This window comes from Calypte anna, chromosome 3 (genome assembly GCF_003957555.1).
Source record: "Calypte anna isolate BGI_N300 chromosome 3, bCalAnn1_v1.p, whole genome shotgun sequence".
In the NCBI taxonomy this organism is placed as follows: domain Eukaryota; kingdom Metazoa; phylum Chordata; class Aves; order Apodiformes; family Trochilidae; genus Calypte; species Calypte anna.
Genome location: NC_044246.1, coordinates 58,744,940 through 58,889,118, shown reverse-complemented (window position 1 = coordinate 58,889,118; position 144,179 = coordinate 58,744,940). Strand labels below are relative to the sequence as shown.

The following is a 144,179-nucleotide window of genomic DNA, read 5'->3' as shown; positions in this document are numbered from 1 at the left end:
AATGTACACCAAAAAAAACATTTCTCCAGACCAGCACTGGATATACATGACTTTCTGAGGAACCTAATGACCATCAGGAATCTCATATTTTTATTTTGGGTTGTGATTACAGGGTTCAGCTTCACTTTTCTCTGATGTGAATGGGAGAACTCAGCAAGTTCTGTTGCCTTAAACTCTTCCCATGCTGGCTGGCACGTGGACATGGGAACCCTCGTGATGCATCTGAAAGCAAAAAGTGACATAAGCCTACATCATTATGAGAAATTAGATTGGCAGATGTACATCAGGTTCTGGCTCAAGTGGGTAAGTAAGCTCTTAGGGAACAAATCGTACATTTACTTTAACTGCTGTACTTCCTGAGAAGATCAGCAAAGCAAAGTGGTTCAACTTACTGCCTACTTCCTTACAGCTCTTGTTTTCTAATGACCTGCATTTTTTGGCACAACTATCTTGGCAAAATTCAGTGTTTTCAAGTACTCACAACAGATGCACAGTCACAGCATTTTCCATCATGGTTACATTTGGATATAGATCCCTTTATTTTTCTCTTAAGGATGAATTGTAGGCATTCCCTTTGTTTATGGCTTAAAACTTGAAAGTCAGGTGCAACATTTGCCTTGAGGAACCCTCATCTCAATAAATACACATCTTTGAAAGAAGTACTGGGCATTGTCATGGGTTTTACTTGTGTATGCCTGCTCAGTTCTTCCACATCCAGCAAAGAATATCCATTGTCTCAGTTAACTTCAGCTCAGGTGAGGAAATAATTCAGCAGGTAAAAACTTGCCCCCTTTACAGAGAAGTCTGAAAGATCCACGTTGGTTGGATGATACCTGGAGTATCCATCCTGAGAATGTTCTCATCTGTGCAGGTCTTGAGCTGAGATAATCAGATTAATCACAGTACATGCAGCATTGGCTCTATACCAGAGCAGTTCTTCCAGTTGAAATACAATAGCTTGAACACTCATCTACCAAAAAACGGCCCACCTGGAATTATGCATCACCAGTTATAGTCTGCCAGTACCCACCCTTATGAAATGTATATGTCATCCATTCTTCACATTTACTGAGAGAGGATTTACTGGAGTTGTTTATAAAGAATCCGCTAGATGAAAAGCCCATTCATTAAAGCACAGCTTTAATTCATTTCAGACTCTTTCATGCCCTGTCATGTTATGGATATTCTTATTACACAATCCCAGCAAGCAAAACAAAACAATCCATCCTTTGGTTCACCAAAACATTCACATGAACTGATGACAAATATCCAGCATGAAAGAAATAAGAGCTTTCACATGGTGCTGAAAAAAGAAATGTTGAAATGGAGTCACATTAATAAACAATTTAAGTTATTTTGGACAAATATTTGCACTCACCAGGAAATAAAACACCCATTTTGTTTCTCAGCTACTCATTAGATACAACAACAACAAAAAAAAGAACTTATGGGAGTTCAAAACCACCGCCAACTCTTTTCTTTCCCCTGATGTTTGTAAATTGTCTGCAGCAAGAATCTCACATACACTGGGCAAAACTGCTGATCACTGCCAAAAGTGAGACAAATGGCACTACAGACAAAGGCTTAGAGTGAAGAGGAGGAGACTGACCCCTTTAATCTTGCATTGTCTGAAAGAGGGCTGGTGATGATTCCTGAAGAGGCAGAATGGGATAAAAGAGTAGCTTTTCCTGTTTCTGGGGGCAAAAAGTTTGCAGCACTGTTTGTATCTCTGCCTGTCACTCAGAATGAATGACCATCCTGTGCTGAGCTTGTCACTCTGCTGCTCCCACAGCCATGGAGCAGATTCGCATCCCCCTCTGCCAAGAAACTCGAAAATGCAAGATAACAGCTAATTGAGTACTGATGAAAACCAAAGCTGATTGTAGCATTTTAAAAAAGTGTAACCCCACTTTGTGTGATTTTTTTCCCTTTCTTAGTTTTCAGATTGAATGCTCCCTGCCACTAACAGCTCTTGGTCTTGATTTTTTAAATCCTGCACAGGAATTTTTAAGCTCTCATGTCTAAGAGCACTGGATCTCTTTAAGAGGTTCAGCTCTGAGGGCATTGCCTCTCTATATACATCAGAGCAGCAGCACATCTGTTGGGAAGAAATCTCTGTATTACGAAACCATAAACAATAAAACTTTGATTTCATATACACTCCACTGCTGAGCTCTCACCATTTTCTTTAAATATCTTTTTTCTTTCCTTTGATTTGGCCTACAGTTTGCTCCTTTCTATTTAAAAACCACTGGCAGTAAAGGAAGCTGGAGCAAAAGTACAATAAACAAATACAAGAACAGCAGAAGTGTCTTAGTACATTTTTTGGTCCTTATCTTGAAGTTTTAAAACATATTTTGAGGTCAACAGAAGGGTTCTTATTAATCAGATTGGACAGTGCTACTTAGGCAAAACAACTGATCTTATATTCATTTTTACTTTGACTCATAATAATTAATATGGAAATTTTGAAATAGACTCCTCTTGCCCTGACTCACTCTTTAAACTGGCTGAAAAAACAGGGCCAGGGCCTGCTCTACCACAATGGGATACAAAAGTGAGATAGTCTGTCAGTCCAGAGGCAGCAAAATTATCCCCTATGATTTTTTCCTAAGAGGCCATGCCCAAGACACTCCCACCACAATAATTGCCTGCAGAAGATGATGCAGAAGATGCCTGTCTGACATCCACTGGCCAAATTATCTGGCAACTTGACTCTCTTCAGTCACCAATACACTAAAAGTTACATTATGGGAAAGGGGCCCCACAGAATGGGAAAGCAGCATAAGTTGGAGTAAAAGAGCTGTTCAGCAAGCTCAAGACTAGCAGGAGAATGGTCTTGTTTCCTCAGCTCAGTTTACCAGGGACAAAAAGGGAAATTACTTGAGCCAGTTTGTTACATCAGGATTGTGTTACTGACCTGAGATGGGAAACATCAGGCCAAGGGAAGCCTAGGTGTGTTAAGGAGTGCAAGAGGGAGGCAGGAATCACATTATGAGCTACACAGGCTGAATGAAGGATTTATTGCAAGAGCATCACTCTTGTTTTTTCAATTCCCCCACTCTCCTTTCAGTCTTTTCTCCTCACTATTAGGCCATCCAGATATGGAGGCAAAGCAAGGCTTGCAGTGCTCCAGAAACCTGTACTGCTGTTGCCAGCAGTGAGGTAGGAAGAAAAATGCAGTTATGTAACTTTATGAACACTTTGCTTACACAGGAAATTTAATCAGCAAAGACATCATGTACTTTAGGACTTCCTAAATGGCAGTACTATCTATAAAAGGAATGAATGCTATTGCATTAATTCGCCTTCGGAAGGTAGAAGTACATTTCATCTCTTTTGCCTCTTTGGCATGCCTAGAAACCCCATTGTATTTATGTTTAATGAGCTCCAGGGCTACTGGACAGTGAGGTTTTGTTTGGGTAGCTCTTAACCTCTTAAGCTCTTCCAGGCACCACATGGTGCATGAGTCAAGAGGTGAGTTTTAAAACCTCCAGGTTCCCCCATGAGCCAAATCTTCAGTTGTGCTGTAGTTGTGGTAACACAAATAATGCCTTGTTACCTGTCTCTTCAAAAGTTCACTTGGCACATGTGAGATGCTGAAATGTCTCCTCCTCCAGAGTTACACAACTGAAAATCATATAACAGTTCTGAAATAATGGAGCTCTGACCTGCAGCATCCCCAGACATTTCCCAGGTCCCAAACTCCATTTGAAGCAAAGAGAAGGAACAGCTGTGCCCATATACTCCTTGGAAAGATATAGATCTAGTCAGAGTTTAAGTTCATGCATATTTCTCAACCTCATGCACTCATGGGAGTCAGCAGAGGTGGGGGGAGAAATAAAGAAAAGCTGCAATAAGCTGATTTATCCTGTGTTAGATTCCTCTCTGTTTGTTTTTTTGTTTTTTTTTTTAACACAGCCCATTTAATGGGGAGTTCCTTAGGCATGTCTGCCGTGCAGGGACTAAGGAACTTCTGAGCATGTGTTTTACAGTACTTTGCAAGTCTCAGGTTATTAATTAGAAAAAAATTATAATACTATGGGAAACATAGTTTATATCATCTGATCTCTGCATATCATTTTAATATTTCTTAAACCAGCACTTCTGACTTACTGCCTGGTCAGGAAAGAAGAAACTAAAAGGAAAAAATTATTAAGTCCTTTAAATCTCATTCTTTTTAACAGTTAATCTCTACTAACATTACCTGTAATATCTGAATATGAACCTCTGCTACATACAGAGCAATATTATAAATAATACACATATAAATATGTATAGGAATTTGTAAGTCAAGGTCACTTCAAGTACATGAAATAAATTTCTGCTTTGCAAGAAAAAACCTCATCCTGTCCTTCCATTCCTGTACCTGAGGATCCCTCATTGTCTTTACACACCCATCAACTTAAGTTTCAGGACATTTGTTTCACAATTAATTCTACTTGCTTGGTATGTGGTTTCTCCTCACCTGGCCCACTAGGTTGTGAATGATATTTATGCAAAGACATTGAAACTTGTTGTCTTGTACTTGCTTAAAACAAAATTACAAGATAGAAAATTAACTTTATCCTGTCCCAAGCCGGGGCATTTTTTTAGCCCCTCGTGTTTTTAATTTGTATGTTCCCAAACATCAGCCATTACAGCTGACATTTATTTCCAGGGGCTCCAGAGCTAGGTACTAGAGAGGATGTCACTTAAGTTAGAAAGCAGGCTCTGAGGAGGGACTGTAGGGCTCTTCCAGCTATCCAGTCCAGAGAGGGCAAATAAGACACTCTGATCCCTGTGGGTGACAGCTGAAATGGTGAATACAATGATGTCACGGGGCACTAGAAGTTCAGCCAGCAACCAAACTGAGAAGCAGATGAACTCACAGGCAAAACCCATTCTGTCTTCATGTAATTAAAAACAAACAGAAAGTAACAAGGAGGACTGTGAAGATATTTGGGCAGAATCATTTAACAGGACAGCATTAGTTGGAGTCAGCAAGTCTTTAGTATAAACACTGGATTTCTTCAGGCCACGCATCAAATGAATGGCAGAGTTCAAGGTAACCTTCTCTAGATGTTCTCAGTTCTTTTATTCACTTGAGCAAATGAGCTATTGCTCATTCATATGATACCGTGTCAGCAACTCAAGATTGATCTTATTACAATTGATGGAGACTTTCCCACGGAACAGATTTACTTTGGAAATTACTGACTGGGTCAAAACCAAGAGGTTTTGGGCAAAATGTAGTGAAAACTGGGAGACTGCAGAATTCACTATAATTTTTTTTCTCCTCTATCCATTTTCCTCATATAGTCCTAAACAGTGGTAGCCCAGATGATCAGCTCAACTGATTTTACATTTCATTTCACTTTTTCAGGTCTTCCTTTTAGTTTTAAGTACAACCTATGTTTATAAAATTAACACACTACAATATGTATAAAGCAAGAAGCTCTCTACTTTCAAGCAAGTTACCTCCCAAGATAGCATAGGGCAAAAATTGAGCATGCTTACCATTTTACTTTAAGCCAGTGTAAGCTCTGCTTCAAATATCTAAGGAGATAATTTCTCCTCCTCTAGCTGAACATTGAAATGTGATGGGCAAAACGTTGGACAAAATAAAACCACCCAGTCATGTTAGGCAGTCTTAAGGTTCTGTTGAGTTCTGTTAGACATGCTGTTGAAAGAATTGGATTGAGAATTATGAGTGTAAGCCATGTTACGCTTAGGCACCACGGATGAAACAGGGCAAACACAGCACATAAACATCCATGTAATTGAACTTTAATCTGAAAAGAGAGGAATGATGTTCATCATTCACCTACTTTAACAGATGCCTTTAAAATAAATCGACACTTTGATGAGGTTGACATCTTTGGAGAAGAAAACATTGTGTTTTTGAACTGAGAAATCCCACAGATTCCAATCCCACACATGCTAATGAGTGACAGAGAGAACAAACACAAGTCTTTGAGGCCCTGAGAATTAGAATAAATAAATGTCACAAGGGAGAGTACCAGGAAAAACAGGGAGGGCTTCAGCATCCTTAATTGCTTTTTGATTACAACAGGTAAAAAGAGAAGTCCAAATTTTCATCTCAATCAAAAATCGACAACTCTACCCAACTAGGCACTTTGCATTATTATTATTATTGTTTTTGTTGTTAATATTGTTGATATTATTAATACTGGTTTTGTTGCTGTTGTTGTCATTGTTGCTACTACTACTTTAATTCTTGTTTTGAGCTGTTGATATAAAACTGAAAAGGAAGAATAGGAAATAAATGTAACCATGTGGGAACAAAAAAAAAGATTTTAAATGATACTGCAGTTTACTACACAGTCAGCTAGGACACATTAAAAACTATTTGATTAATGATAGCACTAGTATATAAAACAAGGTAACCATGAGCCTATTGGTAAGAACTTCTGAAGACTGTAATTTTCTTCATATCTGTTCAAAGGTGAAGCTGAAAAACACAAACCAAAACTCTGAAGCTGTGTCCTACTGATTTGTCATGTGGCATCAAACAATGAACACTTTAAGTGAATTTCCAGTACTGGAAAGGAGTATTGTAGTAAAATGAGAAAAAAAACCACACACCACATATTGGAGTTTTTGAAAAAAAAAATGGCTAATTCTGACTTCTCTTTGTCTCTCTAAAAAGAGGGTAATTCAAGTTTTTAAATCCCAATATTTGAATGTTTGCCACTATAAAAAAAAAAAAAAAAAAAAAAAAGATAAATATTGAAGTTTTAGCTAGACAGAAATATTTCCTTTCAAAAACCTGCAAAATTAAAATCACTTTTGTCATGTCAATTAGGAAGAGGTAGATGGTATTTTCAAGACAGCATTAACATTGCAGTGCTTAAACTGGAGGAGACCTTTCATTGTATTGCTGACAGTTTATTGATCTTAACTTCTTCTAAGTCCCCATTACACACCTCCAAGCACCACAAAATCTTTTAATCTATTTACCCTTACAGGACCCCCAGACGACCACAAAGCCCTCTCATCCCCATCTGCCAGGTGAGATGATGCAGAGAAGACAGAGCCTTGACCACCCGTGCCCTTTGCTGAGCTCTGCACTGAGCCCTCAGCACAGGCAGCAGAGTAAGGCTGGAGATTTCTGCTCAGCTCCCACCTGACCTTGTATGTGCCCTGCTTATGGCTTTCACCAAACCACCTGGGCCATGAGTCTTGGGAGATGCTCCTAAGGCACAATTCTCATTCTGGGAGCTCCCAGCAACTACACCAGAGCTAAGTTCTGAGTGGACAAAATTCCAAGGGCAGACAGACATCCCCAGCAAAAGGGAAGGGAGACATTAGCCATGGCTACAGCATCCCCCCAGAAAGAGGAAGAGCTTGAGTCTTTGCTCCCACTTAAGCAAAGAACTGAATACCTTTCTCAGATGTATTCTGAGAAATTGAATATTGAAGAGATGCCCTCTTCAAACAAGAGTTGTGCCAGGGAAAGTTTAGGTTGGACATTAGAAAGAATTTCTTTACGGAGAGGGAGATCAGACATTGGAATGGGCTGCCCAGGGAAGTAGTGGATTCTCCATCCCTCGAGATTTTTAAGAAGAGACTGGATGTGGCACTCAGTGCCATGGTCTGGTAACCACAGCAGTAGTGGAGCAAGCGATGGACCTGATGATCTCAGAGGTCCCTTCCAACCCAGCCAATTCTATGATTCTATGTTTCCGGTGCAGCTCAGCAGCACCTCATGAATATGGCTCAAAGCCACACCTCTGTATTTGAGCTATTAAACTTCAGGGAAAAGTGTGGACAGATAAGATTATTGTAAAATAAATATTCATCTCTGATGATGCCTGTGAAGATGGTGCCTGAAACTTTCCCCTGCATTTCAATCTGGCTGCCTCTCTGCAGGTGGCTGCTTCTCCTTGCACATGGCAGGGGAAATCTGCCCTTCAAACTCAGTGCTTAGAGTGACCATGAAAGAGCCTTGCATGGTCCTGGAGTGCTGAGGAGAAAATCTGAGTACAAGCACCTCTGAGGATCCAGCTCTAAGGCATTTGCTAATAATAATAGGAAAAAGGTGGCTGAAGGCAAAGAAGGGACATAAGGTCTGGCATTCCTGAAGTTTCTCATTAATTCTGGTGCTCCAGGCCCTGGACTAGCTCATCTCTGGGCTGTATAGATTTTTAAAGGAGATATGAAGCATTCCTATCCTGACCCACGAGGGTTTCTATGCAAGAATATGGTCAGAATCTCTCCTCTTAACCACCTGGCAAAAAGATGAGCACACATGGGGTGGGAATTTCAACCCAGGTTCCTTCACCAGCTCCAGCTGATATAATCTCAAAGTTTGCAGTATGAGAGACTGATTTATGCAGAAAGATTAAACGAATTAAATATTTAGCTTGGCCAAACAATTTCTAAAATGGGAGGTGGCTGTAAGCATTAAATTCTGGAAGGCATAAAAACTGAGTGAGAAAATTAGCTGGTTAACTATTGTACAAGAAGAGGTGAGCCTCAAGGAACTTAATCCTATCCAAGAGCTTTGTACATGACCCCAGGTACCTGGATCATCTAGCTTGAACTCTTAGAGAGGGTCTTCCAAACCTTCTTTCTTTCAAAGCTGTTAAAAAGAATGCTACTTACTTCTAAAACATGGCTATAAATAAGTATTCCAGGCACAAACACATCATCCTTATGAATATTTCTGTGAATACATATGATGAAGCATTTACATAGATTGATCTGAAAAAAATTGCATTTCCCTGCCATTTGGGCATGCTTTACTAGCATTATCTGAAAGGTTTTGTATTGCATCTTATGCCACAACAGGCCACAGGTTTCAATTGGTTTTCTGTGTAACACACACTGCTTTGTTTATAAAAAGATTGATCAGAGAATTGTGCCTCCTGAGAGTCAGGAGCACATTAACAGCAAGCTCTATATGTGGGCACAGGCAATGGCTATAAAGAGCATACTACTACAATAGAACCAGCAGGGATATCTCATTTGATTAACTGCTTATTTAAATGTCCACTGACTGTTTAATTGACCCATTCTAAGCATGGCCCAGACACTTAACTCTTTGGTGGTGTTTATTTCTTCAAAGGTGCTGACTGTCTTGAAGTATTGTAGATACACAAATGCCACTGGAATTAGGAGCCACTTACCTGGCATCTTTAAGAAACATCCTTATTCAAATATTTCAGAAAGAAAAAATCATCTGTATTGTGATAATCAAAGAGTAGCTCTCATAAAAGTTAATATGGACAGAAAATTGTATCTTCAAGCCTCTGAAAATATCTGTAAATGATTAAATTTGCTTTGGTGACAGGTTCTTTATGCTCCTAGGCCCTTAATTTTAAATTCATTCTTCATGCATAAAATGGTTCAGATGTTGGAAATTATCATAGAATCATAGAATTGGCTGGGTTGGAAGGGACCTCAGAGATCATCAAGTCCAACCCTTGAGCCACCGTTGCGGTTGCTAGACCATGGCACTGAGTGCCACATCCAGTCTCTTTTTAAATATCTCCAGGGACGGAGAATCCACTACCTCCCTGGGCAGCCCATTCCAATGTCTGATCACCCTCCCTGTAAAGAAATTCTTTCTAATATCTAACCTAAATTTCCCCTGGCACAACTTAAGACCATGCCCTCTTGTCTTGTTGAAAGTCGTCTGGCAAAAGAGACCAACGTCCACCCGGTTACAACCTCCTTTCAGGGAGTTATAGAGAGCGATGAGGTCTCCCCTGAGCCTCCTCTTCTCCAGGCTGAACAGCCCCAGCTCCCTCAGCCTCTCCTCATAGGGTCTGTGCTCGAGTCCCTTCACCAGCCTGGTTGCCCTCCTTTGGACCTGCTCCAGGACCTCGATATCCTTCCTGAACTGGGGGGCCCAGAACTGGACACAGTACTCGAGGTGTGGCCTCACCAGGGCTGAGTTATGAGACAAATCTAGAATACTATGGATGTCTACTTCACATTTTTGCAATTTAGGTACAAACCCTCTTCTTTCCCTTCTCTCCAATCAAGTATATCCTTACTTAGCATCTGCAGGCCTTCCACAACATAGATCTGCCAAAACGAAAACCCTAGTCCTTCAGTTTTCTCTCTTCTTAATATGGGATATTAATAACAGGTATCAAGATCTGAGGTTTCCCATCCATGGTCCATACAGCATGATGGTATGGAAAACTCTTCCTGGTGAATGTGTGGGGCAGGGGGCAGCAGCCATTCCTGAAAATGGGTGAGTGGAGGTTTCCCCAGGAGCAATCAGAGGTCAATAAAATTAGCATCCAACACAACCATGCCTGCAACTCCACTGCAAACTGCAGGGACTTGGCAGAACGAGGTAGGAAGCACTGGATTAGGATGGAAGAAAGTCTTGATCATGTTTATCCCTGAGGTGAAAGGAGAAGATCAATTAAGAAGGAGGAGGGATAGGACTGAAGTCTTCATTTTGGCGGATAGGGAAGGAAGGGGAGGAAATAGGAGCCAGGGAGTAAACTGTTGCTTAAGAAGGGTGTGTAGAAGGAAGTAAAGAGCTTAATTCTGGGAAAGGAAGATGGGTGGGTCTGGAGTCCTGGTTTGGGGATCAACAGGGCAACATGCCCTGAAAGCTAACAACTTGAGCAGTGGCACCAAAACAGCTATGCCTGGAAATCCCATTTCCATCGAGTTCAGCCTGGGTCAAATAGAATATAAAGTGAATTTCAGAACAAAGGGATTATGGCAGACAATTCATACCCACTCTTCCCTCCATTTTATTTTATAGGAAGAGGAATCAAGAGAAGGTATCAGTTTTGAAAACGTGGCTCCACTCATATCCTGTTTACTATAGAAACCAGCACCCCAAAGTGCCCCAAGACACATGCAGGAGCCAGGGCAGCTCAGAGAGCAAAGTATCTACCCCATGCTCTCTCTCAGGTATGTTGCTTGCTGAGAAGAGGCTTTTACAGAGACTGGACTGCCAGGCAAGTACTGCAGAGCAGCTTCCATAGAACCGTGGAAAGTCCAGGTCCAGATCTATAAATGCAGAGCTATCATTTCTGGTAAAATAGAAATTAAAAAAAAAAAAAAAAAAAAATTAAACACATCAGATGTGCATCCTGGAAATTATGCAAAGGAAGAGAAGCCACAGAAAATATATGTATTTTTTTTCTCTTGACCACTAATGGATAATATGAGGATTTGGTATCATTGAAGAAAAACTGGCCCTCCATACCCCAGATACTGAGATGTATTTTGGCCTAGTTAAGCAGACAGCTCTTAGCTCTGACTTCAGCAAAAATCAATGCTTAAAATTGAACTCATCCATAAGCACCTGCAGGACCAGAGTCTGTGTCCCCAGTAGTTAGCTTTTTCTAATACAGTTCACAACACGGACAGAAAATAGCATTTAGGTCTATAGTGCAGTGTGTCAAATCTGTTTAGCTGGTAGTTCCTGCATCTCAGGCTGTGAAACTGTAAAAAAGTATTGATAAAAATTTGTTTTTCTGATGCCCAGTTGTCCTTATCAGCTGATTTCTTTGTTGGTCAAGACAAAATTCGTTAAATTGAAGGGACTTTAATTTTCTTTATGTTTAAATCCATCATGCTTGCTTTGCTGGATTCTGTAGGTATATTATTTGTGATAGACATAATATTTGGAAAAACGTGAGCAGTACATTCACCAAGGACTGCAATTTACCAGCTGCAAAGGCAAGAAAGTTATGTTCCTTCCATTATCTAGCTTCACCAGCTGAAATCTCATTGATGAACTCTGCTCTAATACACAGTCAGAAAAGCAATCTTATTACCTCAGAATGAGAGCTGACATCTCCTCATCTAAATCTCCATTACTTCTGTCAACTCATTTTCATGTAATTTCCTTCTTACAAATGCTTTTATGTTAAATTTCCCAAGCAGACAAGAGGCATTATGTTTGTTTGATATCTATTGCAAAGCCTTTAATGTGAAATGGAAGTAAGCAGAGAAAAGCTAGAAGAAGGTTTTGTACCCTCATGAGCTCCAGTTTTATAAATACAGATATATATTGTACACTGCAGACTCCTTCTGTAATGAAAACTATATTTTTCCTCCTCAGAAACAATGCTACTTCAAAAGGTAAGGATTAGCAAGCTAAATTGCAGGCTCAAAAAAGCTTTTTATTTGAAATTTTATTATTGCTAGTAATACTGACCAAAAAAATTTTACTAAAGGCCCTATGCATTGTCATTTGAATTATATTCCACAAGTTTGATGCAACAGTGCCCTCCTAGAGTTCCCTCCTACTCACAAACACAGATTTCTCTCTCTCACACACATATGAACATCACTGCATATGTCTTATCAAAGCACAGGTCCCAGAATCCATTTCCAGTCAGAAATCTCTTAAAGATGAGAGGCAAAACCAAATCTGGATGAAGTGCAACTTGCATTTGGCAAGCTTACATCAAACTAGAGTAACCTGATAATTATTCTTTGAGTATCTGAAAAAAGTTATTAGGGTTGGCAAAAAACAAATTCAAGATCAATTAGTAGTGGTGCACCCCAGAGTTTGATACTGGGGCCAACACTGGTGAACATTTTCATTAATTATGAGACTTAGTGCAGTCCTAGAAAGTTGACAGGTCATCCAGCAGGATGATCTTAAAATCTATGCCACGAAAAAGCAGAAGTCCTAAGCAGCATGAATCAAGATATTTGGGGGGAAGAAAAAAAAAAAAAGTAGAAATTTATTAATTCATAATATTGTCACTGCACATGATGCTATAGAGCTGCATGCAATGCCAGTAAGTTACATCCAACAAAATTTACTCTGCATCAAAAGGGAATTTAGGGTTGAGGGCAGGAGGCAGCACTAAGTTAATTAAGTGAATGGACAATCTTCTATATGAATGGAGGCAAGAAGAACTCACTAAATTCCAGTCTAGCAAAATAAAGGTTAGGATTTTTATTTTTTTTTTAACTAATGCACCTTCTTGCCTAAGGACAAGTGGCTTTGAATAAATTGAACCTTAAAAACAGAAGGTGTCTAAACAGCAGAGCACTGAGATCCTGGAAAACTCAAATAACCCAGCAGAAATTTGCTCTTGGGATAAGGTGACCATCCTGAAGTGAAAATAACATTCATCTCTTTACCAGCTGTTAATTTTCTCCTTTTCCACCACTAACAATGACACAAGTTCATTTAATTAGACTCCCACAGTCACAGATTGTGTGACAATGAGATTTTCTGAATAAAATCAAGAGGCTTTTTTTTTTTTTTTTTTTTTGCAGATCTACATTTTTTGAAAACAAAGATGCTCAGTTTAGAGCAGTCAACAACATTCAAAAGGGCTAAAACAGTACAGGTTCAGTGAGCTGAATGGCTTTGATACTCCTCCACACCTCTCCAAAATCAGTTTCTGTTTATCTAAGGTCTGGCAGCCAAAGAGAATGTTTGCATTTGAAATAATGGTCATTAGCTGACCTTAAATGAACGAATAACTCCAATCACCACATGATGCTGAAGAACAAGAGAGTATGTATGACTCAGATAAGTTCACTTATGTGTTTAGAGACTCAGAAGAGAAAGGGTTCTGTGCTAACAGGTTAGAAAAACAGTATGAAGAACATCCCGAGGGCAAATGATCTAACAATTCTGTCATGACATGTATTTGAGACAGAAAAGGAAGAAAAAAAAAGATTAACTGCCATGATGAGCTAAGTGATCATTTAGACAATATTGCATACAAAGGGACTAGTGCCCTGCTGAGTTTTTAGTGGCTTGAGAACAAAACAGCCTCCCCTTAGACACCAGAAGTGTTTGACCCCAACAACCTTCTCTTGCTGTGTTTGACAGGTTGTGCCCCTACAGCCTTTGTTGGTTTGGTGTTGAAGTGAAACTCTGAGCATCCCAATTTATCACCTGTCAGCTGGGTTTGCAGGGTGGTTTTTGCACATTCGAACTAGATTCTCAGAGGAGGAAACATCCAAAAGCTCTTGTCTATTCACCTGGTCACCAAACTCACACCACTTCATAATAGAGAAAATAAGTGGTTAAATCAATGACATGTTCTTCAGATAGCCTGAAACCATCTGTGAGACGGGAATACCAGGGGAACAGTTTAAATCCAGCCCAGAGTAAAATATCCGAACCATAACAAGTTTGATATACAAGATGGTGATCCATCTGTCCCAATCTACTAAACTGCTCCTCTCACAGGGAATTACTTGGTTAAGGTAAACATGGCCACAGAGACAAAAATATTATTTCTGCAGGTAAAGGCTGTATACTAATACCTCCACCAGACTTGTTGTTGTGTGGGGTTTTTTTCCAGTGGGTAATAGAGACTCATTTGTATCTCAATGTGGTTATGATCAGTGTTTCTTCTTCCTAGCAGACATATACCTGACCAAGATTCAATTGATGAGTACTACTGACAGGACAGACTGCTGACTAGCAGACACCTCTATTAAGAGAGAACATAATAATGAGGCTGCTTCTTACCCCAGCAATTCAGATGCTTGTCCAGAAGAATTTCTTTGTATTTTATGAACCTATTGCAGGACAGATACTATTCAGAAGATGTAGTATCTCATGTCATAGATCAGCAGAGAAGAAAGATCACTCCATTCCCACCACTGAATGATCAAGACTGCTATGGGAATGAAAAGATCTTGTAACAAGACTTCCAGGCAGCAGAGATTAGAATTAGATTTCCCCACCCTGGACATGGCTTGAAACCAGCATGGTAAAGCAGCAGAACATACCTGGAACAATCCCATGACCCGAAGCATGGTTCTGGGCAACACCAGGCACCTGAATGGGGAGCGTCTGACAAAACCTATAGCAGATCCAGCTCAAGGTTTAGTGACTGCCACAAAACCTTTTCCATGGTACCTCTTAACTGCTGTACTCAGTCCTGCCCTAGAAAGCAACATGCATGGGAGCTGTGCTGTGAGGGCAGACTCCTGCAGCTGTCTTCTTATAGCTGCTGGGTGCCAAGCTGCACCGGTGCTTGACCCATTTACAGTTGCCATGGAGAGCCTGAAGGATGCAGAAGTATCACATCCTCCAACAAGATCTCATAGCAATAAGTATCTATTTGTGAATTTAAAGGGGAAATACAATAAGATAATTATAAGGATCTATGTCCAGTGATTGCTGGAAAGCATGAGTTACCTGACAAAGCTAATCTAGCATCCTTCATTATCAGTGGGCTGCAGCTCTAGCCTAACCAACCCCTTTATTAAGAAAAGGGAGGAAACTGGACACAGCTGTGGCACCTTTTCTTTTAAGACTTCCACTTTTAAAACTCAAATATAAGACTTTCACTTTTAAAACTCAAATACTTTTCACCTTAGTGGTCTTGCAACGCAAAAATGGATTAAGGCAGCATTAAGCCAAGAAACACATTTTCATGTGCAGTGCATTTTCTCACAGATTTTGTAAATGAGTTGGTCTCCCTCCCAACAATGAAATTTCTGCCATCTGTGCTGCAGCTACAGCAGCTACTAATGAGAACAGCACAATGATAAAACTAATTCTCTGAGATTGCAAAGAAGAGATCAAACACCCACTCCTTCCAAGTGCTACTACTTGGCAACATTTCTTCAAGAAAGAAACACTAGTATATTAAAGCCCATTCAGCATATAGGAAATGACTAAAACCTTTTCATTCAGGCTTCAGACCAAAGTAAACATTTTATGAACTTTTAATGTGCTTTCCTCCCCCTCCCATCATTTTATTCTCCCTTTCTGCCAAACTGCGAATTTATGGATCCTAACCAGGTATAGAAATGTTAAACTGCTGCAATCAACTCTGTGGTCACGAAGCCTCCCAGTTTTGCAAGATTGGTGGCTGATGGTAATTTTTGTCAAGCCTCTGATTAAGGATATTTGCAGCATATAATAGCAGTAATTGATTGAAACTATGGCTCAGTGAACAATGCTACCTATACTCTTGTCACTGGGTGGCTCTCAAGTAGCCATTTATGTGCCTGTAGCTAAGTACATCCATTTATCATTCTCTTCATCTGGTTTAAGTGCTTAGGAGCCTAGGTGGTGACTAACATTCCCAAACACCACCCAAATTTGAGGAGGTTTAGTCTTAAACTAAACATTCAATCTCACTTTTCTCCACTGAGCCTTCTGAGTCTGTTGCATTGGTAATCAGACACGGAAAGTGCATTGTCCTCACCAGAAAGAGCCACAGGCAAATTATTTGGGGCTAGCACTCCTATCCTGAAACTAGAGAGGGAAACTCTGTGCTAAAGAACGTTTTTTTAACTCCGACCCGGCATCTTTTTCCTTTTTCCTTTCTCCTTTCCTTCCCTTCCCTTCCTTCCTATTAGACTGATAGCAGACAGCTGAAAATAAAGAGGTAAGCAATGTCTTTCATCTGTCCTAGAGGGAGATAGCTTGTCCCGTGGTGATGCAGTGCCATCTAGTGATGCCTTTCTCCAAGCAAAAACCGTAAAACGCACAAAATTACATCTCCAGGCTAAAAAAAAAAAACAAACAACAAAAAAACGAAACAAACCAAAACCAACAAACAGGCAAAAACCAAAAAAAAAACAAACAAAAAACCAAACAAATAAACCAACTAAACACAACCGCTAAATTACATCTGTCTGTAGGGAAGTGAATCTGGCAGGCAGCCTGTTTCTATTCCCTCAACAGGGTGTGAGTGTGAACAGGCTTCCCTCCCACAGGCAACAGCTGGGGAGAAGTTTTGGGTTGAAAGCCACCACCACCCTCTGCGGAGACAGAGACACCGGGTGCCAGGTCAGCTGTCCCCACGGGCTGGCCAACTTCAGGCAAGCCAGAAAGAATTAAAGCTCCTTTGTGAAGGGTCCCCAAGGCTCCTGCAAAAGGCAGCAGGGTCTCAGCACATGCAGCTGAGGTTCACTTAACCAGCACTTGGCTTCCCAGAGTTTCATTTGCTGCTGCCCTAAGTCCCTACTGCTGAGAGGCAGGGAGATGCCAGTGGTGCTACAAGCCAGTGACTGAGTCAGCCTGAGGAGAACCTGAACCCTAGTGTCAGAAGCTGCATGGCCACCCCAAAGTAGTTAAAAGGACCCTCCTCCTGCCTCCCACCCTCTGTCCATCATGCTGTCAGCTGGGTTTGTCAAAACGCAAAACTTTTCAGTGAGTGGGGTCCAAGCTCTTATTCTCATTTCTTAAATCCCGGTCCTTCAGTGTTCTATTAGTTCATATTCTCAGTTTTTTCCTGGCTGATCATGAGAACAGGTTTTCTTGTGTTTTCTTTGGTTGTTCTTGGGTTGGTTTTTTTAATTTATTACAAGCAGTCACTGAGACAGTACTGTATGATTCCAAAATCCTGGAGAAAAATGTCAAATGATGCCAGCCATCCTGACTTCCATCATGAGCCTTGCAATGCTGGAGCTTACCTATTTCAACTACATATAGCTAAATAAAAAATACTTAATTTGCTGGTGTGAAAAATTTTAAAAATGAGACAGAATCTCTTTCCTTTTTTTTTTTTTCAGAAAAGTGAGAACAAGCTTTCTCAACACAGAACCTCACAGTGATCTCCACGTACTGGTAATTACTCAAAAGCTGATTTATCCCAGTCCTTGTGAATTGAGGTTCAGGTGTTGGGGTGGTTGCCTTCCAGGAGTCACACATTCCCACGAGCTTAGCGCCTGTCTGGGTGCCAGGAAATCCCACATATTTCTGTTTCTGCTTCCATCTGGCCTGAAGAAAACCACACATTTACATTGCTGTGTAGCTGTCCCAGGCCAGGAGACTGCATCACATAGAGATGGGGACTGGGATGCAGTTGCATGGTCTCAACACCAACACATGCCCACCATGTGCTTCCACTGCATCAGCAGGTGCTCCTCTGGGACTACTACTTTTCCCTCACAAGCAAATCTGTTTCATCTTCTCTATTACTAACTGAGAGGAAGATTAGTGCAAAACTAGCCAACCAGCCTGGGATTTAGGAGTGCCAAATACCCACCACAGACCATGGTGACTCTGTGTTTCCCTATGCACATGGGGTGCTGCTTGGCTCCCACATCCAAATGCAGTCTCTGGCCATGTCCAGTCCCTGTTGTGATGTATGACCTAGAAATACATCTTTCTCTTCATCTCCCCTGTCTTCTGCCCTTGTTGCCCATTCTCTCACAAAGAAAGCCCAAGGTTCCTAAGAGGTACAAGAGGGAATGGAGGGCAGGAGGCTCTTTCAGATAAGGGAAGTTAAGAACATTGTATCATATTGCAGGTGAGGAAAACAAGGACCAGAATTAAAAGCCAGTCAACCAAGGGAATAAGATAAACAAATCAGGACCTTAAGGTCCTAAGCCAGTTCAAAGGCTGGCAGGCAGCTGTGCCTCCTATGGCAAATGAGTGGTTCCACTGGCAAATCCAGAGTAGTTATCTGATATGTAAAATATACAGATAACCAGATATTCCAGAAATGCATATATAATATGCATAAAATAGTGCCTTAAGGTAAAGTATATACCTTTAACCAGGTTTCTCCTACGTACTTGGAATTCAAGAAACAAACTAGATCTTCCTTAGGGTTTTCCAGCTGTAACTAACAGAAGATATTGTGGACGAAAGTGGACCCAGGAAACTCCAGGCCTGTCAGCCTGGCCTCAGTGCCTGGCAGGGTCATGGAACAGATCATCCTCAGTGCAATCACACAGCACCTGCAGGATGGGCAAGGGATTAGACCCAGCCAGCATGGGTTTAGAAAGGGCAGGTCCTGTCTGACCAACCTGATCTCCTTTTATGATCAGGTGACCCACCTGGTGGATGAGGGGAAGGCTGTGGATGTGGTCTACCTGGACTTCAGCAAAGCGTTTGACACTTCAGCAGTTGGACTTGATGATCTCTGAGGTCCCTTCCAACCCAGCCAATTCTATGATTCTATGACTGCTTCTGCCGGTCACAGCATCCCACAACAAAGATGTGATCAGCATACAGTCAGCATGTGAAGGAAGGCACTGCCATTCCTGAGGCTCCAACAGGGCTGGAAATGATCAGGGTCAGTACAGGACTGCTTGTTTTTCACTCGCTTCTGGTGAATGAACTGTTCCAAATAGCACTGTCTCTATCAGGACTTGTTTAATAGCACTGTAAAACCAACAATGGGTAACAGAAACTACCTGACAACTGAACACAAACTGAAATTCATGTTTAGAAAAGCAAACAATATCCATGTCAACCATTTCATAATTCAGACAACTGAAAGAAAAATTAATTGGAGACCACTAAAATAAAGGTTGATGCCTTGTGTCTGGCTGTGTGAGAACTTCAGGATTAAGCCGGTACTGGGGAAGGGTGGGAAGGGGAGTCCCACAGTCACATCTCTTTCCTCATTGTAAAGAGAATGCTGGTGAAAAAGGTACATGTTTTTGAAATTATTACCACTAACTGTTTTCCTGTATTCTTTATTGGTAAATAGCAACAAATCCAAGCAGAAGTCAAACAGAAGCAGAAGTACATTCTTTATATAACCCTGCTTACTAAACCAATTTCTCTGACTTCTGTAGATAACACTTCTACTCAGCTTTCTTTTCTCTAACTGGCTAATTTTCTACATGGTAAGCATATTAATTAAAAGAGGAACCAAAGGTCCTTGCTGAATCTTTGATCTTCTCTGTGGCCCAGTTTCCCCTGTCTATAATAGAGAGATTGTATTTTTTTCACACCAGACATCTGCTGGAAGATTAGCTCATTATGATTTGTAGGGTGGATTGCATGTCCCCAAATTATTAAATTAAACTATAGCAGATATTTACAACATTACTTTAGAAATTAATTCCCATTTATTGGATTTTTGATAGAATTCATAAAATGGCAAGGAGATCTGGTTTGCCTTCCTAGATGCACTCTGTCACCCAGCATGACAGCCTGTGCTGATATCAAATAACAAATCTCCCAATATCTTCAATGGGATCAGCTCACACAGTCTTGTTTTGTGTCCAGGATATGTCCTTCCAACACAAACAGCACCCTCTAACACCTTCACTTCTTCATTTGCATCCCATCTCAGGGGAAATTCCACCTCCCCAAAAATGAGAGCTAGATCTGTAGGCAGCTAGCAGTGTACACAGGAGCATTCCAGCATCCCTTCTATTTAGTGTGAAGGGCAAGGTAATCAATACAACATTGGGTTTAATGTCTTTTACTTACTGGCAAGGACCAGCCTACCCTTGCTTGACTTATCACAGATGAAGCTATATCTATGTCCACAGCTGAGAGGGTATCAAGCAAGGACAACTTCCACTGAATACTACAGTAATGTTTTTGCTGGAGTAGTGCAATAATTTTGCTGTTTCTCACAATATTTGGCCATTGTTTCTTATATTTCTTCTCTAGCAAAGCTCCTTATTTTCCACTGTTTCTAAATATAATATGATCCTGAAATAACCAAGTATTAACTTCAATTTATTAACTTTGAGTGCCAGATCATGGTTTCCATTTTTTATTGCCACAACAGACTATTATTAAACAGGCACTTCCAGTCAGCTAAATTTAGGATTTTGTCTTCAGGTATAATAATATCTCTGAGACCTGTTCAACTCTAAGAAGATATTTAAGCATATACTTAAACATAAGCATGCAAGTTGTCCTCTGAGGTCAGAAAAAACTTTGCTTAAAAAAATAAATCTGTGGCTAGCTCACTACACAGACTTTTTTCCCCAACACAATATAGCTGCTATGGAAACAATCAGTGGCATAGCATTTGTGGTGACAGGCAGTGTGTTGTGATAATTAAATTAAGATCCAAACATTCAGAATTAAATAATTTTACTAGCAGCTAATGTCCCTCCTGTTGGCTCAGCAGACAGCACTGAGTCTTTATTAGCTCTGATGAGCAGCACCAAGACAACAATTGTACAGCATACCCTAGAAGATCACTTAGTGCTGCAAAATTAATAGGCCATTGACTCCCTGTCTAGCAGCCAAAAAAAGACAGAGCAAAACAGATATTTAAGCAGCAAGGAAACTATCTCTGCTTTGGTAAGGAAATCTTTTCATTCATCTTGTCAAAAATCAACACCTAATAAATTCTATTATGAAAATGCTAATCATAATCAAAGCAGGTATAAGAAAGGATCTCAAATCCATGATCATAAGTCTATAGTTTTATCATGTGTGCACAATATACACTCAATTTCTATCAGAAGCTTATAGATCAAAGAATGAATGTACTATTTGCTTGTTCATTGAAAGCAAAGAAATATCCCCAACTAGCTGTAAGGAAAAAATAGCTGTGTGGGAAAGAATAAACAAAAACCATAAATGAATAAAGTATAGGGCAGAATCCTAGAAGAATCTTTATTTATGCTGTCAGTTTTAATAAAGAAAATAAATAATTAAAAAGACTGGGCAGCGTTTGTAAGAGCTACCTTACAAAGCCACTTTAACTAAGCTGGCTCTGAAATGAGAATTCATGGGTGGAAAATTCTTTTGGCTCTGCTACCTATTTTTGGACTTGTCAAAAACAGTTTCTCATAAAATCCATCATATCTATCAGATTTTTCCAGTTTTCAGCGATAAAACGTTTATTGCTTTTCCCCACATACTTCTTTCATACTGCTATGACTCTTTATCCACAGTAACTGAGCTTGCCTAACTCCAACTAAATTGTACTTTGTAACACCTGTTGGCTATGGTCAAATTCATAACATCACATCTTATACAACAGTAAATATAATAACCATTCCACTTAAAATTTAGACATTAGTTTAAGTCTCAGCATAACCTTTGGATGCTAAAAAAAAATACTATAGAAGAAAAAAAGAAAAAAAAATAAAAAAAGAATACTATACACCTGTACTATACTGTACAGGTTAACATCAGGTTAACACTTTCAGGACAATTTCCAAAAAAGCACATCTTAAAGCACATCTGAGTCTGGTCTAAATCCAATCTAACTTCCTAAGAACAAGTAATTTTCATGCTATTTTTCATGCTTCATCATTTTGCTGTTCAACATTTCAAACTTGCAGAGGCAAAGGTAAAGCAGACAGGAATAATATCACAACAAAAACTGAGAACAAAACTTTTAAATATAAAAATCAAAATCTGTGTTGAGAAGTTGGCAATCTTCAGGATACTACTTTAAAATTCTTAACTATGTTCTTAAACATTTCAAAAATCTTGCACTGTCTTTAATGATGGGCACAGACCCTTGTAATAATGATCAATAGGCTCTGAGGTAGAGCCAAGTATTTTCTCCTTGTTCAGAGGAACACAAGAGAAATACTTGGTAGGGAAACATCTTTGATAGGCACATAGGAAAGCCTTAGGAAAATATTCTTCACAAAACTTGTATCTCCTGCTCAAAACTAGGCAGGTCCCCCAGCTATACACCTTCCATGGTTTTAAATGGTTATGGGACCCAGTATGAGAACTTAATTTTCCTTTTTGTTTTGACATTAATCTGTTTTTGCAGATGTAGCAGAACTTTCATCCATTCTCTTTCAGATTTATATAAATGTTATTTTTATACGTATAATATTGTACTTCTAAAAGGTAAATTACTGCAAAACTGCAATATGACTTCATACAAGACTGAGAAAACACTATCAAAAGAAGGGAGAGAACTGAGACAACTTTCTTCTCTGACTATAAAAGATCAGGCAGATAAATTTTCTATAGCTATCAACAACTTTGGTTCAAGAAGATTTCACTTTGAGTTCAACACTACTAAAGCACCCCATAAACTTAGTCCTCCTTGCCATGTATCACCAAGGAAGCTTATAGCTATCAGAATATATGCTTGCTCTAGAAAAAATCAGTAACACATAGAGCATTGCAAATGGCTCTATTGTTAATTTCTTTTTTTTTTTTTTTTTTTTTTTTTTTTGGTTCTAGAGAGAAGAAATATCAAATGTTTTTAATTCTGCAGACTAAGGCAAACTATTCCTCAAATAAATGGCCACCAGGCAGAAAGGAAAATTCATTGCTGGCTCAGAAGTTTGTGAGCGCTGAGAAGAGGAGGAGACCTCTCTGGACAGGGTGAGTTCCTCAGCCTCCTCCCATCCCATCCAAATCAATCAGCACTACAGCTCTACACACCCTTCAGGGCTGGTTTATATTTAGAACTTAACAAAGACTAAAAAATATCCAACCATACACCCACTCTGCTTTGGAGAAACAAATGTGCTACTCAAGGGAAGATATAAATAATAACGCGATGACACAACTGAGCGCCTCATCCGGTGGCTGCAATGCGAGCTCCTGTCCGCCAGCCAGCAGAGCTGCTGGACATACTCTTTTCCAAAGTGACGGATTCTTTTTTTGGGAACTAGCCCAGTTCACTGAGGAGTCATTTTTTTCCCCCCATCAGCTGAAATCAGTCACCAGTAACTCATCACTTCTCATCCAGCCCATGTTCTTCACTTGTAACTGAGGCTTTCCAGCAGTGCTACTGCAGCTGGCCTGCAGGAAACACCTCCGGACTCACTATTCATAGTCTGGGCAGGGCAGAGGAAGAAGAGAGCAGGCAATCAGATACGGAGTGATAGGAAAAGTGTGATCTTCCTTTCCCTCGATAATGACACCATTTTCTTCCCTCTGCTTTAACCTTTCAAAAACATTCAAGAAGCCATGGGAAAACCCACAGCCCCATGCAGCCTAAGCCAAGGAACTCCCAGTTTTCAGATGCAAAGCAAAGTCCATAGTGCTGAGCATGGATAAACTGGCCACAGAAAGTGAATGTGACCACTCAGCTCCAAGAAGAGCCAGTCTATGTTCCTACTCCAATGAATGAAAGCTATTAAAAACAGATATTGAATTCCATTGGTTAATCGGACAGGCAGCCCTGAAAGCAAATAAAATGAGTTTTGTCTATAAATCTCTCCCATTCTGTCACAATTTACCATTAGGCAATCTATGAAAAATTAATGTCTATTGGGGATACGATGGCCCCCTCACACTCAGTTGCTGGTGAGATTGGCATAAGGCAGGGGTAGTGATGCTTCTAGACACACACTTGGAAAGATTGAGGGACCTGGAACACTTTGATACTAAACGCAGACAATGCTAGGTTTACAAAGTTCATAAGCAGGAACTTGGAAAAATGAAACATAAGTCACTGTCTAAACTGTATTAAAGCCTTGCCTTGTCTGTCTGAAGCCTTTGGTAAATCTGGCCTGATAAGTCTACTCAGTTTCGCACAGGGCTGCAGACACAAGTTGAATATGCAAACATTAAAACAGACAGCATGGTACCCTTTATCCTGGTAGAACTTCTTCTGAACTACCTTTAGGAACAGGGTCAGACTGGTAAACCAGCATAAATCACTGAAGTTGTGCCCAGATGTACCAGCTGCTGATCCAACTCCTATCACCCCAAGTATGTGGAAGTGTTCAGAGAAAGAATAAGAAAAAAAAAAAGATGAGTTTTCAGGAAGGCAACAAGGATATTTACTTCTTTTCAGATGGTTTACAAGACAAGAGTGCTTTTGTGGCAGGTTTGTGCTCTCAGGAAGCTCCTCAGTGGGATGGAAAAGAATTGGAGAGTTTACATGTTCAGCTGCTCTCCCTGACCTCCGACAAGAGACAAAGCAGCATTAAATGAGGTCCAGGTTACTGTGAAAAATTTCCAGATAATGGGGTTTAAGGCAGAGTACACATGTTTATTTACACCCCTCAGTATTTAAACAATATTTTGATTAAAAGTTATGCTGACACTTCAGAGGTTAAAAAAGGTTCATTGTCAGAAGGGAGACCACAAAGATCTTAGTGCAATCCTACTGGGCAGGACAGGGGTGTATACACAAGTCTGCTTGCCCTGGCAGCAACAACATTTATATTGCACCTTCCCTGATACCTCACACCCAGCCATAAGCTGCAGGACCTACTTGGTTCAAACTTGGATCAAGTCAGTACCATAGCTTAAAGCTGATGCTGCCCAGCATGTGAGAAGCACAAAGTGAATGAGTTGGATTCAACTCTTTGCAAAAAGAAGGCAGGCAGCACCTTTGCTAGCAATTTCTGTGCATGCTGAGAATGAATTGATTCTTTTCAGCCCCAGCAGGGTACAGCCAAGGTCCTGCTGCTGATGTTATTGCCTGGGCTGCCTCCATTCATGGACAAACAAATTTATGTCTCTTGGGCTATTGATTCTACCAGCATTTCTTCATCACTTCCCTACAGTTTCCTCATAATTAGGGGTGGTGGAGGAAACAAGTTTCAATAACCACAATGCAAACATTCTACAGTAGAAAGAAAGCACCACCCTAAAAATAGCACGGAGCATCCTTTTAAATTACACAGAGGGAGAAAAATGGCTCTTTGGAAACTGTAATTTCAAGGTGGTAAGGGTGTTTGTTGAGGAAAAAGCATGTGACCCTGCTCATATTTCTCCTTGTGAATGGGTGGGGATGTGTCATGAATAGGTTGTTTCCACCCAGAGCCACTCCTCATTCCCGCACCACACGCGATGCTTTGCCACCAAGGGCCAAAGTGCAGCTGCTGCCGTGGCTGTTCCTCCATACGAGCAGCTCACAGCCACTTTATCACCATGAACCTGCAGCAGGGAGCCGGAGGTGCCAAAAGGCAGAAATAGCAACACTTCTTTTATCACCCCAGGCTGACTGTGTTGCACGCCACACAATGCGGTGCCAAAAGGTCCTTTGGCAGGGAGGGGAGATTTTCCCCGCACCCATGCACAGGGCTCATCATTTAGTCCTGATGTTTACAAGAAGCCTAGGGAAAGGTTTCTCGTGTGTGCCAACATGACCCTAACCTCAGTTCAAGATGTGGTCTTTATAAAGATTAGGCTGCCCAGGACACATCCTGAGGAAAGGGCGCAGTGCCACTCTGCATGACCAATAGACATGAACCACATTAACCTCCTGGAGGGGCTTGTGGAAGGAAAAGGGGAAAATGAGGCAGCTGCTGATCAGGGATGTATTATCACCTATAAACAATGCTTTGGTCACACGATCTAATGACTATTTCTATGACTCTTCCCCTGTCCTCTAAGTTCAGAGCTGCAGCTCCGGATTTAAGTTGTGCTTCACCAATTTTCCTTGTGATGACCCCAAAGCAAAGTAACAAGAATGGGTTGAGTCCTCCAAGCTCTGCAGGGCTGGTTTGAGCTCCACAACTGTGCTACTCCATCCAGAGCAGAGCTGCCCCTGGCAATAGATACACATCCATTTATGTTGGAAGAACAAAATTCTTCATTTAATATCTACCCTATGACCAGAAAAGTCCTCACACTTTTCCATTAACAAAGTATGGACCACTCTCTCTTACAGAGAAGTAAGATTTATTCCCATTCCTGGTGTTTCAGGTGTCAAGTTTTTGTATGGAGATACAAAGATTCCATACAAAGTTAGACCTGTAGCTATTCAAAACACAGCAAATAGTTCAGGGTATTTTTTTTTATAATAATAATAATAAAAATTTACAAAACAAGCCCACATGAGCTTTGCAAAATCCTGGCCAACTTCCAGTTTAGGTAAGACAACACAACCTGATCTGGCACACCTAATCCCTCTGATCTACCCATGAAGGGCTTAGTGATCAGGCACCATTACTGCTTTGAGTGATCATATTTCTTAAGTTTAACCCAGAGAATAGCTAAGTATACTGCATATGGAAAGAGAAATAATGTTGTTAATTAATCACAAAAATTATCTGACACAATTCTTTCAAGAGCTGCCAAGATCTGACAGCATCCCAATGGTTGTTCCATGGAGTGCAAGTCCAGCCCTTAATGGCTGCTTCCTTAAACTAAAATAATATACGGTGCTAATGTCAGTGAAATTCAAATACAGTATTACTCAGAATATAGCAGTAGATTTGTGATTTTGCTGTCCAGTATGTGAAAGAGAGTTAGCAGTTGCTTTTTTTTTTTTTTCCTGTGTTTAGGTACACAATTTGAGAACTCTCAATGCAAAATTCAATACCTGTAAAAGCTTTTCTTTTTCTTTTTTTTCTTTTTTTTTTCCTAGGCTTTATTTGAGTCTAGTTCTCAATTCTATTCTTATTTAAATCTATTACATCTATTTACATCTATGAATTCTTTGCTAGTATAAATACCTTCTGTTATTACTCGAAGATTTGTTTATCATTTTGAGGTATACCAGTGGGTTTGTAAGTCATGTACATTTAAGAAACAGACTGCCTGAACTAAAGCATTCTGACCTCCCAGTAGTGCAAATGGAAAGTTTTCATTCTCACTTTTCCCACCTCAGCTCTGACTTATACCTACCAGATACCCAGCAGCCAGACTACACACTAGCCAGGACCTTTTTCCTTGATTTTTAACAGTGAGCACTTTCCAGGACACTTGGAGACCACATAAAACACACTGCAACCAAAGAAAGAAAGAAGCAAGAAAATTTCAGCCAGGAACCTTCTATCTCCCCCCTCCAAAATGATTTCTTCTCTGGCAAGGTTATTCAAGCCCTTCAGGATACGACTTCACAAGATAAAAACCACCCTCAACTCCCTTTGAAGAAAATATCTTGCTTAGAGTATATTCTGTCCATTAATTGCATCAGTGGTAAAATGAAAAATCTTTCACACTTCCAGATGGAGGTATGTGAAGAAGCTTCATTATCTGAACTTTATATACTGCTTTGAAGATGTGAAAACCTTTCAATGAAGTGCTAAGAACGGATAACCAGGATTTTTCTTTTCTGGTATTAAACAAAAAAACAACAACCACAACAAAAAAAAACCCAAAAAAAAAACCAAACAAAAAAACCCATAAAGAGCAGATCTATGTTGCACAGAAAATGTATGCCAGAAAAGTTATCCAATCATAGTTCTCATCAAAGTTTTACTCAGAGCCTCAGGGATTGTTTAGATACTGGTATTTCCAAGTTGTATCTCAGTCAGAATGTGATCTCACTACCTATTTATGACAGGCATCTCAAATGGGAATGTATATTGTTAGAATACTGCAACATTTTCTTCAACATTTAGGTCTAAATTTTAAAATGTTTAAAATACAAGAGATTTCTGACAGCTTCCTCAAGAAAGGATGTTTTGTTTTCATCCAAGTGCATAGCAGCCCAGCTAAAACTGCTGTTTCTGAAACACAGTAGAACCAATAAATAATTCATATCAATGACTAACATCAGTGACAAATGGCACTCGAGCAAAACAACAAGTGAATCTGAGAGCATGAAGGCTCATTTACAATACGAAAGAAAGATTAAGCATGTTTCAAAATCAGACAGAAATGTACCTCTCACTGAACTTTGTCCTTGGAGAGAACATTATTGTCTTCAAGTCCAAACACTATAAACTGCAATAACACAGCCAAATCTCATGAAGAATAACTGGAGGAATGACTTTTTTTCCTCCACCCCCAGTAGTGAAAAGCCACATCTCTCAGGCAAGGAAGCATAAGGTACTGTGGTAAACAAGATTCTTCTAACCTGAAAGAAGCCAAGATCTTAGACCAGAGTGAGATTATCTTTGGGAGCACATGGATCAATAGCTCAGCTTGCCCTTCTTACCAGAGCACAGCACTGTAGAAACTACATATCTGAATAGTTATGCACATACACATATTTATTTTCTAAACACAAATGTGAGGTTTCAAAACATATTACCAACAGAGGAAGCAGCCTGAACCTCCTTGAAGGGGTCAACTGATTGAGGAGAATCTCACAGTGCTGTAAGAGCAAATTTCTCTTTGAATCACCAACAAACTCTTTTGCACATGTCTGCTGCAGGGTGCCAGTTTTTGCTCCTGTCCCATATAACTCAAAGCCCCTAAGTCCAAGGGCACCTTTGATGATCAAAAAAACCCTTCACACCATGCATTTGAAGAGGCAAAATGAGAGCTCAAAAAAAAATTATTAACTGTAGGAATATAATTATGTGCTACAAAAGTATGGCTTCCATTCTTAAAAAGCTTAGTGCAGTTCTCGGAGGAAAACAGCACAGGCAGAAGGTTATCTCCTAATCAAACTTTTTAAACTACCATACCATAGCTATTCAGTGTCCTCTACAGGAAAACTGGCTCCAGTGTCTCCTTGGAAATGGGGGACTGAAATATGGCTATTAAGCAGGACTGGAATTAGCAATTTTCAGCTAAGAACTCCCATGAAAACCTCAATATTTTAGGAGAAGAATCCCAAACAGAATTCCAGTCTAACAGTCTGCCATTTCTGCCAACAAAACATTTTTGACATTCATTCCGAGGACAAAAGCTTTCATTTTCAGCAGGTAAACACAGGTAATTCACTCAAGTCAAGTAAGTGTAAACAAATCCATTTTAAAAAATTAAGGTGAGATTAGGAAATGTTCCGTTTGTTTCTTTTTTCTTTTTTTTTTTTTAATCAGCTCTTGAAAATGGTGTTTTACAGATGCAGAAAATTTGACTTTTTTCTGACTTTAGTATTGGGTAAGCCAAACTTGAAGAAAAACAAGAAATCTCTCTTTAACAAGGGTAAACCCTTGCTTTAATATGCAATGTTCCTGAAGGAGTAGAAAATTCAATTACTAGGCAGTCAGCAGAATGTTTTCATTATTATTTCAGGAGCTCAGAGTTAATTGGACAAGTTTAGCACCCTGTGAATTAACATGTGTCCTTACTGCTCTACAATAAATGGTCTATAATTGCTTCAATTTCTCTGAAACCAGGAGATAGTTCTCATTAGCATTACCCTGAAAGAAGCATTTTGCTCTTTTGGGGACTTATATAGGTCCCATTGTTACTGTAACTGAGCATTACACGACATCTTTCATACACAGGGAAATGCACTTATTTTGCACACAGCTGTGCAAAGGCTCCAAACCCCTACAATGATTTTGCTCTAGCACTTATGTCTCACCCTTGACCAGGGTTTAGCATCTGTCTCTCACCTGCTCATGTCCTAGAGGGCTCCTTGGACCACGCAGCCCTGCCCTCTCCTCAACTGAGCTGTGAGGTCCAGCACATCTTCCCAAAGCCCAGGGCAAAGACTGAGTAGTTGCAACCAGATGAGAAACCTTGGCCTGATCCACCTGATAGGTCACAGCTCCACAGATTCCCCTTTCTGTAAACAGCATGCTTCAAACCACAGGCTCTGGCTGTCTTCTCTAGGAACATTTACATTTTCTAGGAAATTAGTAAGCCAGAGGGGAATACCATTAGTGAGGTTGTGTCCTGGTTAACTCATCACACAACAGAGAGGATGCTTGTCAGGTGTGCTCCACCACCTCGTGTGGGTTTTTTTTTTTTTCTCCTTGAAATACCAGCCCAGTGATATGCATCTGCCCCTTTGGGCTCATCACCAGACCCTGTAATTACTTCTCTGCATCTGAACACACAGAGATACAAACACACACACCTGTTGTCCTAGTAAAGAAGGTGTTTCTGAAGCCAAAGGATGTCACAACACATGGGTCAAGGTCTCAGTCCCACTCTAGAAGGACTTTTTACAAAACTGGGAATCCTTTTCCCCCCTCCTCCCCTTCAAAAAAGACCTGAAATAGATGCAGGACATGACAGGAATATTACAAAGTTAAAAAATATTTGCAGTTTCAGCACAATTCTGCTTATCCTCTCCAGGATGATGCCTGCTGCCCTGATAATGCAATGATGTAACAGAGCTCACAGTGACTTCTACTCCACTGACTTAATTCAGCTGAGCTGGTATTCCCATAATGATTGTGCTTTAACTCGTGATCTCCAAATCCTTTTCAACTGCTCCTTTTCAGGAGGCATCACCATACACATACAATTTCTGGTTGCATAATTAGCTTGCAGTTACATTAATTTACCCAGTAACAACATAGGACTTCCCTCTTTTTTTTTTGTTGGTTTTTTTTTGTTATTTACTACTCTTTACCTAGAGTACAAGTGTTACCCATAGGAGTCTTATATATCCTAAAACAATAATGCTAGTATGTTGAGGTCTCCTAAAGTCAAGCATCACCCTCCAGGTACAAAAACAAATGTTCAGAAAGGAAGGAAAGATAATTCAATGAAGAAATGGCCTATCACTAGGATCTCCTGTGACTTTCCTAGGTCTCCTCTATTAATTACACTTAGCTTTCAACAGCATAATTAACTACTAAGGTGAAGAGTGGGACCTAGGTCTTCCTCCATTCTAGGAACTTTTCATCTCCTTTTCATTTTGCACTCTCTCACTACACAGAAGACAATGGCAAGGGCTGAAAGGCAGAACTGCCCATGGTATGTGAAGATCAGGCTCATGACCATCTGAAGAACCTGGAAGTGTACAAGTCCATGGGACCCAATGGGATACACCACGGGTACTGAGGGAACAGGGGGATGTGGTTGCTAAACCACTATCATATTCCAAAAGTCCTGGCAAAACCAAAGAGTGGCTGTCAAGGGGTCCATGTCCGAGTGGAAGCCAGTGACAAGTGGAGACCCTCAAGGATCAGTGTTGCGACTGGCCTTGTTTGACATCTTTATTGGCGACATGGATGGTGGTATTGAGTGCATGTTGGAGGGAAGGAATGCCATCCAGAAGGACCTTGACAGGCTGGAGAGGTGGGCCCATGACAACCTCATGAAGTTCAACAAGACCAAGTGCAAGGTCCTGCATCTGGGTGGGGTCAATCTCAAGCACTGATACAGGCTGGGCAGTGACTGGCTTGAGAGCAGCCCTGAGGAAAAGGACTTGGGAGTGCTGGTGGATGAGAAATTCAACATGAGCCATCAGTGTACACTTCTAGCCCAGAAAGCCAACCAGATCCTGGGCTGCATCAAGAGAAGCGTGGCCAGCAGGTTAAGGGGAATGATTCTCCCCCTCTCATCTCATGAGTCTGTACCTGGAGTACTACATCCAGTTCTGGAGCCTCTGTTACTGGAGGGACATGAACGTGCTGGAGCATGTCCAGAGAAGGGCCATGAGGATGATCAGAGGGCTGGAGCAGCTCTCCTGTGAAGACAGACTTAGAGAGTTGGGGCTGTTCAGTCTGGAGCGGAGAAGGCTCTGAGGAGACCTTATTGTAGCCTTCCAGTATCTGAAGGTGGCTACAAGAAAGAGGGACTTTTTAGGACGTCAGGAAGTGATAGGACTGGGGGAATGGATTCCAACTAGCGAAGGGTAGATTTAGATTATATATGAGGAAGAAGTTCTTCAGCATGAGGGTGGTGAGACACTGGAACAGGCTGCCCAGAGAGGTGGTGGAAGCCCCATCCCTGGAATTTTTTAAGGCCAGGCTGGACAGGGCTCTGAGCAATCTGATCCAGAGGGAGGTGTCCGTGAACATAGCGGGGGGGTTGTAACTATGTGATCTTAAAGGTTCCTTCCTACCCTGAAAATTCGATGATTCACACAGAAAATCCATTGGTTTAATATTTTTATTTAATTTCTGATTGTTTTAATAAGGAAAGTCCTCGCAGTGCTCTCAGGATCCCACCACCTTTTTTTTTTTTTTTTTTTTTAGTGGTAGTGGTGATGTTATAAGAGGAAAGTGTTAAAATGAGATCTGACTCTACCTGTGGAACTGAGGGTAGAGCTTTCTGAAGTCTGGAAATTCAAATCTAAGGTTTTAAACCTAGCTGAGTTCACAGTCTAGTTCTGCACGTTTAAGTTAGATGTCAAACTTTCTTTGATACATAAAGTCAACTCTGTTTTCATCCCTGGGAGTTCTAAAAATACTTTTTGTTTTGCCTAACTTACAAACTGTGGGAACAGAGATGAAGCTTGATTTTGATACAAATGTTGGAACTGATGTGTCTCCTCTCCAAAGGACACCCAGAGTCTCCCTAAGCAGAGCTTTTATGCTTTCTAGCATTAAAGAATAGCTGGATACAGATATAAATATGCTAAGAAAAGATCTGAAAGAGAACATAAATAACCCTGCACTAACTGAAAGCTGTCAAGTATGGCAAATATGTTACTATCTACCCATGTAATCATCTCACACCAGCGAGATAATCCTCTGGTGTTAAACAGAACTGTTCTTGCTCCATCTGCTAATTCTTACAGATGGAGCTACTCCTCAGGCTTTACATAACAGTAATTAAACAAATCCTCACAATGGCCACATGATTTCATGCACAAGCCAGGCTAGACTAAAAAAAAAAAAAACAAAACAAAAAAACTTTGCTGCTGGGTTGGAAAATTCCAGGTCATATAGCTCAGAGAGCTCTGTGAGAGCTGTCAGCCTTGGCTCAGCCTGCCTTGTCCTCCGGGACAACCTCTTCACTGTGCACTGGGACCAAGAGCAGAACATCCAGAATAAAAGCAGCTGCAACAGGCACCTTCATCATCTGCAGGAAAACGTTCTTGGACTACCCCATCCATAAAATGACAGTTTTCCACACACATGGAAGTCACTCTGAATAAGGAAAGTATGGGAGAGCTCATAGCATGTGGTATGTAGGAGAGTTCAGTGTCCCCACAGAGAGCCCCTGGTACAAGCCAGGTACCTCTCTCCTGTCACTTCCTCAGGTACAAGTGCCAGCAGCTCTCTTATGGGACCTGAGCCTGGAGGGGGGTGTATGAAATGCGAGAATAACCCATTAATACAGGCAGGAAAAGAAACCTTCCCACAAGGTAACCCTCACCCAGACACTCATATGTGAATCTCTACTCATCTGAAAGGGCAAGAAATAGCAGAATAAGCAAGGTACTTGAACTGCACCTTACCCGAAGAAGGAAGGAGAACACTGCAGATAGAAAATGGAGAGAGGGACACTATTTTGTATCTTGGGTTCTCCCTGCTGCCCCAATGTAAAATATTTTGGATATCTTGGTCCAGAAAGGTGTAGATGAGACATAGGTCTTTATCTCATATACATTAAATATATGCAGAAGTGTCTCATTACACTGAACACCAAGCAAAAATTAACATCTGAAAGAAAATTCAGCTCATTAAAACTGAACATAGACCACATCCAGGTGGGGGAAGGAATCCATGCAAATCTGCTAATTGCATAATATCCCAACTGCTGTTACTGAAAACGCCTGCCCCACAAACTAATGAAGTTTTTCACAGTTTTGTTGTTGTTGTTGTTCTTTTCCTCTTACAAGCAGGATCTGTGAAGAGAAAAAATATTTTAAAAAGTGTAAGAATAAAATATGCACTAACATAGCTGCTCATTCTCCTCCCAACAAAATGATAGCCTGGAAGATAAAAAGAACTTCAGATGTTCTGCTGCCACCACATGGTCATGAATAGACCTAGGCAGAGTTTTAAAGTAAAATTACATGTTTGCTCTTCTTCATAATTCACTAATTCACTAAGCTTATAATTTTCATTTACTTTCTGAATGCATCACCATTTGGGGGCATTTGTTTCAAGTCCATCAGGTGACCAGGTAGGCAGCCTGACTGCTTTGCAACTGGATTGGAACCAGAGATTCCAAGGTTCATCACACATTAAGGCCTCAGCTCTGGGATACAAATTATTTTCAAAAAGTCTTCTGAAAGAGAAAATCAATGAGAACTCAAATGATCCTGGTGGGCAACTTTCTCTGGAATGACATCTGGCAGGGGGGACATGAGATACCTCCCAGAGTCCAGCACCTCAATTCCCTGGCATGACTTTCACAAGGTGAGGACAACACCACCACTGTTCCAGTAACTCTAACAAAAAGCACTTAAAGAGAGAAAAAACTGCCTTTCTGCAATCTTAAATTAAAACACCCAGTTGGCATCTTTACTTTTACTTAGAAAGTGCAAATCCCAGCGCTAACTTGGCTAAACCATTGAAAGAAAAAAAAACAAACAATCCTCTCTGGCAAGTCTACTGTTGAAAGGCACACTATGAGAAAAACCTATCTTAAATAGAAATATCAAAATAAAGGTATGGATTAGCATTCAAGGACTAGAGACTGGTCTATATCAATTTTAGAACATATCATTGCTCCATAGCCCTAAAAACATTATAAATGGTACAAAAAATAAAATTTCATTTTCTATAAACCTCATATACCTCTGTATTTTTGCTGTATAGAGGAAAAGGAAAGAAATTTGCTACTCCATTCTCTCACATTTCACCAGTGATAATTTCTCATCAGTTTGTTTTTGTTTTGTTTCGTTTTATTTTAGAGGTGCCTTTTTTTCCTCCAACAGCCCTGAAAAAATATCCCAACGACTCATTAGCTCTTCTCAGAATACAGGCATCTATGAGACTCTGTGTAGCTTTGCTAAGTGAAAAATTCAGCTCAGAACTTGTTAAACAAATAATGAAGGGCTCCTGTCAAAATTCAACAGCAATGTAACCTTCTTGAAGAGATGAAGGGGAACATGTATCCTACTTTATTTCCCTTTTTGTGGAATGTGAACAAATTTGTGAGAATCCTGATGGAAAAGAGGAGAGGAGAGGAGAGGAGAGGAGAGGAGAGGAGAGAAGAGGAGAGGAGAGGAGAGGAGAGGAGAGGAGAGGAGACAGGAGAGGAGAGAGGACAGGAGAAAGCTCTGTAAATGAATGAGGGAAAGAAGTTGCCAGCAATTTTATGTTTTTACGTTTACATCATTTGCAACAGTTACTTCTCTCAGGAGTCTTTTCCAGTTTTTATCAATGAAGAATGACACTGATTGTGATGCAGACAAATCTTTGTGTAGGGATTTGATAAACACCATCACTGAGGCCTAGAAGGGATGAAAGGCTGTAATTTCAAAACAGAGAACATGTCTTAGATGATTCACGTACACATCACAAAACAGGTTATAATTAAAACACTTATTGCCTCTGTGTACCATGAGAATTTCATGACCCCATAGATTAAAAGTACTGCCATAGGCATTTAGTGTGCTGTAGCATTAGTCCTTGCCTGATATCAGTGAAGTGCAGTATGGATCAGTATGTGGAACATTCTGCTTGTAGTGGAAATGGGCTGATTCCCATTGCAGTATCAGCCTCACGATGTGCTGGCCATTTTGTCCCTCAAGGTAATTCACCAAGCACAGGCACAGTGACATATCCTGTCCCTTCTCCACTCTGCCTTAGAGGTAGAGATTTTTGAGGCAGGAATACTCAAAACACTTTAGGATCCATAAGATAAGCAAATCATCTGGCTTGGGCTGGGCCACTTGTGGAGTCCACCCTGATCTTATCACTTAACATGAAAGGCTGAATTCAACATTAGCATCTAGGATGACTGTTTTCAACTGTTATAGATATTACTTGATGAAAATTCAAGAAAAAGACAACCACAACAGCATCCTATGTTCCAGAAAGCCAACGGGAACACAGATTCATGTAATTTAACTTACTCTAAAATAGTTCCATTGCATATGTCAGTGCTTTATTGTGATGGTTTTTACTTCAGTGAAGAACTCGTAGGAATCCTTTGCTCCCTCCCTTCCTATGCCTGAGGCTTTCATCCCACCAAATGGTAGGTTCAGATCTCTAACAAGCCAGCAGTTGCTCCACACCAACCCACACTGTAGCCTTCGTGCCACTCGATGAACACGTCCCACGTTGCTGGACCACACAGTGGCTGCCAAGCCATATTTCACACCATTGGCTCTTTCTATCACTTCTTCTTCTGTATCAAATGCTACCACACATGTCACAGGACCAAAGATCTCTTCTTGCATGCAACAAGATTCATCCTTGATTTCGGCAATAACTGTGGGCAACATGAAATAGCCTTTCTGGTTGCCAGCTGGGAGAGCCAAGGAATCCACTCCCTCTCCACAGAGGACTCTGGCTCCTTCGGCTTGGGCTTCCTTCACATAGTTCTTTACCTGGGAAAGCAGCAGGAAAACATCACTGCTAAAGGACACCAAATTCTGAGGGCCCATCTCTCCAGTATAGGAACGTCAAAAGGAGCCCCTGAGTACCTTCAAATGAACCACATTGCCTTTACTTCCCTCCTACAAGAGAGGCCATCCCTTAGATTTTATTGTTATGTTTCTGCAAAAGTAAGGCTGGGTATTTCTTGCTGTAAAACAGTATCTCTCTCTCTCCAAATACTTACTAGCCTAGCAGGCAATACGGCTGGACCTTCTCATTACGTATTCTCAAAGGCAAGTGGTGAAAACACTGGTGGTCCCAGAGACAGCCTCCCTCCCTTCCTCTAGCAGTTTGGGCAGTTTGGGATGCATTCCATGCCATGGTTCATTCATTTACTCAAAGGGATCAGTAATATTTTCCTACCCCACAGGCAGGATTTTTCAATGTTCATTTGCCACTGGGATGATGAAGCCATGAATGCTGTAGAAAACTTCATCAATTAATAATTAAAGCTGTTACCATGGCTGCTGCTATCGTAGGCTCCCTTGAACACAGAGCATGTGCTATTGATCTGCTTCTGTTTTGAAACCATTGCCTGCTTTCTCTCCCTGTAGAGACACCACAGAGATACCACCAGGCTTCTTTCTCTTTGTTCTTGTAACCAGCTTAGGTTATACTCAAGTTCTCTGTGGTGCCACAGACCAAGGATGTGGGAAAGAGGGTGTTTCTGACACTCAGCTTTTGAACAGGACAAAGGTTTGGCTTTCTCTCTTGCTCTGTGGTTTTCTGCCTGCTTCTTCCTTATGGTGATTATGTCAGATAGTTCTGGGATGTGAGCATCTGCTCTCCTGAATTCTGTCTGACACCATAAAAATTAATTTCACATATGCCACTAAAGCAGATGGTTCAACTGCGAACCATCTCAGCTTCCACTACACATACACAATTTCAAATTGCTGCAAGCAGCCCTAGGAACCTGTCTCTTATACTTCCCAGAATTTCTAAAGACTGATATAAAAATAAGACTTTTACCTTGTTAACTACCTTTTTAGGCAAATAATTGATCTCAGGAAATACAATGTTAAAATCTATGGAAGTGTTGCTGAACTCCAAGGTTGGTTAGTATAAATGCAGGATTTAGTTTTACACATTTTGAAATATTTCAGTTCAAATGGGAAAAAAATATTGTTTGCAATTTAAATTATTTTCCCTGTGGAGCTGATTTTTCTGGAGTATTCACATGATCTCAGGCCACAGGCAAAAGAAACCTTATCAAAAAGATTTCTTATAATCTTTGAACCATCACTCCTCAGAGATAATCTTGGAGAGGACATGGTCCTTTCCATACACCCCTGAAATTACCTATCATAGCCCTCTAAAAATGAGATCATGTAAAATCTATGTAACATCACCTTTTCTAGATGCTCTTTACTTATTAGAGCTCCCACATTGACTGTAGGATCTGATGGGTCCCCAACCTTCCACTTCTTAGCTTCTGCCACAAACCTCTTCAAAAACTCATTGTATATGCCCCTCTGAACAAAGATCCTGGAGGTGCAGAGGCAGATCTCACCCTGCCAAAAAGAAACAAACAAGAAAAACAATACAATTAGTTCACTTTACACTGTAAGATTGATGAGTATTAGGAGTCACATCCCAGAATGAGACTTGAGTCCATGCATCCTCAGAGGTACAAACTACACACGCCAACACCACAAAGTAGGATTTTTCCCAGATTAATCAGGAAAATAGAAGAAAAAGATAAAACAACAATAACAGGATTGTACAGTTATATACTAACAAAAAGAAATTATTTTCCAGTTCTGAATAACCTGTCTTCATTTCCTGATCATCCCTTTCTGATACCAAGTTATTTTTATGAAGATTTGCCCTGAAGTTTCATGGTTTTGGTGATCTCTCCTGAGAGTGGTGAAGAGGAAAGAGAAGCATCAAGAGGATTTGGGGGGAGTCTCCTAATTTAATTCCAGCACACCATCAGTCTTCCCACTTACTTGCAGGGTGGGATTTAAAACAGCTGCTTTCTAGAAGGCTAAGAAATTATCTATTTTGAGAAGGATTATGATATCTTGTAATTTTCCAAGAGAGAGCACTGGGAAGAGCTCTTTGTTATTTTGTTTCCCAGCTTGTGGTGTAATGAAAATTTGTCATATTTTTCTATTTATAATTTGCCTACAACACTGAATCTTGAAACAGACGGTGACAATTTAGGATTTGGATCCAAAGGTACGTGCACATGTGCACAAACACACACACACACACATGCTCAGACACACACACACAACTCCTGCTGCAAACAGGGTTTATACACTATGGCGGGGGGGGCACCTGGTTGGCAAAGCTGGACCTGAGGGTGGTGGGGATGCACTGGGTCAAGTCAGCATCATCAAAGATGATGGCAGGGTTTTTGCCACCCAGTTCCAGGGAAAGCTTTTTGCAGTGAGGAGCACTTTTCTCAGTGATGCGCTGGGCTGTCAGGGTGCTGCCAGTGAAGGAGATCAGGGGCACGTCGGCATGGCAGACGAGGGCTTCTCCCGCCTTGGAGCCTGTTCCAAACACCACATTCACCACCCCAGGGGGTATTCCTAGTTGGAATAAAGGCACAGAGTTGTCATACCCTGCCCTTTGTCCTGCAAGTTCCACTTCGCTGTATTTTGCCTCTGAAGTTAGGAAATTACCCGTAGTTCTAGGGTGACAAAGACTGACCCTTAAGTGACATAGCAGGCAAAATACACAATGTCTAAAAACTTTGGGGGTCACCAGTTAAAAGATAAAACCAATGCCACTGCTCGGTTGAAGCTTGCCTGACATCTATCATCAGAGGCTCTGTTTTCTGTCATTGAGGGAAGAACAAGTTGTCCTCCCAGTTTTCCTTAACAGTGCCACAAATACAGCCATGACACAGCCACTAAGAGATGGTTCTCACTCTCTTACACCTCTTGTGGTTCCTGTGCTGGCACCACAGACTTAGGGCACACTCAAGTGGAGTGCAGGAGCGGGAAAGGAGGCACAGGAAGATTTTAATGAGAAGATAGTGGGGAAAAAATGGGCAATAACTGGGCATGAGACAGTATGAGCACTTTCTGACTTCTGCAGGGAAAAAAACCAAAACCAAAACCAAAAACAAGGTGCACAGGCAAGCATTCTCTTCCCGTTCCACCCAACCTACCATGCTACAGGACTTACCTGCTTTCTCCAAAAGTTTGCACATCATCCAAGCTGTGACTGATGTCATCTCACTTGGCTTGGCAACCACAGTATTTCCACATGCAATGGCAGGAGCTATCTTCCAGGTTAACAAATATAGTGGCAAATTCCAGGGACTGATTAAACCTGCTACAAAGCAAAACCACAACAAGACAGAAATTTGGTCTGCTGGGAGACCAAACTCATTTCCCCGACCTCAAACAGTTATACACCAATTATGATTTATGATGGGAATTCAGCTATGTCTTTTCTTTCTAAATAACTATACAATACATTTGTAGCTAGAAATATTTCTCAGAGACAGATAATTTTAAAAGATTTGTGCAAATGATACTAAAGGCGATCAGCCAAACTCTCTGAATAAGTTTTGCTGCTTCTTCAAGGCAGAACCTTATCTTCACAGGAGCTTTTCATGGTTTTTAGAAATATTAGTGCAAGGTTAGCCATAAAATCTATATTCATCAACTGGTCTGTGGTAACATGCTGTGTCAGTCAACAGCAAGTTAAGGCAATGTGTGTTAGCTTGTGCCCCGGAGTTGTGCTTTTTTCCAATTAAAAAAAAAAAAAAAAAAGGCATGCATGACATACAATGAATGTTTTCCTTCCATTTATCCTTAATATAAATTTTAGTCTAAGTTACGAGTGCCAAAGTTTATCACTGTTCAAACTGCTGTTTCCACAAATTGGTGAATGACCAGCATTTTTTCAGTAATTTCCTTTGGGAATACTTTCACGCCACATATTTTGTGGAAATAGTGGAAAATAATCTGTTATTATTGTGCGTGATTGCTCACAAAAGCCACAGGATTTCTTGCTTTTTGATGGAGTGATTTTCTATATGAGAGTAATTTTTACCAGTACACAGGTTCTCCACTGCTCACAAAACCTTTTAAACAGGTCCTCTAGGTTAGTCAATTTTATTTTAAAAAGTATGAACGTGGAACATTCACACAGACTTCGCTAAAACGCCTAAGGATGCAATCACTACGGCTCCTCAGCTTAAGCCCAGCCACTTTATTTCTGCAGCACCAGCAGCATCTAGTGGCTGAGTTCTGCAGTTCCCCAGCTAAAAGAGACTCAGCCACCTGTGAGCATCCCAGTCTCAGGCTGAGATGCCACGTTTCAAGCTGTCCCTGCTCCCACAGAGGTGAGGAGGATGCTGCTCTCCCCTCAGGAGCAGCAACTCAGTGCTTCTGAGAGCCTCACCAGTCCCCAGAAGCAATATTCATACAGACACACACACGTACAAAACACAAGGGATATTTTGGACTTGAGGGCTAGCAGGTTAAACCTTTTTAAGGCACATGAGCACTCTTTTTACCCTTAAGTAGCACAACTTATATAGTAGCACAACATAAAGCTGCTCATGCAGACCACTCGTGTTTAGCACGCGATCCTGACACACGAGATGTTTTTTGAAGATCCCTCTTTCTTTGTTGAGCCACTGCTGAGGCATTTTCCCAAGCTTTCCAGCATTCCAGGAGGACCATACCAACTCCCACGGGTGTCCTCGAGGTGTAATGCACACAGCCCATGGTTGGCACCTCAGTGCACTCCGTCGTGTGATGAAGGATGGAAGAGGCAAAGAATCGGAAGTTGTACACAGCCCGAGGGATGTCCACTGTTCTAGCAAATGTAATAGTTTTCCCTGAAACAAAAATGAGCATACTTCTGTGTTATTGTGGACAGAAACAGTGCATTGCACTCCACTCCAAAAGCTGATTTGCATGGGTTTTGGGAAATGCTTTTTGTCCTCCACCCAAGTGATCTCAGGCACAGTTCAACCATAGTCAATGGCGCCCGTTCCCTTGCTCTTGCATTGCAAGTATCTAACAAATGAGTCAGCAGTTCTGAAAAGGAAGAATGACCCCAAGAATCCAGAGTCAGGGAATTCTGTGAAGTTCATGCACATCAGCTTCAGGTTGCAACACAAAAAATTTGGACCATATCCTCCATTTCAGTATTCAGCAATACACTCTACATTTGAAATCAACAGTTCAAATTTTTACCCTGATCCTTTGACTCTGCTTGTGCAAATGCTTCCAGGTCATGTTCAACCAGGTCTGCCAGTTTGTTCAGGATCTGAGATCTTTCCAATGGGCTTTTTGAGGACCAAATTGGGAAGGCAGCTTTGGCAGCTTTGACAGCAGCTTCCACCTAAAAAAACAAAAGAGGAGTGGTGAACACTAGTGGAAAGCCTTAGAAAGAATATCAAACAATCAGAAGATGAACTGATAGATCTGAGAGGCTAATAATCCAGATAATGTCTGTGGGAAGACTGCATCTTGTCAGACTTGTGACTAACTGATAACTTCTCAATTTTCGTCTTCTGAAGACACTATTCCACATTTCAAGACAGTTTCTTTTCTTCATACTCTATTTCACTGTAACTCTCTTCTCTTCATTCCAGCCACCTGTGGGCAACCCTCCAGGCCCAGAGGAAATGCTGGACTGGTCAACTGGCACCAGTAAGTGCCCCTGGCTGAACCCATGCAGAAGCTTTTTCTCATGAGGGAAACTGTAAAAATCTCCCAGAGCAAATCCAGCTTTGATTTTAATGCCCACAGTCCTTGCAAAATGGGATTTTAGCCACACTGGGCAATGATAAAGTAAAGAGTAGGTGAAGGAACAGACTGTATACCCTGATAGCCTTTGGTTTCCTCTTCCCTTTCCCCTAGCTGTTTCAAGCAAGGATGAAGAACATATTTACAGAATTGACACTCAGAGAAAATTTTTAATCTTACCTGATCATGGCTAGAAACTCATTACGGTGCTCAAATAAAATAAAATAAAATAAAAAATAGCTAATTTCTGAAACTCTTGGGGTTTAGCCAGTTCTCCCATCAGATACCCAAAGAAGCCTATGAATATGAAAGATCATTATATGCATTTCATACAGATGCATGCCAGTCTTGCCAGTATTTTGCCTGAGATGTATATAACTACTACATGTTCCTTCAGTTTGACCTTTCAGAATACTGGCAAAATACTATCACTTTGCTGGGGCAGATTAGGCTTGAAAAGATTAAAATTCACCAAAAAGCACTCTCAGCTGTCAATTATTTCCTCTGGAATCTTAAATAGAAATTAACTTCACCCATTGGTTTATAAGCAATTTCTTCTTGATGTTGTTTACCAGTCTAAAGATGTTTACCAACATCCTTCCATATTTTAATTTACTGCCTTATTTCCCAATGTTTGCTTCCTATGTATCACTTCTTAATTTCTTTCAGCATCCATCATCCAGGATCAAGGTGGGCTTTTAGCCAAAGCTGTCTTTGTTGGCTTCCCATCATTTTTGCTCATAAATTTCTTTAGATTTTAGAAATAGAATCATAGAATCATAGAATCATAGAATCGGCAGGGCTGGAAGGGACCTCTGAGATCATCAAGTCCTTGACCCACTACCGCTGTGGTTACCAGACCATGGCACTGAGTGCCACATCCAGTCTTTTTTTAAATATCTCCAGGGACGGAGAATCCACTACTTCCCTGGGCAGCCCATTCCAATGTCTGATCACCCTCTCCGTAAAGAAATCCTTTCTAATATCCAACCTAAACCTCCCCCGGCACAACTTGAGACCATGCCCTCTTGTCTTGGAGGATGCTCAGGTAAGTCTGACCTCTCCTAACATTGCTGCTTTGCTGCTTGCAATGCAGCCGCTGAAAACTCCTTTCCAACAATTTCACAAAACTGAGTTCCAAATTTATTCCTCCAATCAAAATGAGTGTTATAAAAATCATCACCAAATAATTTATAGGCCCTCCGATGATGCTTAACTAATGAGGGCACAGAAGCTGAAGCACACGGAAATCCCTTTTTTCCTCCAGTGCCCATCAAAAGTCCCCCTAAAAAAAAAAAAGGCCTGAGATAGAGGACCAGAAGGATAATGGCAGAGAGGCCAGGGTGGGAATGAACCAACTTTCACAAGGCCACACGGATCACTGGCCAAGCACAGACCCTTTCGACTGTAGTTTAACAACCTCCTGCTCAGGTGTCGAGAGCAACATCCTGACAGCCACCCAGCTGCTGGAGCAGGGCCAGAGCCACCCTGGGAAAGGGGAACTGCAGCTTCTCGAGCAAGCCAGGTGCAAATGGCACCCTACCCTGAAGAGGTTACCTCCTGTGAAACCACACCACCCTTACTTGCTCTTCCACCCTCCTGTCATTAGGTGCCATTGTGGTGCTGCTGCTCCTCTGCCCTCTCCTCTGTGGCATTTGCCATCAGGTGCTGGCTGGATCAAGAGAGGGATGGTTTTGCAGTTCAGAATATCTGCATTTTAAACTCTCCAGTGGGTTTAGAATAAGGATGATGTTGCATGTTCACAGACAGAAGAAAAGCAAATCATCAAAGGAAGGAATGAAGTAGTAGTAGATTGATCTAAAAAAAAAAAAAAAAACAAGAGGAAAAATAAAAAGTTTTGTACAGAAGAGGGCACACAAAGGTTAAAGAGTTACTAAGTTTGATTAGCAAAACACAGCAAAAAAAGTTAAGCCATGAAGAAAACATGCACAAGAATTCAACTATGAATTTGTGTGTCTGAAGCACTTCCTTCTGCTTTCCTCTTTTGCACAAAACAGAAACAGAGAAAGAACACACAATCCAGAACTGTTGTAAAAAGTTAAAAACAAAATACTCAAAAATGCCCTCAGGATATAATGTTTGATTTCGTAGTGGATGATGCACAGGATCAAGGTTATTGAGAGATTTTATTCTTTTTTAAGGAAGATACCTGCCAAGACTAACTTGTCTTCACCAGCCTGTCTTTTGGAGATACACAGCATCTGTGCAGCCTGCTTTGTTGCTCCTATTTGAAATCAGGAGCTCTAACTGGGGGATAAATTAAGCCCTGAAAAAACCTTTTATGTTTTTGGCAGAAACCGGCTGAAATGGCCCCACCAGCTGACCTGGTGCTAAATTCCAGGGTTACCAAGAGTTCCGATGTCTGTCTCCATTCTTCCTTCTGATCCTTCATTAAAATTAACCAAGAAAAAAATCCAGCCTTGCTATAAACTGGCATCCTGAGTTCTTTGTTAAGCCTGGGTCTAGGTGCTTATTTTGAAATCCTTAGATACCTTCTAAGTTGTATATGATTGTGCTTTCTCCTGAAGCATATTCCATCAGTCACCAGTGGACGCCAGCTCTGCAGATCCCGACTTTCTTTGATAGTTGTCTAAAAGCAGGAATAAAACCCTCACTGACTTTAGGGGTGTTCTTACTGGCTTCCCACTGCTACACACAACCACTGTCTCAGAACGCTGACAGAGAAAAGTCATTGCTCTTAACACATATTTGTACAAAAGCTCCAGAATGGCCACCAGACTCTTTTTGTTGGGCTGCTCCGGAATTCTCAAATCTACCTGGTTTTAATGGTTTTGCAAAGGAATAAACAAGAAGACTTGCACCTGCACATCAAAGAGAGGTCTTTTCAGGCATAATTAGGGTTGGAATTAACTTCCTAAGATGTATTCTGGCAAACCCAACCTGTTACTCTTTAACCCTTGGTCATCAGCATCTAGCAAATATTTACTCAGCTGAGATTACAGTGCAAAGGTTTTTGCTGAGAGAAGCAAAGAGAAAAGAATTCATCAGGATTGAAATGCAACTGAAGAAAACAGCTACACACAGTAGCACTTGTTTTTAAAAAGATTTTGAAAATACTGTACACTGCTTGTCATGCTTTTCCAAGCCCTATGTATTATCCAGGCTTTTCCAGTCATTTCTCTCTTCAGTAAATCTGAAGCACTTTGTTGGATGCACACTTGTAGATCCCTTATAAAGTAACATCAATGAAACTGCAGCTCCCCAGATGAATACCACATCACCCGTCCACACCTGAACATGCACAAGGCACCAGGAAACACTGGTCCCACTGGGAAACATTACAGCAATGTGAAGGACAGACTACATTTAAAAGAAATACGCACTCATCAGAGCCACTTTATCCTCTCCACCTAATATCTAACTGCTAATACAAAAACCAGGGACGTCTGGAAGCTTTCTATCATCTACAGGGAAAAATCAGGAAGCCAAAAACATACTTAAATTACAACAAAAATATATTTAAATTAATATATTTAAATTACAAGACACTAAGAGAAGACATTCAGACATTCAGTTATATACAGTGCCTCTAAGTTTATTCCCAGAAAAGATCAATAACTTTTTCCTGTTTCTACTTACTGCCAACCTGAGCAATAAGATCCACCCTGTAATTTTTAACAGCAAAATGTAAAAAAAAAAAGATTGGCTCCCACAGCAGACTACACAACATTGCAATATACGTAAGAATTTACTCATTTAAGCATTAAAGTCTTCAGTGTTTTTCTGTTCTCTCACCTTCAGCCTCTGCCACTCAAAATATTAATGTTATGTGCATTTAATGTTTTATTTTATTTGTACATTTGGATAGTACTCACCTCTTCTTTGCCACTGTCTGGCACCCTGCAATAGACATCTCCAGTAGATGGATTATAGGAGTCTATGTAGGAGGAACAAGGAACAAATTTACCAGCTATAAAGTTTTCTAGCACTAAAAGAGTCTTTGAGTGAGCCATTGTTAGCCTCTTGCTTCATCTGTTGTTTGGGGTTTTCCTATGAAGTATCAATGCAGATTAGTAAATCTGTAATTTATTTGCACAGCAAATCTGAACTCCTCCCCTTCTCTCTCCGTGTTCCCTACACAGTTCACTCACAAGTGGGAATGAACCATGGCAGCAACAGCAGAAAATCAGAAGTTACTATTTCTGTGACACTGTGACACTTGGTTCTTTTCTAGGTGTTGAAGCAGAGAGGCAAGATCAGCTAAGATACTAGGGAACAAGGGGCTTTAAACTGGAAGAGGGTAGATTTAGGTTTCACATTAGGAAGAAATTCTTTAATATGAGGACGGTGAGACACTGGCAGAGTTTGTAGATGCCTCATGCCTGGGAATGTTTCAGGCCAGATTGTATGGGTCTTTGAGCAACCTGACCTAATGAAAGGTGCGCCTGCCCATGCAGAGGGATTGGAACTAGATGGTATTTATAGTCCCTTCCAACCCAAAACACTCTATTTTATGATTAGTAAATGGCTCCTCTCTGTCTATAGAAAATGAAATATTCAAGAAGGGAAGAAAATTAATGGGTTGACTAGCAAATTTCCCCCTATTTTCAAGCTTGTCTAGAGACAGACATTTTGCAATAACTATACAAAATAATTCAGGAGCCAAACACCTCGATAGGGACCTGCTTCTTACAGTCATTAGATGCAGAAAAGGCACTGGACTGCCACATGTGCAACTCCTGTTTACTGCTTTGTCATCATCTGTAAACCCAAGACTTTAAATGTCAGTAACTTTTTTCTGCCAATATCCCCTAACACCAAAAAATGCAAGCAGCTAAGTGACTAATTTTAAAAGTTTAGAAGCACAATCCTACCTGGTCCACCCTGTGTTATAGTTTCAATTTTTCAAAAAGAAGCAAGACACCAAGTTTCATGCTTTCATTTCCATGGAAGCTCAATTGAAAGGCATTTTACTTTAGAGAAGCTTGTTACATATAATTAGGTTTTTTAACATCCCAAAAACCCAAACTGTCCAGTAAGAGATTTGTGAAAGACACTGTCCTCCAAAAGAGGATGTTTAGATTATTAAATTGCTCTAAGACTGCACACCCACCTTCTTGAGCTCCAGAGTATTCAAAACACTACATCCATATTGGAGAGCAGTATATTGTCACTAGGAGATTGTAAATATCTCTATCAGCAGCTCAGAAAAGGTTTTCACTCTAGACCACTACCAAGCTATCAACATGCAAAGATATTTTGATTGAATAAAGGTGATGCTTTCGTTGCGCAACAACAGATCATTTACGCATGAACAAACTGGGCAGAGTTCAAATCGGTGCTGAAAGGTCTTGCAGTCATGTTGAAACTGGATTAGGTAATAACCTCCCAAGCTACAAACTGGGAAAGCATGCAGTAGCTTCTCTGTCATCACAAAATAGTCTCAAAATTCAATGCAACATCTAAGAAGGGTTATCAGAGGTCCACACCGTATCACACTTCCTTATCCACAAACAGCAAGGAACTTCCTGAAGTCTTAAAACTGAAGACACATTCTTCTGCCTGTAACACTTCAGCTGTTCTTTAAAAGCAACCTAAACACTTTCAAGGTTTGAAGACAGATTCACGTGAAACAAGTTCAACACAGGAGCTTGGCAGTATGAACCTCTGGAATCCAACAAATGCACTGAAACCTGCACAGCTGGCATGCTGAAACTGGTAAGTATTTGAATGCGATTTCTGGACTATGAAAAGACCTAGCAACTAGTTATAATTCATAAGCCTACATTTTGGCAATGACAGTTTTCAGATAACTCAGATTCATAAGATTTTTTAAAAAGTAATTTCCATAGAAAGCATTGCTGATACTTCTAGAAATGTGCATGTAGTCACTAGTACAGTCTATTGATACGGTCAACCGCAGGTATCTGCTCTCTTGGACCTAAAGCATGTCAAGTGAAATAAAAGTTACCTATGGAAAAGAGCATGTGGAAAGAGTGGTTATGGAGCATGCATGACTTTGAACTAAATAACAACCATAGGCTTTTTGTGTTCTTCACTACTTTTCTTCAGTTAACCACAGTGACTCAAGCTCTGGGGCAAGTATTGCAGTTCCTTCCTCACAATACACCGTGTATGGTCAAAGCAGAGTTGTCTCCACCCCAGACTCAAGTACAGGTCCTGAAATACCTGAGGTCCTCTCACACTTCCTACTGAAAAAAACATCTCCCAAGCTGTAATAAAGTGTGTCTGTCCTGAGCTCATGCTGGAGGTAGCAGAGGAACTCTTCTCATTAGGGAGGTTATTACTGAAAAGCAAGGAGTTACAGGCTCAAGTGAGCATAATAATCTGGCTTTAGCATACACCCCAAGATTAAACTGTCAGCTCTTGCTCAAAAGAGGAGGAAGTCTGGATGAAAGAGATGTGCATGTGCAGTAGCTGCACTAACATGAAAAAAACTGAAATTATTTCCACAGAAAGACAAGCTGCATGCCAGTTTCACATTCTAACTCATAAGTTTCAGAGTAAACTTCTGACTTGTGGGAAGTAAAGACTGATTGAACACAGTTTAGAAGTGTTTAAGTAACCAAAGATGAAGGAGAAAAAGTATGCTCAGACAAAGTTATTTTATTATTCTGACAGTTTAAAAAATAAAATTAGCCAATGTTGGCACAGCTTCCACTACACAGCAAAAGAAAATTATTTTTTTAAATAAATTTTGATACAGGGAAAACAATCCTGGGATAATACTACATGCCATTCTCTTGAAAACAAAGTAAATATTATTTTTTTTCCCCTGAACACCCATTCAACTCAAACCTAAAAATATATTAGACCAATAAAGTTATTTTACTGAGTTAATGTGCAGCAAAAAAGCAAATCAAAGAAAACATGTAAACAATTTATATCTGGAAGTAAGGAGTTTGTTTCATGATGATGAATCATGAAACATCTTTCATCATCTTTTTCTCTAATTTAGCTTTCTAAGATTTTTCCATCAAGCTGTCCAAGGGCTATATTCCACAGGGAGGAACAGATGAGACTCTTAAGATTGAGAAGTGCAACATTAGCAGTTCCTTGTCAGTTGGCATCTTGTTCTGCAGCAGAGAGACTGATGAAGTGCTCTCCAGGCATCCCACACTATTAACTTTTGTCATCATCATCATCATCTTCTCCCCAGTTAACTGCACTTGTTCCTTCAACTGAAGTAACTGAATTCTTAAAAAGAAGTTTGCATTTTGGTTGGATGGTGGAAGTTCTGGCACCACTGTCATTCTTTAATCTAAAAATATAAACAAATAGAAAAAAACATAATGTTGAAAAATGAAATACTAAATGTAAAATGATCACAGCTTTCATTAACATGGTATAGTTATGGAAAACATAATTCCTTTTGCTCTAAAGTTCTCTGGAATAAGACTGTAAGTACTAAAATAGTAATTCCCAAATAACAGTGAGAGTTGTTTAGTCCTCAGTTCTACAAACATTGAGTATCACAGATCTAAACAGGACAATATTCACTATAAATTAAATTTAATGAAAAATGGGTGTGAGATTAAAGACTTAATTCAGGATCCTATTTAAAACCAGACAGGTTGCTAAGAGCATTAAAGCTCCATAAAGCCTAAAGTCTCTGACAGACCCATCACATCATTCCTACACACACAGGGAGAAGCCAGAAATTCTCACACTCTAGTTTCAAGTTTTGACATTATATGACTCAGCTTTAAGTCTCAGTACCAGAACTTTGTTAATGTGACTAAATTGTTCTTCTCAAGCCTAGAATTAGAACTTAAATTCTAATCCAAAAATCATGGCAATATTCTTAGTGACAGAGGGGCATTCATAATATTTGCTCATAACAGAAGGCAAAACATTTTATATTAAGCCCCACAGCTTTTGCCTCCTCTCAGTTACACAAGATCAGAAAATGCTTACGGGCACTGGTAAGAATAAAATGTACAACTGTCTTTAATCTACCAGAAAAAGATCTGGTACAGCCACAGTAAAAATGGCAAACACCTCTTACTAACAAACTATTTCTGGTATATTTCTAGAGGGAATCAGATTTCAGAAATACCAATACGTGTTTAATTAGTGAAGGGTTATTTTTTTTAATTTGAGAGAAAATGCACAACTCTCAAAATTTCTGAACAGAGTCATTTTGGGTCCTAATAAATTGAACTGTGGTAAGCTCTCCTTGCATCTTGCTGAAGCAGTGTCTCTTTTTCACCAGAGCAAATCAACAGGAACTTTCTGAAGTTCAATGTATCATCCATAGAGATACAGAAGTCATCATGCTGCTCTACTCCTTGCCTGTCAGACTCCACGTGGAGTATTGCATTGAGTTTTGATCCCCGTTGTACGAAAAGGATACAGACAGGCTGGAGAGGGTCCAGAGAAGAGCCACAAGGATGATCACAGGACTAGAGCACCTGCCATACAAGGAAAGGCTGAGGAACCTGGGTTTGTTCAGCCTTGAGAAGAGAAAGCTTAGGGGAGACCTTATTACAATGTTCCAGTTCTTAAAGGGCAGCTACAAAGCAGATGGAGACTCCCTGTTTACAAGGAGTCAGAAGGAAAAGACAAGGGGCAATGGGCACAAGTACCTCGTGGTGAGATTGTGTTTGAACACAAGAGGGAAATCTTTCCCCATGAGGACAGTCAGACATTGGAATGGTCTCCCAGGGGAGGTGGTGGATTCCCCCACTTTGGAAAGTTTTAAGTCCCAGCTCAACAGGGTGCTGAGACATCTCATATAAACAAATAATATTAGGGGGGTTGGACCAGATGATCCTTGAGATCCATTCCAACCTGACATTCTATGAACTTTTTAATGCCAAAGGAGGTAAACCAGGTCTTGACTACGAAAACCAAATGCCACATGAAAGTTAACATTGTTCCTTCACAGGAGAGGAAGTCCTTTACAAAAAAGTCATACCTCTGTGACAACTCCTGCAGCAATAGTGGAACCACTATAGCGTAACATAAATCTTCCAAGCTCTTTAAAATCTTTATATAGCTCTAGAGCAACAGGTCTTTGAGTTTGTAGTTCTATTAGAGCATTCTGACCTTTAGCCAAGAACCTGAAGGTAAGTAAGCAGAAAACTCCATTATACATACATGCATGCATAAATGAAAAAGTAAGCAGTGAATAAACAAGAAAAATCAACTTAGAAAGCCAAGAGTATAATGATTACACTTTATTTAAAGTATGACCCAAGCCCCCTGACTGAAAACTCATTTGCCTAAGGCATATTATTTTAAAAAGGCATCCAAGTTTTCTTTAAAAATTCTAGAGAAGGACATCCACCTCAACATTTTAGCCAATTGGTTGGAAGGTAATTATCTCATTAATACCTGTTTTTTCCTCTCTAGTAGAAATGAGGCCATATTTCAAACTCAGTAACTAAAGAGCCAATTCACTGCTCTGTACAATCATGATTTTTCTTCCCATTACCTTCTGGAAAAGGGTTATTGTCATAACATTGTAGGCATAAAACAGCATTTCTACTCAGATACAGCTTTGAATAACCAGAGGGATGTTCTCATAGTCTAACCTGTATGGGAAGATTCCATAAATCTTTTTTTTTCTCTGACCCACTGTCTAGTTTAATTTATTTTAGACAGTAACCCATCTCCAGAATTATACCAAGGACTGTATGTATTACAGGAAGAGATAATGTAAAAAAAAAAATAGTCCTTTATGTGCAGAACTGGTAATCTAGGATTCGTTCCCAATTCTGCAAATGACCTTAGGCAAGTCATTTTACTTCTCATGTGTTCAGAATTTATCAAGTGGGTAGGAGTTAGAAATTTTCTGACTGTAAACAGTAGACAGTAAACAGTTACAACAGTAAAAAAAAAATCTAAATAAAATAAATAAATCTAAAAAAAATAAAATCTAAATCTACCTAAAACAATCAAAGCTTATTCTTAAAAACACATCACTGCTTAAAAATAGAACCTGTTTGATATACTACATATTAATCAAAAGTCAGCCCATTTCTTGAGTAACGATTCAAGTCACTTACTTAGGTTTTTTCTTTGTCACTTCACCAGTGCTTTTGTGCAGGACACTCAAGAGTTTTTTAATAGTAGCAGGTTCACTTATGGTTTGATAGTGTAAAAGCACCTAAAAATATTTTTTTAAGTTAATAAACATTCTACAACAATCAGAAATCCTAGGTGTTCTTACTTGAAAAGATAAACCATATTTAAGACTAATTTTTTAAACAAATGCTCATAAAACATCTTCCACAGGAGCTTCTGCCTCACATCAGTAACACTTCTTAGTTCCTAAACTTTGTGACCTCCAAAGATATGACACGAAGTCATATCATAACACATGTGTTACTTCATCATAAATACCTTTTTCATTCTTAAATGCTCTGTTTTTGCCACTTCAGTGCTGTTCTGTAGCCATGATAGCCCCTTACATCCCCTTGAAATTACAGAAGAACATATTTTCTCTGGAAATACATAAGCACTTCTAGACATTCAATGCCTTTCATATCTGGGGGGTCAATCATGGAGAGGAAAAGCCCTCAGTAACCAGTAATGAACATGGGAACTTTCAGAGACTTACAGGAAATCCCTTAGTGATTGGAACCTCAATATTGAAGATGAGAACTCGAGCTCTGAAACGAGTGCAAACTTTAATGGGCTCCTTGGGATCACAAAAGACACAACCAACACTAAAAGAGAGCAGAACAAAATTTGACAAAAATGTTAATCACTGGTACCATCAGAAGAAAAATATTTAAGTCAACACCACTTTAATATAACCTGGGGCAAAGAAAATTATATAAATCTGGAACACTGTACTAAAGCCCGTAACAAAATTAATTCCTAGACAATGTCTACAGTATTTTGTGGGTATGCATGAAGAGCTCTGTCTAGTTCAGTGAACAATTACGTCCACTGCTAATCAGTTTCTAAAATTGTCACTGTTTCCTGTGCGTAGGTTCTTTGAAGAATTAGACTTTCATTCAGAGATAAACTGTCCCAGATCAATAGCATAAAACCCTGCGGGGTGCCCAAAGTTGTAGTGCTGCCGCCTGCAACTCAGCTGTTTTGTAGGTTAAGGAACATCGTGATCAGAACTCTTAAAATTTAAGCTCTCAGCAGCACTCATTTCCAAAGAACCCTACATGGAGTCACAAGAAAACTGCTGCTCTTTAAAAGTCAGTAAGGTACACTAGACACAGCTTTTTCACAGTGGCTGATTTTAGCCATCTAAAATGAAAATTAATCCCAGCCAGAAAAACAGGCCTGAAGAGGATGAACAGCATGATTAAACCTATACATCAGATATAATCAGATTTCATGAATATCAAGAGGACTTAAAACTTAGCACCTTTTCTTGATAGATCTAAAATCTCTCCAAAAGATGAATGACATCAAGGTAACAAGTTGACTCAAGCCTTCATTCAACAAGTAAAATAATGCTTTTTTTCCCCTCCATTTACCACAGAGAATCACACTCCATTATGAAATGACAATACAGAAAAGCCTGTACTTTTCCCCTTAAAAGCAGAGCATTAGTTTGCAGAACTACCAATGCATGGAGTTTTTCAAACAGCAGCTTGCAAGTTTGCTGTCTGAAGTCCAGCTGGAATGTAAAAAAGCTGAACAAATTATGGATCCGATTTCCTAGCCTGAAAAACTGAGACTTATGTAAAAGCTGGAGGCTAACATTTAGCATGAAACCCAGAGACTGAAATAGACACAAAGGGATTTTCTGTGTCTTGCTGAATGTATCAGACAAAAAAGGGTCAACAAAACATTAACAAAACCAAATGTTACAAGCAGATAGATCTGTTCAAAAAAGTCTCCATCAATTCCACTTGTACAGATGTACTTATTGGTATGAAACTCCAGTTGTTTGGATGTGTTTTGTTAAATGATTTATGATTCAATAAACTCTTCAAGATTTTTTTTTTTTACTTACTAGCAAGGATTTACTTAATTCAGCAATTATAAGGTCCAAAGGCAAGTCTTAAGGAAAAAGGCTTTGAAGGTTACCAGTGTCAGCACCAAGGCAAAGTGTAAAAACTAACAGCACTTCTTAAGATTGCCGTTGTACATGTAGCAGATGTTTCCAACGTTTGTACATGCAAACCAGATGATATGTATCACTTTGGTTTTAAATATCCTGGTAGCCACATCATTCTTCAAGTAAACTGCTGATTGTTAAGTGTAATAGTTATAGAGCTCTTCATTAAAAACAAACCGTTACTTAGACTGAAACCCCTTTTTGCTCACTTGATTTTGATGATATCCATGCCGGTCAAAGTGAGACTAACGTGATCTCCTGCTGCAGCCCAATCAACTGGTTCATCGTGCAGTGTGATTCCTGGAAATGAGTAAGAACAGAACCTCACAGTGAAGTACCCAGGTTCTGAGCTACAAACAAACAGCTCTGTTTGGGCCATTTGTGCTTCATCAACCATTACTCATCAATTTTCACTATGAATGGGTTAAGAGTAAAAGCTTCTTAACTGAGAAAGCTTTTTTTTTTTATTTTTCTCCTTTCTCCTTGGTCAGGATTCACTGTTCTCTCACCCCACCCTGCAGAATAGCATGGCTTTATTTAAGCCAGAAGAAAGGACCTGGCACTTGCCACACGGCACGGATGACGCAGTCCTGAAAATACTGCAGTATCAATATCTCCGAATCTGCCCCACCCATCCTTTGAGGCACATGCACACCCTAGACCGCATCTTTCATATATTTAATGGTACTCTGACAACTTTCATTTACTTTAAGTGGGTTTGCTGACTCTTTCATAAAAAAGGCATAACCGACGCCTTCTGTTCGTGACATTGCATCTCTTCGAAAGCATCCTCAAGAGTAATTTTATTCTTTTTGTGATGTATTTTAATCACTTTAGAAGATAAACTGGCTGGTGGGGGAGAGAATAAAGCTAATTGCTCCTGACTTAACATTCTAAGGTCCCCAGCAAGAAGGAAGAAAGGAAAGAAAGGAAAGAAAAAGAAGGAAAGGAAAAAACCCACCACTTTTTACAAATAATGCATACATTTATAGGATCTACTTCTATTTTGCTACAGATTGTATTTATTGTTTTGCAAATCTGTTCTCAAAACCACTTGTAGAAACCATGTCAGAAAGCATCACTCAACTACCAGCATATTTAGTACTGTTTTTAAGCAGTGTTGATAATTATTTTCCATATATGTGTCACTCTCAGAGTAAGTGAAATCCAGCCTCTTGAAATAAAAAACTGGAATCCTAATGTGCACACTACCTTTAGTAAATATTGCACGACAAATTAAATGATCTCTTCTTTACGTTAAATATAAATAATATGTGCCTAATGAACCAGTACTCCCATACTTCACCTGCATTTCTGCCATCTGAGAGGCAGTACAAAAGAAAAAACATAGAAATGTACCACTGGGGATACTCAGCCTAAACACTTCTTTTTCCATGCTATTTCCTCCCCTCTCAAAACAGAGGAGTGGCTACAGTAGGATATCCATCCATGTTACTGTAACATTCCGGAGCATGTGAACGACTTGCATACAACTGTATAAACAGACATACTCAAGAGCTTCCCAAATTAGCAAAAAATGAGTTGGTTTTGAAACAGAAAATGGTAGTTGAACCAGCAGATTGATGAATTCAGGCTAAACTGATAAAGAAGCCTATTGATTTATTTTGAGGACTTAGTTTTCTTATTGATTGTTGAATGTAGGAAAATCAAATAAGTTTATCTTCCTGTTTGCATAGGAAACAAACCAAACTCTTCAGTACAAAGACAGCAAGTTTCATCAGGAAACAGCTAAAAATTTTATGTCTTGACTTAGATATTCCCCTTTTCAGAAATTACATTTTTGAAATTTAAATGCAGGTTTTTTTCTCTTTTGTAATTGCTCAGAACAATTATATAACCTGAAAGTTTTTGTATTATGATAGGATCAGTGACAAATCTCATGAACATCAAACAGCAGAAAGTTAATTCTCAACCTTTCTTATATCTAATCCATAAGAATAATTTCTAAAGTTTGTTCAACATCCTCACACTTTCTAACAGCAGCAACACTCCACAAGAAAGCTGAATATTAATGACCCCTGTATTGCATCTTTATGGACATTGCTGGTACTCCGATGTTTTTACAGGTTCCTTGTAAAACAATGTCAAAAGTCATGAGGCTACAGCACTTGGAATGTCTGATATGGTAAAAAAAAGAACAAGATTAAAAAAAATAATGCAAGATTTCACATACTCTTCAGAGACATATTTATACAGACACAGTCACATCTAAAGAAATCCGTTTTATGCTTTCACGTTTTATGTTTGACAGTTAGTATCAGTTTGACAGTCTATCACCATTTCAGTAACTGCTTCTGGCCCAGTATTGACCTGAAAGTAAACACACTTGTGAAGACTCTACCTTTTGCAGTGCAAGTTTCATTGGGAGGCATTGCCAGAAGTCGTTCTCCAACCTGAATATATCCTGCTTCTATTTTACCAGTCACACAAAATCCTGATCCTTGGTCTGTAATAAACACAGTAATAATTTAAAAAAACCTCAGAGTAAGGTCAATTTCCCATCAGAAGCTAGCCCTTCAGCAGTGCATATATTAGTTTTTTAATAAAATGAGCGTGTTGTTTTTTCCCCAGTAGATTGCTCAGTACTTGCAAGTTAGACCGTTATGCATCATAATGAAATTGAAACATTCAGAACCTCTAGATCTTATGTTTTTCAAAACTGAAATATCCTCCTTTAAAGCAGTGTAGACATGAAGAAATATTCTTTAGTTTTTTAATAACAGCTTAAACCCCTTAATTTTTTGTGATTTGAATTTTAATACAGCACTTTCTCACTACATTAAAAAAAAAATCACAGTCCTCTCATAAAAATACAAGAGCATATTCCTATGCCATTTACTGTTTAACTATCAGAATCCTACATCCTCTGTCTTCATATTACTCTTACTCTTGGAAAGTCAAAGATTGATCCAGTTCTATTTAATATGAGGAGCATCATGGATGACTTAAGTATTTCTGAACAAAAGGTCTGCAAAGTTTTTCATCTTTGGTGTCCTAATAGTCTGCTCATTTCAGTGATTTATCAGGTATTTTCAATAGATCATGCACATTTATGAACATGCACCTTAGGAAATGTTTCATCTCTTTAGTATGTGTTTGCACCTGTGCTTAAAAAGGATTTTCTGAAGTGACTGTAGAATCACTTCTACATTTTCAGTCTCCATACAAACAACAAACACATCTTTTGCTGAACACTAGAATTCAGTAATAAGAAAGCATCTTAGTATGTTGTGTGTCTCATTAGATTAAAAGCTTAAAGTTGAATTCAAAAGAGCAAGTTGACCTCAAGTCTTGAGGTCACATACTTCCAACTTGCTCTTTTGCATTCATATTGATGAATGCTTCCACCTATGTAGTTGGAAAAACACCAGCAGTGTGCCAGCAAGCTAATTTTCCTTTATTCATTCCAGCAAGTAAGATGGATGCATTCAATTAACAGATGACATCAGACATCAAAAGAACAGGAAACTGGAGAGGCAGATACTTGCAAGATAAAAGATGCCCAAGTCACAGTACATATACCACCTCACTATGGTACACAAAAGAAGATGAAGCTGGCTCTCCAAGCACTTGCAAACAACCAGAAAAATTAACTGGTTCCACATTCCCAAGCACAATCAAGAACCACTTCTTTTTTTTCACATCATCACCAGCTCTAGCTTGGTAAACCAGTGTGGTGTTTGAAACTCTCCCATGCTGACTGCTTCCTGCAAAGTATCAAGTTCCTTCAGCTTCCCCTGCAACCAATGCAAGTATAAAATGCATAGCAAGGGACAGAATCAGGGCATAAAAAATGACCAGTTTTCTCTGTATTTTGGTACTCAGGTTCTGTCCAGACATGCTGTCCTGAGGATCTGACTGTTGGACAACGCTCTTCTAAGGCTGTGTCCAGTCACAGCCTGGACAGCATTTACAATATGGGAAGTGGGGACTGATACAGCAGTGAAGGAATTCACATGGACCTCTTGGATCAGGACACAGTCTGCCTGGACATAATGAGGGCTCTGGAGGATAGCAGCTAAAATCAGGCTGGGGTAGATGAACCATGTGTGTGGGTAATCTTCACAAAGATAGGGGTTTTCCAGGCTACATAAGAGTACACTCAACACTCTCACTTTTTATACACTTCTATGGACAAGCTCCTCCTGAGCAGGCACAGGCACTGCAACATAGCTGAGAACAACTGTTGCTTCATGTACTTGTACCTGTAGCAACTTTCTCTGGTGGCATCCAAATTAATTAAGTTTTGAGATCACAAGGTATGAAAAAAATAGCCTAAAAAACACCTAACAGACCACATTTAGTGATAAACTCTGTATCTGTAAATTGAGTCCCTTACAAAGCTACTATTTTTTTGCATACTTTAGCAAAAATCAGTCTTCTCCACAGATCAGACTTACTGAAAATCACAATTTTTTGAGACAGCTCAACACAAAAATGATTATTGCAACAAAGTTGTGATAATACTTTGAAATATCTCAATCAATAATCCTAACACATTTTCCCACAGCTCATAAAATAAAATAAAAAAATATACCATGACAGCCTAGATTACTAAATTAGTGGTAACACACTAGGGTAAATTTTTATTAAAGGTTTCAATATTTAACATTATGGCTTCAGTACCTCAAATGAGGTAATCCCAGGGCACCTAAAGCATCTAGTGTTTTTTCAAAGACTTACATTAAAATTGCACAAAACTCATTTTTCCAATTATCATCAGTAATTTGATCTGCTTTGTTTGTACTTCCCCTATGAACACTCTATATAAAATATGCAGTCTTTAAAAATATGAATTTCAATAGTAATATTTGATTAAAATATTTATAATATTTCATATCACATTGTCATTTTTTCTGCAACATTTCTTAAGAGAACTAAAAGACATACAGATGTGCTGCTCAGGGACATCAGTTAGTGATGGATTTGGCAGGATGCCAGGTTACCAGTTGGACTTGATCATCTTAAAGATCTTTTCCAACCAAAATGATTCCATCATTCTATTGGGAATTTCAAATGGGATGTTACTAATCTTTTTTATTTTAAATTACTTGTAAATATAAAGGTATTTAATTGAAAAAAATATCATCAAGTCTACCATGAAAACCTTAAAGGCTCAAGGTAATTATTTTCTCCAGCCAATGGGAATAACTACTGGTCAAACATACTTGTCCATATCCCTATTAGTGCAAGGGAACAGCTAACTGTCTTTCATTAAATCCTTTGGCTGGTTATAACACTTTCACCACCACCCTGTTCTTGCACCTCACCTCTCAAAACCCTTATAAGAAAATGAAGGAATTTATCTTTATTTACTACAATGAACATAAAAGGAACATGTCAAACTTTTTAAAAATCGAAGAGTGGAAAGCAGAAGAGTCCAAAGCCACACTTGTAAAAAGCTTAAGAAACATTAATTTGGGCAACCTAAACTAGTTTGGGAAAGAGAAGCTCCCAAGTTCTGTCCCTCAGAACCATCAACTACATGGCTAATTAGCTGGTGATGAAGATTTTCCTACTCAATATCTTTTCCAGTGTGTTTCTTTTTTAGTGGTACTACCTAAAATTTGACACAGGAAAGTGCTTGAAAACTTATAATTCCAGTTTCAGACTGGAATAGTCAGAGCTCCTACTTCAAGTCTTTATTTTTACAACATTTCTCACAATTTGTGTTAAACATAAGTGAAGTAACAGTAAAAGTATTATAAAAATAACCAACCTTTGAAAACATCAGCAACACACAACCTGAACGGTTTATCCACTGATCTCTGTGGTGGCTTGAAAGAATCTGTAAATAAATTGATAAGACCTTTCAGAATTTCTGTATTCAATAACTACCTAAGCAACTTCTCACTTACAGATAAATCAACAAGATTGCATACCAAAAACATTGTCCTACACTTCCCCAAAAATAAAAGCTTTATTTGGGACTAAGAATACATTGTATATAACATGTATTAGCTTTTAAATTAGGAAATTGCACTCACCAATTTGCTCTAGCAGACACTTTCCTTTATACCACTGTGTGAGGTCACTTGACTGACCTCTTGTGACCAGATTTTCACCACCAAGGCCACTGGTTGGGATATAAGCCACATCTGATTCCTAATTAAGAAAACAAACAGAAATTAAGCATACTACAGGATCATCTAGCAGAAGCAGGAGGTACATTTTTTCAATAATATGCATCTAAGCTATAAAAGAACAGTAGGCACATTTGCACTTCTCCCAGAGAAGGAAGATTACTTACTTGGTGATCTTGGATCACTTGGATACATTTCCTTTGTTTAGCTCTTGCCTAATCACAATGCTCCAACAAAGAGTCTGAGATATTTAAACATGATGATAACAACACTAAGAACTAGAAACTGAGTTTAGGTAAAACAATTCTGCATCTAACAGGCAAAACTTAGGTTTGAATTGCTGGCTTATGCATAGGGATTTCAGGAAGGACACATCCAGTCCCAATGGACAGCAATTAGAACTGAAGAACTGTGTGAACAGCCATAAATAGAAAATGAGGAATGTTTTTATGAGTTCATAATACACCTTGCCACCAGCTCTGGTATAAAAGTCTCTGCAGTCACTCATGCAATCCTGAACATTAAGACAGATGATCCTTGGTCTGTCCTGCTTTGTAGACAAAAATCCCAAGAAACTACAAATGAGCCCCAAAGATTCAACAGACTTTAAAAAAGACTATGACAGAGTATTAAAGAACTTACTAAACTTATCCAGAGTTCAGTGTACACCCTACCACTGAGAAAAGCACTCTGTTATACTATGTTCACATAGTAGATGTAGGAAAGTGGCACAGAATAACTTCACTGTGAGAAAAGCTCATCCCACTTAAACACTTGAAGCAACAGATGCCAGAAATTTACATTACCTTAAACCCAGCTTGTTTGAGAAACTGGCCAAGCTTACTCGTAATTTCCTGAAATCTTTCCTGTTGCCAATTGACCTAAAAGAGCAAGCAGATTACACTAATAAAATTGTCAGATTTTAACAATGACTTGAACACAGAAGTCATCAACTCTGTAGTAGCAATTCTTCTCACAAATATGAGTTTTCCATGTGGATTCATAGTTGAATGCGTAAAACCACACACACTAACATTAACAATCACTGATAGCAAATAACACATCTCTTAATTGATGAGCCCCTCTAGTGTGATTTCTCCCAGGACAGCACCCTTTTTTTTTTTTTTTTTTAAGTTTACACAAAATTCAGATTTGGAAAGAAATAGATATATATGACAGTAATAATTTAAAACACGTCTAGTAATATTTGACACATTTTACAGGTTAAATAAAGCTCTTGGGATCTTGACCTGAATGATGACCAAGATGCCCTTTCAGATGCTACTGGGTTAACTGCTTATGTGAGATTTACAGAGGTACAAGAGGGACCTCTACTCATTTTAAAGTACCACCAAAAACTGCCAAGTGTACTTTGAAAATACACTCATAAATTAGAAGTATTGTAAAGTCTAAACAAAAGAGACAGCTGAGAATACAGAACAAAAAAATACCTTACTAATAGTTTTATAGTACTGATCCTTAAACTTAGGGTCCACAATCCTATATGGAAGCCTTTCAATTAAATGAAAAAATTAAGCATGTACCTGGTCCATTTTATTGACTGCCACAGCTAGCTGGGTCACTCCAAGAGAGCGCACTAATAATCCATGTTCTCGAGTTTGTCCACCTGTCTCAAACCCTGCTTCAAACTCTCCTCTGCTAGCATCCACAACCAAAATAGCCACATCAGCCTAGATTGAAAAAACAATAAAAAATGGTTAAGAGGTTGAAATAATCCAAGTAAATATGTCAATTTGCAGCATTTCACACAAAACATACTTTACACAGGAGGAATACTGATGCGATTCATATGTGACTCAAACTGCTCAGTCCTATCTGTGTCATGTACACTTCAGTGAGATATTATGGCATTTTATCATCTCATGTCATAAACCACCATCATCTGCTAAATACAACCCAGCTGTTGGTTTGGGGAACCTGTCCTCTTCAAACTGCACACCATGGGTGTTCTGCAGAGACCTCAACTAAAGCTTAAGAAAGGGTATGAGCCCAACATCCAGTTTGCCCTGCCTTAGTATGGACATCTTCCCAGTGAGAAGCTGCAGAAGTAACAAATGGCATGTTGGATGTACATACTTCACAGTCCACTCAGCACACTGGAGCATACCAAAATCACAAGATGGAAAAGCTGAAGTGGTCTGTTTTATCATCTAGGCAAACTCTATGTCACAGCACTAAGAGCAAGTAGCTATTACACAGTCTATAGCACTGCAAAGAAGTCAGCATGTAAACACAGAGAAGACCCACAGATTTTGCTATTAGCCTTAAATGTTGCTGTTATTTTTTCTAGTTTTCCTGCTTGGTAAGTAACAGCCCATTAGACCATCATCATGTGCTGAGCAACAGCAACATATGTGAACAATAAAGGTCCTACTGACAAGAGACAGGTATATGACAATGTAATAAGACTGATTAGATGGAAAAATGGAGAGGAGAAAAAGTGGTGGTTTTTTTTCTTTCCTTGCATGCTTATGCTTCAGGATGCCAGGAAATGGAGCAGATAACACTTTGTCCTGGCTCTAAACTCCCCCTGACTTGTCCTAGGCAAGAAATCACCACAGCTCATAGAGATGGTGCATGAGAACTACAAAAGGATAAGGGAATAATTTCCCCATACCTCTCAGCCTCAGAAGTGCATTGCAGTGAAATTCTCCCTCAAAAAAAAAAAAAATTAAAAAAAATCCTGTATTTTCTAAATTATAAAAACCATATATATCAAAGGCCAGATCCTGGCCCTGATAAGGCTGATTTATATTTACTGCGTAACAGCAGTTGGGTTTCACCTCCTAACAGAATTCTCCAAGATAAAAAGGCATCACAGCCATTTCCATGTTTGCTATCTTGCAAAGTTTCAGTGATTTCTCAGCACGCTTCAGAATAGACCAGTCCCTCACTATCCACAGATCTGAGGGAACACAGAGATACCAAGTTATATTTAGCCAGCCTCACTTTCTGCTGAGCTGATACTGACACTGCTGGTGGATATTCAAATCTCCTCCTAATACTTCTGCCTATATTACTTTTCCCTCAGAAGACAAATTTTAAATTGAAGTCGTAAAGAAAATAGCATGTCCAAGTCAACATTTTCCACTGTTCTAGAACTAAAAATCCATTTCTAATTTTAAAAATCCTGAACTTCCTACAAAATATGCTCCACAATGTAGGTGACTGTACAAGTTCTGCACTGTAATTTGCAAACTTCTGACGATTCTGCAGCCTAACCACTAGGTCAAAAGGTCTGAATTCCTACCCAGGCTCTGCTTGGGGCAAATCAGTCTTCTGACAGCATAGTTCTCTAGTATCTGTACAATCATACTAACAGTACCCATCCTTACTGACATCTTAAGACGTTTCAGACTGTAATGATATGTACAGTGCTAAAACCTCTACACAGTAGCTTAACATAAAAAGGGAGCCTTTCAGTGGAAAAAAAAAAATCACACATTTTATCATGTAACCACGTTATTCTTCCATTCTCTGATTTATTTCCATAAACTAAATAACTAACCTATATGAGAATGCTTAGTGCCATACTGAATTCAATGTCCAACACTTCTGACTTGCCACACCTACTGCTCCTAAAGCAAGCAGCATATAGGCTCTGTAAATGTCCTACTGACAGAACAGATGCATTCTGCTTAAACTTCGTTATCTCTGATATGTTTTCTTATCCCATAAGACATTTTCAAATGTCCAAATACCTACAAGACCACTTTCACAGAATTTCTTGCTGAGTAGACAAATGCCACATTTGAATGACTTTCAAAGCTCAACTCTGCTTTTAGCAAACTGCAATTTCACATCCAAATTACTTTCCTAATAAAAGTCTCCTTCAAGAAATTAATGTCTTCATAAAATAAAAGCAATGCCTTTAAAGTTAGAGAAACACATTCTTTTTTAAGCTTGTGAAACACATGAATATTTCAAAGATATCTCAGTGTCATCAGCGATTCCATTTCATCATTTATTTTGGAAGAAGAAAACCAATTCAAGAAAAAGTGATAAATAATGCTATTGGAAAAATAGTTTTAGATCATCTGTACCTGTGCAGCTCCAGTGATCATATTTGGAATGAAGTCTTTGTGGCCTGGAGCATCCATCAGTGTGATTACTTTAGTCTTTGTCTCAAATTTGGTCATACCCACATCCATTGTCACTCCCCTTAAACAAAGCATACACACAATGCACCATTAAAACTGCTTTGAAAGCTTCATAGACATATAAAATATGCTACAAGAAACACAATCATTAAACTGTACACTTCACAGCTTTCATTTGATTTAGCCTAATAAAAATAATAAAAAAGAAAACCTGATTGACAGAAAAGCAAACCTCTAAAAATGTGACTCTAGGCAAAAACAAACTGATTCAGAGAACTAACTGCATGCACCCATAGGTTATGTCTGCACAAGCACAGTGGAAACATGAAGACTGTAGTGCATATTTAAACCATTACTAATTCTACTTTTACTTCTTATATCTTCCGAAAAGGGCACCACAGAACAATGAAAATACAGCCAGGAATAAAAGAAGTAAAGAGTATGGGACTGTAGGAATACAGTTAAACATCTGCAAAGTTCTACATGCAGAACTGCTGATTATCAGGGAGTGATTGCAGCACTTGTGTCTCAGTTCCACTGACAACCACATATTCTACACAGCACATAGGGTAGGATTCATCTGATCAAATGCAAGGAGCTATCATGCACACGTCAGCATCTGGGTTAGTTATCTGCATCTCCCTGTAAAAACTATAAAGATTGGAACTTCCAAGGGAGAAAACTTCTCACATTAGTTAATACTTGAAATATGATACTTCCAATGCCAAAAACCTCAGCAAAATAACACCCTCAAAACACCAGACATTTATAGACGGGGTCAGAATTTTTTACACTAAGTTTCCTGTTCTAAAAGAAAAAAGAAAACAGAATCAATCAAAAATAACTCAGAAAACCTCTTCCTCAGTAATTACAACTTGTCTTCTGAAGAGAAATTTGGTACCTAAACACACAACTGCTGGATATTAAAAAAAAAGTTACAGATAAGGGATCATAGAATCATAGAATGGTTTGGGTTGGAAAAGACCTTAAAGTTCATCTAGTTCCAACCACCCTGTATAGGCCCAGGTACCTTCCACAAAACCAGGTTGCTCAAAGCCCCTTTTAACCTGGACTTGAACACATCCAGGGAGGGGGAATCCACAATGTCTCCGGGCAGCCTGTTCCAGCATCTCACCACCCTCATAGTGAAGATTTTCTCCAAATGTTTGACTTAATCTACCCTCTTCTCATTACTCTACTAAAGATCTGTGAAAGAAACTGATCTTCCAAGTTTGGTATACACCCAGCTAAAGGAATTAAGAAAAAGCCCTTTGTCCCTTCAGCTTTTCCTCTTCGACATCATCAGACCCTAATGTCATGACAACGCTACAATATCATCAGCCTTAACTGATGTAAAGCTAATATTAAAATTTAGTTTGGTCACTTTGGGATTGTTCTTACCCTTCTCTGTACACGCACATACCTCCCTCAGGTTTGTATGTGCACTTCATAGATGAAAGTACTCGCATCAGCAAAATTAGGAGTTCAAACAAAGTATCTTTAAGGTGCCTTACAACCCAAACCATTGTATGATTCTATTAAATGTTTAGCTATAATGAGTAAGGAACACTGCAAAAGCGTATCCTCCTTTAAAAACAACAGTAGTTATACACTTGATACAGACTGCCTGACATCAATTAGGTTGATGTTGAACATGGTTACTCTTTCAGGAAAAAAAAAAAAAAAGGTAATTCCTATTAGAAAATATTTCTACCTTTCTCTTTCTTCGCCAGTTTCATCCAAAACCCATGCATAGGCAAACGAAGCCTTGCCAGCCTTCTTAGATTCCTGTTCATATTTGTGCATAGTTCTTTTGTTCACATTTCCCAAAAGGTAGAGAAGATGACCCATTAAAGTACTTTTACCTGCATCAACATGTCCTATGAAAGGAAATAAATACTACATCAATTTTATTACTCTACCCATTTTAAAAACAGTACAAGAAGAAATATACTAAAACCATATGAAAATCTCATGCAGTAATAATGCTTATGCAATCCACAGATTTTCACAATCCTTTAAGACAACCACACAGAGAGACAGTTTATTGAAGCAGTCAGCATGACAGCCATATAGGACCTCCAAATTCTTACTAAAAAGAAAACACAGCAAGAATGAATCCAAACCAAAGTACATTTTACTGTACTGTGAAAAGGAAGCTAGGTCCTACTCAAGGACAGCTAAATGCATTGCCTCCAATGAATAATGGTCAAGCAGAGGTGACTGAAAACAGTATGATATCCCCCTTCCCTGGAAAGAGGGCAGTTTTGCTTGCGTATCACTTTCAGATTTAATCAAAACAGTTTTTTATCTTAATGTTTGTCAAAAATGTAATTTAAGAGTATTACCTATTACCACCAAATTAAGAAGTTGCTTCCCTCCTTGTCTCTTCTCCAACTCGGCTTTCACATCTATTTGTGGTTTTGTCTTGCTCGACTTTTTTACTGGAGTAGGCACTGTATTCTGCTCTTCTGAACCCTGCACTACTTGGGGTGAAGAAGTAGATTTTGAGACTGCCTCAAGTACCCCAGAAGCTGCACGGGCATCCTCAGTTAAGAGTCCTTTATGAGGTGTGTTAGTATGGCCGTTTTCTTCAGCAACCACACTGGGAAAAAAGAAACAAACAAACAAAAAAAGACACTAAGGATTGCAACTGACAAAGAAGCTGTAGAAATGTAGGACAGAAACTGAGTTTTCCCTTCACTATCTTGTAAGCCCCAGAAAGAGGAGTATGTGATAAGGCCATTAAGGTGGAAGCGATAAGCAGCTGGATACAAGCTGCACAGATACCAGCTCTGAATATCTTGTCTGAAAAGCACTGTGTTCAAAAGCAAGATAAGAAATAATCTTGTAAAATACATGAAACAGATAAAAAATAGCTTTGCACAGCCACATCTAACAGAGAGGGAAAGGACAGTTGTGCAGAGCAACTACAGAGTTGTTGTATCTGAAGAACCCAAGTCAACTTTGTTGCATCAATTACACAGCAGCATCCACATACACTACAAGTATTGCAGATAGCAATGTTTAATTACAAGAGCAATACAGCATAAAGACTAGACAGTAAGCATAACTGAACTGCAATGTAAGGTGCAATGCTTATATAAAGCCATAGCAGGCAACTTTTATTTATTAATACTGAGCAAATATGTTCTATGCATAGAACAAGGATTCTAGGATTAAGGAGTTTTGGATTCCCCACCTCCTCTTCTCCAGTATTGTGTTCTTCCTCAGATTACCATACTGATCCTAATAGTAAATAATCCTAATATTAAAATAATCCTAAACATATTATCTTATAGTCGCTCTCTGAATTGTAAATAAAGTTTTCCTAATTTACACGAGAGATCTGAGAATATACAATATGATTACTTGCCTGCTATGGCAAAGATGACCCCTAAAAAACAAACTATACATAACATTTTCAAGAGAGCAACAGCTTTCTTACTGCCTGACAGAGCTCTGCAGTGAGATTTTAATGTAAGCAGTGAGACAGGAACAGATGCAGTTGTTACAGGTATGGCAACACTGTAGCACAGCAAACTCTTATCTAAAAATCTACTGACCACAACAGTATATTGAAAACACCTACAAAATACTGCACATAAAACCTTATCTGAGAAAAGTCTTTTTCCCCTGGAAAACTGGAGATCCTTCCCGATGCAGTACCACTACACTGCTTTCTATAGAATGGGTTCATGGCTCTCAGACTCAAGTGTCTCCCACATTTAGTGGGATATTTTTTTTTTCCTCTCCACTTCCTGTTTGTGTACCACAGATCAACTTTCCAGTTTTCCTTTCTTTCAACTTCTACAAACAAAACTTTTTTGGTACTTCAGAGTCCCACTCAGATATCTCTGCTTTTATTTGACATTATTTATAATTTTCTGTTTGCATAGCATTACTGGCATTTTATTAGCCCCTTTGCATTGCAAAGCATTCACAGCATCCTCCTGAAAAAGCTGTCAGCCCACAGCTTAGACAGGGGCACTCTGCACTGGGTTAGGAACTGGCTGGAGGGCCAGGCCCAGAGAGTGGTGCTGAACGGTGCTGATCCAGTTGGCAGCCGGTCACTAGTGGTGTCCCCCAGGGATAAGTGTTGGGCCCAGTTCTGTTTAATATCTTTATTGATGATTTAGATGAGGGGATTGAGTCCATCATCAGCAAATTTGCAGATGACACTAAGCTGGGGGGGAGTGTGGATCAGCTGGAAGGCAGGAGGGCTCTGCAGAGGGACCTGGACAGACTGGAGAGTTGGGCTGATTCCAACGGGATGAGGTTCAACACGGCCAAGTGCCGGGTCCTGCACTTTGGCCACAACAACCCCATGCAGCGCTACAGGCTGGGCACAGAGTGGCTGAGAGCAGCCAGGCAGAAAGGGACTGGGAGTCTGGATTGACAGGAAGATGAACATGAGCCAGCAGTGTGCCCAGGTGGCCAAGAAGGCCAATGGCATCCTGGCCTGTATCAGGAACAGTGTGGCCAGCAGGTCCAAGGAAGTGATTCTGCCCCTGTACTCAGCACTGGTAAGGCCACACCTCGAGTCCTGTGTCCAGTTCTGGGCCCCTCAGTTCAGGAAGGAGATTGAGGTGCTGGAGCGGGTCCAAAAGAGAGCAACCAGGCTGGTGAAGGGACTTGAGCACAGACCCTATGAGGAGAGGCTGAGGGAGCTGGGGCTGTTCAGCCTGGAGAAGAGGAGGCTGAGAGGAGTCCTCATCACTCTCTACAACTCCCAAAAGGAGGGGGTAGCCAGGTGGGGGTGTCAGTCTCTTTTCCCAGGCAACTCTCAGCAAGACAAGAGGGCATGGTCTCAAGTTGTGCCGGGGGAGGTTTAGGTTGGACATTAGAAAGAATTTCTTTACCGAGAGGGTGATCAAGCATTGGAATGGGCTGCCCCAGGAAGTAGTGGATTCTCTGTGTCTGGAGATATTTAAAAAGAGACTGGATGTGGCACTCAGTGCCATGGTCTGGTAACTGCAGCAGTAGTGGATCAAGGGTTGGACTTGATGATCTCTGAGGTCCCTTCCAACCCAGCCAATTCTATGATTCTATGATTCTATATTCTCAAGAAACAATACAGTCCAAGCATGTTAGTCTAGTGAACAAAGCAGTTCAAGAGTTACAATATGAAAATTAAACCAAGTAAATAATCAGACTGAGAACAAAATTATCCCCTCTTTATACCACTAAGCAACATGGGACATTTTGTAGGTGTCCTTTTTTCTTCTCAATTTTAGAACCCACCTATGCAATCACTACTACTGCAAACAATTGATTGACACCTTTTTTATAAAGCCCAAAGCCAAGTTTTTCTCTGGATTGTGAAATCCCAAAACAGAAATGTGAGCATTCAGGTTTTCTGGCTACAGTTCCACAACCCAAGGCCAGGGTCTTGCATCAAGGCTGGATACACAAGCACACCTCTCAAATTAGCTAGGCAAAGAACTTTTTTTATGCCAGAGACTCTGGTTGCAGGGGCACAGATGGTCCTTGTGCTTTTGCATAATCATAGAATCACAGAAAGTGAGGGGCTGGAAGGGACCTCAAAAGATCATCGAATCCACCCCCCCTTCCAGAGCAGGGTCACCTACAGCACAGGTCACACAGGAACACTTCCAGGTGGGGTCTGAATGTCTCCAGGGAAGGGAAGGAGACTCCACACCCTCCCTGGGCAGCCTGTGCCAGTGCCCTGTCACCCTCACAGGGAAAAAATTCTTCCTTGTATTTATACAGAACAGCCTTTGCTCCAGTTTATAACCATTGCCCCTTGTCCTGTTGGTAGTTACCCCTGAGAAAAGCTTGACTCCATCCTCTGTTAGAAGGCAAAGCATTTAGAATAGCATAATAGTACCTAGTATGTCATTTATGCAGGCAGTTGAGGATATAAACAGGTTGATTGTATTAGCAAGTATCTTCAGGAGCAAAGTTGCAATATGGTCTGAGTTACGATGAGCTACTATACTAAGTAAAACCTGTATTTGGAGGAAGAGCAGCTCCTAACCAGTTGCTTGTATCTTCTGTTTATCTAGTGTGAGAACTTGATGAAACTACGAAGAGTGGTCTCAGTTTGCCAATGTCTGTGCCTGTTTGCCAAATCACTTTGTGCCACTAACACACATTAACTACTTAAGTCTTGACTTCTTCAAAAGCACCTTGTATGTGCACTGAAGCCGTATATTCAAGAAAGCTTGACCACCACAATTCAGGCACAAACATCAAAAGAGCCTTCACATCTTTTTGTTAGGAAATCAGCAGACATACCAAAGTATTAAAAACATATGTTGTTAAAATACATGTTAAAAGACACCAAATCGCACAGAACTGTTGAACAAGTTCACATCATGGTGCATTCAAAGAAGAATCTGAAAGCTTATCTGCTGAAGATCAACTTTGCATAATTTGGCTTTTAAACATAATTTTCAATCTTCTAGTATGGAAGCTTAGTGAATTATTTTTGTACAACTGACTCTTTCGGAGTACTTACAGTCATAATAGGAAATGTCTACATTTATTTCCCCTTTCAAAATTATTAGTTACACAATATTGGTCAGGCTGGTTAAAATAATCACTTTTTTGTTCTTAGGTGTTCTACTGGCTTCCTTCAAGACTTAACAGGAAGAAAAAGCCTTTTTTTTTTTGCTAGAGAATCAAAAAAACAAAGTCAGAAGTTAGTAAACTCCATTTTTTGTAGATAATCCAACTAAGAGTACCCAGCAACAAAAGGCAATCAATGCTCAAAGCAATACATGACTTTTAATAATGTGTTCATTTTAAAAAGATTAATGTATTATTATGAGGTCATACCTCATAACAGGACTGAATCAAAGATTGAACAGCTAGTCAAAGAACAGTTTTTGACAATGCTAGGCTGTTATTTTAATATTAGTTTTAAAAACATGATCCATGCATCTTTTTTAAGATCACATAAAATTATAACAAAAACTAGGTTGTACATGCTAAACAATCAACCTTTAATGGTGCTTGCACAAGCACCATAAAAATGTTTGGGGGTGAGAGTAGAGGGCACAGTTACAGGTTTTTTAGAATCCAAACTTTTCTGAGTAATTTGTAACACTGCTTTTGGTCAGTGATAGAAGCTATGTACTTATAAATCTGTATTATTCTAAACCCTCTGCACTACATTTATCAATGCAAGAAGAACATGAAAAGTGTCAAAAGAACCAGTTTTTCTTAGTTGTTACTAAACACAGAGTCATTCTGTTCCCTGACAACTCATCCTTATGATGTCAATACTCCAGAAGATAAATGAAGAAAAAAAGCCAACTCTGACAGTCAGAGTTGAGGCAGGGGTTGATGTTGGGCTTTGTTTTTCAAGCTTAGAAACACATGCATACAAAGTCATTATAAGCCTGCAAGACAATGGTAGTGATACCTAATCACAACGTATTTTGCACAGACTTTCCACAGAAACTGGAAAGAAGCCAGTAAAGCTCCAACTGTTAGGAAAAGAATCAGGAGAGCAGATTTCACTGTCCTACAACAAAGAAGGAAAAATATTATGCCAATACAATCAAGGACTCCTCCCCACTTCTTCAAGTCCTAGTACCCTGTAGAGCCTCCACAATGGCTCATAATACAAAAGAATAAAGGAGGCCATCATGGACTCCTTGAAGCAGAAGTCTTCAAATACACAACTAATTTTGCAGTTTAAATTTTGATTTCTTCTATATTGATGGAGTGGCTGTGCTCCAAATCATGTGCTTTTAACTTCTGCACTTTTACCTTTTACCCTTCTTACCTATTTCCCCCACTTAAAGCTAAGTGCCTTAACATGCATCTAATTTCCACAGCAAAAGCAGCTTGTATTAGTATTCCAGCGGTACCATGAAATAAGTGAGGTGAATTTAAAAATACCCTCAGATGACCAGAGGGGTCCCTGGATTGTCCAGCTGGGACTGGATGAGCTTTAAGGTGCCCTCCAACCCAAACCCTTCCATGATTCCTTGCTGATTAAGTCAAGGAGCTTTAATTATGGTTGCCTCATCCCTGGAAGCTTTCATGAACACCTTGGATGGGGCTTGGAGCACCCTGGGCTGTGGGAGGGGTCCCTGAGCATGGATAAAGAGTGGAACTGGATCAGCTTTGAGGTCCCTTCCAACCCAAACCATTCTATGAGCTATGACTCTAAACAGCAAACCCAAGCTTAAGAAGCTGGGTATCAGATTGATATCAGATTGATATCAGATTGATATCAGATTGATATCAAAGATTTATCTAAAGTGAATACCAGGTCCTGAAGGCTTTTTTCTTTTTTTTTCTGTCAAGAAAACCCAGCATCATTTATCTAGAAGTAAGCATGATACCAACTACTTCAGGGTCCCAGAACCAGAGCAGGTGATAAGCATATTAGAGCCAACCACCTTCCTTCAGCAACTGAGTCTATCCAGTCAACAGATGAGGAAGCATTCTTCTTACCTTCTCCTTCCCTATGGAGCAGGGACACATACACACGGTGTGGCACTTGTTAAAGCATCAGAGATATAAAATTCTGTATTTGCTTTTTTTTTTCTTTTTGAACAAGCATTTTAAATAGTCTTTATTAGAACTAAAACTATCAATCCCTACTATCCAGAACTAGCTGGCAGATCTTTTTCACTCACTCAAGATTCCTTACTTTTTATAAACTTCTATCTAAATGAATTTAATCCACCAAGGTCCACATGTAAAACTCCAGTTTATAAGAACTGTAGTAGAAAAACCAGAGATAGAGATGAAGATGGCATTAATAGGAAATTTGTGATGAAGTCCAGTTGTGCCACCCAGAGTCACTGATTAGTAGAGGCAGGGGAAGAAAGAAAAAAACAACTATGTTGCCTTTTTTGTACTGAAATCTCAAACAGCACAGAAAGAAGATTTTAAAAGGCCCAGAAATATATCATCTATCAAATATGCACAAGATGCTCCAAAATGAAGACCATACCACTCTCCTACTCACAAAAATGCTTTCCAGATCAGAACTACAAACACTGCAGGATTAAAAAAAAAACAAAACAAAAAACAAAACAAACAAAAAAAATGGTGGGAAGCCACAGAATGCTACATGTAATTACATTTCATGAGCTGTATTCTCAACATGCATGCCCTGTCCTTATCCATTTCTTTGATAATTCATTGCTGGCTGCTGTTGCAGGTAGGCTGATCCAGATAACTATTTTCATGTTATCACAAGACATCCCTCCAACAGTTCAAAGTCAGGAAAAAACTACAACTCTTGCTCAGCCACTCCAATTTATCTAAAGTATAAGGACTAATTTCTTTTCTACAGCAGCTGTTCCCTGGACACCTGCTAAAGTTAATAAAAGAGAAAGGCAAAATTTAGCCATCAGTGATTCTTAAATGTATTAATTCTTTGAAGAACAAGCAACAACTGTTAAGATTATTGACTTCATAATTCCACTAAAAGAACTAAATTTAAAATAAACGAACCCCCACAAGTTCAGTATTCTATGAAGCGGATGTTTAAATAACCTGACTACCTGATATCTCTCTGCACTATTCATAGTGAAAGGATTTGTTAAACTCAAAACGTGAGGTACCATCTTCTGAAAGTAATTCTGAGTCAAACAAGAAGCTGTGATGGTTAGTTTTGGAGAGTGACACAAACTGCTGTAAAAATTAGAAAAAAAAAAAAAAAGAAGAAGAAAACTTGCTACAGGTGCATCAGTCTGAAAGAAGAGCTGCTGATGTATCTTGATGTACATGGGCTTAGCTTACCATGGAACTTCAAATCCCATAGACTGTTTCTTTCCAGACACTGTCATTTTGGTAACTTTTGGCACAATTTCAGATTCCGTTCTGGCTGACTGAGAATCCCTTGTTTTTCCTAGTAATAGACAAAAAGTAAGTTTGAACTCAAGGTTGTGACTAACAGGTATTAAATATAAAGTTTAACAAGTTACATTACTTCTCTTCAACCCAAATATACCAGCCTGCAATAATGACTTTTCACAGTTCAGTGTCTTACTTGCACAGATGACATATTTATTCAAAATAAGCAACAAACAGTTCTATTTATTGTGAAAATCTCATCTGTATCTCCAAGCATTCACATGACACCTACCCTGTTCAAGACCTTTACTCACAGCAGTTCTGTAGGATGCCAGAAGCATTTCATGCATTATGAGCATAAAGAAACACTCTGCAGCTGCTCACAGGCTTTTAGGTTAATTCTTATTTAGTTTTTCCTTTGCCTTTACATTGCTGATCCTCAAGGCCATTGAAAGCACATTGTAAAAAACAAATATTCCTACTTCAGGTACTGCTAGAAGCAGAACAAGCTGTGTATGAGCCACCTGGCCTTCCCTGAAACTTGGATACATTTGTCTTGCACTCAATTAGGCTGAAGAAGCCAAGCAATACCCAAGCTAGCTAACCTAGGATTACTAAGAAACAATTATCAGAGCTGAGTAAATGAATTACTGTAAAGGCATCAATTTTTACTGTAACTTAAATGAAAACACAATTACAGTAAGGTTCATTCTGAATTTTGTGAAACTACACTTTTACAACAGTGCTAACAATTTCCTGTTAAAAAATTAAATTTACTCTAGGGAGGGGGAGTCACTGGACAAGGACTTCTAGCTACACACAAACATCTTCCTTTCATCTTCAAGCTCCTACACAGATCACCAACTAGATATTTTTAATATGTAATCACTTGAGTTACAGCAAAAATTACATTGTCTTTGTTGCCAACTTGGTATGTCTTTTCCCACTTCAATTCTAAAAATTTTCAAGCAGCCATTGCCTTCAAGTGCCAGTTAAACAGGAGTGCTTTACATGTAATTTGAAGCTACAGATAATTCTCTGAAAATAACATGCTTGAAATCTGGCTGCTAGGAACTGACAAAAACAAAAATCGCCATGAAATTAAAATGAGATTAGTTGAAAGAAACCCAGATAACAGTTCATATCACACAACTCACAAATAACTTGCAATCTATTAGCAGTATTTGCTACATCTGATCCAAAAATCAAAAGTCAAAGTTTTACAAAATCCATCCCCATAATCCATTAGAAATTAAACGTTACTCTGTGCAAATCCTGTTCGGCTGTTTGACACTGATGCAAAATACATTCAACAAATCAAGTATTTGACAAAGAAAATACAGAAATCTAGAAACAGAAATTAGAAAACATGGAAAGTTGAAAGAAAACACAAAATGAAATTACAAAAAGCAAGAGAAAGTAAATTAATTTTTGACTGACATCACTGATAGTTTGGGTATTGTTTTTCTTTATTTGTTTATTTTTTATGAAGCACTAACCCTTCAGCCTACATGGAGCAAGGAAGCAGACCAAGATCACATAAAGATAAACCAAACCACAGAGATAAACTGGGAGTGGTGACATTTAAATGGATACAAAGGCATGGCAAGAATTATTAGTAACACTACTGACAGAAGCCTCAAATACCATTTTCTGACTTCAATATTTTTGTAACTAATTACAATAAAATCAGGCAGCACATGAGGTGAGGCCCAAGTCTGTCTTTTGTGTACTGCAGGCACCATTAAATATTAATAATTATGGGCTTTGTTACAAAGGACATAAGGCTGGGAAAGGAGTACATGCTATCTAATCTACAGGGCATCAGAGAAAACTATGATTAATTTGTATCTGTTGTAGCAGGCAACACAAAAGCTATTCAGCACATAACAGATCATATGCAAATCCTCAAAATGCACCTTGGACCTAAAAGGAAGTCAATGCACAATGCTGATACAATTTTTAAAAGAAACATTTCTTAATCAACAAGCTGAATATCCTGCAGCAATTGAAGTGCACTTCAAGCCTGGAAGAAGATTAGAAGGAGAAATCCAAACCTGACTACAACAAAAGCAACTGTGAAGAAAATCAGCCTCTTTGCAAGTTGCAAGGTTTTTGCAAGAAAGCCCTCATTAACATCATTCATGCCTACTGCCAGTTGGACATTCTTAAGCACATACCTAAGCAATTCAATGACAAAATGTTTCCTATCTCTGGAGTACACATAAATTAAAACCAAAGACAGATACACTTTCATAAATTCCTAGAGAAGTCTGAATACCTGCTTGCTACATTTCACATACTCTTGAATTACATAACCAAAAATAAGTATGGATGAGATGCAAGTACATGTGCTGATTCACCAATGGTGTCAAATTGTAGAGCAAGAGATTTTACTGAAGAAGGCACTCTATCATTCCACCAGTTCCCTAACAACATTAGGATTTTCCTTCCATGAAAAGAGTAAGTACATATTTATAAATTATAACAATATAAAGACATGTCAGCATGGTAGTTCTCAATTCATAATGTTTAAAAACCAAAATCTTCTAGCCTATTTTAAGCAAAGGACTTTTCAGAGAGACACCTAGTATTCAGACTGCACTGACATCAGAATATTTAGACTACAACATAATGTAGCTATGAGCCAAACACCACTACCAAAGAAAATATGCACTGATGCACCCTGTCTTAGCATTAAATTAGGATGAGGGCAACACCAAGGAAAATGGAGAACTGCACAGTTGTTACTCCAGTACAACTGTGGCAGTGCTTGACATTTTGGCAAGTAAAGCTTTCTTCCCTTTCTTATTTTCTTTGTTTTTACCTTCTTTGTGACTGTCCGATGGTATGACTGAAAAGCCTTTTGATTTACCCAAAAAGCATTACTAATGACACGTCCCATAACTGCAAAGTTATTAAAAGTACAAACCCCAAATCTGATGGTACAATGAAGTATTTGCAGACAGATAAACAGGACATGTATATATGCATATAGATGCAGGAAGCAAGTAAAACATAGGGACAGCCTTTAAAAAGGAAAAAGTCTCTCTGGGTGTTCAAGCTGCAACAGCAAAAATGCACAGATCTTGTCAACCATCTTCCTTTACCATAAGCAACTCCCTAGGTTTTGGGCTGTTTTCTAAAAGTGGCTGTAAGGATTGCCTGTAAAAGATATTAAACAAATCAAAATGTTACTTTAGCTTCTATATCATATATAACAGGCCTGAGAGGTTGGGGGTTCTTCCAGTTTCTGTTTGTATACTTACACTGAAAGTAACAAAGATTAAAAATTGATCTTTTCTCCAACTCTGTTGGAGGTCTGGACATTATGTTAGAGTACTTGGTAACGTTGATTATCAGACTACTCTGTTTCCAGGTAGTTCAGAACAAACAAGAGTGTGCTAAACAACCATCATCTCAAGTAGGAAATGCTAAGTGAAGAAATGTTAAGTGAAGCAGGGCTACTGACATGTTTGGAGAAATACATCCTAGCACTGGGTGTGCTAGTATCCAACTTGACTTCAGTCAGATGCCCACTCCTTTTCAACAACCAAAACACAATTGCACTGTATTTGATTCCTAAGCACAGACTTGTCCCAGTCTGTCCTCCTCTCATCAAATTCTGCAATGGCACTGCAACTTTAAGCTCAGGTTTACCATTGGACAGAGAGGACTGCTTCTGATAAGGTGAAAATATCAGTAGTGGTAAAGGAGTGCACCTTGAACAAGTAAATCATGTGCTAATTAACTGTAGTCAGATTGCAGGCTCTTTTTCTTTAAACCTGCAAGTCATTTACATGTCTTGGGAATTTTTACTTGGTTTATACTGATTTTCCTATTTTCAAAAGTGGTATGAGCAGTTAAAAGAAGGAGGCTGCATGCCACCTCAATTCACATGGGATCTGGGGAGCCTGGATGCTACTGATACTTAATAGACAGAATTAATTTACTTAATTAACAGGTCCTCCTAGTGCTCTCTAAACTAATGCTGCCATGGAGCAATACACATGTCACACAATGCTGTATGATCTAGAAGATCCAGTTTGCATCCCTTACTCTGCTACAGACTTTCTATATAACCACAACAAATGACCTACACCTTTGTCTATTAATTATACAGCAAGAGGCCCCCACTGCATAAACGAAAAGAGTGCACTGGGCTTGTACTGGTTTTGTGCACTGCTTTGCAAGCTCATGCCAAGTATGCTTCATGACTCACTGATTAAAAAGATATTTTTTGAATATACTATTGAAAGTGCAACTATTGACTGTATTGGTAACAAGACTACAATAAGGTACACCTTACTGTTTAAGATTCCAATAGCTAAAAAAGATCTGGGGTGACATTATAGCAGCCTTCCAGTAATTAAAGAAGTTCTACAGGAAAGCCAGGGAGGGGCTTTTTACAAGGGAATAGGATGTGATAGGATGAGCAGGAACTGTTTTAAACTTAAAAAGGTTATATTTGGATTAGATACTAGGGAAATTCTTTTATGTGAGGATGGCGAGATAATAGAACTGGTTGCTCAGGGAAGTTGTAGATGCCAAAATCCCTGGAGGTGCTCAAGGCCAGGCAGGATCAGGCTTTGAGCAACCTGGTCTAGTGGGAGGTGTCCCTGCACAGGGCACAGGAGTTGGAACTACATGATCTTTAAGGTGCCTTCCAATCCAAACCTTTTCCTGATTCCATAATTTTAATAGAAGCACAGACGAGACAGTTCTGTCTGAAAAGCAGATTATTAACTGAGGCCCCATCAAGGCAATTATTTCCCTTCCTATATTCTGTACTATATTTTAAAAGTAATTTTAAGGCCCTACTGTTTTAAAAATATCCAAAAATTGACTACACATGAGACAAGATGCAGAGATGTCAGCCTGATTATGTACAATTTCATGATCACAGCATGTATTAACTGTTTACCCAGATGTATGTGGCTTTATATGAACCTTTTAATACATCTATTCATCAACTATTTCAAAATACTGTGTGTAAGATATTCCAGCCGACAAGTTTCAAACTATTTCTATCCTTTTATTTATGCCATAAAATTTGAAAGGTCCTAGCCTTTAATTAAAACCTTTCCCTTGGCTTAAAACCAGTAGATTTTATTTCTTTTCCCTTCAAATTCCACCATGCATAGCACATAGGAAATATAAAGAGATGTACTCCTGAAAGCATTTTTTTTTTTTAATAATTCAACTGAATTATTTGACATGGCAGCAACTTGCAGCAGCTTGGTTGAGCTTGCCATAGAGCCCACCAGATCTCCAGTGGCAGATGTACTGAGGAATAATATTATCAAGGAATCCCAGTGCCAGGAATAATATTTAGGTCCAGGGCTCTCAACCATGTCCTGCCAGTACATAACAAGACCACTGATCTTAGAGCATTCCAGATTTTCTAAATTTAGAGTTTCCTAACCTTTAAAAAAGTCTGCCTGCATATAATTCACCGTGCACTCATTCCTATAGCCCAGCATTTAAATTCTTTTTGATGTAATAGATAACTGACAGATTCTGCTGCACATGTGAAGAAATGCAACATGCTGGCATCCTTTCTTATGCAAATACATAAAGCAATAAAGGACAATTGTGAAAAGAAAATATAAAGTACTTAGAAAAGTCTCTGCCACTCTTCTATGATCATAAAAACATCAGCAGCCCCTCTGGTGGTAAAGCAAGACCACCTATCTCTAATAAAAATGCCACATGTGAAAACATGTCAAAATACTCTAACATTTACATTACACCATTTCAAAACACTAATTTTTAGGAAAACACATGACATTATGCTGCTATGAACTGCAATGTACAAATGGGTGCTAATGAACATCCGCAGCACTTACGAAAATAAGGCAGCAACCCAAAATAAAGAAAAGGCAACTTGCTAAGTCACCCCCCAGCACCAAGACACAGCCATTCTAAATATACTATTGAAGCAATTCTACAAAGAACTCTAAACATTTTCTTTTTAAAAGAAAGGTTATTTCCTATTAGCAACCACAGCCAGGGGTTTTCCAGGCAATTCTGACTTGTTGTTATAACTATTACATTCTCTGTAAAGTTTCAGATAGTGCACATGACTTTTTCTTTTTTTTTTTTCTTTTTGTTTTTTCATTTAACTGGGAATAGGCATTTTCACTGAAAAATGCTGAAAATAAAAATGTCTACTTGCACTGGGCTATAAAAATGTTTTTCTTTTTGTTTTTTCAGGTTTGATACAGCAGGTGGGAGATAGCATGCAGAACAGGCTATTTATCGAGTAATTATTCATGAGTATCTTCAAGATGGGTAAGTTCTCTGTGGAACAAACAGCACAACTTGGTGCCCCAAGACTGAAGATCCAGAAGCAGTTTGTTTCACTACATCAGCTGTAAATGGATGTGCAGTAGGGAAAGTCAGGAGGGCTGGCAGCCCTGCTTGTTAGTTGGCTGGCACTTCTCATAGCTCAGGCTTTACTTTCAATCCTTATACCTTTAATCAAGTTGAACTCTTCAGTTCAAAAATTAATTTGTACAAATGAGGTACCTGCCTGGGGCCAACTCTTTATTTTCCTCCTAGATGGGGAGAACAGGGAAACTGGAAGAGGAAATATCAGTCAGAATGTTTATTTTTTTTCGAAAATGGCACCTGAAGCCAACATTATTTTCAAAAATTAAGTCTTTCAAGCAATTTTTTTCTCCTTTTAAAAGTCCACTCAATTTGGCCTTACAAAACTGTTTGTACATGCTCTTAAAACACTACGTTTTAACAGCTAAATTCCCAAAACACTTCATCCACACTCAATGCATGACTGCTGTGGCAATTTTTGACCAGGCCAGCCAGACTTGGCTGTGTCACCTGAGATCAAATTCTACCTGTCCTGTGCTCTCCATAGTTTCCTACCACATAAGTAAACTTGAAGCATAAATTTGCCTCTGATAATCATAAAACATGCACAAAAAAAGGGGGCAAAAGAAAAAAGCAACAGAATAGTGAGCAGTAAGAAAAGCAGATTTATCAAGGACAGACAAGGACTAAAAGAATGAAAACCAATAAGGAGCAGAGGATGAAGGAAGAGCTACAGTGACCATGAAAAATCCAACATCAGTTAACAACCTAACTTGGGGAAAAACTGCATGTAAGGAGAGGAGGAAAGCAGGAGGCCACATACTCAGTGACAAGCTACATGCAGAGATAAATGCATACGAAGGAAGCAGAAGAGGATCAGAACTGAAAACAAAAGCAAAATACCTGTGGAAAAAAGTAAATGTACTAAATAAACGTGGCAAACAACTGGAAAATTAGTAGGAAACTGGGAACATCTAGATAAAGGGTTTGAATCACAAAGTGGAAAAATTGAACTGCAATGAAAAACTTGGAATGACATGAGGAAATACTATGCTTAGGGCACAAACAGGAATTAAAAATATTTCAAACATAACTAAATAAATTAGAGGATGAGAATGGCACTGACATTAGAACAGGATGGGGTGGAATGTGTTATTACAAGGCAATAGCACATTTTCTTTCCTGCCTGGAATCTAGCCAAAATTTCTGTAGTTACACCATTTCTCTTGCCATCAACACACACTCCCTGACTGAAGCAAAATGCTTCAGAATACAGTAGTCAGATACTTCTGTGTTCTCTTGCTCTTCTTACCTGAAACAAAACTTCTCATAGAATTTTCTAGCCATCAGGACTTACTCAAACTACCAATTTTTTATTTGTGCCCCTTCACTGTATTCATTCCATTGCATGGCATTCATTTAATTTAGAAGTAAAATTAAATATTCATTTAATTTAGAATATCTGATGTACCACAGAAACCTCAGAAAATGTTTGGGTTTTTTTAATAGAGGTTGGTAAGAAGTTTTACTATATAAAACTGTAAGCAGTGTTTTAGCAAACCAAACCTGTACATGCCAATATCTGGATGCTTAATGTAACATTCCAACAAGCATCTACCTTTAAGGAAGTTATACTGAAGCACCACACTTCCACAAAGGAATGCACATTTCAGCTCTTTATGTAGACCACTGGTATGGTCGTCCCAGAAACATGGATAATTGGTCTGGTCTACGTTCACAGTTTATATATTAGGAGAAAGAAAAGCACTGTCACTGCAGTAAAGGTCTCGAGATTTCCAGTTTCACCAAACCAACAGTTGGCATGTGAGAGAGCAGAGAGCTGATGTACACTGAAGCAGACTGGGGAGGTGTGTGTGTTTCCCTCTAGAAATTACACAATCATCAGCTGCCTCCTTTTGATGTTTCTGATACGTAAACGTGTAAAGGTCCAATGGGAATTGATGGCAATCGAACCAGTGGCTTTCTCATCCACCAAGTTTTTGAAAACAATGTCCCTGCAGTATTTCTCATGTCTACTGCTTATAACTAAATGGATCAATCCTTCTCCAATCCTAAATCCGATCCTTCTCATAACTGCAATTTGTAACTACTAGAACACTATTTGTGGGAGGTGTATTTCCTGGCACTCTAGCAATGCTAACAATGCCCTTTCTCAATCCATAACAGAAGCTGCAGCTTCTGTTTTTCACAGCTATCTGCTGTGAAAAAAAAAAGTTATAGATAATTGCAGTTGTTCCATAACAGCACCTTTACTGTCCCAGACATACACAACCAGAAGTCGTTGGTGTTGTTTTCTAATTCAACGAATTTTTCTTAAATGACTGTGAATTGTCTTTCACCAAGATTTACAATAAGCTCAGCCTCAGTATTTCTGAAGTGCAACTTCCTACCATAAATGGACATGCAAAGAGCAAAGTCAGCACTATGGGCAAGATAACCCTGAAGAGATACCCCCTTTAGCCAGTCCCCTAATTCAACAGAATACAGAGTCCATGCAAATTACCAGAATTTCTGTTAAAGCCTTAGTCCAAAATGAGTATGTAAAACTGAAAGTACAATATGTACATTTTATTACGATTACATTAAACTTCCCAAAATAACAGACAACAATTTCAGGTTTAATTCCTAACTAGTATTATAAAGCCAGAGGATGGTGCTATTTGCCTGCACATCATCCAGGTAATTCAGGAACAACCTTTTACACTGGTATGTTATCTATGCAAAATACATTCCTGTTCATTTCAAGAGTGCAAGGCATTTTACAAAAAAGAGCTTTCCCTATCTACAACTTCTATTTAGGCACCAAAATTACTTCAGTATGTAACAGAAGTTTAAATATAAGAACAGTGAACAAGAAAAGCATACTGACAAACTGATACTATACAAAAAAAAAAAAATCATCTTATATCTGTTGAACTCTTCCACAACCATTCTGCAAATGATCTCTAGACACTTAATGAGGGAGCTTTTTAAAGTTGCAGAAGAAAGAAATGTATTTACTAGTCCTGTACAGCTTTTTTAAGTTCCAGAATACTGTATTTTGAAAACTCTTAGGTTTTGCATTTGCTTTTTTTATTTCTTTGGAGTTAGCCCTGTATAAGAAAAATATATTTACACAATGATGCCCCTTCATTTCAGAGATGGCAGTGCAGACTGCGATGTCACGGCATAGGGTACATTTCAGAGAGGAAGATTCATGACTTCACAAGAGTAACCTCTTAGTAGAGGTTCATTCAGAAATTTTTTTGAATATCCTAAACATGAATCCAGAATTCATCAGGTACTGAAAAAATGCAGTTTAAGGACATGATTTCAAAGAGTCAAAAACATTCAAAAGATTGAGTATGGTTTTAAGAAAAAAAAAATAAAAATCAAGGTCCGGCAACACAGCAATTATTGAAAACAATATGTATACAAACACATATTCCCCTTACTGTAAATCAAAAGACAAATTAATTTAATAACAAAAAAATAGGAACTGTTCATGAGTAGAAGAGAAATAAATGCTCTGACAATTACTTTTGCATTTCTGTTTGCAAGGTTACAGTAATTAAATAGCAAATCCTCAGAGATGTCCCCTTCTAGCCTGTGGGGCTTTTTACTTGAAGAAAAAAAAAAAAAAAAAACCACAAAATACTGACATCCTATTCTACAAAATAGAATATTCTACAAAAATAGCCAGCCAGAATCTCCAATGTGGAAAGCTTTAGCTACAGTGGAGTTGAATCAGAATGGTTAAGGTTGGCAGGGATTTCAAGATCAAGATCCAACCCCCTTTTGTGGGTAGGGACACCTCTCAGTAGACCAGGTTGCCCAAGGCCCCATCCAAGCTGGCCTTGAACACTTCCAGGGAGGGGGCAGCCACAACCTCCCTAGCCAACCTATTCCACTGTCTTACTACCCTCACAGTGAAGAATCTTACCCTGACATCTAGCCTAAATCTACCCTCTTTCAGCTTAAAACCATTACCCCTTGTCCTGTCACTATCTTCTCTGGTGAAAAGCTCCACCCCAGCTTGTCTGCAAGCCCCCTTCATATAAACCTCCTCTTATAAGGTCGCTATGAACCTCTCCTCCAGCTTCAGTAGCCCCAACTCTCTCAGCGTCTCTTCATACCAGAGGAGCTCCAGCCATTTGATCATCTTTGGGGCCTTTCTCCAGATCCTCTCCAACAAATCTATGCCTTTCCTGTGCTGGGGGCTCCAAAGCTGTATTCAGTCTTCCAGGTGCAGCCTCACAAGAGCAGAGGGGCAGAATCACCTCCCTTGCTCTGCTGGCCACACTTTTTATGCTGGAGGCCAGGATGCAGCTGACCCCCTGGGCTGCAACACACATTGCCAGCTCATGTCGAGCTCCTCATCTACTACCACCCCCAACTCATTTTCCTTAGGGCTGCTCTCTATCTATTCTCCCCCCAGCCTGTATTTGTGCCTGGGGTTGCGCCGACCCTGGTGGAGGACCTTGCACTTGGCAATGTTGAACTTCATTGGGATGGAATGAACCCACCTCTCCAGCTTGTCAATGTCTCTCTGGACAGCCTCCCTTCCCTCTAAGGTGTCAAGTACACCACACATCTTCGTATGAAAGGAAATGACAGTGTGCATTAGAGTCACATTAAAGACTGTAAGAATGGTGGTATGGGATAGCCAACAAAAATGGGACTAAAAAGATGGAAGCACAGTGTGTAGAACAGCGGGGGATTTTAACTTTGTGTCATAACAAAACTGACTTCTTGATTAAGTTCTCCATGCCCAACAAGCCCTACTCAACAGAGATGAAGATACCTTCCTAAGCCCTGAGCCTCTTCCCAAGCACTTCTCTGGGATCAGCTAAAACTACATACGAAGTCCTTCCTGTAATTCATAGACTGCAGATGATAGACACATCATCCATAGCACAGTAAATGAGACAATTGTTCAGGGTTTTTTGCACTTAGGCAAGCTACAATCTTCCAATTTCAAATTATTTTACTATAAACTACTAATTAGCTTCGTGCATGAGCCTTGATTAAAAAACATGTACATTACACATCTGTGTGTAATGTTCAGTATTTGCTTATATACATAACTCAAAGCAGACCCATCTCACATTTTTGCTACAAACATTTAAATGCTACTAAGATTCTACAGTAACCATAAAGGAGATTTGAATTCAACAAAAACTACTTCAGGCAATTACTCTGCTTCCATTAGGACAGCAAATTGAAGAGAAAGATACTAAGGTAAAAAGATAAATACAGCTACAGAACTTTTTCAACATAAATCATAAATAATTCTTAGAAAAAACATGCCAAAAAGTATAGCAACTCTTTAGATTTAAAACTACAAGTAGACACAAGAATACAAAGTGTTGTTGGTGATGGAAAAACCCTGGGATATGGTGAATACTACTGTGCTATCACAGATGTCCCCAAAAAAGTAATTAAAAGATATTAGTTTTACCAAAGAAATCAGACACAGTCATTTTTTAAATTGTCACAAAACAACCTTCCATGCTTTTGTTTCTTGACCATAAGCAATTTGAACAAACTGAGGAAACTGACAAAGAAAAAGCTATTATTCACCAGAATGGAAATAATGATGGTAGAAGGCAGACTCCAATGAAGATGAAACCAATAAAACACAAGACTGACATTCTACAAGCTTGCCTGCTTTGCAGAAATTCAATTATTTCTTGTTCTATGCAAGGCTTCCAGCTCAGTCAATAGCAACACCTTTTTCTCTAGATGGAAAAAAGCTACAGAAGAAACAAGACTAAGCTGTGAAATAGGAACTAGCATGGTAAATGTAAGATGCCCTCACTTTTTAAGGCAGTTTAGCAGAACAGTGTCTGCCCACATGCCCCCAAGATAATGGATTTTTTTTCAGAACAACTTTTTGTAGCTGAGCAAGCTTTACTTAAGGTAAACAGCTACTATAGTAAACATATATTTCAGAAAAAAAAAAAAAGTCTGCTCACATGAACTACAAAATACAGCTGATGGAACGATTGAAAAAGTATTTCTTACAGCTGACAAGCCCAAACTACATAACTTCCTGACCTAGCAGCTGCTTAACATCAGATTATTAAAGAACTGTACTTAAGAAAGGAAAGCAGAGCAGAAGTAAGAAATCTTATATGGTTTTAAAAAACAGTATGACTGTGACTTGGTCATGTAACTCGAAGTCCAAACTCTTGCTATTCCAACCAGTCTCAATATCCAAACCTAAAGCAGCTACTGGAAGTATACAACCTTGTAAAAAGTTAAATGATACATAAATTGAGTTTATTTTAAAAAGCTGAGACTCTTACATAATTTAATCCATACATTTAAAATCCACCTGAAGAATAAAGAGAAAAATGTTAAACAAGTTCACATTTTTATAATTTTTTAATGTATCAAAAAGAATGTGTGTTAAGAAAGGACAAGTTGGAAAACAATAGGCATTAAAAATGCATTGTTCTCCTTTGCACATGTAAATTAGGTAAAGTTAAGCAATTCACACAATCTGTTCAAAGGGAATTTGCTGAGTGAGCATACACCTTTTATCTTATTCCTTTTACTAGGACTGAATAAAAAATAATGAAGTAAAACACATAGACTTAGAAAAACCAAGTAGAATAATTAACAAGTTGATTTTCCTTTGTTTTTTTCACTCTAAATTAGAGACTAATATTGATCAAGTACCTTCTCTTCCCCTCCTTAACTATTCCAAGATCACAGATTAGGGGTGGCATTTTATGTCATTAGATCAATCTTCCATTCTTCCTCAATTACAAAATACGAAGTAGCTTTTTAAATAAATATAACTGCAAGATCACAATTCTGCAATAGAATTTTCAGAAATGCTACGTAAAGTTTTAACACTACCATCCTATTCTCAATTATTTTAAGAGGAAATAAGACTTAAAATTAATTTCTTTGTAGATAGGGCAGTTTAAATATTCTGTAGACATTCAATATCAACTATAAGAAGGTAAAACCAGGAGAAAACACTTAAGATTTCCTCCTCCTAGCCAACTTCTGTTTTCCTTGTGTTCTTACATCATGAAACCAAAAGCTGCACATGCACGATCAAAAAGCTCACAAGAAGCTCACAACCTACCAATTCAATACTAAAGATTACACTTTACAACGTGCTATTATTCAACAGTGTGCTCTCCCTATTTTTTATATTAGATAACATTTTCAATCAGAATATCTTCCTATCATCATCCAGTCTTACTATTCTCCTTAATTCTATCTTCCACTCATGGTGGAACATCAGAAGAGAAGCAAAGAGAAATGAGGCTTAAGTCTGATCACATTCTTATCTACCAGTTTTGGGTGCTACATCCATAAGAATGGGGTATATGAAGATGTGTTATTCCATATGTGACTGCTCTTCACTGGAAGAAACTTTGCCTGGTCTTAATTATTCTAGAAAACAAACATCTTATTCAACTTACTAATGGGCCTCAAAGGTCAGCTTTTCAGATATAGGTAGCTACATCACCTCCAGCAGCTTTTGCTGGTTACTTTCCAGATACTCCTGTGCTGTAACAGACTTATTTCTGTATGTATCTCCTAAACTGGAGTAATTACTGCCATATGGAAAAGAATACCACCTCCATTTTGTCCTCAGAGCTACAAAGATGGAAGTTCAATACATCACATGCAAACATACTCAACAGTAGATGTCTTTCACGAAAGACAAACAATAACTAAATACATCCCTAAGAGACAAAAGACTGCATTCTCAAAGCACAGCTTGAGATGCAAGCTGTTAGATAAAGCAGTTTGAAAGCACTAAGGCATAGTTTACTGCCACAATTTTCTCCAGTTCATTTATGTCCAATTTTCTGCTTGTATTCTCTGTAGTAAGAACAGGTTTCAACATCTACTTTTGCTGCATCCTTTAAGTCTAAATGAAGGCACCCTATTCGTTTCCTAAACAAAACAATTAATTTGCCACACTGCTATCTTGCTCTGTTGAAATATAGAGAATGTTTGAGGAAGGGCAAAAATGTAAAGGAAGCATTGGTTATTAAAAAACAGAAAGAATATGAATAAAGAAATGCTTTAGCATTCTTTGTTATTTAAATGTGTTAGCGGCAACACTTTGAAACCCAGGTGTGAAACTGCTAAAGATCTTTGAATCTAACTTGCAAAACAAACTCAAGCTGCATCAATGCAGTAGCCTGATCAATCATAAGAGTTCTTCTGCTGTTCAGAACTTCCACAGTATTAAAAACAAAATCTTAGCATGAAAAAAGACAAGTACCTTCACCCATCCATTACTACCATTTTAGAGACAAATCTTAGTTATCCTAAAGTTATCCTCAAAGCCATAAAGGCATTTTTCGTGGACCACCTCCATACACCACATTGTTTGTACAAGCACTTGGCTGCAACAGATTATATGCAAGGAAGATATTATTCCACAGGAAACACACGGTAAATGCTACAAGTAACAAGAGTTATTAGGAGGGATTAGTGAATCTAACATTAATTAACTTTACAGTTTTCATTAAAGGAATATTAACTTCTAATTGTATTTATCAGAAAACCTCTTTCAAGGCGAAGTACAGAAACTGGCCAAGATGAAGTAAACAAGGCAGAAGCCAGTCAACATACATAACAATATAGACTTGAGGAGCAAAATATAAGTAATCTTAATCAATATTTAGACAAGTTTATAAAAATTGCCCCACCTTTCAGAATAAAAATGTATCCACTCACAGACATTTTATCTTTTTAACTGCAGCGTTATAAATTATCTGCATTACTTATCTACACTTGTATTATTTATGTATACTACTACTCTGAAAAAATTTATTTATTCCACATTTTCCTATGAACTCCTCTGGTGCCAGCCAAATATATCTGAATTCCAGAGTTATCGAAGATGAACTGGTTTATTTAAGTCTAGGAAAACTGAACATCACTATGATCTGAACAACAAAGACTGTATTTGGAAAATAGGAAACTATCTATAGATGAGGTGTGACACATAGCACAGGAGGCTCTATTCTTCACTGCCAAAATCAGAGGCATGAACAGTTTTGTAGGAAACTCTGCATCCAAGTTCATTTTTTCTTATAAGCAGTATATGTGCAGTTTTAAAAAAGCTTTGAAAGATTTATCATATGGAGATGAACGCAGAAGTTCATTTGCCAGTTCGAAGAACGGCATTTCTCTCCATTCTGACTTTAGAGAAGAACTTGTACAGACTCAAGTTAATTGCTTAATGTTTTCCTCTCTCCTGATGCAGTGAAATAGCAAGTAATAGACTTCGTATTTACAGGACTATCTGCAAGCACACAGCATCCACAGCCTTACAATAGTTTGTCCATATACACATTATCAGAAAACCAGTATTACTGGCATACAATTCAATCACCCTTATGCCTTGAAAAATGTTTAAAATCTTTATGTGGTACTTTTTCCTCCCTTTTTTAACTTAAGCATCCAGTAGCAGTTGGTGTGTACACAGTATCACCATCTTGCCCACTTGACAAGCAAAGTTAGTCATTTTCCTGTTTTGGGGGTAAGCAATAGGGAAGAGGAAAACATTAAAAATAGGAAAATGTGATTCTAGAACCACAAAAATTGGTAACAAGGGCTCAAATAAGCAGTACTCAAAACAACTTCAACTCTATTTTGGAATTCATTAAGACACAAAGTTTCCATTTAGGCTGAGCTTTATACATAGCAAAAAGATGGAAGAAGAACTGAAACAACAACAGGTCAAAGCTCTTCCATGTTTCTGCCAAATGGACATCACAGCTTCTGCATTTCACCAGTGTTTTCCATATTTAAGTTACTTAGTTTTCCAAGCTTTTGGCATTTGAAGCATGGCTTTCTTCTGGGGATTCTGACAGTAAACACACAATTTTTAAGTTTAATGACCATTTCAAGTGTCACAAGTACAGAAGAGAAGACACTGGTAATTTAAGTATTTTTAGCTGTCCAGTCAGAAGACCAAAATGCTAGTTTTATGAAAGAATATGGAAACTGACAAGATGAAAGACCTGTATTTTTGTCACCCAGGAACAAAGCAGGTGGAAATAAATGAATACAAGTAGTGGTTGAGTGGCATTTCTGTTGGTATCTACATAATATCTACACCACACTATGCAACTAGTATGTTTTATAACAATATTGAATCACATAGAGTTTAAAAAAAAAACAGAATAGTGCAGAAATACCTAAGATTGTATGGAGATAAGACTAGTATTGAAAATGCAAATTTTAAAGAAATAGAACACCAGTATTTGCAGTGAAATACACCTAACATAAACAAATGTTGGAACTTTGTGTTTTAAGCTTACATTTTTACACCTCCCTGTGTAAAACACTCCATTTCTGAATTTTTACATGTGTTTCCTATCAGCATTCAAGCCTTTAATCAGTAACTGATATTTTAAACAGTTTCATTTGCTCTCACAGTTTTGGATTAGATATCCCTATAATTCTAATGTTTAGACATCTTAATAGGTTCTAGAGCTGACACACATTACAAAATACTACTGTCTCAGCCTCATCAACAGTCTCACTTCCAGTACTGAAGTGCAGAATTCAGATAGAAGCTACAATGTCTGAACTGCTACAACAGTACTACAACTGCAGTCATTCATCCTTAAAATTTAATGGGATTTTAAAAAAATGCTACTTCAACCACATATTCCTGGCACTCCATCAATCACATCTGAGAACTTGATAAATTCTTCACTTTACCTTCTAAAGACACAGAGAAAACCAACTGATGGTTGATCTTTACCACGACCTGAAGGGAGTGAGACTGAAGGTCACTGTAAGAACAAGTGGAGCTATTGTTTCCCCAGGATCTCTGGTTCTTCTGGGATCCCAAAGTTCTACAAAGGACACAATCATTTTTAGTTTTATCTAAGCTCTCTTAGCATCCAAGGAAAAAAACCCAACTTTCATACACAATATAGTCAACCATGATTATGATTGACTTGGGATTGGTATTGGTTTGCACTTTGTCTGAAAAACTGCAAACCAGTTTTAAAGGACCATAAAAGATAACTCAGAAAAAGCCTGGAGTGTCACTTTTTCCAGTGTAGGTGGTACAGTGTGCATGAGGAGGATCTCAAAAAGGTATCTCAAAGGATTTTAAAGCATTTCATTGCAGATGACACATTTTTCCCTGAAATAAGCCACTTCCTTTCTAAAACCCACACAGTACCTCAGTGTCAAGATGCAGTAACTTCTCAAAAATCTATGTATATATTTTTCTTGCACAAAACATAGAAGTCTTATATTTTCATTACTTTCCATGATTTAAGATGTAACTGTACCATCAGTCACATCAGATTTTAAACATTTCCATTCAGCCAAATACACATTCTCTTTGTCACAAAGTGAATACATGTCATACCTGTCTATCATTATAATCATCATCATTACCATGGCAGGCATTTGGGAGCTGTCAGGTTACTGGAAAATTAGCACAGCCAATTGAAGTTAGAGACAAAAAATTTCTTCTGAGTTAGCTAGCTAGGTATAAATGGATTCTCAAATGCACAGAATCAAAGCATTGCAACCTAGAATGATAAATGGAAGCAAAACCTGAGGGACTTCAAGCTAATGAAAATACATTGCACATCACCATTAAACTTCAGAATGTTTGCTCTGCCAGCATTTCTTTGGAATTCTCCATATAAATAAAATCGAAACTACACATTTGTTGGCTTTTCTTTTCATACAAGACTCCAAACTTCCCTTTCATTATCTAATAAGCAGAAATTATAGAAGTTATGTATTTATGTACCAAAACCCAAGCCTTACTGCATTTGGCTGAGTAAAAAGAAAAACTTAATGTCATTAAGTCGCGTTGTAGTAATGTAATGTTTGAGGGATTATTGTTTATTTGTTAGTTGTAAAGCAAAAATGAAGGAAGATATTTATACTGGAGAGATTTTTTTTAAAATCTAGTAAATTGAAAGCTACACAATACTAACTAAATGCAAGTTAAGAACCTATTTTTTTTACTTGTGGCTCGTATTCTTGGAACTGCCCATGCTGTCTTAATAGCTACATCAAAAACCTGAATATATGCAGAATGAATAAAAAACATAAATAAATGCCAGTGAAGCAATACCTGCTTCACTATCATCAGCAGCAAGCTAAGCAGTATAGTCCAATATTTAGAAAATTAGACTTGATCTTGAGAACTGCACTCTATTCCTAGATTATCTGGTGTATCATGAGTAAGGCTTTTCACCTTCCCATGCCTTACTTTCAGTTTTGATTGTTTACTGTGAAGTTTATTTCTTCTTAATTTCTTCTTAAATATTTGTACATATGGACCTACAAAGGCCCTGTTCTTGGTGGCAATTCCTGAGAAATGACCATAATACAAACTAGTCAGTGACCCACAAAGCACAGCTTAACTACGAGAATGAATTAATATAAAAAATACTAGATTCCTTGCTATTCCAACAACCAAACAAAACGTGAACAATTCACAGTGGTTTTAATTTCCTGCAAAGACTGCACATTTAAAAATATCTGACCTTCCTTCTGGCCCGTAGATCACTAAAACCAAAAATCCTACTGGCATAAGGTGGTTAACAACTATGTTGATGGTGCCTGAAATGGAATAGAACGTAACTCACCCAGCAGTATCTGTATTTGTTCTGCATGGGTGAAAACATCGGTGAGAACAAATGAAAATGCAGTTTAGACAGAAAAAGCAAGCAGAAATGAAACAAATATGCACAAACACAGATCCTTTTGACTAAGACAGTACGATTTTTATGTGAACATTTTTTAAGAAATTTGAACTGTAAAAAAGGTTTTTCAGAGAACCTAAAAATATCAAGCAAAAATTCTTGCTTCTCTACTCTAATGAAAGCAAACTTACTCCAGCAGTGCATTTCAAATTACAATCTCTGAACAGCTCCAATCCCACTGCTGAGATCAAGAAAAGTGCACCTGAGAAATGCTACGTATGTCAACGTCATCTGTTAAAAGAAATCACGATTACTATTTCATTCAATCATTTTATGGACAAAAAGACTCAAAATAGCCAACTGAAATATTAAACTAATGTCCATCTTTATCAGCTATTACCTCCATACCTTGACATGACAATGAGTAAATACTTCATAAGCAACTCTTCTCTAAAGTCTCAGTATTCTTATTATAAAAAGAGTAAGATAAATTTCACTGTCTTCCCAAGTCTGCAATTCTTAACAAATTGTTCATTAATTCTTAAAAAAATATCATTTTAATCTCTGCAATCTACCATATTATGGGACGTAGTCCTCTTTCAGTCTTTTTATTACCAGAAAGATGTAGAGAAGGGCAATGGGTTATTTTCTAAAGGAATCATACCAACACTAAACATCTACATCAATTTTTTGACAAACTACTGACATACTTCAGAAGTCACTGACAATTGTTGTTAATGGGTCATTTTTTAAGTACACTATCAAACGTGTCCACAAACCAGATATAGAACACCTCCAGGACAACAGACACCAGAAACTCATGAACCATGTCATAACAATAACTCATCTCAACAATCACCTAAAAATCACAAACTGATTTTTGGTATAAATGTAAAGGTCAACAAGCAGTATGCATGCACAAAGGAGCAACTGGCTGTATAGTTTCATACATCTCTACTAAAATAGAGACCCATTCCCACTGAGCCATATTTGGACAGCAATTTGGAAATACCAAAACAACTTGCTTCAAGAAACAAACAAGTCAATCAATCAGTAACCACTGGTTTGATTTTTGCTTCATCACATTGTCTTAAAGTGAAGACAGTTTCACGTAAGAAATTTTACTTACTTCCACACAGATAGTACTCTAAGGTCGGAAACATTAGCACCCATCTAAGTATAGCTAACTTTAATAATATTTCCTCATGATCTAAATAGCACTTTGGACACAGAAAACATTAGGAATGTTGGCTTTGAGAAATCAACTGCAGAATTTCTACGGTAACAGAGAGCTTAAGAACTAGCTTTGGACAGTTGCTTTTATTTATTTCACCGATATCCTTCCCTTTTTAAGAAAAATCGTTACTTTAAAAAAGCTTAAAAAAAAACTTTATTAACTAAAAGCAAACTGGAGCTTCAATATTGTATCTGAAGACACACTAGTAGATGCCAGCCTTTGCCTTACTTTCTCCAGAGGGATCTTCCACAGAAAGAAATATGCCCATGCAATCCTAGCAAGAACCAGAGCCTATTTCCATACTAGTTACAATCATTATAGAACATTAAATAACACCTCTATATCCATCAGGTAATTTAACAAGAAATTCTAAGTCAGTCCTTTAAGAATATGCATTTTATTTAGGTACATAAAGCCAGGCCTGTAAGACAATTTCGTATTAAAAATATTCAGCAGTCACTTAAAAATTATGTACAAAATGAAATTAAAGTTTGAAAATAACTTAGGAGTGTGCAGTCGGAATCCCACAAGTCTATGTAGTTTATTACCCTTTTTATGTCCATTTGCAAACACAGACACAAGTACTTTGCAGTGTTAATATGTGCATTTCAAAAAAATTAACACAATTACCCATATTAGACAAAGATACTAGCTCCAAAATGGTGGAGGGAAGGGCATTTCATACATATAGCAATAAAATAAGATCACTGTGTTAAGATTAAACAGATTTAGTTAACAAGAATTAACATTCATTAGGAAGAAACACTTCAGTGGAAAAGCTAGACACATACTTCTTTTACGAAAACGCCATACACTATAATATCATGCAATATTCTAAGACAATTAAACCTGTCACTAATGACATAAGCCAAATTCTCAATAAGGAAATTAGGAAATAATTAGGGAAATTAAAATACCTGTTCCATTTAAAAAGTAAATACAGTAACATTACTTGTTTTAATAAGAACAAAACCAAAACTTTTCAAGCATGTAAATAAATAACCTCTGCTGAAAATTAATTGGAATTCCAGTTCATTCATGACTTAGGCACCTCTGCAGTTTTCAGCCTGCAGGTTTGCAGTAATTCAAGGCTCATTTCAGGATTGCAAAGCAAAGAAGAAACTTTCCCCTACTCCCTTTAAACACTAAACAGTATGTATTGCTTCTACTAAATCACTCACAACACTGAGACAAATGCAAATGAAAAAAATTGATGTGAAAATTTAGCTACCTGACAAGATCAAAGTTGTTCACTGAGGTATCAGTACCACAGTAAGATCTGTAATACACATATAATGCTGATGCCCTTTGGCTTCAGTCACTCAGAATTTAATTTTCATTAAATCTATAGCTCAAACTGAGCTCCAAGTACTACACACGGCCACCTAAGGCTTGTACATACTTTCCAATGGAATCCATAGGAAATACATTTAGGTGTGTGTCCAGTTCAGGCTCTAAAATTATTACAAATGCTAAGATATATTATGCAAAGTGCAACTAGGAGAGTAAGAAGGCAGACAAACACCAAAGAGGAGTTTAAAAGAATACAAGAAAAATTATTTAGATTGAAAAATAGAGGTATTGAATCAAAATGAGGAAAATACACATGCATTGGAAATTTCTGCCTACATTAATTAGGGCCTCAAGAGTACTTGCAACATAATTAGGCAAAACTATTTAACAATATACCAGGCATCACAATTCCATATTTTGCACTAATATTATACCTTTTAAAATCAGAATTTCATTACTACAAGAATACAGAGAATTTTGAAAAAAATGAACTTTAGTTATAAGCTCTCCAAACAGGGCATTTTGCTCAGTGGAAAAATACAGCATGGGACTTTTAAGCAGTGAGAAGTTAATATTTGGACTAAGTATAGAGCAATTCATTCCTAAAATGCAATTCACATTGCTCAAAAAGCAGAATTTGATATGAAGACTAATTATTAAAAGAATCAGTGTACAACTAACACCAGCCAGATTTCTATAGGGAGCCTTCTGAGGAAATAAATCAGTTATGCTCCTACTCATGAACTTATCAGATTGCAGTATGCACACTGGATTGCATTATTTACACTTCAGTGCTTTAAGGCACTCAAAATAGGTAAGAATACAGGTGGCTAGATTAACATGTCAAGGAGAAGATAAACACCGCAGCACTGTCATTATGTAAAATTTTTATTAGTTAGGATAAGAAACATTAGTTTCATTCAGGAGGTCAGAGGTCATACTGCTCATAGTCCAAAATGACAACAGCATCAACCAGACAAATAAGCAAAATATAAAGAATGAGAAATTTGTACCTGAGAGCACTGGAACACGTTTGTTTCTCAATGAACAAAACTGAAGTGAAAACGGAAGTCAGGAATAAACCTAAAATTTTTGTCTCCTTTTTGATGTAACATCCTCAATAAAATTTACATTAAAACCAGATGAAAACTGTATCAATCATTACATACTAGCTGCCAACTTTAGCAGGAAAAAGTGCATGGCAGTATATGAAAAAATGTATTTTTCTAGTTGCAGCAGTACCTTTGTCGCACTCATTGCTGTTTAGGATCTAAAATACTGACACTGGCAATATATTAAATGTAGTAACTTGTACTAAAAAGAAAGTTGAAACATAAATGCATTACTAATTTGACAAATAGAGGCACCAGAACTTGGTAATTTTCAGCTTAAAAAAATAAGTCCAGAATGTCCTGATTCTAATCTTCCATGTAAAGATTCAAAGTCATAGCAAAGGGTGCAAATAGTAGAAGATAATATATTTCCATTACTAAAGGAAGCTTTCCTCTAAACAGTAAAGTGACAGACACAAACAGCACTTATACTTTGCCTGTTTTGTTTTTCCATTAAGCAAAGACTCTAATGCTAAAGTTTTAAGAATTTATTCCAATACTTCATCAAATGACTTGAGAATAAAAATAATGGAATCCTGCTGAAACTCCTTAAGAAATGCAACATGTATACACTCACAAAATAACTTCTAAATTCTGAGTATCCCATTTTGAGAGAGTGAGGGGAGTACACACAATTTTTACTGCTCGGTCTCCTACAAATTTGGTCCTATCCAAAGCTATACAGTTCCTACCAGAACTAAAATTGTCAAAACCTGAGGTTAGTGATGCTTTTAAAAAACAAAGGTATTTCTGCTGTAATAGTGTAATCAGTATAAAGATAAAAGACAATAGTGACATTGACTAGAAATAACAATTACAAGACTGGCAATTTAATAACATACCTTATCAGGAAATCTACCTTTAAGAACATTTAATAAAACAGTCATAATATAAACTCTTCCTTCTTCCCCAAATATACACCATATAGCAAAAGTAATTACTTCACAAATAATTCTTCCCAATAAGTCATATCTTCAACACCTAGAGAGATGTTTCAGAAAGCCTAATGGTGTTCATAGAATTTTGCACATGCAATTCCTATATACTAAAGACTTTGCAAAAGTTAAAAATATTGTCAGTGAAATTCAGGTGAAAATTAAGATATTCAGTACAGCAGAATAAAAGTTCATATACAAATTTCCTATCAAACAATGAGAACTGTAGTATGTCAACTTAAAAAAAATTTCTAAAAAACCAATTCTTGATCATAAACAGGTCCTATATAGTTCATTTCTTTTAATGTACCAAGATACCGACACTGACTTTTCAAACTGTTTTTGCACTACTCTCTTGTAAAAGCTTTTTTTTGGTTAGCTTTCACAATATCGTCGGGAGATGCTGATTTGAAGTCAAAGGGTGTTATGGCTATTACAGGACACGTTTCCTTGGGTTTTACATCTCCCACTTGTCTACTATATAGGAAAGCTTTATGTACACCAACTGCACGCCGCTTGCAGCCTTTGGGAGGGTAACGGAGACACAAGGTTAAAGCAAAAGCTGAAGGTTTTGCACACAGTGTTCTCATCCATGGAAGGGACAAATCCTGCTTCTTGGAAGCAAGTCCTCTTTTGGGTTTTTTAGCTGTTTTGCCAAAACCAGAACATTTTCCTTGTTTTTCTTTTGAAATTTTGGTTTCAAGGTCAAAGATATTTGACTGTGCTACCACATTTTGCTCTGCACATACATCTGCATTTTTTACAAGGGCACTTAAATCAATGCTGGTTTTTTTAGAGGGCCTCAATTCAGTTACATCGAGCATGGGAAAGTCTGTCTTTTGCTCAGTTTTATCTATTTCAATAGCCTCTGCTATTAAATCTGAGAGTGATAAATTCTCAACCTCCTTTACTGGAGAAACTTTAGAGAGGGTGAGAGAAGACAAAGATCCTGTTAGCTCTGACATCCCACCTGAAGCTTGAGGCTGACTTAATAGTTGTGACAACGGTGAGGTTGCCAGCTTCATGTCAGTGTGACTTACTGATGACTGGGTATAAAGGTCAGCCAAAGAGTAACAGAGGCCAGCACTGCTTTTCTGGGGCTCCTGAAGTAAGTCAGCCAATGATGTACTTCCAGACCTTAACAAAGCAGCCGGGTTTGAAGAGGGGATTTCTTGTTCTCTACTTTGCACAAGTGAAGAAAAATTTTCAAGTCCATGCTTCCTATTTACAGTATGACTGACTTCATTATCAAGAGCCAATTTTCCTAAAGCACTTGTTAAGCACGGAGAACTGTACAAATTTGCATTACTATGACAATCAGAAGTATCTGAAGAAACAAGAGGAATGCTGTCTTCAGGACCCAGGGAATCACAGACCACATTCTGCTTCAGCAAGGATTTCAAGTCCTGCGTTGCCTTGCATTCCAACTTCTTAAAGGAAGAAGATGGGTTACTTCCTATGCTAAAGCAAACATCCTCACTGCCAGGAATCAAACTTTCTGCATTAGTACTTTCTGGTAGCTGACTCTCTGCCTGTTTATTCATAGGTTCACAAAATGATCCTTTACACAAATCACCACTGAAAGATGACAGAACAAGCGAAGAGGATTGCAATCCTTTTCCTTCAGATGGAAGCATATTGGATTTTTCAGCATCAAGGAGCATTTTTTCATTTGTAATCAAAGAGTAACAAGCTGAACCACTTTTGGCTGTCACATTTCCAAACCCTGGTTTGTTACTGTTGTCAGCAACATTTCCTACTGCACAAGAGAATCTGTCTGTATCAGTACACACTTCTGGACAATTAAGTAAGTCTCCTTACCTTACAATAGCCAGTAATTTTCAGATGGAAGTGCAGTCACACCGAAACATCCAATTTTTTTAAAGTTGACAGCAGCAATAAAAAACAAAAAGAAACATGAAAAGGCATTCAATTACTAAGTGTTATCCAAAGATATGCAATGTTCTATGATTAATTTACATGTATACAGTGAAATACCTAAGAAAATTTAAGATTTGGCAATAAATGCCAAAAAAGAATAAAAAAGTTTAAGTATAAATCAAAATAAATAAGTTACTGTACAGCCACTAACAAAAAAGGAAGGTACTGGGAATGGGAGATAATAGAAGCACATAGAACTTAATAATGTCATCCAACTTTTAGGATGTGCATTTATTCAGGTAAGTCATACATTACACACCAGAAATTTACTGTGAAATGCAGATGACTGCAGTTTGAATTTGAGCTGACACTAAGGTTTTATTTTGACTTCTAGCTCAAGAAAAGCGACTATTTCTTTCAGATGTTTTAAAGACACAGAAATAGAAAAGTTGTTCTTTTTCAAATTTCTAATTAACGACTAATGCAACAACAAACACTTTCACAGCTTCTAAAACCAAAATTAAACTGTACACAAAAATTAATCCTTTTGAATGTCAGCAAGTAAACAGACATATACCTTTTGTTGTCTTTCTTACAATTGCAGCATCCTGATTCTTGGTCTTCACATTTTGCTTATTGTCTTGTGAAAGCACAAAATCCAAAGCCTTCTGTACATCAAATTTATTATCCAGTACTGCTTGCACCATTGTTTGCTCTGGTACAGACTCTGCCAAAACTTCTCTCATTTGATCAAGGCATGAATTAAGTCGTGCTAGAAAAGACATAAATTTTTTTTTGTGCAGTTTATGATAGTAATAAGTGGCGTATCTGCTAGCACCACAGATCATATTAACAAAAACAAGAGAAAAATCTCACGGTAAGACAGTCTTTAAAAATTAAATTTTAATCTCACTAATTACCACTTTGCCCCTAAACCCAGCAGAATGTTTCACTAATTTCAGGTATTGCTATAAGGAACATATCTATTTACTGGCCTATAAAGTCTCAATGTTTAAATACTCTGATGTAAAATTAACTGTCTTCACCGTAGAGAAGAAACACAATTAATCACCTTAAAATTATCCAAAGTAATTTAGTAAGTCAATGTGGAATCCTACTGTACATTTCAAATGTTTACAGATGAAACTAAAACAGCATTTTCAGGGATATTTTTTGTTTGAAGATATCTGCAATCTTTATCTTATGTAAAATTGTTAATATAGTTTTTCAGCTGATAAATTAACTTTCTTTGGTGCGTATTTCTGCAATTAGTTTAAGCCTTGACTAAGTTAAGTTTCTTAAACTTGCACAAGGGACTGAAAATTCACCAGGCTGCTACTCACTGGAAGTAGCATGCTGATCAGACATACAAACACAGGAGAACAGAAGAAAGCCTTCCTGAGCATCAGTTTCTGCAAGTTCAGATTTCAGGATACAGAACTAAACAACTGTAAGACAGCTAGCCATTCTTTATTTGAATACCTCCTCAAAGACAGTGAGTTTTAAGAACTTTGCTAAGGGCATTTAGCACCACAGAATTACAACTTCTTCTAGCTAACTTACATCAGCACCCTTGACCTCTGATCCAAATAGCATGTCAATGTTCCCTGGACATTTGCTCTGCAAGACAAATACTGGCAGAGTCCCATCTACTGGTTGGTGATTTTATTATCCAAAACTCAGTAAGGACAACCTTGCCAAACTCTCTGCAGCCAGACTGAATGTAATTTTGTATTACTGGCCAAAACTGCATGCTGTGCCAAACTAACAGGTCTTGTGGGACCACTGCTGTTTTCACAGTACAAATGGTCATTTCTAGGTTTTCTTTCCTTAGACCAGAATATTAACTTCTGTCTTGTTTAAGTAATAATTCTTAACTAATTGAGTCTGTCAAAGCATTCTGAAAAGCCAGGACATCCTGTTGTCTAGATCACCTGTCTCCACATATATTAGATTATTTCTGGTTGGCCAAATTCTTTCAAATAGTCTTCTACATTATTTCTTGGTGTAAAAACATGCATATTACAACCCAATTTACATTATTAACCCATATGTCTATGCATTACCATCATTTCTACCAATTAACCATGGAACCTGGATTGTTTCTATTCTATTTATTGTTTCTTGACTTTCTGCACCTTGTTTTAAATGCCAGTTTTCATTCATGCATTTTATTGTCTATTCATTACCCAACACACTTTACTCTGAGCTTAACAACATTTTAAAAATAACTCTTCCAAAACATTAAAAAATAAGTTACCTATTATTACTTAGGAAAATGACTTGTGAATGCTTTTCACTAAGCATGCAATTAAACTATCAGGCAGCAAGCATAAAAAATAAAAGCAAATGTTTTTTTCCCCAGCCACTCAGCTTGGAACTCAGCTTGTAATATGGAATTCATGGCTGTAAGACTGAGCAGAAACCAAAATCTAATTAATTCAAAACAGAGTATTGTAGAGGATTTAGGTATCTCAAGATACTGTTTCAAGGAAATGGATAATTTTGAAAACCTCTCAATTAGAGTTAGTTGACAGAATCTGGAATTCAATACAATCAAAAGATCATTCTACAAATACTCTGTTTCTAATAATCTCCCCTAAGCATCTATTTGCAGAGTCACAACCTTGAGCTACACAGATATATGATCTAAGCCAGTATAGCTGTTCTTTTATGCCCGAATTTCATATCAAATCTCATTATTTCTAATAAAAAACTAAGAACATATTTCAGTGTATGCAAATAAGTTACAACTACTATGTGAAAGATAGACCTTGAAGAATCACCATTGATATATGCTCATGAAGGATGTTGCTCTACAATAAAACTACAAAATCATGATCAGTGTCAATCAGAAATTTTAATTTAAGACTATTTTAGTAAGTCCTTAATTCATAGAAGACATTGTTATGAGTTTTCTTTTGTATAATTACCTCTATCAACTTCAGTTAACTGATGACTGGAGTCATCAGCAGTATCATCTGTAACTTCATAGTCGTAGTCTTCTTCTAATGGCTCACCATGTGTTGCTGGTTTGTCTCGTCTGGAGTAGATAAATTGAGCTGCTGCATTAGGTAAAAAACAAAGTATGAAAAGCAAAAAAAAAATTCTCATTTAAAAACAGAACATATCTCAAAGGACAAATGTTAGGATGCTGACCTGTTGCAGTGGTTTCAGGGGGAGAATGGGTCACTACTGTATACTGAGTACTACCTGAAAACTGTACAGAGCATAGAGCAGTTCATGCTAGAAATATACATAAGTCATCAGCCCAGTGAAACCACAGGATGGGCATTATCCTTATATCTATGTAATGCAAAGTTCATTATTCAAAGTTCATTGTATAAACAAAAGAATATACTCTAGGTTTGAAAAACAGTATTTTCTACATCTAATTACCATCTATGACCTGATGTCTTCAGAATCTTATTCCACAATAGTATTTTTTTAAGCTCAGATATGAGTAAGAAAAAAAAACCAAAAACCAACCTACCAGGAAAATAACATCGTATGGCACTGTCAAACAACTGATAAAAATTTAATGAAGCTGAACACAGTCTCTTTTCTTGGAATTTAATTAGAAATACAGCCCACGAGTTAAAATGTATATTCACACAAAACTTTAAACAAGTGCATAATTTAACTTTGATTAAGCCACATCATGTGCTCTGTGTGTGTGTGTATATATATTTATATCACATATTGCTGAAAATGAGCCACAGTCATTACATACTACCAGAAATGTATAATGTAAACAGATTTCTTTATGTTATGTAATCTCCTCCCCAGCTCTGAAGTACACACTGAAGGTGTATGTATATTCAGAAGTAGAAAAGCCTTAGCTATGTTTCCCAAATGCATAGTGTTTTATATTCAATCATCATAACTGAAGCAACTATTAAAAGACTGCTATATAATGTAGACCAGATTCTATTATAAATGAAGTGCATGTAAAAATAATTCTTAGGAAAATTACTGTGCACAAACAAGAATCACTTTTGCAATTCAGCAGTTTATACTTGATTAAAAAGTAAACACACTGCACATTTTCATCACAAAATACAAAGCTGCCTTCATTCTTAGAAAAAGGTCTCAAAAAATCTAGCAATCAAATTTAGAAATTGAATGCAAGGCAATATGAATATAGATCAGACAATGTGACTACAAATAATAAAAATACAGACCTAGATTCACTATGTAAAATTAACAGGATGACAGAGGAATAGATTTTTAAGGAACTTTAATTAACTCAAGTACCTGTGGTCAGGTCACAGATTACCTCACAGTCACACTGGATTTAGATCCAGCCAAGTTACCTGCAGCTTCACATCAGACATTCTATTCCAAGGGCCTATTCAGATCTAGAAAGACGGACACCAAATCTGGGGAAATGCTAAACTGATAATACTGCCAGAGATTTTACCATAGAACACAACTTAATGGTTCTACAGACAGACTGAATTTAGCCGGCTTGGGTCACTCCAACTGTGTCTTACCTGAGAACACAGAATCACTGGTCTTGTACCTACTTTGCAGCATTACAGATGTCAAAAGGTTAATTAGCTTCACATGATCTTGAATCAGAACAGAAGCCAGTGAGGACCAGTACTGCATCCCACTATAAAACTCCCTACCCCACATTTTCTCAAAGTTGTATAAAAGACATCAATTACCAGGTGCCAAATCACAACTGTTTAGTACACACAGAGCCAACCAAGAATTTCTTTTAAATACCAAGTGTTTCAAGATTATCCACACATTCCCATAAACCTGTTTTTTTACTTTTATCAAGCACATTCTGACCATCCTAGATAATCTATTCGTGTAGCTCAAGACGTGCCCAGTTGTCTAATGTGACTTCCAAAAGTGCAATAATGCCTAGCACTACCTGACTTTAACAGGATTATGGCTGCTAGGCACTTTTCAAAAGTTTCACTAGCATTGCTTTCAATTCACTAGATATTGCTTTATTCCAGTCATAAATACCAGAGTAGGAATCAGTGGACAGTGCTTACATGTAATCATTTGAACTAACCTGTCGAAGGAGAAATACAATAATCATCTTCTACTGACTGGCCATACACATCATCATCTTCAAAATCTATAAAGCAGAAACAGTACAATTAGGCTGCACAATTTCTAAACACTTAATACTACAATTCAAAGGGCAGTTTTTACACAAGGTTTTAAGGAATTATGCATCTCTAGTATTCCAGAAGCACAGTTAAGTACTGTTTATTTACCTAGATAAGAAATTTTAAGTTACAACAGTACAATTTTAACATTTAGCATTTAATGGGAACCTTCAAGAGTCACCATGCTTCACACCTCCTCTTTCAGCAACTCCTTCAGAAGGACACCCTCACAGTGCACACCCAACTTTCTCCAGTTCCACAAATCTTTACCCACAGCACTTCTCTTCACATTCCTGCGTGACTTCTCAATAGTTTTAAGTGCAAACAGTTAAATTACAATCTCTACTCCAACAACTCAGGAGCAGCACTCCTACTCCATACCCATCTGCTTCTCAGCTTTCTTCTCAGGTCTGCCCTCACAGCCACCTGCCTTTCAAATCAAGTTCAACATGGCAAAAATACAATTCACAATTCCCTTTTTTCAAGAATCTTTTACAGTTAACCTAAACATAGTCATATATTTTCCCTATTAAAAAAGAGGAATGAGCTTTCAGGAAACAAAAATAAAGATCCCAACATACACAAAAAAAAAAAAAAAAACAAACCTAGTTTTATGAAAATCTTGGGAATAAATCTGTAATTTTTACTGAATAATAATGAAATACATGAAAAACATAACGAAGTATTTTTAAAGATGTTACTCCATACACTTGGCAGTTTCACAAATAACATTTAATGTCTGTTACTTCAAAAGAGTGAGAGAAAAACACAGCTAACATAGATCTCCAGTGTAACATCAACTTAAAGATCACAAACCGGGACATTACAAACATTGCATCCATCTATAAAAGTATGCCCCACAGACTATGGGGCTACTCTGGAAATTAAGTATCAAGAAATAAAAAAGCATATAGTAGGCTTGGTTTACTCTTGAAAAGTAGTATATTGTTATCTACTTTTTGACCACGTTGAAAGGAACACTCTGTCTCCTGGTTCCAGTCTAGAAAAGAGCTATACTTTTTGTCATTTGCCAATACTTGGAGAGTGTCAGGAAAATTTCCAAGATGCCTTCTGTGAATGGCTAACACATTCGTAATAAGTAGAAAGTGAAATCAAGGTAAGTCTTGTCAGAGGGCACTACTTAAATCATTTGTATATCCCATACTGGTTAAATTCCTTGACTTGGGAAAAGACACCTCCATGAAAATGGCTGTTTGAATTGACCATAAAAATAATTATTTAAATGACAGAAATTACAGAGGACAGAGCAGAAGCCACAGAAGCACTCCACACTACCAACAGCTGTATCACCAGCATACTCTCAGCTGGAATATCATCTTCGGTTCTGGTCACATCACCTCTAAAAGGAGGGAGTAGAAATACAGTATGGTCAAAGGCCACAAGATCTAAGACTTCAGAAGATTTCATAGAAAAGATCAGGAAATACTGCAAATATTTACTTCAGAAAGACAACAAAGAACTGGGACAAAGCATTACAGAGTCTTAAATAAACGTGTGGCATTATATTAAGTGGGGAAAAAAGAAAAAAAAAAAGCATACTTCATTTGTGACAGAAATTATGTGATGACAGTAGTGTACAGTGTCAGTATAAAGACCACACAAACACAGACCTGTAATTAAACCTGCTGTGTAATGCAACTGTAAAGTTTCAAACTGCACTAACAACTTACGCCTCACATGACTACAACAAATTACTATGTAGTAATTACATAGTAATTACTATGAGTTACTAAGTAACCTCATTAAAAAATATTCTAATGAGTGTACAAACACTGAAATGAATTCTACAGATTTGGCACCCAACTACAGATTACTGAGATTCTGCTGAGATCATTTCAACCAAACTGTGATGAAAAAAATCCCTAGAGGATGAAAAAGCTGTAAAATCCCCAATCCAGCCTAAGATTTTGCCTACATTAGTTGAATTTGCACAAGTAACACCAGGAAAGCAGGCCACGCAGATGCCGTGGTTCACATTATTGCACCTTAAACTCCAAGATCACAAGTGTAAAACTCAGTTTGTGCTATTATGATTCCTACACACATTGCATGTCTACTCAACTCCAAAAGACCAGAGGCAGACAGATTTCTTGCAACCTCCAAGTATAATCTAAGTAAGTCAACTGAATAGCGGCTCCCATCTTGAAGTGTTCTTTAAAAACACCAGTACCAGCTGGAAGTGTGTCCAATTTTTCCACAGCCCAAGCCAACACAAAACCACTGAGAAAGCAGAGTACAATTTAGTTTGCCTAAATTAACAGAGCAAAAATCAAGCAGCAGCACCGCAGGTAAAAGCTCTTAAACAACTTGCATAGAATTAATGAGTTCCTAAGTAAGACACGACAGAAAGGTGTCCAAAAAACGGGTTTCCCCTTGGATGCTCAACTCCATCTTCAAGAACTACATTTCTTCTTTGAGGAACGGCTCTGTCTGTACTATCAGTGAACATCAGCAACAACTTGTCAGAGTGGGAACACAAACCTTCAAGTTTTACAAGACTCAAGAGAGGTGGGTTCAATTACATCGAGGCTGGTTTTTAAGTCACTCCCATCCGTCTGAAAAGGAGTCATTTTCGGCAGGTTCAGGCAACGCACCAGGGCCGCCTTCTCCCTGCGTGGGAGTTCCTGGGAGACCCTGGCAGCAGGCGGCGGCCCTCAAGGGTAGCGGCGGCCCCACCACGTGTGCCCCACCGGGCTGCCACCCGGGCGGGGAAGCGGGAGAAGGGGCGAGGCTTCGCACGGCGCCTCAGCCAACCCCCGCGGAGAGGAAGGGAGGGGGCCCCTTCTCCCCTCCCACCGCCCTTGACAGCCCCCCGTGCCTTCCCCTCCAGCCGCGCGGGCCCCGTCACACGGACACCGCCGCACACCGCCGTGGGGCGGACGGGCCCGCCGGGGTGGGGAGGGAAGGTGTGCGGGCCGGGGGAAGGGGGAGCGCGAATAGACCGGCCTTTGGGGCGGCCCCCGCAGCTGTGCCGCCCGTTCCTGCTCGTCACTACCTTCGTCGTAGTTATAGCCTCGGACATTCCTGTGCCGGGACATGATGGCGACTACGACGACGGCGGCGGCCGCCTCCCTAGGCCGCGGTGACAGTGGCTCGGCGGATCTAGGGCGCCATGTTGGTGTGCGGCGGGCCTGGCGGAATCCCCCTGCGCATGGGCGCCGGGCGAGTTTCCGCCCTCCTTTCGCTGCCGCCCATGCGCGGCACCTCCCGCCCGTCCCGTCCGCTCCCGGAGGGGCGGTGAGGCGGGGCCGGCAGAGGCGGACGGCGCTCTCTCTACCACTCTCCAGGCGGCTGCGCTCCGCCCCCCACGCCGCGCCGTTGGTCACGTCAGTGGCGGGCACTGGGCGGGCCAAGAGCCCAGGGCCAGGGAGGGCGGGGAGGGGAGGGGGCAGCCGTGCTCCAGCAGCGTCCCTGGGTTGTCTCGGGGCGGGAGGGAAGAGCCGCTGCGGCTCAGGGCGGGTGTCTTATGTGGGGCAGCCTTCGGTTCCGGCGTGCTCAACCCACGCAGCGTAGCGCAGGCTCGGCCATGCCGAGCCAGGGTTAACTCCTGGATGTTTCACCTGCCCCCGACCGGGAAAAGTCCCATCCCCGGTCCCATCCTTGTGGTGCTGCAGCCATCGCTGGATGTGCCGGCATCCAAGCGCCCTGCTACAGACGCTGCCCTGAGCCTGGTGCTGCAGCCAAGTGTAGTCTTGACGGTGGAAGTGTAACCCTGACTGCTGCATCAGTGTTCACACCTCTGACTTAAAATGTGATATTTTAAGCCATATTTTCACCTATGTAAGCGCGCAGAGGTTGAAAGGTTTTGAAATTGACCGTAAATTTCAATTCTGGAGCTGAAACAGTTCAAACTGACCTGTTTTGTTGGTGACCAGAGCCATTATAATCCAGTGATTGAGAAATGGCTGGGATTAAGTGAAATGGATGTAGGTAAATGCAAACTTTTAATTAACGTTGTTGGCACTGTTCAACGGCAAATGTCAAAGCATTAGGCTCCATGGAGGACTTTAATTTACTGGCACGTTACTAAAACCGAGTTCCAGTCTGCCAAGTTCTCTTGCAGTGCCCTGGGAATCAGTTGCTCCTCTTGCTGGGTCCGAAAGAAGAGCAAGCAGAGAGAAAACAGCGCTGGTGGCAAAGAGGGATAGGAGAGAGATCCCAGTTCATGGGCCCTGCCAGTGCTTCCTGCTGCACTCCAGTCCTGACAGACACCTGCATTCACCTACATGCTCAGGAGCTGCTAGGCAGATGATACCCTTAATATTTCTCAAGTCAGATGTCTCCATCTTCAAGATCTTTAATATCTTGATTACTATCTTTTTGTCTGGTCTTGACAATGCTTTGAGACACCCTCTTACACCCACCCACATGTCCTCTGGCATCCCACCCTGTAGCCACACATCCCCACAGTACCCTGGGTTTGTTAGTGTCACCAATTATTGTCTCATTCTGACCCACATGCAAAAATTGTTACTATCTGGCACTCCACATCCTTCCTGGTCACCACCAGAGTCAGGGTGTGTTTAACACAAGCCAAAGTTAGTATTCATATACAAAGGGTATGCAAATGTGCAAACTTTTTCCCTGAGGTTATTTGCATATCTCTAATTTATACAAAACAGGACATGCAGCTGCACAAACTTAGGATCTATATTATGTCTTTCATACAGTACTAAGATTAAAATAGAATCATCAACGAAGATTTCTAATCAATGCTGGTGTTGACCTTTAGTGACCTTAATGTTCTACTCTAAGGCAGAGGTGTGGCAGAAGTTGTGTTGATCCTTATTTGTCCCAGTCTCTTGATAGGGATCAAAGACACAAAAGGGAAAAATTGCTATCATACATTGTGATTTAATATTACACAGCCAGGGTAACACACCTTAAATTCAAAACCTTATCCCAGCATGTCCTGAGCCTTTAATGAAGTAACTTAAGATGGACTTTAGATAGCACTACAACCCTCAAAGCATCCTGCCAATCTACCTCTAACAGATTTACCTTGGAAATAGTATTCTTCCCAACTTGCAAATGTTAAAAACTCCAGTAAATCTCAATCATATAAATTTAGCATTTTTTTCTTTCACATAGAGACTGTTCTCATTTCACACATGACCATCCTATTTCAAAGATATTTCTTTTATCCTTCGCAGTCATGCTTATTACACAAATTACCAGCTTCTTCTGATATAATGTTTTTTTCATATTTGAATCTTATGTTCACATTTATTATATAATTGTCCTTGTTTTTCAGTGAGTGCATAGGTACAGTCCACAGTTCATTGGCTTGTCAATCCATATGTAACATGTTTTTCAAAATTTCAGAATTAGTATTTAAAATAAAGAAAATAAGTAATACTTGTAGAAATAAAAAAATCATCTAATCCATGTAGTCTCTCAATAGCATTAACCATGAACTTTCTGCTAGTTTTCTTCATTTAAAGTAGAATCAATTAATAAAGTACTTAATAATGTATTTTAGCTAAGTAGTCTTTTGAATTATGTTATTTCTTCAGCTTAATTCCAGATGTTATACCACATTATGCAGAGTGGGTATTAAATTTTAAAATATAGGTATTGGCAATGCCAATAAGCACATTTCCAGCTGATAAATGATCTGACTGCATCAAAAGAACTCCAACTAGTGCATACATGTTTGGTTTTGTATAGAATGACACAGTCCAGAGCAGAAGCTGGTTTAGAAGTCAGAAAATGAAGAGTATTAATAAATAATCATTTTGTACATATGGTAAATAGCAAGTGTCTCAAATTTTCCACTGTATGAATGAGCTTGTTAAATATATTTATTATATCTTTAAGAATGGATCAGTCTGCAGAACAAGTTTTTTCATGAGTTAGCGATTTACCTTAGTCAAGACCTTATACAATTTCAACAGGACCCAGCTAAGATAGACGAATAAGTAATGTGATGGCAATTTGATGTGGAACAGTTGCCTATTGGGATGGTTAACGTGAGCCATTTTTATTCCTCACAGGTATGTAAAGTTCCTGCTGCAACAAGGAACAAAATATTTCAGTGCCTTTACCTATGTCTGTACTTCCCAAAACACTTGGGGCTCGATCCCAGACTCCCCTGTCATCCTTCTGCCTTCCTGCTGGCACTTAAGTTGCTTCTTATCTTCAGTGACCCAAATGTCAGCCCATAAAGAGAAGTTTAGTCAGGGCAAGAAGGGGAACCACCTTGAAGCATGGGCTGCCACAGTAGGATTTCAAGTTCAAGGGCATCTGCCAGGAGCATAACTTGTTAGAGTGGCAGCTGTAGCCACTGGGAAGCACTCACTGAAAATCCCTGATCGATTGTTTTTACCACTGAATGCGTATTAAAAAACAGGAAACAATTAAAAGAGAGAGTGGTTTTCACTCCTCAGTGGTCTGTTAAGTTTGTTGCTGATACAGAGGGAGGTGAGTAATGAAAATCATCAGGGGCATGGGAAATTTCTTCCACAAAGAAAGATTAAAATTATTCAGAATTTGTTTTACAAAGGAGATCTATAAAATGGAAGATGACCAAGGGATATACTAAGGAATGGCTCATAAAAAGACATTTTTTCCCTCATAGTTAAAGAGGAAATTCCTTGAGGTTGAAAGCAGGTTTTAAATGGATGAAAGTTAAACAATTTTCATTTAGCACAAAATTAGACTGTAACATTCACTGCCAGAAGAAATTATCAAGGCCAAAAACTTAGCAAGATGCAAACAATTCAGATACATATTTAATAACAAGAGTACTTAAACATGATCACAGTAAAAATAAAAATATCAAAGTTCTGCAAGACTCCTTCATATTAGCAATTAGATCTCCTTTTAATTGTTAGAGGTGACTGACAGGGTAAATTAATGGGAGCTACAGATAGAAGGGAGAGACAAACCAGAAGGCTGTCATTATGACTCAGTTGAAGATGAAGCACGTGTGTGCTAAATTGTATTATAATGAATCATGTATATATGTAGAGGCAGCATTCTGTTGTATATCACTGTAAACATCAATTTAGCAAGCACTGTAAGAAGTTTGTCATGGATCCTGAGTACTGCCATAAACTGTATCTTCATCGATATATCTGTGGTGAGATATTGAACATAGGGATGCAGTCAAGCTTCCAGTAACACCAATGGGATCTTTTTCCACTGCCTCAGAAAAAAAGATCTTTGATTCTGGAAAAAAAAATTAAGAAACATTACACAAACATCACAAATGCAAATCAAAGTTTGAAACATTCCTCACTTTTCTGGATAAAATCGTTAGTGATACAAATGTGACCAGGACATTCCACTACTGATCTCTTTATGAAGACCTTAAATTAAAAACAAATGTGGACAGATGTATGCTTGTGGGAGTCATAATTACAGTTGGTTTGTTGGAAAGGCAGTTTATTAAACTCTTAGCATAATCTTACAAATACTTTGCTTTTACATTTTTAAAGTTTTGGGACCTGGCTTTGGCAATCCCAACTACATATTATGAGCAGAACAGACTGATCATGTCAAGAAAACTCCAAAGGCTAGTTTCTGAGAGGCTTATTTTTGGACATTTCTGGTTATTGGCATAAAAAAAACAAAACAAAAACAAGCAAACAAACAAAAAAACCCCAAGGAAAACACAACAAAGTCTTCCAGCAGAATAATAAATTCCACATTCCAGTAGACATCTAGAAGAATCACTGTTTGATTTTCATACATGAATTGAGGATGTGGCCAACTCATTGAATATGTATCCATTATATATGAAAGGCAGACTCATACACAGGGTCTGGGAAAATTGTGGGGTATCCTGAAAGACAAATATCGGCTGCATGGTGTTTGTTAGGCCATCATGAGATTCTGTTACCTTTGGTGCAGAAGACAAACTACAGGCATCTAAATGGCAGGGATGGGATGGCCACTGAGTCAGTGAAAGACTCAATACTCACCTCACATGGAAACGTGCTACCTGCTGGGTTTTCCTGAAGCACATACCTGTGCAGATGGAATCAGAACTAAATCTGTAAAACTGGGATATGTCAGGCTGAAGAGGATATATGGTATTATTATTAAGTGTGACAGGGAGCATCATTAGATGAATGAGAAATGTGGCTTCATTCAGACTGATACTAGACTTTCATGTTTGACTAACGCCTTTGTTTTCTTCCCCCCAAAAATTTCACTTTAAAGGGGTCAAAATGAAATTACATGAAATTCTCAAGTCCCTCTTTATGTCTCAGTACTCATGTACTGCAGACCTACCCATAGTAGGTTTCATTAATTCATCCTGCAGTCACAGGTAGTGATAAACATCAGGTGGTCTCTTATTTTGCTTTCCTTGCTTTGTCATCTGATTACATTTTGCATATCCTGAAGTCAAAAGTAGTCCTGAAGCATAAAGCAGTGACAGGAGCAGGGAATGGAAACTTGGCCTAATCTTGCACAGTAACATCCTATTAGTTCAGCTTTGTTTACTTTATCTGATAACCAGGAACTACTTAACAAGATACTCCTTTACTATCTAGTTTGCTTCACATGTTTAAAGTATGAAATTCTATCACTTACTATTAGAACAAATGTCCTATCTTCCATGAGCTAATCTTGTATGGCAGACACACTGTCTTAAATGTATAAATCTACTTGAAAACCAATCTGATAAAATTTTATGCCTGCAAAAGGATGATTCACTTATATCAATGTATTTGTCACTCAGACCTTTAAAAAATACATGTAATACCACAGAGTTGGGTGGGTGCTGAAAATATGCAAGACCTTGATAATAGGAAGACATTAGCCACAAAGTGTAAAGGAGAAAAATCAATTGAAAAAAGCACAAAAAACAGTACAAGTTCAAAGTTCCCTAGTCTGTACACTATGTATTAAGAAAAGGAGCACATAAGCTTTTAGTCTTATGGTATCGTAGCAGCTACCTCGTGGGTGATAGCAGGATTTCAGTTTAACTGGAGATGTATTACTCATCTTTCCAGTTTTCAAATCTTCACTATTTATTAAAAAAAAAAAATATGGCTTGGGCCTTATGAATTCACCAATTCAATATTGGTGTCAAAAGCTTAACTGATGTAGCTCTTCCACTTAAACATTGTTCTACCTCCAAAATATCCCCTTCTGAAAAGGGGGCTTGACTCACTTTTAAAGCTCTCACCAAGAAGAGATTAACTAGATAAACTTTTGCCTTGTATGCTTAAAATTTACTTTGTGTGATTTTGTTGCTGATTGGAGATGCAGTGAACTTTCATCTCTGCACTGAAGTCCATGTATTTTTAATGTTTGTATCCAAAAGTTATTACCCATTTTTCTAGGCAATTAGTTCCCCAAAAGACACAGCAATGTTGCAGTGCAGGTCAAATTCAGTTACCAAATAAGTAATTTTCCCCAAATCATTCATGGACACAATGGAACAAAATAGTTCTTTCTGTCCCTCTGATGAAGATTCCCACAAGACTAAATACAAAACCACTTCTACCTTGCACCAATCATTCCTTCAGACAACTTCTGAAGAGGCTGACACATCTGAGTTACAGTAATAAATACATTATCTTTGAACAGAGCATATCCATTGAAGAACTAAGTTAATTTGCCTTCTATGTCAGTAGTCGGGGTGGGGGTTTCCCAGACTTCTATAGAAGCAAGGCTTGTGGAAAAACACTTTTCTTGTATTCCTTCAGTGGTGAGATACAAGAGATGCACCCAAAGTAGTGCTCCCTCAGATGGAAAAAATGCTAAAATTGAACCACTACATATTCTGTGTGCATTCAGAGTTTCACATTAGCCACAATATGGCCCAAATGGTGGTGGCACAGAGAGACAGCTCTGGTTACTGCTGTGAAGGGTACCTGCAAGACAGCAAATACAGTACAGAAGAATCAGGGTTTCATCCTTTCACTGTTAGTGGAACAGCTTGTTTTATTTGGCAGAAGCTATTTCTGGAGTCTGAAGGTTTTAATATAAATAATCACAGTCTATCCACATTACTTAAGCTGAGGGCAGGTTATCTAGGAGATAATGAAATTACTTCTATTCAATGTTTTATAATTGATACTCAGCAGTATTAAGAGTGGATGAATTAAATCAGTATAATTTACTTGGCAAGGCAACTAAAAGTAACTTCAATGAAATTTAATCAGGAATTAATTTAACCCCATAGCAATAAATTTTAGTACCTGTTTGCAATTCAGAAGCTTTGTGCTGGCTGAACATTAGATAGATGCCTCAGTGCTTTGCTGGACTTAATAAATTTGAAATCATAATTGATAGCTATGAGGCAAAGGAAGCACTCTGTATTGGTCACTTTGTTAAAAGAAAGTTTAGAATGGTTGGAAATTTCACAAGCAGAATCAATAAGAGTGTTATTAGCAATAGAAACAAAAAATATTTCTACTGCATTTTAATTCAGCTGTGCTCATATGGAAATCCACATTTCATTCTCAATAAATCCTACATCAGAATTCTACTGATGTTCTCCAACTGAAAGATTCAGGTAATCTTTTTATAGAAATTCATTTGGGGACTGGTCCAATCCTCATGAAAGTCAATAGAGATAATTGCACTGGCTTTCATGAATCAATTTGACACTAACCAGACCTACAAAGCATATAAAGGAGAGGATTTTGGTAGAACAAAACTGCAAAATGGTACATCGAGTTCCAGTGGAGTAAATTGTTTTAGAGAGAGACACCCTATTACTGCTAGAGGAACCATGAGCTGAGCAACAAAAGATAATAATAGGTATAGAAAATGTCTTATCTGTGTGCTCAGGCAGTGAGAAAATGTTAATGGATGTTATCTGTGAAAACACAAGATTGAGTGGGGAAAAAAAAAAGTGAAACATAGCAAAGTGGAGGCAAATAACTGAGGCTACTCCTTTGAGCCTGAGGAGGTGGGAGAGGAGCACAAGAACCAGACCTTTCTTAGCCAGTATTTGACTGAAAGGAAAAGCAACAAGTGAGTCCTGCTAAGGACCAAGAAGCTCAGCTGGATCCATTGACTCCTGCTTGTTGGGGCCCTTGGGGGTAGCTTTAGCCAGGGGAAATAACCTTGTGTTGTGCTGCTTGGTAAAGTTTGCATTTCAGATAATAAACTGTGCCTGAGGGAAGGGCCTTAAGAGGCTTGGGTGTGGTACCGGATTTTTTTCCCTGGCTGGTGAGGGAGCCTGCCAGTTTACAAAAATACAGGGGCTTAAGAAATACTATGTGCTTGTACAAGACTTCCTTCACCTTGGAATAAAGACATGAAGCTTTCCAGTATTTCAAAGCGGACTTGACACATTATCTTTGAGAGCATATCAAGAAAAATGATTGCCTCTCAAAAAGAAGAGGAAAAAGCAATTGTGAAAAAGCATTCATTTGAATTTTTTAAAAAACCTTCTTGTATGCTGAAAGGTAGCTATTCTACAGCCAGGAAAAAAGAAAAAAATTCTTGTCTGAGATTATAAACCCTTTGGAAAATGTTTATCTTTATTTTTTCAGTATTTGTACCCCATTGAATACTGCATGGTTCTTCTCCAAGACTGACACACAACAGCAACAGCTGTAGAACAGTGCTATCTTGAATATAGATATAAACACACAGAATCACAGAATGGTTTGGGCTAGGAGAGACCTTAAAGATCATCTAGTTCCAACTCTGTTGCCACAGCCAAGGCCACCTCCCACTAGAGCAGGTATCCTTATGACCCACTAAAAGACTGTCACTGTACTGAAAGTCCAGTGTAACCTTACTACTGTCTTACTACTAATAACCTTCTGCATTTGTATGAGTTACTTTTGTATAATAATAGTAAATAAATATAATTAAATATAGTAATATGTTTGAATATGTTCAAATGAGAATCATTTCATGAGTCTGCAGGTACCTTTAATGTGGCTGCACATTAAATTTGAGGATTTAAAACTTCCACTTCATAACCTGGCTGCAAGTAGTAGATTTTTTAAAGTAAATTCTGTTCAGATGTAGACCTAGAGGAACTGACTTTACTGTCTTTTACATCAAACTGATTTTCCTGTCATTTACACCATGCGCTCATTGTGAGAAGAATCCAAGGCTATGTGTGAAATAGTAGAAAAGTGTATTACTCGCTAGTGTAAGTTGAAGAATTCTTAATTAGTCTCATGGTTATGAGCCATTCCAAGACTCAAAATGAGCTCTTAAAATCTTTTTCTGGGATGGTTTTCTACAGAAAAATAACCAGGGGAAAAATCAAACATTTGAGAATGGAGGGCAAAATTGTAGCAGTATACAGGAGGAAAGTTAAATAATTGAGAGAAGTCAAAACAGTTGCATATATTTCCTTCAGAAAGGACAGAATCTGTAAAAACTACATTTTTAGTCAATAGAACTGAGTTTTACCCAAATTGCTTGTCTCTATATTGACCTGTCTTTCTGACTGGAAGATAAAATAGTGCATTATATGAGTAGCCAAAAGTAAAACATAGACAGATTTTCAATATAGTTCAACTGTGATCTCTGCATCAGAAAGGTTGAGGAGAAAGTTATGCTATGTTAGCTGGTCAATGGATTAACGTGTTGCTTTGATGTAACAAGTTTTATTCCATTAAAAAGCTCAGACAAACAATCTGTTCAAGGTATAAGCAACGTGATTATTTATGGTCTGAGCCTAATAGAGGCCTAACACACTTAACTGTGTGAGAAGTAAACTGTGAGTAAGAAAGTGAAAAAAGTGCTGTTTGCAAGCACTGCCATATGGTGTACAGCGTTTGCCGAGAATGATAATGCAACATCTCCTCCAGATCCCCACAGGATGTGTATTCTTGTTATTTTAGGGTCTCTTCCAAATTTACTTGATGTTACTGTAAGACATGTAAAATTCAATGGATTTTGGTCCTCAGCTTGTCATGCAAAATATTGGCTCAATACAGAGTTTATATTTGGAAAGGCGGAATAAAACCTTCCTATTTCCACAGCTTGAATAAGCACTCACCATGTTTAAGATCATTCCAAAAATAACAGGAAGCAGGCAGGTAATAGGTACTATCTGGTCTAACATTATAATTGCAGCCCCAGGGAAGGAGGGAATAATGGATTCTTCTATACGCATTTTCTCCATGACTGAATCTTCAAGGAAAAAGGACATTCATAATAATAAGGATTCCAAATCTTTAAATAATTGCCTTTTAAAAGCCAACTTATTAAGTCACTACTTAAAAATCAATAATTTCTACTAGTTCTATTCAGTACATGTCTAGTTGTTTACTATTTACTGTTTCCCTTCTTGACTTGAGAGATAAAAGTCTAATGAAAAACACAGTATTGAGAGATGTTTACAGCTCAGCAGATGAGTGAAGAAAGTGAGCGTGTGCTTCCAAATATAAAGCTCAGTTGTCAGGGTGTGCAAATATTAACTTATAAGTACTTGTTTGACTTTCTGCTGGTAGGTAGTTAGGGGTCCTCTGCAGGGGCTGGGAAGGCATAAGCAGCAAGGGAAGCTGGACTGCCAGACTCAGCTTGTTCTGGGGGGCACATTGTACATCCGTCCATCCATCCATCCATCCATCCATCCTCTGAATATAGAATCATAGAATCATAGAATTGGCTGGGTTGGAAGGGACCTCAGAGATCATCGAGTCCAACCCCTGAACCACCGTTGCGGTTACCAGACCATGGCACTGAGTGCCACATCCAGTCTCTTTTTAAATATCTCCAGGGACGGAGAATCCACTACTTCCCTGGGCAGCCCATTCCAATGCTTGATCACTCTCTCCGTAACGAAATTCTTTCTAATATCTAACCTAAACTTCCCCTGGCACAACTTAAGACCATGCCCTCTTGTCTTGTTGAAAGTCATCTGGGAAAAGAGACCAACCCCCCCCGGTTGGCTACCCTCTCCTTTTAGGGAGTTGTAGAGAGCGATGAGGTCTCCCCTGAGCTTCCTCTTCTCCAGGCTGAACAGCCCCAGCTCCCTCAGCCTCTCCTCATAGGGTCTGTGCTCGAGTCCCTTCACCAGCCTGGTTGCCCTCCTTTGGACCTGCTCCAGGACCTCGATATCCTTCCTGAACTGAGGGGCCCACAACTGGACACAGTACTCAAAGTGTGGGCTACAGCTACAGCTACAGGTATGTTCCCAACTATTGCAAAGCCCTTACACTGACAGAGTTTGTGCCTTCACCTGGTGATTTCCTGTTGTTTGTCAGTGGCCTTGACTTCACCCCTAATGACTGCAGGGAGCCCCAGCTCCATCTTACCTGTTTGTAGGACAACAGCCTCTCGTGAACTGAACTTATCCCAGAAAACAAGGAAGTGAAGCCATCACCCAGCCTTTCAAGTGTCAAGGTGACTGGAAGTAAAACAACAATGATGCTGTGACTGACTGACACAAAGGTCAGACAGGATCACAAGAAGAAGAACACACTGGCCTTGGGATGTCTGTCTGTCTGTGAGGAGGGGGACAGTCTGTGTGGGTGATCTGCAGGCAGCTGTGTAGGACCTTCATCTTAACAGTGCAATAATGATTTATGACAGTCCCTTCTGACAAAGGATTATAGCTAAGCTACCATCAATCAAAATAATTAGCTAGATACAAGTAGCATTTTTTTTTGTTTGTTTGATTCATGGACGTGAGAATTCACTTAACAATATTTCTCAAAGAGTGTCCCCATTCATTAGTGTACATTTTTTCTACTGAACACTGAATGGTTGATTATGCAATTTTAGTGTGATGATTCCTGGGGGATTTGTACAGTATCTACAATAAGGGCTCTATGCTTATCAAGGTCTGAAGATGATCCGAGAATATGTTTCAGCCCTCACCTCATATTATCTTGCTAAACTTGTCTGGGCTGAGGCAACTTGTTTCTGCTTTTCCCTATGGGCCTCCCACTAAGAAAATGAGGTGATTTCAGCATTTCCAACTCTGCTCACAACCTACTTGATTATGAGAAATCAAAACATCTCCCCTCAGAAAACTGCAAAACAAAACAGTGATCTCCACAAAAGCAAGAAAACATATACAAAAAGATGAATGAAAACTCGTGTCTGTGTGCAAGACACAAAAAGTAATCTACCAAGAATAATATGTGATTTGTTTAATGAGAAATATTGCACTTCTTTATGTTTCATTCAACAGCCACTGAAGATGGTGAGGCTTTTCCTGGTAGCACCAGTGAGAGCTGACAGACAATACTTCACATTCATTTATGACTACCACACAGGTTCCTGCTGATTTTCTATTTATCTCCCACATTCAGTAAGAATGGAACTACTTTTAACCTTGAGAAAGCTATCATCTTCACACTAATTTAAACTTACCTGTATATGGTTTCTCTGCAAGTTTACTATTCCTTTCTAACAAACTTTCTCTTCTGTCTTGTCTAGGAATACTTAAAATTTTACAGATCATAAGTCAAGAAGAAACTAATGTTATCACATAATCTGACCTCCTACACAAACCATCCTAATCAGCTCTTATTTGAATTGGCACTCGATATATTTAGTTTTACCTTGATCTCATACATAAATCCTTTGAAGCCAACAAAAAAAAAAAAAAAAATTCAGGCTTATACCCAAAAACCCCTGACCACTCTCTTCTGCCTCCTTTTCTACAACAGATATTTTGGGCTGCACTTATACTAAGTGAAACAGACTGGAAACTGTGCTTTGGCCCAGACTACAAAAGACATGGCATGGGTTGAATCCAGGTCCAAAATTCCTCACCACCCTGTTTTCAAACAGATTGATACTACCCAAACATCCTTATGGAAAAGAGTCACATAACATGCTGTCTACTTAGTGGTGCCAACACATTTTCCAGGTAGTAGTTCTTGTTCACAAGGGCCAAAACCTTGTGGGAAGTGTACTGAAACTGCAAAAGTATCAGCAGCTGCAGAAGAGTTCATAAGTACTCTGACCCCGACTTATTTGCAAGTGTAAGGAAAGCTCAGTGAACATTATCTCAGCTTGCAGGCATTCTCTTAAGTTTCCCCATCTGCAATTTACTTCTCTGTCACTCATCCAATGCTCCCTGTGTGCTTACTCCCTTTGCTTCTTCCTTCTATTTGGCTTGATTACTGTGTAGCTAAGAACTTACCCAGTACACCCAGTCTGGGGGCCTCAGGATCCCCAGGATGTGTGCTCTTACAGTTTCAACCTGCATCCCAGTTCCTGAGCACTTTGTTTCCTCTTTGTTCCCCTAAGTAAATGTGTGCTGTAAATAAATATCCTTCAAAGCAGGCAAAGCTGACTGTATGTGATCAGAAAATGGGGAGGTGATGGCCATCCTGACTGATGGTAAGTTTGCTTTACTCCAAATGTAAACTGTGTGAGGGACCATTCACTCCTCTGGTGCATACAATTGTGAGAACATAGGACATATAATAGCAAAGTAGCAGTTTTAGAACTGCAAGTTCTGAGCATTTCCAGGGTGATGAAGGATTTTGAATGAGACAAACTGGTCACATCTCAATACAGCTGCCTTCTGAAGCTGTCTTAAAATGAAACATATCTGGAATGTGAGGAGGGGAAATCAAGATTTACTGTTTACATTTCAGTGTGAATTTGAGTATAGTGTCAATATTTATGTCACTGAATTTTCTCCACGGGTTCAGGGCTGCAGAGGGGACCATCCATCAGCTCCACTCATTAGGGTAGGATAACAGAAAATATGTGAAATTTTTATTTAGTCATTCAAGAACCTTTTATTTGGGTTTTGTCAGTATTTCTCATGGTTTGGGGGCATTTTTTACAATACCTTTCTTTCAAAAGGCATCATCTTCTCTAGTAAATGTAATGATGGGAGTATATCTACCCCTTCAAGTTGAGGTACTTAAACATCAAGAGTCACCTATTGATACTATCAGAGTTTTATCTGTCTGTCTGGGGACAAAGGAGGGGGTTCTTGACCACTACTGCCCAATCATAATTTTATCATGATGATGGGAAGTTTTCCTCTCAGGTAAGCACTTCCCTCTTCACTCAATATGTCTGATAGCAAGGAATTAAGTCTTAGGAATGATGACATTCACAATACTTGAATGAGGGGCAGCTCCAACCAGTAAAACCTTCTATGGGTACAGCTGCTACTGGGATCCCAAGGTAGGATGGGAATGTGGTACATAGTTTGTAGCTGCATTTTTGGGGGAAAAAGCAGCTAAGGAACAGGGATGAGTATATGGCTAGGGCCTCAGATTACCCTAATGGAGGTAATTGACTTCAATGCTTAAAATATATCCCTTTCTCTTGCCTAGCAATGACCTTCTTTAAGGACAGCTAATCTTCTTTCTAGCTCCTACACTGGACCTCTGACACTCATACAAAGTCAGTCATGATTCATGCTACTTTTGAGACCACTTCAAACACAGATGCAGGTGGCATCACGATAGTGTTAGATGTCACCCTCTTCAAGATGGTGACATTCTCAAAACCACAGTCTGCCTTTGTGGTTGCTGTTTTAGAAAAAGCCCTTCAGCTGGTGATATCACATGATTACACCAAGTGTGGGAAATGAGACATTCAACAGGTGCTAAAGAGACCTTGAATACTGGAAGCAAGAAAAGAAAAAAGAAAGAAAAGATAGACTAAAGTTAGCCCAAGGAGATACAAAAACACCAAAAGTTTTCAAAATTATTTTCAAGGTGAAAAGAATCCAAGCCAAGAGAATTATAGGTCATTCTGGCTAGACCAGAGGAAACACTGTGAGAGAACAATGTATTTATAGCCCATATCTTCATGTGGTTATAGGATTTCCCTACTCTGTTACATCAGACTTTCCCTAGTATTAAACAGAAAAAAAAATCTGCATTTACAACAGTAAAGCCAAGAAACAATTTGTCTTTCTTATTTTAGTTGTTGCTTTTTCAGTGAAAACTTAGTTTCAGGGCATGCATTCCAGGGCAACCACAGTCTCAGGTAAACTCAGTCCTAGAATGGTTGAAAGTTGGGGTAGATAGTGCAAGTCAAATGTCATACGTTTTCTTTTTTTTTTTTTTTTTTTTTAGCTTGATTAGAAATGTGAATCTGATTATCCTGCCTGGCCAGAGGTTTGTCCATATTTTCCTGTGTTGGTCTCCTGCCCTGTACCTTTTGATTTCATTGGCCAATTTCCACAACTTTCAATGTGTGGCAAGTATCTCAATGATAATAATGATCCTAAGTGTTTCAGCTCCTAGGTAGAACACCATCCCACATTAATACTTCAATAGAGCAGTTACAAAAAATATTTGCCTCATTTGCCAATGAACCTGGACACAGTGGCTGACCAGCAAGCACACCAATATTTCAAGGTCAGCCACTATTTTAATATACAATATATTAACTATATTAACATCTACTTTGCACTGGAGATGTTGAGGGAATGATTATTGAGCTGGGACTACTGTGGTAGGTGGTTAGAGACAAAGGATTCAAATCTGTAGGAAGCCAGCAATTTCTCTGCATATGGAACCACCTGTCAGTTACACATACAAAACCTCTCTGCAATCACCAAAAAATATTCAGCATGCAGTTGTTTTTTCAACAAACATATACATGAAGAAGTATCCCAAATGCATCTTTAAATGCAATTAAATATGTGTACAAAATAGCCACGGAATATGTTGATATATTTATGCATCAATTCTAAACATTTAAATGTTTACTTGCATTTACAAATACAATGTACAATTACAGCACTTCTAATGTAGGCACACAGAAAATGTTATTATCATTTCAGTTTTGATTAGCATTATCAATTTTTCTCCATGCTACTAGCAAAAAGTTGAAGTCAAATTTAAAATGAATAAGTGTCCCAGTAGTATTTTATTATATTGGGTGTATATATACATATATGTATATATATGCATATTAAACAAAGTTAGACTTTCAAAATTCAAACAAGACCAGAAGTGAACATAGTTAATTGTTGGAATATACGTTTCAAAGGAAGGACTGATAAAGAAAGGTATCTTCTGAAACAAAGGCTGAAACAAATTTTCTGTCCAAGACATTGTTTTTTCATTGCTATCACCAGTGGGGCACATGGTCCATCGTGGCTTCTCTGCCAGCTCTTTTTTTTTTTATGAGTCAGCAGGGAATCAAAAGTCTGTCAAACAACAGACAAGAGATAACACATCCGTAGACCACACTGCTTCGTATGTGCCTCCTGATCTTTATTCAAGTGTACCAGAAGAGGAGACTCAAAATGACTGCTTCCTCAGGTCCTGCCATGTGCCCCTCGGTGAAAGCCTTGGTGAGTTGGGCCAAAGGGAAAAAAGTGTCTGTAAACAAGATTAGCATTCACAAAAGCAGTGGGGAATCAGCCTGGTCACTGTTTCAGATTAGTCCCTGCTTCTGGATGCTCTAAATTGCAGAGACGCCCTGGTGCCTCGGGAGCTGTTCCTCAATACCTACTTATTCCACCTACAGCAAACCCTTGGATTTCGCTCCAAGAATGCCAAGGGGGAAAAGTGTAGGGGCAACTGCTGGCAAAACTGCATTACAGCCTTAATCTTACTGATTTGAAATTGAAAATCTTAATCCTGCATAAAGGCTCAGGCCCTATATGTAAAAGACTGTGCTGTACAGGTAAAGAATATTTTTCCTCAGATCAACAAGCCAACAATCAATTGCTCTAAAATGAAGTCACTACCCTGAAATCAACCAACAGTTAAGTTCTTTAAAAATATCTACAGCAACTTAAAAAAAATTATTTTAAGTTCTAAATACCTAAATGTTTAGAGGCACCCTTTGGTGTATGTTCACATCTTCCAGACATGACTGCAAGGATAAGGAGTAACATTGAAAGATCAGATTTATTAATTACAGTTTTGCACTAACAGAAATAATGAAACAGTTAAAATAATGAAAAACTGCAAAGACAAGCATGTCATAAACAATACAAAATAAAAAAAAAGGTTAAAACCAAGCCAAATGGAACATCATCTTGAAAAAAGCAGCAAGATTCTTCCCCAGAGACTGAGTACAGTCAAAATAAAAAATTCTACAAAATAACTAACAGGTGTTATTGAACATGAGGTAGAGCGGTTTTAAGCTTATATCCTGAAAGAAGTAGCATGATAACACACTAAATCATGCATTACAGGAAAATTAAATCCTACCCACCTAGATGCTGTTGAAGCTCTAAGAACTGTCGTTGCACAGGTGGTTAATAAGGCAGGAGTGAAGAAGGAAGTCTGAAGCACAACTGCATCCCTCTACTTAGAAAGAGTTTAGCAATTCTCCAGCAGACAGCTGAAGTCATCCTGTCAGTGTTATATAGGTGGTAGTGTTGAAAAAAATGTCGCTGCTACACTCTACACAAGAATCCAGATTCAAAGTGAATCATCAAATGCCACGTTGCTTCAGTGGGCACTGAGTTAGGTCCAGGTTGCACGAGGCAAAGAAGCTGCACTCAGGGTCTTGGAAGGGAAGAAGCCCAAGCAACCTGTAGCAATCAGCAAGAGAGTGCTTCTTGGGTACCTACACTTAGATTTCTCTCTCAAAACAATGTAATCCAATGGTGAGTTCAGTTCGCTTTGTTTTGCATGTTCAAAGCTTGTAATACCTGAACTGAGAGGGGTAGAGAACACAGCAGGGCACCAATTAGCTAGTCTGACAGTCTGAACTGTATGTGCTCGTGGTGTGGGCTGCTGCAGAAGACTAAATTCAAAGTGATATCCTGAATAACTGAAAATAATAGAAAAACCCAAACCCAGCAGAAGGTATTTGAGAAAAAATACTTGCTTGACATATCAAAACTCTGATCACAGGATGAGTCAATGCAAGGGACTTTCGATGATTCACTGACAGAGTTTAAAATTCTGATACCAATCTCTAGTTGTTTCCAAAAAGTTTTCCCTTTTTTTGGCAAACAAATGGCTTGGGCAGCTTTTCACATCGAAGACCTGCAATTTTATTTTCTTCTCCTTAAGACTTCAAAACAGCACCAGTGGGCTGGAGCAGGTGGAGGCTGCTTATATTTCATGCTTATTGTATCTTGGGAGGACATTTCTAGTGCAGAGCATCAAGATCTCAACTGTTCCATCTGTGACTGTAAATTTCTTGTCATTCCAGTGGCGGCAGTCACCTTCCAGGAACCAGACCAAGGGTACAGAGCTCATACTAGCAGACCACTGGAATACCACCAGATTATGACCTTTGGTTACAAACATGACCTCTGAGTAGTGACTTGTGCCTTACTTATGCAGGAAAGGTTAGTCACTTGCTTACACGGGTGTCATTGCACAGATAAAAATAACTCAGTGGACGTTCTATCAGGTATGAGAACGTTCCTCCCAGTCAAGCATGAATCCCTTTCCAAATGACATCATATAAACTGACAAAAAATAAATTATTTTCCATATTAGAAAGAGACAGTTGTTTTAGTCTAGCTGAATCGAAGTAATTTGACACATTCATTATTGTCCATATGGGCAGAGTTTACCAGTGAAAGACTCATGTCTAAGTCACAAGTCGTCTTGACAGTTCCCATAGTCTTTTGTCCTAAACCCTTTATTTTCTTGCTTGATCTGAATTTGGGCATGGTAAAATGTTTCAGCAGTTTCAAGGTATCCAGACATATTCTGCAGGCAACAGTTTTGAAAATTGACATTATACAGTTTTAAATAGCTTTGAATAGTTTTGGAAAGACATTCGAGTTTAATCTGCTTTGCAGATTAACTATTTGAATAAAATAAATTATACACGTCTTAGTTTAGACCGCAAGAAGAATTTCTTTCTGTTCTTTCTGTATCTTATTACACATAGGTAATATGAAAATTCTGGATGGGAAACACCAATACTTAGGTATGTCTTCCAGCAATTCTGCTCTGAATTTTTATTCTAGTGCAAGGCATATATCAGTGACTGCAACCGCAGGAAAAAAAGCTGGTCTTGGGTTATTTGTTGCTCATATCACTGACGACTGCGTGTATACTACTTGTCCATTTCAATGCAATATTGAAGAGGCTAACTGCTAACTAAACCACTCAGAGCCTGGTTTGAGCTAATCTGTTTGGCTTCATAAAGGAATTTTTATATATATAGTTACCAAGTCTCGGCTCAGAATGGCAGCTCAAGTCCTTATGTTGTAAGAAATAGAAGCAGAAGACAAGAAAGGCTTTTAATAAATGTAAAACTAGTTTATTGTGTCATATTTAATATATTAGGCATTGCTGTTTACTTACAAATCGATATAATTGTGCAAGTCCCTACTGAATTCTCTATTTGTTTTTAATGCACGTGGACTTGGCAGTTTATGCCATTTCAGTTACAGAACAGAGATCAACGCTTTTCTGATTCCTATGGGGACATCTGTTCATTAGCACACAGGGTGGCCAATATTGCTTTAGGTAAAGATCAGCTAGTTCCTCTGTTCTACACACTTGGGAAGAATAGCGTTGCTTATAAAATGTAACAAATGTTTCCTGGAGTCTAGCCAATATATTTTGATCCTTTCTTGATCTTCTTTTTCACTAATCCTTTTCTTTTTGTATTCTTGCCTTTTGTTGACATGCCAAAATTCTGTCAGTCTTGTTTCCTCTTTCAAAAAACGTATTTTTGTTAAGTTGAATTAAGCATTCTACCCTGTTGCCAAGAGCAAATTAAGTTCCCCCCACACTGAAATCAAATTTCGTAAAGTGTCCGGGCAATTAGCTCTAATATGTGGTTGCTGTAACTCTTAATTTTACCCTTTCAAGGGTTTTCTTTTTTCTCTGACTTTGTGTCTGAACAGAAGATGTGAGATTTCTTCTCTTCCCCCTGACTGTGAGGAATCAGAGGGAAGAGGGATTCCTCACAATCAGAGGGATTTTAATTCCCCAGCATCCAGCAACCACCCCCTGATACTTAGCCAAACCTCACTTTTAATCTATAATCCAAAGGTATTTGAAATAACAAATTGTTCATTCTTCAACCAAAAAGCAGAGTTGGTGGACCAGCCTGCTGGAACTGGCACAAAACTTAAGAACAGACTTCTGAAGAGTTCTCCCAAGCACTACATTTAAGCACATCAGATGCACACCTCGAGATTTCCCATGACGACTGAAAACTGGCACAGATCACTTGTGTAACTCAACCACAGCAGTCTTTCCCATCAGAAGTTATCTTCTATGCATTTGTTGTCATGGGCTTAATTCCAACAAGTTGGAAGGAAGGAGGACTAAATATGAGCACATAATTATTCCAAGTAGATGGGACAGAAAATGCCCATTTCAGAAAAATCACAACAAAATCCTGCCAGGTGTTGTATGGTGGAATAATTCATCTCTAGCTTACCCTTCTAGCAATAGTTTAGCATTCACACATTTACAACAACCTCGTGTAGGCTTTCCTCTCCAGGCTGCCTTCAGCAAAGAGGTTTTCCTATCACCTTCCCCAAACTCTTTGTTTTGGTGTATAGCAAGATGCATAAGACAAGGAATAAGACATCTCTCTGCTAGCCATACCAAGCACTCTGGGGAGAGGAAGGATGTAATCAGAGCCAAGGAAGCAGTTGTTTCAGTTCCAAAAATTCATCTTATATTTTAAAAAAATCCTGGATGGTTTCCCAATGTCAACTAGATTAGGATCAGCTAATTTGTTCATAAAGAATTTGACAGTTTGAACATTACTCAGTAAGCCACCGTCCCTCTCTTTCCTTTACATCCCCATTTTTTTTGGCAGACTTAAATAGTGCACATGAGAAATCTGTGTTATAGTGAAAGCCATTCTGCTATTTTAAACATGACACTAGAAGTGGAGAAAAACTGCTTGGACTCCAAAGGATTTCTATAAATATCTATAAATTGACCAGACACACTGCAAATGCTCTAGTGAAGCAACAACTGATTTTGAAACAGGAAACTTGCAATTACATGAAATACTTGTTTTTTCTAAAAAAATTACTTTTATCCACAGATGCATGTAGAAAGGTTTTCCAGGCTCCGACATTTCTCACTGATGACTGCAATCCTTGACAATGTATTAATCCTTTAAGATCAAGATGCAGGCAGGTTGTCCCTCTTCATTGCTACTCATCCCTGCATCACCTCTTAGCCTCTTCCCTAACTTAATTTTCTGACAGCCCAGTAAATGATTCAGGAGGCACAGCTGAGAGTCAGGTGTCAAGCCCTCGTGGATGTTCACAGGGGCTAACCATGAACTACCCTTTACTGTTTTGAAAATTCCCTTGTGAATAATAACATATTAATAATTTAGTCTCTATTGCAAGTTAATGTGTCCCCAGCAGCATCCAGAAATTCATAGCTAATCTTTGACTTGACTTGTATGACAGCCACCTATTGCAGCCAATTCTCCCGCTCCTTCAGGCCACTTAAAATAATTTGTATGTGGCCAAGTACAAGAAGCTCAGTACATATCTACAGAGAACAGGCCTGGGAGATGTAGTGGGATATGGGAAGCAAAGCATCTTTTCCTTCAGCTGTCCCACCACTTCCTGTGGAATAGGTTGGAAAGCTCTTGGAGCTAGGTCATGAGGCAGCCTGCATCTGAAACTCCTCTCCTTTTAATTCTAGGCATCCTGGAGTACTTGGAAATTCAAATCTCAGCTCAGACTCACATTGTGTGATCTCACCATAGCAGCCACAGTTGAAGCTCCCAATTTCATGCTGTACAGTAATGATATTTATCCAGCTTTCTCTATTGTAATCAATACCAGAAGTGCAGTGCCTGTACTCACGATGTCTCTAAGAAAAAGCTGGGATGTTTTAAAGCAAGACCAATAATTTGTGAATTCTCAAAAAGCCTGAAGTTTCACAGTAACATTACTCTTCAATTTCATCCTCCTCCCCTGTTTCATGAGCCACCCCCCAACTCCTCTCTCTTCATCTTTTCATTTTCCATCTGGCAGACCTAATTCATGCTCTATTCTATCCCACATGCTTCAGCTTCTTAATCCTCCTTGATCCTCACCCCTGATAAGACTGACTTCTTTATTGTTGTTATCAAAAGGATGAATTAAAATTAATGCAAGAGTTGTAATTCAGCTGCATTGTTGAAGTGAGAAGTCAAGCCAGTCAAAACAGCTAATGAAACATGCTCAAAGGCATATCACAGCAGCTTTTAAAAGAAAACACAGCCTCTTTAGAAAAACCTAGCCTAAACAGCAGAGAGAAGTGCATGATCATACAAGGGACAATAAGTATTCATAGAAGCTATTTGTGAAGTACATATGATACTTTTCAAACATTTTAGGTCAGTTACAGGATCAGCACAACCCATCTCCTGATACAGCTATGGTATTCATGTCAAACCTATAGTATAATGTTTTATTGAAAAAATTATATATTTTTATGTTGTAATTTTAACAGTTTTCCAAATAATATCGGTCACTATTTTTTCTATGATTTCCTTGTACTAAAAGACAAGGGCTAAGCACAGAAATGTTTTATAAAGTATCTTTGAGTTATTTCATAGAGCCATATAACATACAGCTACTTCTTTTCAATTTTGAGTGAGATTAAAAGGTAATTTTCCTCTTAAACAATGACTGCAGTCCATTTCCCATTTACTTTGATTCCCACTGCTTTTGAAACTTTATTGTGCAAGTTAAGTAGTACCTAAGTTTGTATTTCCTGGCCTTCAGGTTAGGATTTCCCTGCTACAGCAAGCATTCTTGAAAGGCGTATTATTTTATAATCATCATTTCCAAGTAATATCAAGTGGAGTAAAATCAGAAAACCTCAGATGTGAAACAGTTTTAAATTATAATGAGGCATAAAAGGCAAGAAAAAAGCAGTTATGAATGTGTTATAAAGAAGAGAAAAACAGTGTACAGATCCATTTCAAAGTGTAGGAAGAAAGCAAGCATGGCTTCACATGCACACAGGCATGAAAGATAAGTTGCAATCAGTCTCTTAGAATAAAATATATTTTAACAGGGACAGAAGATTACCAAACAGAGGACAGAAAGAGCAGGTTAAAGACCATATTAAGTATTAAGTCAAATGAATTATGTTCTAGCCAGCAGAGCTAGATGAAACTTACTCTAGACAAAACTAGCAAAACTGGGAAGTAGTCACACTAGCTCATTATGGAAGTAACCAAGATACTTTTCCAAATATTAGTGATTGCCTGTGGGAACCTGGGGAGGACAAGGGAGGCTTCAGAAAACAAGAAAGGGCAAAAGCCTTTTAAAGAGGGAGAAAGGAAGATGTGAAGATGCCGAGAATCATAAACTTATCAGTCTGTAAAAGTCCTGGAATGAATGACTGAACAATCCATGTCAAGTGCCTTTAAGATAATAAAGTGATAAAAAATGCAACAAGGGTGTGTCAAGAACAGCTCACTTCAAACCAAACTGATTTATTTCTTTGATAGGTAATACTTATAGCACAGAAGGAAGAAGCAGAAGATTGGATATATTTCAACTGCAGTAAAATTTTGTCATTTTCACATGGCATGTTCAAGGGGAAGCAGAACCTTGATATAGCCACCATCAGGTAGATGGAGGTGCTTGAAAAAAGCCAACAAAAACAGGTTTCAAATCTACTCATCAGTGACTTCCCACTACACAGAGAAAGTGTCTCAAGTGGATACAGTTCCGTCATGGGTCTTCTTAATCCAGTTCTATTTAATGTTTCCATAAGGATTTGCACAGTACAGTAGAAATCATACTTTAAAAATTTGTAGGCAGATACAAATACTTCGGTGAAAAGGAACACAATTCACACTAATCTTTCTAAATGGTAAGAATTATCAACATTTATTGTGCTAAAAAATCACAAACAAAGCCTGCACAATGCTTCACAGGAGCAGAATGCCACAGACACAAAAGGAAAAATTATTTGGGTGGTGCAGCACAAAAATATGGAGTGCCTCACAAACTGGATGACAGATAACAATGCCATGTGGCTAGGAAAAATAGCAAATATTGCTTTATTCTGTGCTGGGAATATTTCTGATGGTGCCTTCCCCACCTGAACTGATACTATGGGCCCCCGAAGTATCCCAGTCACATCCATAAGGCGTATTAAATGTACTCTGCTTCTCAATTCTCTTGAAAATACTGCAGCCATCCTGGTGCTCCTGTTTAATAAGAGGTTGAAGGATACTGCTTGTGCTGGGAAGTTTTGAGGAGGCATGTGCTATTGTGAAGCTGATAAATGGATCTAAAGAACACTGCAGTTAATGCAAGTGATAATTGTATCGAGATGAGTGATAATGTCTTTTGGACTTATTCTGGAAGATTTTACTCACTTCCCCAGCAGAGTAACAGAAGTACTTTAAGAAAAGGAGAAACAATAATCTGACAATTGCATTTGTGTTTACCTTAGTCGCAACAGTCTTTTGGGGATGGCTCCACACTCACAACATTAATTCATATACAAGTAATTTAAAGCTGCTCAGTGAGGAAAAAATTGCTACAGCTCCACTTGGAAAAAAGCAAGTTTTTCTGATTTATAAGAGGTCATGGATCTGGCTCCAACTATTCAAATGTTAATACATAAGTCTGTATTATGTGAATGAATTTGTGCTATTTTATAGTAGTCTCTTAATAAAGAAAAATACATATACATTCCTGGTTTATATGGCATCTTTTATTGAAAAAATAAATAAAATTAATCAATAGATTTGGGTTTTGCTTTTACCAAACATTCTCTAAGGTCACTTTTGATCCAAGCCATTCTATGATTCTATGATGGTATCAGATACTTAAGCCTTTGTATCACAGGCCAGCAGCCACTGAAATCAGCTGAGGGGCAGGATTTCCTTTAGTTACTGAATCATACCTGTAATTTTTAACTTCAGAAATCACTGTTAGTTCTCAATCTCTTTATTTTATTATCACAGACAGCACAGAGGAAAGACAAGGCTTATTCACAGACACCAAGGCAGAAGAAGTTCTTGTTGAAAACAGCAAACTAAAATAGCAAACAGAAAGTTTCTGTATCAAAGACCAAAATGCCTGCTTAGACAGAACACCAACCCTTTAGCTGTGTACAAGAGTCTCCCAAACAGCAAGATACTGGCCTTAGGTACACAGGAAGATCAGATCAGCTGAAAATGAGTCTCATATTATTTGGCCTAAAGCCTGGACAAATGAACAAAGTAAGAGAACTGAGATGAACTTCCAGGCTAGCTGGCTGAGTGTTGTGGGGACTCTTCCTCCACAAATAAATATCACCTCAGCAAATATCATTTATTTGTCATAACAACAACAGCCTATAAGTGCAAAAGTAGGATAAGAGGGAGGGGAAAGCAAGCAATATTAACAGTTGATCTTTTTTTCTCTTAACTCATACAGACAGAAGTGATTCATTTTTGCCAAAAGGGAAAGGTAGGGCATCCCTTTCATGAGTCAGATTCTTTTGTTTCTCTGTGGATTTCTCTGCTTTCAATGTTTTGTTTCTTGATTTTGCTTTCAATTACCTGCTGCAGATATATGCTTAGCAGCAAAAAAGTGACAACCAAGTGTGGTTTTCTCTTCATCCTATTTTCCCCTCATATTTTTGAACTAAGTTGTAATTCAGGGCTTCTTGTTGCTACTAACAGCCTGAAGTGAGCAGTTTAGGTCAGTCTTAAATGCCTAAAAGGTATGGCAGGTAACAAATACCCATCTTTTTCATTTTTGGTCAAGAGACACAAAACCTCATCAAAGCAAGCCATGCTTCATAGAGAGATAAGTGTGTAGATTGAGGGCTTACCTTTAGTCCTTACAGTTTGAAGATCTTGATCAGATTTTCTGAAAAAACAAAACAAACAAAAAAATAGTCAACAAATTTTATAAACAAAAACTTAAATTTCACAATTTAGCCCTGATGTGACTCCTCTGGGCCTCCCAAACCACACCAGAAATTAATCAGCCATATAGATGTAAGGCTGAAAGGGCTCAAAAGTATTCACTGACTTTGCATGCCTCTGTTTACGGTTGTCTGGCTTCAAAAACTTATCAGCAGGTGTCTATATTAGGCTATCCAAAAAGAACCCTAAATGTGAGGGACTTTTAGAAAAGATTTCCCCAAGTGACTTGCTCAAGGATTTTGGGTGAGACAGTGCTCAATTCAGAAAAGGCAACAAAGGGCCCAATCCAAAATTGCCTGAAGGAGAGAGTTGGTTTGTATGACTCTCACATCTCACATCATGCCTGATTGTATAGTATAATACATATATATCAGAGGGTTCTGAAGCAGAGAGGTGGTCATTTTCATATTGAAACTATATATTGTTTTTCTACGCACCTGGCTAGATATTTGGTATACAGACCTTGTCTTCTTTAAAAGGGAGAAGGTAAAAAAAATGAATGAAACCAGTGAAAAAAAAAATGAAACCAGTGAATACTGGTTTTAATCCAGTTCATCTATGATCTATGCTACAGTGCTGATCTATGCTGAAACCAAGGGAAAAAAACAGTCCTAGCTAGGCAAGGAGTGCCCAAGGAACCCATTATAATAATTTTTACTGGTATTTAGAAAAGGTACCTAGCTTTTTTGAGAATTTTTTTTTTTACTTCCTGGAGCTAAAAACAAATGTTGAAGATCAGTGTCACTTGGGTATCAGCCCAATTATGATGCCCGAGTTCTACCTCTGTTTTCATCTCCCTCAAAGAGTTACTTCATAAGATTTAAAAACTAAAGAAATCTTAACATTTTTTTCTATTTACAGCTCTTTTGAAACCCTTTGCTCCCCCTCACTGACTAGCAGAACTTAAAGACCTCAGCTACCTTGTCTTTTCTCAAGATTTTATCAGAGATTAATTAATATGGCTCAAAATGTATACCTTTTCTTAATAAAAGAAAGGCTGTATTTCTTTCTTTTTTTCTCTTTTTTTTTTTTTTTTTTTTTTTTTTTTTTTTAAAGTTACCCCCAGGAGAGTCAGGATATGAAAATAAAATATTTTAACAATATAGACAGAAAGACAGTTTTGGAGAAGTTAGACCAGCCACCTGACAGTGGCAGGGTGCAAACAGGGGTGAGAAATGAGGTCAAATGTACATCAGTTAAATATACCTGTGAGAAAGGAGTTGTGGAGATGAGTTCACGTAAGAAAAAACAGGGAAATGTAGAAGTCTATAAGATACTGAAGAATGATTGCTGAATTCTCATCCTTTCCCAGCTATCCTATTGGGAAAAACAGAAAAGTATTTGCCTGCCTTTTGGTAAAAAAATTGGAGCAGACTGACAGGTTTTCTGACTCTTTTTACAAAGGTTTAAGTAGAGAAAGAAAATGCCAAGATCTACGTTGTTATGTATATTTAACTAAGCACAGAATTTGCTGTTACATGTACATTGGTAAGAGAATTTTTCTTTCTCTTTTCATGAAATCTTTACTCAAGCAAGGCAACGCCTGTCTTGGAGCTACAGGATGAGGTCCAGTTACTACTCATAGGGCAGGAAGAAAACCTCTGACAGCCTCGTTCCTGGATGAGGAGCCGAGCTGCAGAGCAATGGAAGGTTGGACCCAGCTGAGCCTCTCCACACCTAATTCCTACTCAGTGTGTACATCATCAAATAAAGTCTCACACCAGGCATGGGTTCGTTGCATGAGGTGGTTGATGATGAGGATCCCCATGTCCAACTGCTGAGCATTTCAGGAGGTTTTAGTTGCAAGAAACTCTTGTCTGGCACCAGCTACTGAAAGCCAATGAGCAGCAGGTGTGTCCCTTAGTGGGGCAGGGTGATCAGGGGATTCACCTCAACAGTGCCATAATAACCTGCAGTGAGGACATGGGCTGTGCCCTTGGCTGGGACCCAGGTGGGTGGGCAAGCAGCAGGTGTGTCTGCTGGCCAGGCCCTGTCCCTCACAGGAGGTAGATGAAGAAGTGCCAAGGATTTTTGACCAGGCAAGCTCAGGCATGAGCCAGGTGCTGAGCTGTGTGGTCACCTCACACAGAAGCATTTCTTACACAGGCAAAGAGAAACAAAAACTTAGGGGCCTGATGAATTTCAGGCCAGGATCAGCAGTGATTTCAAGACTGAGTGAATTTCAAAGTAGTGTTTTGCTGCCCAACTAACATTTTAGGGACTTGTATGGCACTTCAAGTAAATTGCCTGAGGCCACCACAGCCATTTGTGGCAGAACAGGGAAATTCACCTCCATCCCCGGGGGGCTCTGGCTAACACCATAACCACACCAGCGTCCTTCCTCTTTTCTCCTTCCTGCTGGCTGGTCAGAATCAGCTTAAATTCACATAACAGGAACATATAGTGATCACAGAGAGATAGGTCCTTGAGGGGCACAGCCATAAGACACTTCTTACTTAAAGAGAGACATACTGAGCCCAAAAGAAAAGCCCCCATGGCACATAGCATGAGCCCATAGTGGTCTATTGAGTATGGTCTCTCCAGTATAAGAGAGATGGGAGAGAAGGGTGGTGGGGTAAAAGGAAAAGCTAAGAAAGATGTGCATATATTAAACAGAAAGTAAAGTTTTTATCTATCATACTGTTTCACTCAATGACAAAATTTCCACTGACCTCAGCTGTCTGTGATAAGCCATGTGGGTGACCAAAGAAAGTGAGCCACCAATGTGCAGCTTGGAACTGTAACCTCCCGTGAGGCTCTGAGATGCCAACACTTGATTTCATCCTGGATCAGCAGGAAAATTTAAATACTAGTTTTTATTATTTAAATAATAGTTTTTGAGATTGAAATATGCTGTGAATGTCAGTTTTGATGAAACCGCAACATTTATTTTAGGCCTTGAAGTTTTGGATAATGCAATGACAGGAAAAGCTAAAATATTAAGCACTGAATTCCCCATCTATTTTGTACATCAGTATGTATAAGAAATCCACTTAGAAACATTTAAAATATTTCAGTGTGACTGCTTTGCTGTGAAGCAAAGGGATAAAAATCCCTCCCATGTGTATGAACTTGGTATGATAAAACTTGGTGTGATAAAACATAGCCCTTTCAGTCAAGTGGAAATCCCAGTATTTTTATAAAAAGGACCATGGCTTTTATTATAAATGGAGCTCTGTTATCATTTCCTCAAAGCTCATATTAAGCAAAGAAATCTGCTAAAAACATTAGACTGAGCCAGAGTTTGGCAGGGATTTGGTTTTATATATGAAATTGAGAAACAAGTCCCAAATTTTAATTTTTTGTAAGCACTTAACCTTCCCAAATCACAGCGATGGCAGTTTTGTTCCAGTCCTGCTGGCAGACACATTTAGCATTACCCAGGCTCCATCTCAAACAATGCAAATGACTTTCCCCAGCTATTTGCAAAGTGGGAGAAAACTTGCAAGGGATTCAGTTTTACTCTTGGTGTGATTGAATTGTTTTGCAGCAGAAGAAAGCAACTAGTTATATGAAAATAGAAATTATAGGCCACTTGGTAATTTCTTGCAAAACCTTTTAAAAAATCAGCACATTCACACGAAAATATTTTAATTGAATTGAACAAGCATTTCAAGATTTCCACTCATCTTTCTGGTCATTACATTTTACAGGCTGTACTTGCATGAACAGGAATTCTAATTTCAAAACAAGTAGAATTTGCAAAATTCAGACAAGTTACCATGCTCAAAATCTTGCTCCTCCTCTTGCAGGAGCCTTGCTAATTAGTTTTAATGAAACTGTGATAGTACCTATTACCTTTCACAAGCTTTGGATCAGACCTTTGGTGAAAAATCTTTAATTATATCTTTCATCAGAGTAAAAATCTAGAGATGGAATTTAATACAAAATAATTAATAGATTTTTTTTTCTCAACGCTTGTTATTTAGTTCAATTTAGTCAAATATTTCATTTTTTATAATTTATTTCGCTTGCATAAAAAAGTGAAAAACAAGAATGATAATAAAAAATTAATAAAAATTAATGGAATATTTTCCTCTATGTTTATAATAAGCTCTTCAACAACTCATATTTTGAAATTACATTGCCAGAATATGCACATTTCTAATCTCATGCATATCCCACAAAGACTAAGAAGAAAATTATCATCTTAATGCCAGACAAGAAGAAATTGTATTTCTAAATTCAGGGCAAAGAGATTTTGAAAATTCAATTCAAAATCTCCATTTGAAAATTGGGTTTCACTGTATAAAACAAATTCCAAAAAGATGTCTGGGGAAGCATCAAAACAACTGCATCACAACACTAGACATTGGAATGTTTCAGCTTCATTTTCATTTGGCAATACAAAGCTAAACTTTCTAATGTTTAAAAGGATAAAGACATCATATTAGTACTAACAGAAACATTTTAAAAAGTAAAAATATGAATGAAATAAAAGTGAAATGGCAAGGAGAACTAGTACAACACATGGAAGCTATTCATAACTAGTAAAACTTAAAATATTTTAAAAATTAAATATACTGTAAAATATTTGTGTCAGAAAAACTGGCATTTTCTGACAAAATTTTTGAAGGAATCTGATAATAAGGATACTTCCCACTTTTGGGTACCATTTCAGTTTTCGGACAATAAAATGTCCTGCTAGAGATATTAATACCTAGTTCATTTTGTATAAGGGGGGAAAGATGTGGTAGTTCTCAAGGCAGTTTTCCCTATGAATCCCATCTTCATTCTAAAATAATGTGAAACAAATGTCCACCCCACTTACAGCAAGCACTTCCCTGCTAAGATGCACCAGAGGTAAGATGGTTCTTTAAGGGTACAGCAAGATTTCTTGAGAAGAGTGGGAGAAAGTATTCAGGGGAAGAATCTTATGCTGGACCCATCTCTACCAAATGTTTCCTTACACAGGGCTGCCAGGGTCCCTCCAGAACCCTCCTGCCAGTGATGCTGTGTGAGCTGGATACAATTTCATCCATGTGCTGAAACCTGCAGGGTCTTAATTCCTCTTGCCTAGCCATGGCCTGAAAAGGAGAAGAAAGGGACACCAGGTAGGAAGTTGCTTACAATCATTCTGCTACATTCTAGGAGATTAAATGAGGGGATTTCCCGTCAAGGTGAAGGAGAAAGCACACCTGTAAAGACTGAACATCAGCAATAATTTGGCATGGTCTCCTTCCTGCTTCAAAACTTGCTGGAACATTTTTCAATTTTTTTCAAACTCCCTTTTGTGTTACAGCTGAAAAAAAAATACACAATTTTAAAACTGCGAAGCTGTACTTTCCCACCTGCTCACGTCTTAACATGACTGGACTATTTTTGGTTGAGAAAAACTGAAGAACTGCTTTTGTACCTCTCTATTTCTTTAGCTTCCAGTCTTCCTCAGTGATTTATTTTCCCCTACGCTGTCTTTCTCTCCCCTGTGTCCTTGTGTTGAGACTCTTTAAAAACTGCCACACCCTCCGTCCTTCACCACTGGGACAGCCTGGGCTTCTCTTGTGTTTGGATCACTTGCTTGGATGTCACTCTGCCGATAGAAGCTCAGAGTGCAGAAGGGAGATAAAACTCCTGTCTCCCATATGAACTAACGGTTGGACACGGGTTGACCAAAATATGTCCTGAAAAGGCCTGATCTAATATCCCCTGGAATCAATGGAAGGTCTTTAACTGTCTGCAGCAGGTCTCAGATAAGGACCCACATTAATATTATTATCATTATCATTTGTAACGGAGCCTCTGGGCATTGCTGTACAATGTATTTTGAATGAATAAGAAATAAATACAGGATGCTATGTTTCTCTCTGCTGTCTTAAAAGAAGATTAATTTTATGCATTTTTTTTCATGCTTTGTTTTCTTTGCTGCTTTTCTATATCAGATGTTTGCTTGTTTAGGGATCCCTCATGTGTTTTGAGATCCCTCAAGCCTCAACAGAAAGATGAGAATATTAAAAACCAATGAGAAAGTTTTTCCCACAAATATTTTAGGTATTTGTTGTGAGTAAGTGCTAAAGAGAAAAGACTTTGGAATAATTTAAATGAAAGAAGTTCCCCCTTATTTGATCAGGTCTTACTTGTATGGGTGACACTGATACCATTATCCTTCATGTTGCATTGCATTCCAGGAAGAGACAGACCTAGACATCTGATATGAAAACCCAAGCTGAACTTTCTCAGGTCAGAAAGGTTGAAGACTTAAAAAAAAAGTATAAATTTTGCTTCCCTTTTAGAAAATTACCTAAATATTATGTAATAATCTGTAGAGTTTAGTAAAAATGAATAGGGCTGTCTCTGCCCCTGGTGACCTCCACTGCGTGGAAAGTAAGAAGTGGAGCAAGAGAAACTGTTCTAAAAGAAAGTTATCTCTCAGAGAGTTTTTGCTTCAGTAGCTCTCCATTTGATTTATATCATGATCCCTTCTGTGACTCTCATGAGCTTTAATGGATTAAGTTAACAATGTCCCTAAAGAAATGGCAATGTTACTATTCCTTGGTCCTGTTGAAGCTTGATGACGTGTTTTGGGTCACACAACAGCCCGATGGCAGCGTGCAGTCCCCTTCTCCTAAGCTCTTAGTCTAACAAGTGAGCTCAGCAGCTCCAGGATCACACTTGAGAGATCACACTTGTGCCAAGATCACACTTGAGGCACACTTGTGCCTGTGGGTTTGCTCCTGGCTGTTGCACTTGAAGTCTGAGCTTTGTGTGCTATGTTCTGGGCTTTGTCCTGCTCTTGCTTAGATGATTAGAAAAATCCTTTAGATTCTGCTATAAAGAGAAGTACACATACAACATCATGCAAGGAGCCTGTTCAAGAACTAACAATAAATTCAGGGGTACATCTGAGTCTGAATCCTGTCTAAACAGATGCATATACTAACATATACACGTATGTACACATTTTTTCTATCAGTATCTAACACCCTGTTTCTTACACCACTTCACTCTCTTACATCATCTCAAGCACTCTTAAGAGAGACTTTAAAATAGTAGTTTGCATGCCCAAACCTCAGCACAGGAATAAAGCAACTAATCAATAAACACTTAAGTCAGCCACTTCTTATCTCTAGGATGTATCTAATAACTTCTTCAAGTACCTTGGCTTGTTTTTCTAACTCAGTACCTTGAGAAGTGTACATAACTAGGAAGTTTAAATTCATGTAAACAGTGTTATTTATATATCACCTGTGAGGTTTGTCTGTATTAAAAGTTTAGTTTTAATATTACATTTTCAGTTAAACTAATGCAGTAAAATGAATTCAAATATGTGAGTCATATAAATTTTATCCCAAATGGATGGTTAAAGCTAAATTAATACAAGTCAGGCTGAACAGAAGAAATATAATTTACACCATTTTGCACTGTTTTTTCTAACTTGCCTTCCAGTGAAATGTCAAGCTAAACAACTTCAGATATGGTAAAGATGAAAACCTAGATCTGGCTTTTGTACTCCAAAGCACTAAAATGCTGATGAAGTTATAGAATAGTCAGAATGGAAGGAATTGGCTACAAGGTTTTAACACATGGACAATTAAAGGAAGGAGAGAAGGGGAGAGATCCCTCAGTTTCAGCAAAGTAGGAATGGACAAACATTGGTTTGGGGGAAAAACAAAAAAAGGCTTGAAAGCCTCAGTAAACTTAACTATAGTTTTGTGTCCTAATAAAGCTTTCTATGTTGATAATACAGCCAAAGGGAGACTATGAAGTATTTGCCAAGATGTAATTCTCTGAGAATAATTAAATTTGAGACAATAATAATTGTCTCAATTGATAATTGCTATTTCTGAAAAAAAAGATGGATGGCTTTCTAGTCAGATACCACTAGCACTCTAAAGAGCACTACTGAGATGACCCTAAGAAATCAGAAGTCAGCCATTCAATAAAGTATTTGAGATAGACATTATGAAAGTATTTCTAACTAAAGAAAGGACACAAAATACCATAGCAAGTATATGTCACCAAAGCAGTAGGCAGCACTGATCCTGATCATAGGCATGCTTGAAATGCAAAATGTAGGAAATGCCAGAAGAAGGGTAATTTTTCAGCCCTGTGTTGAACAAAAGGCACCCTGGAGGAGCATGCAGAGCCATTCTTCTCAGGCTCTGTTACTTCTGTCACTAAATCTGATGACCCCTGGAAAGTGGATTTCCTACCTCATGGTAAGCATGTGAGCTTTAAAACAGGCCTGGTGTTTCTATTGTCAGAGCTAGTATACAACAACCTTCATTACCAATCCAAACTAAAATCAACCAGTATTGACCACTGCAGCTCAGCAGGAGAACTGGAATTGAAAGGGTGCTTTATAGAGGAGGCAACACACAGCAGCCCTTGGTTGAGACCCAATGTATAGGAAATGTAGAGGTCAGCAGTGTCTTGAGCTGCAGTGTCATACCAATGCACAAAGTTCAAAGGGAGAATCTGGAGAATCTCGGTCTCTTTAAATGTGAGGCAAGAAGGATGGAAAGCTGGAGAGGCAATTCCCTTGTAGCAGTGACCCAGAGCATCAAATCTCATTTCTTGACAAGGTCTGGAAAGTCTAGCCAAGAAATCCAAGTGTCACAGTAACAGATCCTGCAGGATGAAACACAGCGTATGTCTAGACCAAAAAGAGACTGACAGAATTCTGGTAGGACAGCAATTTATTTAAGTAACAGCTCTCTCAAAGCCATCAGGCAGGCAGAGATGTTTGCCCAATAAATGGTATTTCACATGGACTTGGGCAGAGCTTCCTTCTTGCAAATAGTGCTTATTTTCAGATTTCTCCACCTGGCCAATGTTTTTAATTTCGAAATTAATCTCTTGGTCCTGGCAATATTTCCCCACTTCCAATACAAGAGGTTAAATGAGGAAGGCCTGAGCCTTTTGTACTTCTGTACTCAGTCAATGTACTAAATCAAAAGGAGGTCAAGAAGATCAGTGTTCCCTTAAGGTTCGTAAGTACACAAGTGTTTCCCTTAATCAAGGCCTACGTCACCATTATTCATTCAGAGAGCACAGGAGATAATTGCCAGTGGAGAGCGTCTTCAGGCAAAGAGAAGTAGCTGGTATGTTTTGTGCTGCTCCTCTATGAAATGAGAGCTGTAGAAGAGACTTAGTCTACAAATGAATCTTTTGTGAGTTTCACTGTTGCCTTCAGTAACCCTGAGGTCATTCTCTGCAGTCAGTTCATCTGTCTCAGTAAGGAAAGGAGTAGGAACTGATGGGGACTTACCAACACCCATAAATAAAATAAAAATTTGGTAGTGTACCAACCAAAGTGCCTGCAAATTTTTCTTATAAAACAAAGGATATTCTTGGCATAGCTACTCTCCACTTAAGGATAAAACAGTCCTCGTTCTTTCTTCTCTTATATGAAAACATGTGAAGCTTTTATTTCTAGTTTCTTACACAGGATTTCTGGTAATAGTGTATTAGGGAAAACCACTCCAGAGCCAAATGTGACTTTGTCTTACAGAAAGTTTTGAAAACAATCAATATCCCAACCTACCATACAGCTACAGAAACAAAAATCTCAATATATTTATCATGTGGAAGAAAGTGTAGGCACCACAGGGTCAGGGAAATCTACAGGCCATTGCTCTTTGGGCAAGTCAAGCCCACCAAAACTACATCTACCTGACCAGAACCTTGCAGAGTAAATAGTAACAAAATAAACAAAATACTCCTTGCCTTTTGAAACAGTACTTAATCACTAGCTACAAGCAAAAAAAAAAAAGCATATTATTTTATAGGTTTACGGTAATCCCTAAAACCTGGAGAGGAAACTGAAAATAGAAGGCAGGATGGCCCTGAGGCCTTTAGAAACTGCTGAAAAACCCCAGTATTCCTCGAGTAGCCTACAGCATGTAAGAAAAGCCAGAGAATCTCTGAATTCTGACACTTTAGCAAGGCACTAAAAAAAAACTCAAAAAAAAAACCCAACAAAAAAAAAGTGATTTTCTGATAATACCAGCTTTGTCTGGGAAGACCAGGAGAGTGGATATCAATCTCTGTGCACTAAAGGGAGGTAAATAGCCAGCTGGGCTAGAATATTAGCCAAAATACTTATGAACTGTGTAGTTGCCAAGTACAACTAAAATGTCACTATGAAGGTTAAGGGTATGTCTTCCTACTGGGGAATTCCAGAGGAACTACTCTGGAGGGGAAAAAGAGAAAAAAAAAAAAAAAAAAAAAGGACCATGGTTTACAGGGCAAGGTTTCAAAGCTTTTTGGCAAGATATAATTTCTACTGCATTATCACCAGCCCTCAATATCCTCAAGCAAGGGCAGAGACTGGAAGAAATGTGCAGACAAGATGATCCTTCCTTGGCACAGTTACATGCAGATCAGCTCCTGTTATGTCAGCTAAATAAAACAGACTTCTCAGAAAAGCCATCTCAGTGGCTAATGCTAGAAGAAACTCTGTCTACCTACCTATCTATTGGCAGAAGATAGAGGTTGTACAGACAATATTGTGACAATGTCCAGCTTTTTCTGAAACTTTTAGATTTAGGGGGAATTC

At 38.6% G+C, this 144,179-nt stretch overlaps 2 protein-coding genes across 4 annotated transcripts; both read right to left on the bottom strand.

Annotated features, from left to right (window-relative positions):
• Positions 1-35,481: 35,481 nt before the first annotated feature.
• On the bottom strand, positions 35,482-46,405 carry ALDH8A1 (aldehyde dehydrogenase 8 family member A1). 2 transcript variants are annotated; one of them, XM_030448351.1, is made up of 7 exons: positions 46,193-46,405; positions 41,781-41,928; positions 41,264-41,419; positions 39,751-39,897; positions 38,893-39,149; positions 37,959-38,120; positions 35,482-36,557 (listed from the first exon to the last, which is right to left on the bottom strand). In XM_030448351.1, the coding sequence occupies exons 1-7, from the start codon at positions 46,328-46,330 to the stop codon at positions 36,105-36,107; spliced, it is 1,461 nt and encodes a 486-aa protein (XP_030304211.1). In that variant the 5' UTR covers positions 46,331-46,405; the 3' UTR covers positions 35,482-36,104. The 2 variants fall into 2 exon arrangements, with proteins under 2 accessions (XP_030304211.1, XP_008492263.2); XM_008494041.2 differs by having other exon boundaries at positions 39,751-39,900; positions 46,193-46,404.
• A 2,519-nt stretch (positions 46,406-48,924) lies between these two features.
• HBS1L (HBS1 like translational GTPase) lies at positions 48,925-108,186 on the bottom strand. Of its 2 annotated transcripts, none has more exons than XM_030447329.1 (18): positions 108,012-108,186; positions 104,896-104,961; positions 102,794-102,925; positions 100,438-100,632; positions 74,336-74,444; positions 66,949-67,205; positions 66,315-66,480; positions 64,544-64,661; positions 62,024-62,170; positions 61,286-61,360; positions 60,384-60,501; positions 60,116-60,184; positions 56,738-56,842; positions 54,585-54,675; positions 52,906-53,014; positions 52,352-52,452; positions 51,259-51,403; positions 48,925-49,599 (listed from the first exon to the last, which is right to left on the bottom strand). In XM_030447329.1, the coding sequence occupies exons 1-18, from the start codon at positions 108,052-108,054 to the stop codon at positions 49,588-49,590; spliced, it is 2,058 nt and encodes a 685-aa protein (XP_030303189.1). In that variant the 5' UTR covers positions 108,055-108,186; the 3' UTR covers positions 48,925-49,587. The 2 variants fall into 2 exon arrangements, with proteins under 2 accessions (XP_030303189.1, XP_030303190.1); XM_030447330.1 differs by having other exon boundaries at positions 102,794-102,903; positions 108,012-108,175.
• Positions 108,187-144,179: the final 35,993 nt, after the last annotated feature.

What these genes read in the sequence shown, in the direction of transcription:
- ALDH8A1 (XM_008494041.2), bottom strand. Translation starts at nt 46,330, where the DNA reads ATGGCTCACTCAAAGACTCTTTTAGTGCTAGAAAACTTTATAGCTGGT. An exon ending in AGCAGAGTCAAAGGATCAGG is followed by an intron (nt 41,420 to 41,780) that starts GTAAAAATTTGA and finishes TTTTTGTTTCAG; the next exon opens with GGAAAACTATTACATTTGCT. An exon ending in GTAAAGAGCATCTAGAAAAG is followed by an intron (nt 36,558 to 37,958) that starts GTGATGTTACAT and finishes CTGCTTTCCCAG; the next exon opens with GTAAAGAACTATGTGAAGGA.
- HBS1L (XM_030447329.1), bottom strand. Translation starts at nt 108,054, where the DNA reads ATGTCCCGGCACAGGAATGTCCGAGGCTATAACTACGACGAAG. An exon ending in ATGGGATTTGAAGTTCCATG is followed by an intron (nt 67,206 to 74,335) that starts GTAAGCTAAGCC and finishes CTTTTTTCCCAG; the next exon opens with TGTGGTTGCTGAAGAAAACG. An exon ending in TGATCACTGGAGCTGCACAG is followed by an intron (nt 62,171 to 64,543) that starts GTACAGATGATC and finishes TTTTCAATCTAG; the next exon opens with GCTGATGTGGCTATTTTGGT.